Source organism: Rhopalosiphum padi, chromosome 3 (genome assembly GCF_020882245.1).
Source record: "Rhopalosiphum padi isolate XX-2018 chromosome 3, ASM2088224v1, whole genome shotgun sequence".
Classification (NCBI taxonomy): Eukaryota; Metazoa; Arthropoda; class Insecta; order Hemiptera; family Aphididae; genus Rhopalosiphum; species Rhopalosiphum padi.
The window spans coordinates 79,828,157-79,970,421 of record NC_083599.1 but is presented as its reverse complement, the minus strand read 5'-3'; the positions used below and the strand labels follow the sequence as shown (position 1 = coordinate 79,970,421).

Genomic DNA, 142,265 nt, shown 5'->3' with positions numbered 1-142,265 from the left:
GTAAGGGAAGTCGGCGAAACCGATCAGTAACTTCGGGATAAGGATTGGCTCTGAGGAACGTGGCGGATCGGGTTCGGGTCGTCGTAGAAGCGTAGGCGGTGCTGGCGACACCCCGGCCGTCGCCCGTGCGGCCTGTCTCCGGACTCGTCGCCGTCCGCCGACCGTAGAACCACCGAGCTTCGGTCGCTGGCCGCGTTGCGGCCGGCCGTCCGCTCCGGTGTCGGTTCGCCGTCACCGGGCGGTCCGGCCGCCACGCCGTCGGCCGCGTAGCCGGACCGACCGCCATGTAACGGTCAACTCAGAACTGGCACGGACCAGGGGAATCCGACTGTCTAATTAAAACAAAGCATCGCGATGGCCCGGGACGGGTGTTGACGCGATGTGATTTCTGCCCAGTGCTCTGAATGTCAACGTGAAGAAATTCAAGCAAGCGCGGGTAAACTCGGACCACTGGGGGTTTACCCCTAAAGCTGGGCGTCCTTTATCCCAATTCCTAGCGGTGGATCGCTGTTGTGTGTCTCGCAGGTCGGCTTCGGTCGGCCTCGGTTCGGGGCACATCTCAGCTCGTCGTTAGGTGGAACGGGCAAGGCGGCCAGCAGTTCTCACACTGCCTAAGGGGCTTTGTGGTGACGTCGTCAGTGGTAGGCAGACGGTTTAAGGCCGGGGCCGACGGTTACTAGTCCCACGTCTCTAGTGGAAACTATGATGAACAATAGTACTGCGGGGTAACGGAGCCCAGGGAAGGCAGGCTTCTTCCCTCCGTTACGTTGGTGTCGACTTCGCAGGGGCTGTGTTGAGCTTGATTTGGAGACATGGTGGGGGTGTTTGTGCGTTCATCTCGTGCGCGCATCGCTCTTGGAAGGGGTATGCCGGCAGGCTAATCCCCGCCACGGGAACATTGAACGGTCGGCTCGCAGGAGAGTTGATTCGGGGTCCCGTGGTGTGTTCTCCGTGTCCACTCTAATCACGGTTAGGGGAAGTACGTCCCGAGTTGCGCGAAGGGGGTGGAATCATAAGTCCGACCAAGGCAGGCGAAATGCCGGGTCCCGGAGAACTACCGCCTGGCAGTCGTTTACCCTGTAAGTCCTTGGGGTCTTCTCCAGGGTTGTAACGGGGAAATACCTCGCGGCCCATCTTCGTCGTCCGGCGACGGCCGCTCTCTCCACTCGGGCTCTGTCCGCCGTTCATGTTTGGTTGCGGAGTTGCGGGGGGGCCCTAACCGGGGCGCCCCCGGACGACGGAGCAACTATGACTCTTTTCAAGATAGCCAAATGCCTCGTCATCTAATTAGTGACGCGCATGAATGGATTAACGAGATTCTCACTAACTAACTATCTAACTCCTAGGCAATACACAAGATACGCTTGCGGTTCAGCTTTTTGTCTTCGTACTAAGTGCGCCTTTCAAAGGCCGCATAGTCGTATTTTCAAACGGCCGTATCTCGGCCAATATTGGTCCGAGGGACACCGGACTTCAAGCAACATCCTTGACACAGTAAAGGGCATAACATACCAAAAATTACCCCCTCCAAAATTTCCACCCCTCAGTTTTTGGGTGGCCATAACTCCCTCAATTTTCAACTTAGAGGGCTGGAACAAAGTGCGTTCGTTTTGGTTTAAGATACACAAAAATGCCCCCCCAAGGGATTTTTGAATAAGGGACAAAAAAATTTAATTGCAACAGAGTTTTCCAATACTCGTTACAGCTAGTCCTGATCATCACCTCAAGCAATTGGGTGATTTTCAAGCGTTTTTCAATAAAATCCCTTTAAGGGATTTTCCAAATAAGGGACATAAAGTTACTTTTTTCCGCCACCAAAAATGGCAGGAAGGGGTAACGCGGACCAGGAAGGCAATCAGGAGAATATTTGCATGAGGAACCTAAATCCGCGTAGATCTTTCTCATCATCTTCTTTGAGGAGGGAGCTTGGGTCTACGCATTTTGATTCACTCACATCCCTTAATAGTAACACGGAGAGTGCACAACAAGCTGCTGATATTAACGTGCCGGGGACTTCGAGATCAAGAAGACAGGTATTGGAGGATATAGAAGAGGAAAACAAAAAGATGTTGGAGAATAAGAAGGGGAAAAGGAACGACCCATTTAATTGGGGGGAAGTAGGGAATGAACTCGCAGCCAGGGTCAAGGAAGAGTATAAAAGATCTAGGGAAAACCGTGAACAACAAATCTCCGAATGGGAAAATAGGAACAGAGGTATTAGAAGGAGCACTCCGGATCTTTCTAAGGATTCAGACGACCCCTTCTTCTCGTTCGGAGACTCTACCAAGAAGGACAAACCTTCAGGTAACCCGGCTTTAGAGTCAATCAAGGAAGCAAAAAGGAAAAGGATGGAAAAGGAAATAAAGAGGAAGGATATGGAAAATGAAAAGAGCCGACTTTATGCCATAGCCAAGGAAGAGAGGAGGCTAAGGGAAGAGGATATGTACCCTCCTCCACCTTACAACAAGTATGCTCACTACATTCCGGATAGCATGTATGAGGAGTTACAATTGAAGAGGCTTTTGCACGGCTTGTACACAACTTCGGATCCAGAGGATACCAGGAGAAGAAAAAGGGTATATCCCATTCTACCGGAGGAGGACTATTCTTACGTACAGACCCAGGATCTTAGACACTGGATCAATGACGAAGTGTCAAGGGAGAGGCGTTCAGAGGAAAAAGTATCCGGTGCAGATGACAGTATAAGAAAAAGGCCACAAATGCCTACTCCAAGAACAAGGGATAGAATTGGTGAAGATTTATCAAGCACGGACGAAGAACCGTTAAAAACATACAGCATACAAAGACGACCGATGAGGCTCAGGGGAGGGAAAAGCGGTAGCAGTGACAGTGATATGTCAATCACCAGTGATGGGGAACTGCCACCAAACATGAGGATGACACCAAGTGGAATGCTAGTAAGAAAACGAGCGGAGAAAACACCGGAAAAGGAAGCAAATAACGATACAGATTTAGCAGTAAGGAAAAAAATGAAGGAGAACGAAGAACACTAGGAGCGAAGGCTAAAACCCTCTCGGCGGGAAATCCGATTAGTCCGGGTATAGGGGAGAATTTAGCGAAGGAATTTAAGACTATGGCGGTTAGACTTGGTGCCAAACTGAGTGAGATAGTAATTTCAGAAGTGGCCAAGAAGAAGATCTCTATGTCTGTCTCGAGAGACATCCATGCAGTGAATGAAGCATACCAAGAGCTAGTCAACGACTTGGTTATGGAGAACGCAATTCTTCTCGGAAGACTTTGGGAGGCAAGGGCTTCGGAGGAAACGGAAAAAATGAGCAAGACTAAAATAGAGAAAACAGGAAAGGAGAAAGTCAACACCGAACAACAAGGTCCTTCCATGGAAGTACCAGTCGCCAAAGGACAAGAAGTTTCTAGGAACAGACGACGCAAGAACGCGCTGAAAGCCAAAAAACAGGTAAGAATTGCTGATGGTGCCGGCAGAACGGACACAGAGATGACGTCCGATGCTGCTACAGATGCGGAATTCGTGGAGGTTAAAACGAAAAAGAAAAAGAACCCGAAGAGGAAAGGAGACTCCGGGCCTAGTGGAGAAGACACTGACGCCTCTACGGGACGGAAATCTAGGAAACAAAAACTAGAAGGCCTGAAGAATCAAGCGCCCCAAAGGGTTTTCGTGGTCGATGTTGGAAACGACATGAACAATACAAAGAAAACAATTTGGGCTGACATAGTTAAAAAAAATGGAGCGCCAAAGATAACGAGACAGACGGTTACTACCAAAGGAGACAAAAAGGAACTACAAATAGTGGCGGCTGACGAGGCCACATACAAGGCATTAAAATCGATAACGGAAGAGCGAACGGATGTTCAACTGAAACCCGCAAAATGGCCTATGCTTATGATCTACGATGTAGACATATCTCTATTACCGGGCGAGATAGCAAGAAACATCTTAGCGCAGAACACCAGTCTGGGTAGTTTAGTCGAAGAAGCGGCCACGGACAAGATCAGGCCGATTTTCAGACGTGGTCCGAGGGAAAAGGATACGGTTTGGTGGGTCTGCGAAGTCAGACCAGATATACACAGCATGCTCCTTAAGGCAGGCAGGGTGTACTTGGGCATGTCTAATTGCAGGGTGTCGGAGTATTTCGACTTCCAGCAATGCTTTAGGTGCCTTAAGTACGGTCACCGGGAAGTTTTCTGCAAGGAAACGACTCCGACATGCACACACTGTGGGGAAAAGGGACATAAAGATACGGTCTGTGCGAAGAAACAGGATTCTCCTAAATGTGCGAACTGTGGTGGAAACCACGTCGCACACTCTAAATTCTGTAGGGAGAGAAACAAGGCAATAGACAACGCTGTCAGGAAAACAGACTATAAAGATCCGACATGCCAACAACAATAAATCGACGAAATCAAATCAGGATAGTGCAGCTAAACATGAATGGTCAGTTTATGGTAGCGGAACAACTTAGGGAGTACTGTATTCAAAATAACATCGATTTAGCCCTGGTCCAAGAGCCGCCCATTAGAGGTGCTCGAATTCCAGGTCTAGATCACAACCCTATTAGGACGATCGTGGGATCGGACTCGAGGTCCGGCTCCGCTATTGTCGTATTTAACCCTGACATAGAGGTATTAAGAATAGACTCCCTATCGGAGACGAATTTCACGGTCGTATCGGTCAAACAGAAAAACCAGAAATCCATCAACTTTGTTTCGGCATACTTTAAATTTAGTATACCAATACTTAATAAGATAACTAAACTGAGAAACATTCTAGCTTCGCTCAGGACGGACACGGTAATTGGGATGGACAGCAATGCCCATTCCGATTTATGGTTTAGTCCTGGCTATAATAACACAGGCAGAGCTAAAGGCAGAAAGATAGAAGACATGATCAGAGACACATTGCTTGTCGTTCACAATACAGCTAACAAACCAAATACTTATGCAAGAACAGAGATGGGCACATCTAATATAGATGTTACCCTCTCGACTGGTGATCTTGAACATAACGTAAGGAATTGGAATGTTATCACGGAAGTGACGGACAGTGATCACAGGTTAATTAGATTTGACGTCCTGGCGAATTACGATGAGGTGAGAGCCGAATCACGCGAGAGAAAACGTTTCAACGTCTCGACAGCGGATTGGGACTCTTTCAAGCTTCATCTAGCAATGAACATGACAGAGGAACACGGGGAAGGCTCAATAGATGAAATGGCGCTTTCAATAGTGGATTCACTAACGAGAGCTGCTATCTCATCTATACCGCTTAATGGCGAATCCAGGCGGAAGAAACTACCTCCGTGGTGGTCTTCTGACCTGACGGTGTCAAGCAGAACGATCAACAACTTTAGAAAGACAAAACAATATAAGACAACGGACAGGGAAGAATACAGGAGATTAAGGAATGACCATCTTAGCCTAATCAGGAGAAGACGTTTCGATCAATGGAAGGCATTCTGCAACAGTGCAAATGTTAATCCTTGGGGAAACGTCTACAAATGGGCTAAGAAAGGAAGCAAGTTAAATGAAGTGCAAACTTCACTTAAGAACGCAGATGGACATTTCACGAAAACGACACTGGAAACGGCAAACCTTCTGCTGGACACACTCATACCCCATGATGGAAGTGAGGTTATCCTGACAGGAGGTCATGTCAACCAGTTTCGTGAAACAAATCTAACAACAGAGGAGGTGAAGGAAGCAATCTGGCGAGTGGGTCCCAACAAAGCTCCTGGCTGTGATGGCCTAACGGCAGCCATAATCAGGAAAGCGTGGCCTGTCATAAAACTGCAGCTAACGCGTCTCTACAGAAGGTGCCTGGAAAATTCGTTTTTCCCAGGCTGCTGGAAGGATGCGGAAGTTGTAGTCTTGTTGAAAGGATGCGATAAAGATCGTACGGAGCCCAAGTCCTATAGGCCAGTGAGTCTATTGCCGACGTTGGGAAAAATACTAGAGACGCTCACAATAACGAGACTTAAGGCTGAGATTTCGAGGAACCTCTCTACGGATCAACACGGGTTCACACAGTACAAGTCGACGCTTAGTGCCATGAACTCCCTGTTTGATTGGACGGATAACAGGAAGGAATAATTAGTCGTCGGAGTCTTTCTGGACATTTCGGGTGCTTTTGACAACTTGAAATGGGATGTCCTCTTCAATGACCTTACTAGTCTTGAAGCAAGTTCCCATTCCATCGAGATAATCAAAAGCTATCTGGAATGCCGGAAAGCCCATATTACTATCGGAAAGTCAACAGCGAGCTGCACGCTTAGCAAGGGGTGTCCTCAAGGCTCACAACTAGGACCTATATTATGGAACGTGTCTATGGATAAAGTGTTGAAAGTACATCTTTCAGATAAAATGAAAATGGTGGCGTACGCGGACGATCTTGCCATCGTAACCGCGGCGACTAACATCAAGATCGCCAAGGAAAGGATTTCACACCTACTCGACAGAGTAATAGAATGGGCTGATGACAGAGGATTAAAGTTCTCTAGTCAAAAAACCCAAGTGATTACTCTCAAAGGTGGTGTGAAACCCGGGTACACCATTCGGTTCGGGAACGATCTGGTCATCTCGAGGAGCCCAGTAAAGTACCTTGGCGTCCAAGTCGACTACAAAAGGAACTTTTGGGACCACCTACTGGAAACATCAGCCAAGTCTGAGAGTATGTACAGTAGGATGAGATCCGCTACTTCGGCCAACTGGGGCATTAATCAAACGACATCGAGAGTAATTTATAAGGCAGTCTTTGTTCCTCGTCTTAGCTACGCGGTCTCCATTTGGGAGAAGGCGCTGCTAACGGGGAAAGCCATCAAAAGACTGGGCAGCAAACAAAGAAGGGCATTGCTGTCGGTGACAGGTGCGTACAAAACCACCTCTACCGACGCCTTGCAGGTAGCTGCGGGATGCCTACCACTGGATCTGGAGCTGAGATTGCAATCAGTGAAGGATAAGGTGAGGCTCGGGAAAGAACAATCTGATAAAATACAAGAGGAGCACGAGGAAATACTACTAATATGGCAAGATAGATGGACGAATAGTAACAAAGGCAGATGGACATATGAGTGGTTCCCTGATGTGAAGACCAGATATTGGATGGATATAGAGCTCGACCATTTCTCCATGCAATTTATCACGGGACACGGGGACTTTAACGAAAAGCTTCACGGCTTCAAGTTAAAAGAATCCCCTGTGTGTAGCTGCGGAGAACTTGAAACGGCGAGACATGTACTGTTTCATTGTCCGAGGACAGAAGAATATAGAGAAAGACTTAAGAAGACCGTAACGAGAGATGGTACACCGTGGACGGAGGAGGTAAAACTGTTTGTTCGTTCGAGAGCTAGCTTTGAAGCACTGCGGCGTTTTGCCAAGCAGGCCCTTACGAACAGATCAGATAGGTAAGCGCAGGCTCGCGGACTTTGTGCATTATGGAGACATAATGCAACAAAGTCCACAACCCTGGTGTCGGGGAATAGAATACGACACCGGTGACTTCCGGCCTATCGTAAGAGGCGATTAACGGGGAGATGAGGGTTTGATGGTACCCAGGGAAACCGAAACCATCCAGGGTAATAGGCACCCTGTTGTGGAGGGGGACCCATGATCCTTGATCAATATCCCCCGTCAAGGCCGACCACTAGCCGGTTTTTCGGAGCTAGAATAGTGGTAGAGACGATAGGTCAGCTATCGTCTCGGGTTGGTTCATCTGACACCAACGGTAAAATAAAGTTGGTACTACGGGAGAGGGGAGCCCCACTGTAGCTGACACGGTTCGCCGTGCCAGGGACAGTGCCCCTCAAGGTTGAGGAGCCTACCTCGGCTGAAACGTAGTGGCTGTGGCATGAGTAATCGCTAGATAGTACAAAACCGACGACCCAACGGGAAGGAAGCCCCGAAAGGCTGACTTCTAATCGGGTACGGTCACAGGCCGGTGCTCGTGTTCCATACATTGAAGACGTGCGGGAGGGGTAAAATCCGACCGTAATCGTACGTATCCCTTGAATAGCCCTAGGTTAAGGTAAGGTATACGGACGTAGGTGAAAGCCACCAAAACCTGGACTACTCTCTGTCCCTATCTACGGTCCTTGACGGTTGCTGGGGGTGTGGAGGGGGTGTTGGTGCCGTGCAACCCAGAGGCGGTTGACGGTATCCAAGTAAGACCGGGTATGGAGGAGGCTGGCATGGAGGTAGGCGGTTGTCGACCTGAAGCCAGGGTGTCCTCCTTCCCGGAGAAGGTTAGGATCGTAGGAAGGGATCTAGATAAGCTCCTTCTCGCCGAGAAGGAGAAGAAAAAGTTGTCGGCGGCCGCTCATCGGTCAATCTTGGAAATTAGGGAGAGGTACGAGGTGCTCTTGGATGAGGCTTGCCGGCAGAACACCGTTCTGCTGGGAAGGATCGAGGAGGCCAGGATAGGGCATGTGTGTAGGGCGGCGGATAGGGTGACGGCTAAGGTCACCGAGAAGAAGGAGGCGCCACCTCCGAAGGTGGGGGCGAAAACAAAGCCCCCTAAGAAGAAGCAGGTGGAGGTACCCGTACCTCCATCAAAGAAGAAGGAAAAGGCCGAAGGGCAATTCACAGAGGTGGTGTCCAAGAAGAGGAGGAAGAAGAAGAAGAAGGCCATCAAGACAGCCGAGACTGCGGGGCCGTCGGCCCCTGATAAGACGCGTCGAGCCATCGATAAGGTGAAGGCAAGGGCTCCGGCCCGTGCCTTCATCGTGTCGGTCGGCGAGGCGGGCACCGGGGAGGCCAAGAGGCAACTCTGGGCCGACCTGGTTAAGGGGGTGGGGGCCCCCAGGATCAGTATTGCAACAACACTCCCGAGAGGAGACATCCTGGTGAAGCCGGCGGATGAGGGCACGTACAAAGCCCTCAAGGACATGGTGGTGGCAGGGAAGAGAGTGAGAGAGGAAGCGGCCAAGTGGCCGACTGTCCTGATTTATGATGTGGACAGGGATGTGGCGCGTGAGAGTCTACCGGGGAGGATCGTGGATCAGAACCCGGAGCTAGGTTTGGACAAGGAGTCTGTCGTACCCCTCTTCATGAAGGGTAGCAAGACAGACGAGCAGGTCTGGTGGGTCTGCTCTGTCAGGCCTAGCAGCTATAGGCTAGTCGTAGGGAAGAGCCTATACATTGGCATGTCCAGGTGCAGGGTAAAAGAGTACGTTGACGTGGTCAGGTGCTTCAAGTGCCAGCACTTCGGGCATAAGGCCTCTAAGTGTCAGGCGAAGGTGGACACTTGTGGGCGCTGTGCAGTCCAGGGTCATAGGGCTAAGGACTGCCAGAGCGCGCCAGTCAAGTGCGCCAACTGTGATCTGAGGTTCCAGTCGGGACACAAAGACTGCTCGGCTTTGGTGAAGGCGACCTTCATGGTCGCTCGTAGGACAGATTTTGGAAAGAAATGAACTCTTCGAACTACTGTGTGGTCCAGCTGAACATGAACGGGAACACTCTCGTGTCTGATCAGATACTGGACTATAGCAGGGCTAACGGGGTGGAGGTACTTCTGCTTCAAGAAGTTCCGACCTCGGGAGAAAGACTGGTAGGTTTTGACTATGGCGCCGTGAAAACGGTTCTCAGCTGTAGGGATGGTAGTGCAGAGGCGGCCATAGTTGTCCTAAATCAGGACATCGAGGTGGTCGCCCTGCAGGGGCTCTGCGATAGGTACTGCGCCGTGGCCAGCCTCAGGAAGAAGTCTGGCCGGGCGGTCGTCTTCGTGTCAGCGTACTTCAAGTACAGCATCCCGACACGCATCTTTACTGATAGGTTAGGAGACTTGCTGGATAGGATCGACCAAGACGTTTTGATAGGGGCCGACGTGAACGCGCATTCGCCGCAATGGTTCAGTCGGCCGGGGAACAACTCGGGCGCGGCCCGGGGGACCCATGTAGAGTCCCTCATAGCGGAGAAACACTTGACGGTGCACAACCAGCCCGGTCACCTCGACACGTACGAGAGACCGGGTATGGGGGCATCGAACATAGACGTGACTCTGACTAGAGGGGGCTCCCTGACGAATGCTGTGTCTGAGTGGGAAGTGGTAGATGTCACCGACAGCGACCACAGAACCATCAGATTCAAGATCCGCGTCGGATCAGGGTCGGAGGGACCTGCGGTAGGGAAAAGTCGTTTTAACACTAGGAAAGCTGATTGGGATAGGTTTAGGTGGGTTCTGGCCCAGAAGGTCTTCGGGGACCCGGAGACCATGGTGGGCGGGTGCGGACGTGTGTCGGAATCTCTGACGCTTGCCCTAGTGCAGGCGATGGAGGCCTCCATGCCTCGCTCCCGTAAGTCCGGTAGGATAAAACCACCATGGTGGGACGCTGGGCTCGAAGAGTCCAAGAGGCGTCTCAATAACTTCCGGCGTACCAAGGACTATAAAGTCTCGGATAGGGAACAATTCAGGGTGCTCAGGAACGAACACCTGAAAAAGATTAGGAGGGCCAAGATGGAGTTTTGGAGGAAGTTCGCTACCTCCATAAACTCAGACATCTGGGGCCCGGTCTACCGTTGGGCTAGGAATGGTTCTTCGAAGAGTAGGGTTCCTAACGCTGTGCTCCGAGGTGACGGCACCTTCACGGTGACGGCCTTGGAGACGGCAGAGTGTTTGTTGGAGTGTCTTATTCCTAGGGATGAGACAGCTCCTGTCTTTGAAATGGAGTGTGAAGGTAGAGTGAGACCGGAGGTAACGGAGGCGGAGGTTAAGAGTGCTGTCTGGAGGATGGCACCTAACAAAGCTCCGGGACTGGACGGGATCACCGCTGGGGTACTCAGGAAGGCCTGGGGCGTTATAGGTACGCCACTAACCAGCGTCATGAGGGAGTGCCTCAGGAAGTCGGAGTTTCCGGACTGTTGGAAAACAGCTGAGGTCGTGGTCATCAAGAAGGGTGAGGACAGGGACCCGAGTCTTCCGAAGTCATACAGACCGGTCAGTTTGCTATCGGTACCGTCAAAAGTACTGGAGCGACTGGTGGTGGACAGACTGGAGGAGGAAACGGGGGGCGCTCTTTCAGCAGAGCAACATGGATTTAGGGTCGGCAAGTCCACAATCAGTGCGATCAAATCGTGTCTGGATTGGGTGGACAACAGTGAGGGAATGGTGGTAGGAATTTTTCTGGATATCTCAGGTGCTTTCGACAACCTGAGATGGAACATTCTGATTAGGGATATGATGGACTTGGGGGCATCCGATGCAACTAGGTCTATCATCCAGAGTTATTTGACGGGCAGAAGGGCGGTGCTCTCGGTGGAGGGAGCGTCGGCATTCGCGGATCTCACCAGAGGCTGCCCTCAAGGCTCACAGTTAGGGCCAAGTCTTTGGAATTTGTCTATGGATAGGGCGTTGGTCACCAACAACGATGGTAGGGTAAAACTGGTCGCGTATGCGGATGACCTGGCGGTTCTTATCGCGGGCTCCGATCTTGTGGAGATCCAGCGGAAAGCCAGAGCAACGCTCAGCGTCTTGTGCGACTGGGCGACGCTGAGAGGTCTAACTTTCTCGGCTAGTAAGTCTCAGGCGATCCCGCTGAAGGGAGGACTACGTCCAGGGTTCACTGTTCCTTTTGGGGCGGAGGACATCGTGGCTGTTGGTTCAGTTAGGTATCTGGGTGTCGAGCTGGACAGTAGGAGAAATTTCTGGGCGCACGTGAGCTGCGTGGCCGGAAAGTCCGATTCTTTGTACAGTAGGCTTAGGGCAGCGTCGTCTGCGGACTGGGGCCTTCGGCAGTCCACCTCCGCCGTAATATATAGGGCAGTCTTTCTCCCTCGTATCACTTACGCCGCGGAGATCTGGTCTGCGGGGGTTCTCACGGCCAAAGCGATTAAACTCCTCGGCAGCAAGCAGAGGAGAGCCCTCCTCTCGCTCACAGGGGCATACAGAACGACCTCGACGGACGCGTTGCAGGTCGTTGCTGGGCAGATGCCTCTTGATCTGGAAATTCGAGGGCACGTAGTTAGGACAAAGAGAAAATCTGGACGTATCTCAGAGGAGGAGATGAGAGACCAGTGGGATAGGCTTCTAGATGTTTGGCAGGATAGGTGGGATGTTAGTGAGAAGGGTCGGTGGACCCACTCAATGATACCTGACATCAGGAGGAGACTGGAACTCCCTCTTGAGGTGGACCACTATGTGTGCCAGTTTCTCACGGGGCATGGGGATTTCAACGCCAAGTTGACTTCCTTCGCCCTTCGGCGAACGGCGAACACGATAGGTGTGGCACTGAAGACGAGACGGTGGAACACGTGCTCTACAGGTGTCCGGCTCTCTCTGCTGAGAGGAGTCGGATCATCAGGCTCATAGGCGAGGACGCGTGGCCGTGTCCGACCAAGGTGTTTCTGGACACAAGGTCGAACTACTGTGCTTTGCGTCGCTTTGCTAGGGAGGCCATCGAGGCCAATAGGATATCGGATAGGTTAGGTTAACGGTTAGGCAGGACCGTCTTAGGCGACGGTAGGGTTGGCGGAGACCCTGGATTGGCTTTCAAACGCCGGTCCGAATCTCGGCTGCAAAGGCCCAACACAAGCCGGCAGGGGAGCTAGAATAGTGGTAGGTGCACTCGCCCCGAGTTGATCAACTGACATCAACTATAAAACTATTCAGTGCCACGGGAGAGGGGAGCCCTACTGCGTGCCGACGCGGTGCCCCTCAAGGTTGAGGAGCCTACCTCGGCTGGAACGTGGTGGCTGTGGGACCAGCGCTAGATAGAAACCAAACCACCGCACCTGGTGGGAGGAATGGAACCCAGGCGGCACTTAACTGAGTCGTCCCGCTCCTCAAGACAGGTACGGGCCCCAGGGCCCGGTGCTGGTGTTCCTCAGAAGACCCTAGATGGCCGTCAGCCCGCTGCCGGTTATCTAGCTCCACTTCCGCCTGTAAGTAGCGCCAAGCGCTAAGGCACGGACGGGAGGAGGTAGGCGAGAGCCAAAAAAACCCGGAGACGCATGTCCCTATCTACTCGGGGTCTACGAAGGCCCGCCTTGTCGCGGCGACCCCGCCCGACCGAACAAGCTGTTTCGGCGCTAAGAGGCCTTCTAAACTCGGACTTTCGGAGGCTGGCAACTCCGGTCGTAGGTGCCAGAAGGTGACATGTCCAGACCCTGACCAGGCTGATACAACGGAACGCAACTTTGGGTCGAGCCCGCCGCGAGCGGAAGGGAACAGGGCTCTTGAAACCCGGAACCTGGCAGTAGGTCAAAAATGCAAGGAGAACACCTTATAAATCACAATATGAAAGTTATAAACTCTAATATTGTTACCGCCCCATTGGTCCCGGAAGCCACAGGGGTAGTTTGCAAGGCGCAAGTAGCCCCGCTGGACCCATCTTCACCATGTAAGGGCGAGCGAAGTGGTAGCCCCACATTACAATCGACTCCGGCTAAAACAGCCAACGACACAGACAACGGCCTAATACCGGCATCGAACCCAACTTGACTACTTTTTCAACTGAACGAAATGACAAGGCTCCCCTCCGGCTACGTGGAGGCAATGACGACATCAATGACGATGAAAACCCAATTGAAATTGACATGGATATTGATCCCGATAATCAAGCAGGCACTACGAATAACCCGAAGCGGTTCAAATCACACAGCCCGGGACTCGCTTCCCATACGACTCTTTCCATCGAAACTGCCTTAAACAATGTTGATACCACACTCTTCAACATGAGGATCTATTTTGCGGACATGACTGCCGCAACAAAGTTCGGTAAAAAATGGGCCTCCGGAATGGAGGACTTTATTACCGAAGTACTGGTTAATACCAAGAGAATCGCCATAGAAGCGGTCGAGGTCATTGGTGTTAACAAACAAATCAATACCGAGTTACAGAAATCGAAACGCCAGATAGACGACCTTCATGTGCGTATAGGAGAATTATCAATAAGAAATCCAGGGGACAACCAATCACGGGTAGCTAGAGATCCCGGCTCACTAATAAATAAGTCATATGCCAGCTGTCTGGACAATATGGATGGCACACCGACTGGCTCAGCAATCAAAGGCAGGAATAATGTAAGGAATGATCCGTTTCCCTCGCTGACAGTCACAACTCAAAACAGGAAAGACAAAAAGACAAATAAGAATAAAAATTCTTCCAATAAACTTTCTGCGGCTACAAAGAAGCCAGTGAAACCAGTATTTACTATTCAAAATGAGAACAACTTAGCTCCTGACGACATCTGGAAGGTCGTAAGCGCCGCTGTTCCGAGGCCGAAGGTCGATGGTTTTAAAAAGCTGGCCACCGGGCACTACATAGTGACCAGTTCAGACGTACCAACAATCGAAGCTTTGAGAAAAATTAATAGTGGTCTCGTGGTTACTGAGGCAAACCCCAGGAAACCAAGAGTCAAACTCAGAAACATTCCGTTAAGCTATAGTCCAGAATTCATAGTCGACTCACCAATTGCCCAAAATCAGTCACTGGAAAACCTTCAGAAAACGGACATACGTCCCCTTTTCAGGTGCGGACCTCGGAACGACATAACTAATGATTGGGTCCTGGAAGTGTCTCCGTTTGCCCATAAGGCAATGGTGGATAAACGAATCTATTTGGGTATGGTATCAACCTTCCCCAAGACTTACACGGTCGTCCCTCACTGCAGAAGGTGCCTACAAGCTGGATCACAAAACTATAGAAGCCGAAACTAGTTCCTGCCTTCACTGTGCTAAGCCTGGTCATAATAAACGCGACTGTCCGGAAAAAGAATCGTCACCTAAATGTGCTCACTGCAAAGGCGAACATTCGACCATGTCAAATAACTGCAGATTGTGGTCTGCTAAAGTAAGGGCTCTACAATCCGTAACATCTTATGAGTGCTAATCGACACCTCAAGGTAGCGCAAATAAATTTAGCAAGATCCATGGCAGCCTCAGACGACCTATACAAGTTCTGCATAACACATTATGTCGATGTGGCGTTGGTACAGGAGCCGTACACCAGGAGGGGGAAACTGGTTAATCTAGAGTATGACGGTGTCAGGATCGCCAAATCGAAAATAAACGAGCAACATGGTATATGGGCAGCCATCGTGGTCTTCAACCATGACCTGGACCTTATTCACAAACCCAACCTCTTTACAGAGCACACGGTGGTTGCAAGTTTATCCTTCCCCGGGCAATCACCCATAGACGCAATATCCTCCTACTTCCAATTCAGAAAGGAAACAGCCCACTTCATAAACGAGATCACTACGATTGACTACGATATTTCGAGAAGGACTATCATGGGCATGGATGTCAACGCCTTCTCTCCCTGGTGGCATGACACGAGGCGGAACAGTAAAGGCAGACTCGTGGAACAAATGATCCTCGACCTAGGGCTAACAATATCGAACCGTCAATCTGACTGCTGGTCCTTTCACGGGGCTAGGGGTCACAGCAACGTAGATGTTACCCTTACACGTGAGCTACATGGTAAAATAAGGGGATGGATCATGGACGACTACACTGTGTGCAGTGACCATTCTCTCATAACGTTCACGATTGCAGATACGGTGGAACTTCTGCCTAGTACCATAAAATGGAGATTCAACGACAGGAAAATCGACCGTGCTAGGCTCCAGACATTAATCAGTTGCAAACTTGAGTACCATCACAGCAATGGCTCTCTGAACGAAGACGCTAAGGCGATCACAGAAGCCATCTGCGAGGCTTGCAAAATTGTCCTACCAAGAGCTCAAAGGAAGAAGACGACAAAACCACCCTGGTGGAGCAATGAAATTGCAGTTTCCCGACAAGTGGTAGCGAGAGCAAAGAGGCGCATGCTCACAACAAAGACCCCAGAGGACAGGGCAGCTTTCCAAATAGCCAGGAACACTCATGTATCCAGGATACGACTGGCTAAAAAGAATGTCTGGAAATCATTCGTGCAGGATTCTCCGACCTCGAAAAACAAGTGGGGCCGACTCACTAAATGGCTCATACACGGGGAAAAGGCTACTAGTATACCCTCAGTCCTGGAGAAACCGGACGGGTCTTTCACCTCCGGCATCACAGACACTATTGATCTGCTACTCGACGAGTTGATTCCCAACTCTACCAATGACCCACGTCCAGACATAGTTCCGGTCAATGTAGTCTGTTCAGTCTTGGCGATACTGTAATCGGTCGCCACAAAAGACAGATAAGCACGCTGGACGCGCTGCGTTGATTAAAGGACACATTATTAATTTTAGTCTGCCGACAACTGCGACCGAATACAGTGTCAATCGCCAAGGTTTCTAAGTGCGACAAGTCAGAACCAATTATAAAAAATATATTTCAAATTGTACGTTTAATAAATAATTCAAAATTTAACCTAGTTTGATTTATATTTATTTTTCTAAACATAAATAATAATATTAAAAACCGTTCAAATTACCGTGCGTTCGATTGTGCAACAAATTACAATTGCCGTACGGCCCATAGTCAGTGCGCCGAACATGACCTTGGACGACCTCAAAATGGTGGTATGGAAACAGAGGAATAGCGCTCCGGGCTCAGATGGCATAACAGCCAAGATCGTTAGGGCTGCCTGACCGGCTATAAATGACAAGTTTCTCTCATTGATAAATGGGTGTCTCCGAAAAACAATTTTCCCCGACCATTGGAAGAACGCACGTGTAGTAACATTATTAAAGGGGAGCAACACTAAAGCCCAAGAGCTATCGACCAATCAGCTTACTTCCAGTACTAGGGAAGATATATGAGGAGGTCATATGCAACCTACTGGAAGCCAATATTGGGCACAACCTCTGTCCAAACCAGCATGGTTTCAGGCCGGCCAAATCAACGGCAACAGCTTTTGCAGAACTGCAAGACTGGGTCTCAGATGGAGATAAGTACGTCCTGGGGAGTTTCCTGGACATTAGTGGCGCATTTGACAACGTAAGGTGGCCACAGTTAAAGGACGATATGTATGCGCTAGGGTGCCCCCCATGGCTGTTGAGGACTACTTTGGACTACCTCAGAAACCGCACAGCCACCTACAGCATTGGGAGCATTAACAAGACTATCAGCCGGACAAGAGGCTGTCCCCAAGGCTCGAAAATTGGTCCCAGACTCTGGAATTTCACCATGGACCCTCTCCTTAGGGGGATGAACACTGAAGGCACAAAAATTGTTGCATATGCAGATGACATTGCTCTTCTAGTCACTGGCAACACTAGGAAAGCTTTACTAGAAAAAACTGAAGGTTCACTTCGTTCTATATGGGCATGGTCAACCGACCGAGGACTGCAGTTCTCAAGGGAAAAATCCGTCATGATTCCGCTAAACGGAGGCCTAGTCCCAGGATTCACAGCGGCCATGGGATCATACAGGATCAAATCTGTCAGCAGTACGAAATACCTGAGCCTCCAGTTAGGGAGAGACCTCAATTTCGAAGAACACGCCTTAAATCTTCTGAACTCCAGCGCTGATATGTTCTCCAGGCTGAAAGGAATTAGAAAATCAAAATGGGGTACATCACCTGAACTAGCGCTACTGCTGTATAAAGCGGTTTACGTTCCAAGGATACTATATGGGGCTAACACCTGGTACCCAAGTATTCAGAACAACAGTAAAATTAAAAAGAAACTAGAAAGCGCCCAGAGGAGAACACTCTTGGCTATTACCGGTGCATACAAAACAGTATCAACTGCGGCGCTCCAAGTAATTGCGGGCGTTCCGCCCATAAATCTTGCGATCCAGATGAAGATCGACATTCAAAACGGGATTCCAAAAGATGAGGCCAGGCAGATATGCTTGAGTTCATGGCAAGAAGCATGGAAAATTTCAGAAAAAGGAAGGTGGACACACATTTTTATACCAGACGTAAGATACAGAACAGTTACGCCAATAACTTTCGAACACTTCATCTGCCAAATCATCACTGAGCATGGCGATTTCAACCAAAAACTATACGGTTTCAATTTATCAGCTGACCCGTCATGCAGATGTGGCAACCCAAATGAATCAGCCCAACATGTCATAGAAGATTGCTCCTTTGGTGTCAACCTCAGAAATCAACTCAGAAGAAAAATGGAAATTGAAGGTTTCACATGGCCATACGGGAACGAATCGTACATTAGGTGTTTCAACACTTGGCAGGCACTAAAGATTTTTGCAAAAGGTTTCAAAACAGAAAAAGAGGAGTACAGAAACAACCATAATGGTTAAAAACGGATCGAAACAGCAACTAAGAAGATGATCAGTCCTACATCAACGCAGGGCCCGGTGCAGACCGGGATGGACCCGACGTCCCCACGCCGCCTGAGTCAACCACCGACCGGGGGTGGGGTCGACGCCGCGTTTAAACACCGGCCATGACCACAAACCCGTACAGCGGGGTCGGGGGAGCCCCATGGCCGCGAGGTTAATGCCCCCGGCACTGAGGCCCAACAACAACTCGGGCCTCTGGAGTCGGACTCGCTGGGGCTGTGGTTTCCGCTAGATACGACCACTAGCCACAGGCTAAGTCGGAGGTAGATAATTAATCATGTCCCTATCTACTACCAGCTCCACGAGCTGTGTGTTGAACAAAAGACCGACTTCGTTCTTGTCCAAGAACCACTCATCACTAAAAATAACACAATCTATGCGTTCGAAACATGCAGACGGGCACACATTAGCAGAGACGCCGGTGCGGCAATCATAGTCCTGACTAATAGATTTCAGAATATACCCTTAGGTGCCTATTCGTCTAGCCATACCGTAGCGGTCAGAGTGAGGTTCGGTCCAAGGCCGGGGGACAATGTTATACTTGTATCGTCCTATTTCAAGTATAACATTCTCACAATCCTGCATGTTGAGCGGTTGAGCCAAATCATGGCTAAAGAAAAACGAATTCTGATAGGCGCAGACACCAACGGCCACTCGAAACTATGGTTTTCCGAAACCCGTAACAGCCGGGGAAAAATAGTAGAGGAGTTTATACACAAATACGGCCTAAGAATTCATAACTTAGCTGGTAAGATGAACACATTCTGCCGCCGTGATAACAGGACCTCAAATATCGATGTTACGCTCACATCTGCGGACATAGGTCACATCGTTCGTAATTGGGATGTCAGCGATGAATCAGATAGTGACCACAGGGTCGTCAGCTTCAGTCTGCTTGTGCATAAACCACCGCTGAAAAATCTGGGTCCCGCACGTTATAATGCGAAGACCGCGGACTGGGTTTTGTTCAATACTACCCTACTAGGTGAAGTCGGCAGAATCCCGTATGACAACATAAATAGCACGGCTGAAGGCATTAACCGTGCGCTGAAAACGGCCGCAGACCATTCTTTGATGAAAAAGAGACAGTCTGGAGCCCCGGGTAAGAATACGTGGTGGTCACCAGAACTGTCAGCGCTTAGGAAAGAATTAGTGCGTAAAAGACGCCAAGGACTTAACCGACCGGTGCTTAACCGTCTTAAAAATAAATTCCTCGCTGAAATAAGAAAGCACAAGGCCGGAGCGTGGAAAAATTTCGCAGGCGAACTAAACTCTAACCCTTGGTCCAGAGCATTCACTTGGGCCAAGAACGGCAACAGGCCGAGGTCGATTCCGTGCACGCTCACGAAACAAGACGGCTCGCAAACAGTCGATTGCCGTGACACGGCTGAACTAATCTTGGATAAGTTCGTGCCGAGAGACCCGTGGCAAGGTGAACTCGTCTACCAGGGCCCACTGGAACATACGGAGCTCCCTGAACCGGAGATCATAAAAGCGGCCATTTGGCGTATAAAACCTTCTGGTGCGCCAGGCATGGATGGCGTTACGGCACGCATGTTGAGAAAGGCATGGCCAGCGCTTAAAGACCCTATTACCCATCTCTTCGGCCAATGTGTCAAAACAGGACAATTCCCCGAATGTTGGAAATCGGCCTGAACTGGTTCTCGTCCCGAAACCAGGAACAGTGGACGTTTCTCTGGTCAAGTCTTTCAGACCGATCAGCCTGCTACCGGTCCTGGGGAAAGCCCTTGAATCAATAATCATACAGAGAATAATAAATGAGACCACGCTGTACAGGCACGAAGAACAACACGGTTTCACGACCGGGAAGTCCACCTCCAGTGCCCTAGAGGCAGTTTATGACTGGGTCGACGCGTACCAGTTCGAGGCATATCTTCGGCACATTTTTAGATATAACTGGCGCGTTCGATAACGTGAAATGGTCGCCACTCCTCAACCAGCTCATAAACCTTGGGGCCTCTCTAGTTACCGTTAGACTAGTACAATCCTACCTGACCAACCGTTGGGCTTACTTCCACATGGAAGGAGCGGTATACAGGCGAATGCTTGAGCGTGGGTGCCCACAAGGGTCCAAGCTTGGCCCGACACTTTGGAAGGTCGCAATTTCCCCGATCTATGGCACAGTTCTCACCTCGGACAGTATGAAGATAATTACGTATGCCGACGACATACTGCTGATGGTAGGTGCGGCCAGGCCGAAGACGGCCTTCATTAAAATTGAAAAACAATTGGATAGGTTTGCAGAATGGGCATACAAATTATTCACTTGCGTTCTCTGCAGAGAAAACTCAGCTTCTCTCGCTCAAAGGCGGACTTATACATCGTCGTGTCGTGATCTCTACTCTTTTGAGCCTCATCCACGGTGTGGATCGCGGGTTGATGAGGTACCTCGGTATTATTCTTGACCCGCGTCGCAGTTACTGGGATCATGTCGTAGCCGTCAATGAAAAAGTCTGAGGATATGTACAGCCGACTCAGAGCCCTGTACTCGGCAAATTGGGGGCATGGGCCAAGCTGCGGCCCGTACAATATATATGGGTGTCTTTCTACCTAGAGTAGCATATGCAGCGGAGATCTGGGCTGAAGGATCCAAGCTCTTGAAAAGTCGAGAAAAACTACTCAGCGCACAAAGAAAACCCCTACCCCGCGATGACGGGCGCATATAGAACGTCCTCGACGAATTGCCTTTCGGCGGTGGCAGGCATTCTTCCCCTAGACCTGGAGATTAGGCACCAGGCGGCCATAAGAAACTTGGCCCGAATGAAAATATCCACTGATGATAAAAGCAAAATTTTCGACGAGCTAATAAACGAGTGGCATCAACGATATTCAAGCTCGGAAAAAGGTAGCTGGACGCAGAAAATGATCCCTTCCGTAAGACGGCGGTTACATCTCCCTCTTGTCTTGGACCACTACACGACGCAGTTCCTAACTGGTCATGGGGACTTCAAAGCAAAGCTCCACAGTTTCAACTTGGTCAACGACCCAAACTGTGCCTGTGGCCAGATACCTGAGACAGTCGATCATATGCTCAGGTTCTGCCCAAGAACGGAAACACCAAGGCGTAAGCTCAAGACGGATGGCACAGCACTCGGGGTGTCTCGAATGAGTGCGTATGGCGTAAGTGGCAGAAGCGAGAGGCACGCTCGAGTGCGTCCTGACCCGGGGCGCACTCATACGAGTAGTATGTATTTGTATGTTCTGAGCAATTTTGGGCGGGGAGATTTTAAAAATTTAAGGGGGACTTTCCCCCTCAAGCCATTTTTTTTTTCCCTGTAACACGAAAAAACACTGTTTTTCAAAAACCATAATGTATGTTCTGAGCACTTTCGGTCAGAGAGATTTTAAAAAATCAAGCGGGACTATCCGCCTCAAGCCATTTTTTTTTCCCTGTAACACGAAAAAAACACTGTTTTTCAAAAACCATAATGTATGTCCTGAGCACTTTCGGTCAGAGAGATTTTAAAAAATCAAGCGGGACTATCCGCCTCAAGCCAATTTTTTTTTCTCTGTAACACGAAAAAACACATCTAGAATTGATTTTTACACACTTTTTTTTAAAAAAAATAATTGTTTTTTTTATTGAATAAGAACACTGTTTGATTAAAATAAAAAAAATAATTTAATAATATGTTTTTTCATCAAATATTATACATCCTTAATTCTAAATTATTTATACTAGTTTTCTTACTTCTCTAGTGAAAGGTACATATTCTACAATACGATCATGAATTAATAAACAATAAGCAGTTACACCTGTAAGAGGTTCTGATGATTCAATTTCTAGTTGAACATCTACTGATGAAGCTGTTGCTGAATCATTCTGTTTCGAAGTATCGATAACTACAATTGGAGCGTTTGTTAGAAAAGTAGAAGGACTTAATATTGGGTTCCGAATATTTTTTTCGTAGTATGATTCTTGAAATGATGTATACATATCATATAATAAGGTAAAATTATTTTTAGAAAAATCTAAATTTAAGTTATCATACGGATAAGCTATTGAGTTTAATAAAACTTTTACATTTGTTAGATTACAATGATCAAATACACTACAATCTTTTTCTATTGAATTTTTACGCCCCTTTTGTAACCCAATTATTATGAAACGAGGTTTTTCTAATTTCGAAGCAGTTTTCAGGTTCCATACAACTTTTTTAGTGGTCCCGAGTTCAGGATATTCAAAGGTTTCAAAAGATCTGAACGGGATAAACAAACTTTTTTCTTTTTCTATAAGTTTTAATAATTTCAACCTTTCTTCATCATCAACAGTGATATGTGGTACCTTCCAAACAATTTTATTCAAAACAACTTTTCCAGAAGTAGCACTTCCACTAGTTTTTACGTTTAGCACATTTAAATCACTATGACTTCGAGTTAATATTAGTTCTAATCTAGAATTAACTAATATTTTTTTAAAGTCTTCAAATATACCTAACCAATATTTCAGCGGAATGCAGGCACTAAATTCACCATTAACATTTACAAGGGTTTGTATTATTTTTAAAAATCCAACCCGCATTTTCATAACAATTAAAGTTATCTGGCGTACCTGATAGATAACCTTTCAATGAGCTTGTAATACCAAGTGCACGTGTGCTATCTACTTCTATCCCATTGATTTCAAGTCGTATTTGTTCAAAAAGATAGGAAAAACCATTATTAGAAAGTTTTACTTTTATAGCATCTGATATTGAACCTTCTATAAATATAAAACTTTCATGCAGATACGAATAAACATCTGTTTGCTGGATTGATATACGTATTTCATCATTATTATTAAATGAAGTTGTATACGGTGTATATGAATGATATTCAATTTTCGTAATTTTAGAATCTGTTTCGAACCGTGAACTTATATCCAAAATATCACTTTCAGGCATTATGATTTAGTTTATAACCAAGAGCCTTTAAAATTTTTTTATTTTTCACCGTTAATTTTTTTACTTTAGTCGGTGTTATCGGTAACACTTTAGTTGTGTGACTAGCTCGATTAACGTGAAGTAATGGGTTTATATTGAATTTTAATCCCATCTTAAGAACCGTAACGTTTAATATGTAACACAACTGTTAATGTCTCACCAAAATTTTCGATTTGATTAAAATCCTGATCAACTAATTGTACAGTTATTGAATCAATATTTATTTTATTTAATTTATAATATATTAAATTTGGCGGTGATTGAACAACTTTTGTCCCAGTCTTTTCACTCGGAAAAAACTCGTAAATCGTATGACTTTGAAGGTGATTGTTGAATGATCCTTGAGCTATATTACACATCACTTTTATAGAATTAATTGTGTTTAAATTTACAGCTTTTTCCGATCGATGAGTTACATACTCCGGAGGATAGTCTCGTTTTTCAAATCCTAATATGGGTGCTATCCCATTAATCATATTAAACATAATTATACCATTACATTGTATGTATGATCTAAAATCATTATGGTCAACTGAAATATCGAATGTTATTTTTGTACCATTTTCTTCATTGTAAAAATTTATTTGCTTCTTAATTTGACGGTTAATATCTACAATTTCGTAACATCCCGTTTTTAATGCAATATAACATATATTTTCATTATTATTATTATTATACTCGTCTATTACTTGTATCGCAAATTTGTTATTAGAAGAATTTATGTTTGGAAACGAATTGAACGTTTGTAAACATAACAAAGCTATTTCAGAGTCTTCGTACACGTTTAGAGACGGGAAATAATTTGAAGATAGTGTGGTTTCATTCCCAGTTAAACTTAATGTGATTGATTCATACATATTTATTTCTAGAAAAACTTTAAATTTAAATTAGTTTTAAGATCCATGACGTTTAATATGTAGAACAACTGTTAATGTCTCCTTGAAATTATCAATCGGTTTATTGTTCTGATCAACTAATTGAATAGTTATTGAATCGATATTTATTTTGTTAAGTTTATAATATATAAGGTTTAGTGGTGATTGAGTCACTTTTGTTCCTGTTCTACCGGTCGGAAAAAACTCATAAATTGAATGACTTTGAAGATGATTGTTGAATGAACCTTGTGAAACATTACACAATACCTTTATACAATTAATTGTGTTCAAATTTACAGCTTTTTCTGATCGGTGAAGATCATCGCGTGAAAAATATTTTTTTTTTTCAAACCCTAATACAGAGCCTATACTGTTTGTCATATACAGGGTGATTTTTTTATCGTGAACCAGTAAATATCTCGGTAAATATTAGGAATTTTAAAATAATTTTTTTTTAAACTCTCTAGGTTTTACTATTTTACACTGTGTTACAATTTTGATAATTTTAACTTCCTCCCTTATTTGATAAAAAACTATCAACTTTCAATTGTCAAATGGCAATAACTATTTTCGATAACGAAAATTTATAAACATACTGAAAAAAATAATTTTAACGTTTATAAAATTTAATTTCAGTAATCCGTTCGCGACTTATTACCGTTTAAATATTCGTTCAATTTACTGCTACCGGGAAATTTATCAAACCCAACAGTAAAGACCAGAAGTAAAAACGAAATGATATCTTAATTTAACAATACCCATAACGGTCATAATCGATAATAAATCTTAGGTAGCAAGATAGATAAACAATACTGTTAGAAAAAAAAATGTCCTATCAACACTCCCACCAGAACACCGTGGTGTCAGTGAGCGACTAGCCTGCAGCAGCGAGGCTGAATCAGTTGTAAAGTATAAAAATGACATATTAAAATTTACCATCATGGTTACATAGAATATCACTGGTTACTGATTCTTGGTATAGGTCTTATCACGTATTATTTTAATAAATAAATGATAATAAATGGCGGTTAATTGTTTCTGAAAACATGTGTTTATTGGTTAATCGTTATTGTTAATTTTCCATTATCAAATATCGAATATTAATTATTAATTAATTATTATTCTTTAAACATTTAACCACAGAATACGTTTTAAGTAAATACTATGTAAATGTGTATTATTTTAAATATAAATTTAAGGTTTAAACCAATTATTTCAATGCATATGTATTTTGTGATAGTGTTTTAATGTTGTATTCTGGTTAAACAATTTGAATTTAATTAAAAGTATACTTCTATCCAATCAGCAATAGTATTATGTGTATGGCAATTAGTTTTCATAATTTTCCGACAATTTTGTTTGTATAATTTATTGGTAAGTTCAATCTAAAATTAATAAATTAGAATTTTTTTTTTTATTAAATGATTTATGCATAATATTATTGGCAAATAATAACCATGGTTCAAATATTTTAATTTTATTTCAGTGGCAATTCGTAGAATTGGTGTAATTAATCAAAAATAACAGTGAATTATATGACTAGCTCAATTTGACCAGCAATTAATGCAAATTCATATTGCTTTCTACTGGTGAACCTATCTGATGACTATAAATTAATAAATAAAATAAAATTGGAATAAAGGAATAAAATATACATATATCTATATTATACTTTAATCTTTTAACAAACTAAACAATCTATTATGTAAGTATGAATTTTTTATAAATAAATAATTTGATGTTTATTATAATTTTTGTTCATTTTTTAGGAAATTTATTTTATTTTATTTCAAATTCCAATTGCATTTAATAGTACTAACTTTTAATTCAAATATCTATAACAATATTGGATGAACAAATACAAATTGCTGTTTTGGTTAGTCACAGCATAATACAGTGAAACTTCTAATTAACGGTCACCAAAGCGACCATAAATAATGACCGCTACTTAGAGGTAGCCCCGTCCTATACAGGTGACAATACATGACATAACACTTGATGGGACCAAAAAACCTAACCGTTACATAGAGGTGACCGTTAACGGAAGATTTACTGTACACCTCGCCTGATAACTTAATAAGTATGTATACAATTTTTTTTGTATAGAGTCAATTCTATAAATAATTTCATGTTTTTTTTTTTAGTTGCATTCTGATAAAAAAAAAACAGTGCAGCATCAAGACGAGGATTTGCTGATTCAGGGAATACCTCAAGCTCAAATATATATGTTAATATGTTTACTTACTTGATATTATTCTTAAAGATGTATTAGGATTTTCTTCAAATTTCTGTAAAATAATTTCGGTATATTCTTGTGTAGTTTTGGTACATTTCCTATTTTTAGTTTTATTAAAACTTCCAGTCATTTTTAAGTTTTTTTCCAATCTTAAAAAAATACTGGAATTAGGAACATGCCTCTCAAGCCCAAATTGTTGGCTGTACAAAAGAGCGGCTTTCATTTTATTTTTTCCACTTTCTAAAAAGCATGACCACATATCCATTTTTTCAGTTATAGAGTAGAACATTGTAATTGATTTAACGTTGAAATAATTTTTATGGTCATCATATTGTTTAATGCATTGTAAATAGCAGTATTGATTAATTATATCTAATTTTTTGTTTTTAAAAATTGCTTCTACGCATTTTGGGGAAAGAGTAATATCAGATGAACATTTTGAAATATAACATAGGTCTGTTATTGGTGGGTCACAGTGTTGTTGGCCGATTCCTGATATTATCCTGTGCTCATCATTCATGGAATTTATCGCAATATATGTTTTTTCTGAGTTTATATTGCAAGTAGAATCTTGAAACTTAAAATGAGTTGGAATGTATTGATATAGTTTCCATTTTGCCGATTTTTCTTGGATTGGTATTTTGATTTTAATTAAAATTTTCGATTTTGAAAATTGACATTCGGTAATTGGTAAATTATAATATGTATGAAAATGTTCTAATGGTATAGTTAATTCATATCCATCTCTTTCGATTGCTCTTTTTAATTTTGTTAAGTCGTTATACAGTATTTTTGATTTTATGATCCTTGCTGGAATTTTATGTAGCTTACAGTGTAAATGAATATTTGTATCTCTTTCATTGTTTGTAAATTTTAGAATTACTGACATTAAATTGTATATTATTTCTTGGATACCTTAAACCATATTCTCCTGATTGGTTTTTTCTTGTAACTTATTTATTTTTTCCTCATTTATAAATTTTGAAAAACTATCCTTTAATAATTTTATATTGTTTTTAGTATATTTTGTGTATTTATTGAGTTCTGTAGTTATGTTTGTTAGATCTTTATGATCTGATGTGAAAACGTTTTTAAATTTGTTTATTTGTTGATCTAACATTTCTTCATTTGTGTAAAAGGTTTTTAATTGTTTTTCTGTTGCGACATTACAACAGCAGTGATATAAATTCCCGAAAAATTGAATTCCCCTTTTAGATCTACTATTTAATAGGCCTTTTTTTAAATCTAACGTTTTTGTATCGCTTTCTCTTATGTTTTTATTTATGGTGCTTATAGTATATCTATTGTTTGGTTAATAATGTTGCAGTAGTTTGTGTTTTTATTTTCACAGTAATTTTCAACCCCCCAGTAATTTTTTATACTCTCCAAATTGTCATCTGGGTAATCGTCTTGTAATTCCTGTGTGTAGATTAGAGGAATGCTTTTGTCATATAGAATGGCCTCTGGTACCTCATCAAAAAAGGCTCCGGTAGATACAATTATCGCTTTATCTTCTGCGTTAGCATTGATAAGTACCGCAACGACTGTGAGGATTTTAAAAAACATCTAGAACCAAAGACTGAATTAAACGATCACCCATATACATTATACAATATACATATACCCAGTGGCGGCTCGCAAGTAAATTCATTGGGGAGACTGAAAATTTAATAAAAAAAAAAATGAATACAAAAAAGATAAAAAAAAACCTTTTTTTATTATTATAATTGATAGCTTTATAAAAATTATAAGAATAGATAATTTATATTATTTTATATTCTAATTCAATTCTTCTTTCTTTTTTCTTCGCAAAATCATCAATAATACTTTCTACAAATGTCGGGTCCTTTGCCATAACGCCCAGTAAATTTTTTTCAATTGCCAACGATGATAAATTTGTAAGTCGCTCGTTTGTCATTGTATTTCTTAAAAAGCTTAAACGTACTCATAGAACGTTCACTAGATGCAGTAGTGGCCGGTATTGTTATAACTAATTGACATAGTTTAGTGAACTGGGAATAAATTTCTTATAAATTATTTTTTATTATTAAATCCAGTAGTTTATGAGGAGGGAGATGTTTATTATTATCTGAATAAATGACGGACAATTCATTACGCAAACGATTTTCTTCAAACATATTAGGGTATTGTTTTAATAACTTAATCAACTTGCATTCGGGAAAAGTGTTGTGGTAGATATTAAACATTTTTTCATTTGTAAGCTCTACGAATTCTAATTCCGAAGTATCTTCAAATCTTATATTAATTTGGACAATTAATGAATCCAGTATCTCATATGTTATTTTACGTAAATTATTTTTTTGTTTGTCACCATACTCAAAATCATTATTTAATTGTATTGCTTCGTCACAACAAGTATTCACAGTTTGTTCTTTTCTTAAATCTTCCAAATTTTTTTTTAAATTTTGAATTTCAAAAATACATGATTTAATGTTTGAAAGTATTTTTGATTGGAGGAAATTAAATACATGGTCCGTATATATGAAAATCTTATTAAATAAAATTAACAGATACACAAATTGTGCATCATTAAGTTTATCTAAAATACCTGATGCTGTAGAAATAGAAATGTGGTCCCAGTTTGGTTCTTCAATTACATGTGTAAAAGCATTTTTTAATTCTATAAAATGGGTTTTAATTGTGGAAGCGGCTCTTGAATGATAATTCCACCTAGTATCAGAATGATTTGGAAGTTTAAAGCCCTGTTGTCTTAGTAACTCACTCCTTTTAGAAGACCTACTAAAAAACGTATGAAACATCGTTAAATTACAAATAAAAAGTTTCACTGGTTTTATTGTCTTAGCGCCATATAACAATACCAAGTTCAACTGATGAGCATAGCAATGAATAAATAATACATTTGAATAAATATTCTTAATAAGACTTTGTACACCATTTTTTGTTCCAGACATAACTGATGCTCCATCGTATGTCTGTGCAATTATTTTATTTCCTAAATCCCATTTTTTAATCACGGACAATATTACATCTGCTAATCCAGATCCCGTTTTATCACTTGAAACATCAAAAAAACCAATAAATCGTTCGACAATTTTTTCTTCTATAACATAACGAAAAATAATACTCATTTGAGATCGACAGGACACATCAGTGGTTTCATCTGCTTGAATAGATATATAATTAGCAGTTTGTATTTCCTTAAAAATTTTTGAATTTAAAATTGTAGTGACGCTCTCAATTAAATCATTTTGTATTATCTTAGATGTGCCTTTAAATATTGACGATGACAAAAAATGATCCTTAAGTAAATGCTCTTCTTGAGCGAGTAGATCAAGTAACTCAAGATAATTCCCTTTATTTAAAGATTCGTCGTGTTCCCGATGCCCACGAAAAGCAAGCTCTTGTTTTCCCAAAAAACAAACAACGTGGATCATACGTGCTATTAAACGTCTATTTATAGAAACTTGTTCATTATGTTTTATAGCAGCTAATCGTCGACCTTCCGAAATAGCATGTTCAATTCGAACTTTTCCTAAAAGATGGAATTTTTCTTGATTTATCAAATGCTTTTTAGATATAGAATGTTTTTCTGATTTTCTTATAAAATTTTTTATTGACGATATTCCATCAACAGTCCATTCTTTTTCTCCCCCAAAAATTACACAATAAAAACAAAACACTTTATTTAGCTTATCACAACCAGTTAGCCAGGGAAATTTAGTATACCAACTATATTGAAATTTTCTAATGAATTTACCTTCTTTATATTCCAATGCAATGTTAGGTGTCGGTCTGTTTGATTTTAATTGACACTTTTCTTCGTATGTTAACGTATTAAAACTATTTTTAAACAAAAAGTCTAGTATATCTGTTTTTTTTTTCTGTATTTCCATAGTAGAAAATATAATAAATATATGTATTTCTAGAGTAATTTTTTATATTATAATTAAGTTTGTAACTTGTGTACTTTTTTATAATACCAATAATAAATAATAATAATTTAATTACTACACGCTGGCACGCTGCTATACAATGTCAAATAGCTAAATTTAATACTCTAATACGGACGCACGACACGCTGCAGTTTTCGTGTTTACAGAAAAATACGCGACGACCGCAATGCGAACGGCAAAAACTTTGAATGAGTCTAGTCTCAATGTACTGAATAACATCTATACAATCTATCCCCGTCCTCCGCCTTGTCATGCATATGAAATTTATATACATAATTGAGTCTTTCGGACGGCAGACTCTCGAACTAGCGACCGTCATCGTTATCGATATATTTAGCCCGTATTGTTATCGATATATTTTTTATATTGTATTGTTATTGAATGACACTCATTATTAATGTAAAAATAGAATACAAAATATTATCAATATTAATATCGAAAACCATAATAATTATTTTCAGAATGGATAAAACATAAAAATATTAAATTATAATACAATTTTTTTCAAACTTTTTTATTGCGTTACTACTTTTTATTTTTTGGGGAGTCGCCGTCTCAAAGACTCCCCCGACGAGCCGCCACTGCATATACCCGAGTACATCAGAAAATATTGTTATAGTATCAATATTATTTTTAGGTATTAATTATTTTTATAACTTATAGTAGTTACTTATAGTACTTATAACTAAAGTTTACTTCAATGAAATACTTACTATATTAAATTGCTGTATAAGGTTTTAATTATAAACACTATTGTCTACAATTTAGCTTTTGGTTTTTATTTTTTTTTTCAAACCGTAATATTTTCGATATTATTAATTATTTTTTTTTTATAAATATAAAATTAACCTTTTTTTTTAAAAAAAATATTAACTTGCCTAATGTTAGGTTTGATTAAGGTATATTATTTTCCCCTGTGTTTGATACTTCTGTTTCATAAAAAGGTTTTATTCTTTGCACATGTATGATGTCTATGGTTTTTTTCCCTTTAAAATTAAATCTACTTTGTAATTTACGTCAGATATTTTTTCAATAATAGTAAAAGGGCCTCTATATTTATTAGCTAATTTCTTTGATTTATCTTTTTCGTTGAAATCAAATTTTATTAATACTTTTTGTCCCGGTTTGAAATTAATATTTTTGTGACTTAAGTCATATTGTTTTTTCTGAACAGCTTGTTCTTTTTCGACAATTTTGGGAATAATGTCTCTAATTTTTTGAAGTTGCTTTAGTGCTTTAGTAAAGTCAAACAACTCGACTTCTGTAGTTATGGGAAAGTGGTCACCTTCATTAATTTGTCAGAATGTTCAAGAATTAAATAATAAAATGATAATAATAATAGTCTTTATTTAAATCATTCTGCGCGCCCGGCCCAACTCGGCGTATGGGTGCAGACAGACTACTCGATATCAGACGTACATAAAAAAACATATAATTATTCTTTTGTCACTTGTCGTCGTGGTCGGTCCGAATCGTCGGCCGACGCACGCCGACAACGTACGTGAAATAATAAAATATAAAAGTAGATCGAATTATAAAGTCGCCGTGCGTCGTGCAGACCACGGCGATAACATAGAATAATAAAAAAAACATAATAATAATAATATTTAAAAACACTACAGTAGTTAATTTATTATCTATAGGTTGACTTGCTTCTATACCGTGGAGTAAGTAAAATGGGCTTACTTTTAATCTCGAACTTGGGCTAGTATTATAAGCGAAAATGATCATTTTATAATACAATGACCAGTCTTTTTGATTTTCGTTTACATAATGTGATAGACTATTACAGATGATTTTCTTCATAAGTTCGGTCATATCTTGAGTCTGTGGATGGTACACACTAGAGAAAATTTGCGTGATACCTAATTTTTTACAGGCATACATCTTTATTTTTGAAATGGATGCCCCTATCGCTGCAAAAATATTTCGATACTCCGTAAGATGTTATTAAGTCCATTAGAAAACTTATTGTTGCTGCTCCGTTTGCATTTGAAACTGCCTTTGCGAATGCCATTTTTGTTGCATTACAGGTAGCAACAATGAGGTATTTTTTTCCTTTAGAAGTGGGTAACGGTCCTAAATAATCGAATGTTAGTCTTTGCATTGGCTTCCCTGAAAGTAAGGGAATTGTTTGTAGTAAACCGTGGGCTTTTCCTATTGGATTTTTAATCATTTGACAAGAAATGCATGTTTTTATAAAATTTGTGGTGTCTTTTATCATTGTGGGCCAATAATATTTTTGTTTTAATTTAGCTAAGGTTTTTGTAATTCCAAAGTGTCCGCTAAAAACTGATTCGTGGTAAGATTTTATAATACTGTTAGTCAAGTTTTTTGGTATTACTAACAGGTTATTTAATCTGTGAGGTGACCAATTTTTAAAATATAGTAGTATATGTAGTTCTTGTTTTATTAAATATTTTCTAGATTTTTTAAAATATTTATTTCTTTTATCTCCCAGTAATAATAAAATTATACCGTTGCAAAATTCGTCTTCTGACTGTTGTGTTTTTAATGTCTCAGGTTTTATATTGGCGGAATTAATTTCGAAATTTGTAGAGTTAGCATTAATTTCGTCTTTATCGTTTTCATATAATATATCTGTTATTTTTGTTGTATAAACGGGGTAACGTGAGAGACAATCCGCAGCCGTGTTCCATGAGCCAGGGCGATGTTTTATTGCTAGGTCAAATTCTAATAATTTAAAAATAAATTTAGTTATCCTGGAAGATGAATTCTTCCTAGTTTTATAGAATTGTAGACTTGAGTGGTCACTGAAGACTGTTATTTTCCTTCCTATAAGGTATTCTCTAAAGTAATTAGTTGCAAATACTACAGCCGACATTTCTAATTCCGTAGTGGTGAAATTTCTTCCACACCCTTTCAATTTCCTAGACGCGTAACTTATCGGATGTCTTTACCGTTTTCATCTTCCTGCTCGAGTATTCCCGGTGTTGGTGAGTTGCGGCCCGATCCCTAAATAACGTACGAATTGCGGCCCGTGTTTATGAAACAGACGTGCGAGTTGCGGCCCGTGTTTATGAAACAGACGTGCGAGTTGCGGCAATTTGTTTTTTTTTTGTAAAAAGTTGATAAAAGTGTTTAGGGCAGCTTTTGAAAGTTCCATCTACGTAAAATTTATTTACATCGCACAGCACTTTTATGTTTTGTATAGTAGAAAAACCAATTATACGATTTTCTTTGTCGTTGATAAACAAAAATGGCTCACCTATATTAGTTTTGATATTCATAGACTCTAAAGCAGCATGTAATTCTTTAATGCATTTTGGCAGAGGGGGGTGTACAAATGAACGGGCAGGATGAACATTGTGTCTAATTAATGATAAATCATTCGTTGTCAAAATCGATATATCGCCTTTCTTCAATTCTGAACGAATTAATTTTGAAGGTTTGCAAGAAATGTCTTCTATGGCTTTTCTTTTCAGAGAATTACTTAATATTTGCCTATTCAGGACTTTTTCGTCGTTTTTATTGTGGTTATGATTAGTATTACTGTCAACTATTTTATTTAAAGGAGATAATTTTAAAAAGCACTTACAACTTTTGACACTGCAATGCCACCTCTGTACATCGTGTTTTAGTGTTTTGTGGAAACGAAATTTGTAGCCTTCGTAGAGAATAATTGGTTTTGATTTTTCACTATTTACGAACTCCATAACGCACTTATAATAAACTGTATAACACACTCAAGTGGTGAACAGACTAATATGTACACAGTAATATTTTTCATTTGAACTATTGACGTTATGGTATCTACTTTAGATCAGATACTGCCGATATTGCCGGCACAAAATTGAAAATAAATAAATTTACCCAGGCCGCAATTCACCGGTCTTCAACACGTAAATGACATGTCGGGCCGCAACTCACCTATAGCCAGTATTCCAGATAGTCCCTCTAATGAGGCGTCTGCGGTAACAAAAACAGGGTAACCGTCTTTGAACTGTGCCATAACCGCGGTTGTTATCGCCTTTTTAAAGTTTCAAAAGATATTTCTTGTTCGTTTACCCAAATAAATTTATTTTCTTTTTTTGTCAAATTAGTTAAAGGACTTGCAATTTTTGCGAATTCTTTAATGTATTTTCTGTAATAACTAGTGAGCCCAACAAAAGTTCGTACATCTTTAATTTTTTTGGTATAGGAAATTTTAAAATTGCAATTGTGTTCTTTCCGAGAGGTTTTAGTCCAGCGTTAGAGACTGTGTGGCCAAGTAATTCAATTTCTGATTTTATAAAGGTGCATTTATTTGTTTTTAATTTTAAGCCGGTTTCTTCTAGTCTAATAAAAATTTGTTCTAATCTAATTAATGCTTCTTCATAACTGTTTCCAAAACAACATATATCATCAAGATACGCTATCATGGTTTTATACAAATAGTCACTAAACACGTTGTTAATGATTCTTTGAAAAATTGGAGCTGAGTTTTAAACCCTTGCGGTATCCTTTTAAAATTAAATAGTCTAAAATCTGTAATAAATCCTGTCTTATCTTGGTCCTCTTGTTCTATTGGTATTTGAAAATAACCCTGGGCCATGTCGATAGAAGAGTAGTATTTGGCTCCTTCTAAACTTCTAAAAAGGTCCTGTGATCGTGGTATTGGGTGTTAGTCAGCTACAGTCTCGTTGTTTAATTTTCTGTAGTCTACCAAGAATCGGTATTCCCCTTCTTCCTTTTTCGGAATTAAGAAAACAGGTGCATAATGTCCGCGTCTATCATTGGGTCAATTAATATTTTTAATTTTTCTCTTTATGACGGGGAAACTCTAAATGGTGGCTGAAATATAGGTTTATCTGATTTTAATTTAATTTCGCATGGTTCTATGATAGCACAATTTATATCTAGTGGGTCTGAAGTGAATAAGTGTTTATAGTTATTAATTAGTTTTAGGGCTTCTTTACGTTGTTTGTTATTTAATTCTTGAGAAATTTTGATTACGTTTCCTTGTTTATCGGTGACTTCATTAATATTTTCGTTATCATAATATTTTTGCTTAGTGGTATACATTGTTTTTATATTGATTTCTGCTAATTCTTTTTTTATATTTGGAGTATTTGTTTTTATGATATTTGCTATTTGCGGGAATATTACTATTTTATTGTAATTTCTCTCTTCGCTATCATTTCTCCAATACGGGTATGGACTGTTATTTCGGTAGGTACTCGCGTTTATCATTGTAGAAATCTCTTTTCCTATTGTAACTTCATCCTCTGTTTTCATTATAATCACGATTATTATTTTTTTGTTTATTGTTGTCATCAAAATATACCTACCTTTTTAATAAATTTATTTTTTGTATTTCGTCACTTAATTCGTTTATATTTTTGTTTATATTGTTCTCTATTTCTATATCTTTTGTTTTTAGGTTTAAATGTAATACTTGTTCATTTAGAATTTCTGTGTATTCACTGATATCATCTTTTTTATTTTTTATCCTAAACTGCATCAGTTCAATTTTTTTTAAGCTATTATTATTTTGCATTGAAATTGATTGTAAAATGTTATCCTTTAAACCTTTTAAAACATATCCACAAATATCTTTTTCCCTCATGTGCTTATTTACCTGCCTACATAAACTTTCTATTTCAGCTAAGAAACTTGTGGTAGATTCATTTTCCCCTTGCCTACGTTTTTCTAGTTTGATTTGCAATATAGTTTCATGTCCTATGGATTGAAATTCAATTAAAAAAATTTCCTCTAATTCTTGCCATGACCAATTTCCTTTTTGGTCATCAAGATTTTCTAAAAAGGTACTGGCTGTGCCCTTTACAAAAATTGAAAAGTATTTTAGTTTATCGTTTTCATTCCATTCATTAATGTCGCTAATCTTATTATATCGTTTAAAAAATTTTCTAACATCCTCAGTCCCGGTGAAATTATCAGGTTTAATCATAAGAATTTTTTCATTCATTTTCCTTTTGCTCGGTGGAATTGGTGGGGGTAGAATAGAATTGGTGTTTAAATTAGGATTAGTTTGATTATTTGTTGAGCATTATTTCCTGATATATGTGTTTTGAATTTTCAGGAGTAGTAATAGAATGCTCAAAATGTGTTAAGGTATTTTGATATAATTTGGTGCTTTGATCTTGAGAGTTACTTCCAGATGTGTTTGAATTTTCTAAGATTTTTCCACCTCTATTTGAAAATGAATTTAAACTATTGTTTAAGTTGTCGTATAATGCTAATGACGTTGAGTAAGTAGCTGATGTGTTTTTATTGCTGTCTCATTGATCGGGACTTGAATCGGATAGCTCAGTGTCTTTCAGTAAATTTTTTAAATCAATTTTATTAGTGATCGAATTATTTAGAATTATATTACGTTTTTCAACGTTTAATGAATCATCCGCGTCTTCCAAAGTTATAGCTCCTATTAAATATCTACTTAGTCTAGCTCTTAATTCGAATAGAATTTCGGGTAGTGGATTACAAATGACGCTGGGCGCCACTGTAGTATACCCATCTCTCGATGTTACACAAAATAATCGATGATATTAACACTATTTTGAAAATCTTTATTTAACATAAAACAAACACACAAAAATACTCGTCTCTACAAAACGTTTCCAAACATGTGCCGTCTCTCTCTCGAAACCCGCACTGTCCCTCTACTGTGGTGTTTACGTTCTTAAATATTATTTTACAAAGTGCTGCCTCAGCTCATTTGCTTCATTGGCCTAATATTACGCAATTTAAACATACCACTTACAACACCAGTCATACAAAAACATGTGAGCTTTATTAGTTATGAAGACAGATATTATTCTGTTAAGTATAATGTATTAGATTAAAATATTAACTTATATTAATAGTACGTAAGGAATAAACTAAATAATTGTGATGCATCCTATAAATATTTTAATTTTCAAGTTCACTAAAAACAATACCCAATAGAATTAAGTACTTATGTACTTACTAGTAAGCTAAATCCCCTAAACTTACTGTAGTAAAACCATTAGCCCCTCCCCCAAATTTCAAACAATAAGTATTTGCACTTATGGTCCTAACACTCCCAACTATACTTACGAACAAAATATTTTTGTTGCACTTGGATTAGAACTTCTTGCTATCCACTGAGTTTTAGTTGGTAATCGGGAAAAAAAGCTCTGTACCAACTAAATACATAATATTTTTTTTATTTTATTGTACATTAAATAATTTTAATTTTTTAACATTAAACTTATATTTCAATAATTACACAACACTTTTTTTAACATATCTAAAGGACTAGTAACGATAAATATAATATTATTTTATAATAATATAATATTATTTTTACTGTGATATAATTAGTTATGATTTAATGTGTAATTTGTTTTAATAGGTAGTTACTTGATTAATAAAATAAAAGTACTTTTTAGTACCTTTGTAATATAATAAAATAATTTAATAATTAATGTTAAACACAGATAGGTATATTACAGTGATTTTCAAACTTTTTCACATTGTGACACACTTCATTTCCTACAAAATTTTCGCGACACGCCAATCTATATAATTATAATACGTGAACCATATGATGAAAAAATGTGTTAGCAGAAATATTTATTTTATATGATAATATTGTAATACAATGAAATAAAAATACATCGATTAATGAGACATTTGTGCTTGACGTGTGGTGCACAAGTGTTTAATTCGAGGACGAACTGTTGACAAGGCCACTCTCAGTTCTTCTACGGATCGAAGTCGTTTTCTTTTTTACTTTTTATTGTTGTGACTGCTGAGAATCCTTGTTCGCATAGATACGATGTGGAGAATGGTAGTAAAATTGTTATTGCTTTTATAGATATTTCAGGAAATTCTGCTTGAGCATAGATCCAGAATTTGTTAACGGTCATTTCTTTAAATTTTAACTTTATTGTACGATCATTTTTCAGAGAGATAAGATTATCTTCTTCGGCAAATGTCAAACCAATCACCTCATTAACTGATACACTGAATGGATTCCGCACCCAGTCATAGTTTTCAAAATTTATGCTTGGAATGTATTTCGTCATTTTTTCTTTCAGTAACATGATAGATTCGCTTATTAACGATATGAGGTCAACATCTCGCTCTGCAGTTCGTGGGAACATTGTCAATTTTTTTTGGTCAACTTGAGTTTTCCACAGAGTTATTTTTTCATTAAAGGCCATAATTTTGTCAGTTAATGTTGACGCGTACCTACGGTTGTCACTGTGTGATGGTGAGGTCGCGTCGGATGGAGGTTGAACGGCACACGGGGAGCACGGGGAAAAATAAAATAAAGCAACACAAGTCTTTGGGGTACGACGGGGCTTTATTTGCAGGCAGAAAAAAAATACAAATAAAGTAATAAAAAAAAAACACCAATGTGAAAAAAAAACAGAAAAGTGGTAAATGGACGGTGGGCACGGTACGGCGAAAAAAGGTGGTGTATCGCGTACAGTGCGGTGGAGATGACTGGTTAGTCTAGGGCCAGTTCGCGGTCGCGTCGGGTCCGACGTTCCGACGCGGATCGTCGCGCGTCGGCGTCGTCCGTCGTCAACTTGTGGTTGAGAGAGGGCTTACGGCGAGGCTATCCGCACAAATGCCGTTTGAATTCAAACGGTCTTTGCGCGGGGCCGCGTCAATGTTAGGATATTTTCGTTATGACCTTGCATGCTTGTATTTAATTTATTCAAATGTTCTAAAATATCAGTTAAAAAAGATACATTTGTCCACCACTTTTCATCTCCAAGAAACTCGTACTTCGATTCTTCTATTGTTAAAAATACAATTATTTCTTCACTCAAATCATAAAAACATGATAATACTCGGCCTCTTGATAACCATCTTATTGCACTGTGAAAAAGTAATTTTGAGTTATATGAATCCATCAAATTTTTTCAAACAACCTTGACTTAAGTGAACTACTTTTAATAAAATTTATCGCTTTCACAACTTGATCCAAAACTTCTTTTAAATCACCTACCAATGTTTTTGTTATAAGGGCTTCTCTATGTAGAAAACAGTGGGTGAAAATTATATTTTCATTTTTTTTCTTGGCAAAAGAAGTAAAGCCTTTTACTGAGCCAGTCATCGCGGGAGCACCGTCGGTACATATTTCAATACATTTATCCCATGGTAAATTAGCAAATTTCAGATAATTGTCCACGATTTCGAAAATGTCTTCATCTTTAGTTGTCTCAGAAAGTGTTTTACAACACAAAACGTTTTCTTTGGAAACTATGCGTATAAATATCAAAAGTTGTGCTTGTCCACTTATATCAGTTGACTCGTCCAGTTGTAATGCAAATAATGGAGAGTCACGGGATTGTCGCAATACTTGTTCTTCAATATCTTCAGACATGTGTTCTATACGCCTACTAATGGTGTTCTCAGATACAGGAATTTTTAACACTTCTTTTTCAGCTTCTTCTCCAAAAAGTACTTTTACTATTTCACGGCAAGCAGGTAAAATAAGTTTTTCTGCTATAGTGTGTGTTTTCATTTGTTTAGCTACAAGTTCTGCTACTAGATAACTAGCTTCTTGAGTTTTATCCGAAATGGTTTCTTTTTTTGTCATTTTTTCAGATTTTTGTGTTTCTGATTTTAGTAAACGTTGAAAATATGAAGCATTTTTATCGACCAAATGAGAATGCTTGGTAGAGAAGTGACGTTTTAGTTTACTTGGAACCATTGACTTTTTGGATAGTTTTTCGCCGCATACTAGACACCATGAACGAGGATCATCTACATTACCGGACCAAGAAAATCTTATGTTTAAATAATCTTCATAATATTGACGTCTGATATTTAATTTAGTTTTTTTCTTTGGCGGTTCACTCACTAAAGTTGAACGAATTATAAATTTATCCGTTATAAAAATTATAATTTTTATTTAAAATATACCTTGTAAGACATAAGTCATTAAAAACACACAGAAATACTTATAATGCGTATCGTACATACAATACAGTATTCCGTGATGCGACGTTAACGATCAAGACAGCTACGGCGAAACGGGCATACTAATATTAAATATAGCCGCGTATTAGCTATCAGTCGCTCGCAGTGAGTGGGGAACTTTGAGCGACAATAATTCATTTGGATGCGCGAGCGAGAAATATTATACATTTATACGTATTAATGATTTAGCCTGTTTTGTTACTTATCAGTTTTCACCGAATATAGATAATAACACTGGTAAATACAAAATCATAAAACTAGGTATTAATAGATTTATTGCGGCACACCAGTTGAAAACCACTGGTATATTATTTTATTAAATATTATTAAAAGTTTATGTGCACTATAATAAAAAAGTTTTAGGTATGTATTTAGATGGTATTAGAGGGCTTTTTTCTGATAATTTTTTTTGGGGGACTTTTTTTTAATTATAATTGTAATATAATATTATTTAATAATTATAAATTATATCTAAATAATAAATATTGATACTAGACACCGAGGCTTAATATTGTATTTATTGATAGTGAAAATGCGCGCGGATTTAAATAAAACCAATCAGGAAAGCCCAGTTGTGAAATAATGTATGTAATGTTAAAATGCCGCATGTGGCAGTTTTGAATTTAGGCCTGAAGGTCAGAATAAAACCGCATAATTGTGCTTTTTCACCGAATAATTCGCTAAACAGTTCGCGTTCAGGTCGGTGTCGATTTTGAATCGGCCTGATTATTATAGCCCCCCGTGGGGCGCCCGGTGGAGTTTAACCATAAAGCTTTGCTGGCCGCCGGAACTCGGTGAGTAACACAACCACATTTCCGTAGCCACGTGCACTTCCAAACGGCCTTGTATTCCCTACACGCGTCATCTCGTCACCGGCGGTGGTCCACATATCGCGTACCCGCGCGTGTTGGCACCTAGTTAGAAGCCCATATCTTTATAACTACCTATCCGATAAGACAGCGGACGATACTACGGTATCGTATAGCGGGCCTACGTAAGTTCCCCCCACTTTGTTTTTTCGGTTAAGTATATATCTCTGCAGCCCAGTGTGATAGAGACCCCGTTTCTTCACGAGAAGTTTCCGATCTTCATTATCTGCAAGTCCCCTCACGAAACGAAGACCAATAACCCCTTCCAAGGGACTTGAAGAAATCTCAGGACCCAGCGGCCCGATCGCGCCGACACTCAGCAACCGTGTTAGCGACCCTTCAAGCACCCTGTCCAGCAAATCCCGCCGGATTCGGGAGGGTTCGAGAAATAAGGGTCATAAATAAGGCCCCCCCGAAGATCCCGGTCACACACCGGCCACCCACGTAATTGCTAACAACTCTAAAACACCGATATGGAGATACGGATCTAATGTCACAATCATATACATAATATGTGCGAATCATTACACAAAAATATTAGTAAACCATGTGTTTACATATTTTAAATCAGAGACAACCGATCATTAGACTGTAGAAAAAATGAAAATAAATTGCGTCATCGATTGTATATGTTTACTGTTTAACGCTGAGAGTTTGGAAGATGTTGAAAATTGGTGGAAAATATTTTCACTAATATAGTCTCCATATAATACAATAGAAACCAAACATGCCATAAGTACGATGAGAGATAAATGTAACGTTGTCTATCACTTGTCAAATAAATCGAACAACAAAGGCAAAGATTACTCAGAAGATAAATTATTTTTATGCGAGTCCGATACGAGTAATTCCATGATGTAGATTTCAGTCAATCAAAGAACATGTTAAATCTAGGTTCTTACACTGTTCTGTAAATAACGAAAATATAAGTAATGAATATTACGATGAATCTTATTTACACCAATTTATAGTCAAGAGCATACCTTCCTTAGCACTTATTATGAAAATAAAGTCAATAATGGCATTGAAATCCACCAGAGTAATGCTACAGTTAAATCTTAGTTTAAAACTGTAAAAAATAACATACTTGAAGGCGACCGAAGGTTAAAATGCAGTAGAATAACGCAAATTCAGTCAACGGTTCAAGTGCTCGAGATTTGCCATAAGTTTTCAACTCAAACTGTAGTCGATAGGATTAGGCGTTAGAATAGGATAGGATAGGCAGGTGTTGCCGCTCCAGTGGGTATTCCGGCGGCGCTTTGTTATCTCTGCGAATCATTTTTAGCATTTTTTTTCCAATGTTATTTTAATTATTATTTCATATTAATATTATAATATTACACTATATAATGCAAATTGTGATTTTGCTGGCAACGTCGATATATTTTTGTAGTAGAAAGCAACATTTGACATCATGTTAGCAGATAAATTCAAGTAATGTATGTTTTACTCATAATAAATTTCAATATAGATAATTATTGCAGACTACCAAATTAAATAAAAACATTTTTCTGTGATAGGATTTTTTGATCAGACTAATTAGCTATGCTCCTATTGTATAATAGTTACTGGTTACTCAACTAATAAAAAACAGTATTTCAATATTTATGTACTAATTTTTTTTTTTTGAATCAAACACATAATATATTGCAAATGTTAAATATATATGTTTTTGTATCATCTTTGTTATAGTACTTATGTAAACTCCCCTAGATGGCGCGGCGTATGTGCTTGACGCTATCTAGAAGAGATGTAGTTGATAGTAGTCAGTGATAAGCACTTGTCCGAAAAATGATAAGAATATAAAATGATTATTCCGAAAAGTAGTTACACAGTAGTACCAACTGAATAAATCAAAATTACCATAATAACTACATATTCAATTAATTAATTATATAATTTATATTGATAATAATTATATTATTAATGATAAAAGTTATACAATTATATCCCGCAATTTTTAAGCGGGAAAAACTGTTAGTTAGGTTATTGCCATATTTATGTTAATTAATATTTGCGATTGCTAATTATCAAATTATATTAATTTATGTTAATTTATTTGCTTACTAATTAATACAAATGGATGCAATTATAAACAACAACTATGGTATTAATTTTTTAATATATTCTATAATTTGCTGAAAAAACATTAAATCGTGGATATGTTTTTGAATTAAAATTTTAAAATGTATTATTTTAAGTAAAAGGTTATGCTTTTTTTTCAATGTAATTTTTTTTGTATCCAGCTCAAAAATATATCCATTGTAAGCAAGGCCGTACCTGTGATGAGTGTCCAGGACCTCCCCCCTGCCCGAAATTTTTAAAAGTAGAAATATTTTGACTATAAATTTTCAGCATTTATATTTAAAAAATTGTTGTATCCCCCTCGAAATTTTTTTTCAGATACGGCCTTGATTGTAAGATTTAAAAGTTTTTTTTATAGATTGTTCAATTTCTGTGTACAAATATGTAAATAGTATACAATATAGTATAAAATATTAAATGTTAACATTTAAGTATATACTTGTAAAATAGGCATATAAATAAGTATAATTTTTTTTTCTACCGTTGATACCTATGTTTATTTTATATGTAGCTAATTTACACAATATTTAACAACTAACTTATAATAAAATAGAACTAAAAATCCATGTAAAAAAACATTAGGTAAACAAGTTAATTTGAAAATATTGAATTCTATATATCAAATTAATTACTAAAATATACAAAAAGTATTGTATAAATAACTTGTAAATTGAATTTAACATTTTTTGTAAAAAAATTTGTTTTATTTTTTCAATTTGCATTATATACATTTTTTTTTTATTATATACTGAATACTTGGATATATAATATTATATTGTATTGTGTACAACAATATTGTTCAAACTATTACTTATCACAACTTTGATGATAATTGTTATGAATATTTTCTTACTGAATAAATTACAAATTACCTATCATGTTTTTGTTTTTATGGTTAATACCTTGTTATGATTTATGTTTTATTTCCTAACTGATTGAAGAATTTAAATATTGATTCAGTATTTTAAAATATTTATTATTTAATACTAACAGTGTTCTTCTCTTGTTAGCCTTTACATAGTTTTGTTATTGGTAAATAAATAAAATAATATATACAAGTAACACAATATAATATTAAAACGTAAGTATTGTTTATTTTATTTGCCTTATGGCTTGGCATTTATTTAAATTATAAAACCTTAGTAAAATACATTGAATATTGTAATTAACATAAATATTATAAGATTGATACTTTGCTTTGACCATAAAAATACTTTGTATACCATAGTCGATTGCTTAAAAATGTCTTTGTTAATTTATTATAAAACTGTAATGAGTAGGATGAAAAGGGGCATTCTGTATCTCCTCCCCCTTAAATTTTACATGTAAAAGGATAGGGTCCTATGTATAGGCAATTCGAAGTACAGGCTCCTCCGAAACATATAGCAATTACTTAATATAGGCAACCCGCAACACATAAACTCATCCAACCACGGCCTGATCCGACACTTGACCGACATATATTTTACCCCTTCTCCATTTAATACTTTACCTCTCCTTTTATTACCCCTTAAAAACTTTTTTTAAATATAATATTCTGGTGTACAATTGAATCGACTATTCTATCGGACCTTTTTTTTTCCTTTGTCTCGACTCTAAGCCTATCTAAGCATTCACACATTCATACATTCATACTTACATACAACATCACAAACATCACAAACATCTAATCTTGTTAACAGCTTACATATCAATATAAGACACTTTATACAGCATACGTTTCATATAAGTATACATAGTGTTAACAGATAAATATCATAACCTTACTTACAAACTTCAGTATTACATACAAACAGTCACAATTATACTTCCAACACAATTACAATTTTAATTCAATATAGTCACCAGTCCATTTACACACACACACACACACATGCATGGTTCCAGTATTCCATATTGTACACATTAGTTTTCCATTTAGAATACAGCCAGTCGATCAGTCCTTTCTTAGTTTATTACTCTTTGTCACACCTACACACACAAATTTACACATTGTCACAAATATAAACATTAAGACATTCCAACCCTCTCCCCCATCATCTTTCTACACACTTCTAGCGCATCGTTTGTACGACTACAGACATGTGGAGACATGCCCGAGTATTATCGGTGATTAACAGGAAGTAAGTATATTATCATTAACGATTGAAATCAGTCCGTGTACTACCGTATGTATGTATTGTCGTGTTTTACCGAGTTCCTAAGTGTTTTTTAAGTGTTTACAAATATTTTACAAGTATTCTAAAAATAGCATTTTTATTCAACTTCAACAAAACCCGTGGTTCGTTTTTCTACCATCAGTCCTATAATTCTACATTACACCTGATAAATCGCTTAGATAAAACTATTTCACATTATTATTTAAAGTATAATATATTTTTCTATAATTTATTACACATCTATTCGTTGGAGAGTAAAGTCTTGTTTCGCGAGTTTGACTAGTGTTCTTCAGTTAGACGTAACCATGTTCTCGTGTAGTATATGTGGTAAAACTTTTACAATGATTAAAAATCTACACAGACATACCAAATCACACGATGTATCCAATAAGATTGTATGCAGTATATGCTCAGAAATATTCACACGAAAAGATAACCTCATCAGACATAGCAAGGATAAACATCGTAAGTATTATTTTTTCACAATATACAAATTTATAAGATACAATATTCATAAACAAATTAATAATAATAATAATACTATTTTCAGGTTCAAATATTATAATCCAACAACGACCAACCATTACCATGCGAGAAATTCAAGATTTTTTTAAACCAGCTGAACAAATTTACGATTATGAAGGTAAATATATTATTCATAACTTTATATACATAACTTACTTATATTACTTTATAGAAAACAATAATACACTTCGTGTAGGAATATAACTTTATCGACAAATTATTAAAACAAAATATTGCTTTATACAAAAGTATTTTAAATAAAAATGATATTATTTTTTTGAGTGCAAACTGTTAGGATTCAATACTTATACAATTAAAAGTATCTTAGTGAATATACATAGAAATCATCACTTCTTAGTAAAAAATAGGAAAAAATAGCCTAAATTGTACAAAATTATGGAAAAATGTCATAATTTGGATAAAATCCTGTACAACTACCATAGTTGGCCCCGTTAATAACATATATACATATTAAAAATATTAGTAAAATAAATTGTTAAATAATTTTTGATAAACTCGTGTAATATTGTCTTAAATTAATTGAAAATATTTCGATACGGTTATTGTCTATAACGTTATTATATACACGAATAATTTTAATTTATTATATATATTTTTAAGGATAGACATAGATGTTTTTATAAATATATTTGATCTTATAAATATTTAATAATACAATAGGAATTTCTTATTTTCCAATGAAAACATATAATATACACTTAATATTATTCCTAATAAAAACATATTTGGGTACATATCTAAAAATCTTAATAAAATTATTTTAAAAATTACATAATTCAGACAAGAACATAAGTAAATATTAAACATGTTTATGAAACTTTTTCATAAACCGATATTCTCATATCGTATATAGTTGTGTTATAAGTATAATAATTTCATGAAACGTACTAAACTATACACAATATATGTGAACGGGCCGGGAGCATAAGATAATAATACGCGCGCCCGGTTACCTAATTACTTCGTGCGCTGCACTAACACACCGACCGACCTGTGTAAATGTGTGTATGTGTGTATACTGTATAGCGACTCAAAGGAAGTGGACGGGGTCGCCGAGCAAGACCAAAGAGTGCTAGTGTGCGGTGGTGTGTGTAGATGTGTATTATTGTGTGTGTGTACTTAAATGCTAAACGGATATAGGTAACTCTAGTAAAAATGGTAACGCAAATTGTAGGTATGGTAAAAATATATGATATAATAAAAATTACGGCCCTTTTGGCCCAACAATTAAAAAATGTATAAAAATATGATATGAAGTTGCCGGTTCGGCACAACCAATAATAAATATAATAATATTATACAGCTAAGTATAAGATATAATAATGTATAATAAAATCTATAAACTGGCGCAACTTTAAGAAAATATAAATAAATAATGATTTAAAACTCACAAATTTGTCGGTGCACTGCTGGCCAGCCGCTACCTATACAGCTATATAATAATTGAACACACACACAAACAATAAATACAGTACGTGTTTGACATCCGACTGTGAAACACGTGTGTCGCCAGTGCGTTTTATCAGCTCCCGATAAGCATTTAGTAGTTTCGCAACAATACGCCAATACAGGTAATATGGACATTATTAATTAATACCGTAGGACCTGTAATGCACTCTAAAAAGCAAACAGGCAAAATACCTGACACCTCAACTTCTTCCAGAAAAACCATCACTAACCCTTCACCTCACACTATGAACAATCGTAGTCAGACCAATACTTCATTACAAAAACCTCAAATCCCTACGCCAATTAAATCACCTAAAATAAACTCACATTGCAAAATATCTACTCCGAGTCAAACGGTCGCTAATGACAAAGATAACACCCGTCTCGCTGCCAGCCATAAAACGTCCACCTCCTCTCCCCCTTCGCAACACTTAATCAACAACACAATTGCCGCCGCCGCAGCCGCCGTACCCGTTACTGCGATAACCGACTCTTTCTCTACCTGTTCCAATGCTATCTCCACTACGTCTATAAACAACCAAGACGGACAATATATAAGTAATAACACGCACCAAAACCAAACAATCATTACGCCATCAAATACCACTTACAAAAATTTCGCCTCAATAACTGCTAATTGTATTACACCTAAAAGAGACCTAGCACTAGTATTCAATTCCATCGACGGGGTTCCTCAAAAAGATTATGTTTTAGCCATAGGACAAATTGTATCTCCAAAAAACATAATATTCGTATCAAGAATATCCAATAATCGTTTTTGCATATTCTTATCAAACAAAAGTACACTAGACGCATTAATGGAAAAAACTAAATCAATTACAATAAATAATCAAGAAATACAACTTCGTAGATTAATTAACCCAGAAAAGAGAATAATTATCTCTAACGTTTGTCCTTCTATATCAAACCAAGAAATACTTAATGTACTTAGAGGCATTAATATCACTCCCACATCTCAAATAAACTATTTAAAAGCCGGGTTAAATATCGAAGGATATGAACACATACTCAGCTTTAGAAGACAAATGTACATAAATCACGAAGATATACCTAAACTCCCTGGATCACTCATAATTAATTCAAATGGTTCCCTATTTCGAATATTCCTTACGGATGACTCAATAACCTGTTATACATGTAAATCTACTGGGCATACATCCAACACATGTAAAAAAGATTTTTTAAACGATCTAAACTCCCTACCTCCACACAATCCCAACTACATACTTACACATGAAAACCCTCAAAAAGAAGTCACTATTAGTACAGAGAACACTAAATCATCTCAACACTTTGTAATACACGATACGACGGATAAAGAAGATACACATCACCCATCACTTCCAACAAATGTATCTACCCTCCTTAACATCATGGACTGGAATGTGGAAAACCAAGATGAAACCCCTTCAGCACCCCCTACGCACGATAAAACTGAACAAACCCTTATAGAACCATCGTCCTACAATCTGTCAAAAAGACCTTTATCCGACACGAACACGCCAAAATCTCCTAACTTACCTACAACATCTGACGATAAAATCCCTCAACCTGACGAAAAAAAAACCAAAAATTAAATCGAGATCCAACTCGCTCACATCCTTGGAGGATAACAAAATAGATTCCATGCTTAAGCCAGCTGTCGACTTTTTCGCCAACACCGAGAACACTTCAATTACAATGGAACAATTTAAATTCTTTTTGGAAAACATTGGTATTAACAAAATAAACATTCACACATTATGTGAAGAGATTAACTCAAACGTTTCCAGCATGTTTGAATTACTGGAAAATATCCGCCCCTTAATCACCGAGCGTCCAATGAAAACCAAACTATCAAAAACATCAAACCTACTTTTCAAATTCCTTCCTCTACCATAAACCCTCACAAATTAACCTGTAAATAAATCTCTCACAAACAATATCACCTCTAACATAATGAACGTACATAATATAAATATAATTCAATGGAACCTTAACGGATTCTGGAAAAAGCGCAGTGAACTTGAACTTATCATACGGGATTTTATGCCCAACATATTGAGTCTCCAAGAAACAAACTTCAAAGGAAATCAAACTCCTCTCTTCAAAAATTTTCGTTGTTATAATAAAAATAGGGATGACTGTCGTCATGCTTCTGGTGGGGTAGCTATACTCATTGAAACTTCTATCCCTAGTGAAGAAGTCCCGATAGTAACCAATTTGGAAGCAGTAGCTGCCTCATTCTTAACACATAATACAATTACCATATGCAATATTTATATACCTAATCACACAGATTTAATTCTCGAAGAAATAGACAATATTATTAAGCAACTTCCCACCCCATTTATTTTAACTGGCGACTTTAATTGCCACAGTGAACTCTGGGGCTCGGAAAAAACGGACGACAGAGGAAAAATCATAAAAAAAATATTAGATGACGACAGATTAGTTATTCTCAACAATGGAGATCCTACCATATTCAACCCAGCAAATGGTCTTTTCTCATCTATTGATCTAACATTCTCTAACCCATCGTTAGCTCAGCAACTCGATTGGCAAGTGCTTCCTCACTTATTTAGCAGCGACCACATCCCCATACTAATTAAGATTTATGACCCTATTAAAAAAACGTTAAACCGTGAAAACGATTCAGTCAACTTGTGGAACCTAAAAAATCCCAACTGGCCCTTATTTTCATCTTTAATTGAAGAGGATACAAACATGCTGGATTTTAATAATGATAATGCTACACAAATGGTTACTCTGATAAAAGACATTATAATCTCAGCCGCCAAAATATCAATCGGAGAATGTACATTAAACCTCCAAAAACATCGTGTCCCATGGTGGAATAAAGATATAAGTGAATTGGTAAACAAAAAAAAGAAAGCCTTAAAAAAATTTCAGACAACCAAAGATCCCTCAGACTTTATAACTCTCAAAAAGCTAAGAGCTCAAACCAGGTTTCTAGTTAACAAACATAAAAGACTCTCATGGAAATCGTTTGTCTCCGAAATAAATACACATTCTGACCCTAAAAAAACGTGGAACAAAATACATTCCTTAAAAGGCATCAGCAGAGATAAAAATATATATCTAGTAGAAAATAACAAACTTATCACAGACGCCCAAGCCGTTGCAGATAAATTAGCCATTTCTTTTTTTGACAATAGTAGTGATGAAAATTATGACTTAGAGTTCCTCAAAAAAATAAAGAAGAAAAAAATAGTCCAGACACAACGTACATATGTCAGAACAATAATAGCGATCAAACACTCATCAACTCAACAATAACGACCTCTGAATTCGAAATAGCACTTCAGAAATGTAACAGCAAAAGTCCTGGACCCGATGGTATACCATTCTCCTTTATTCATAACTTACCTAAGAATGCAAAAACATACCTACTTCAAATATTTAATTTAATATGGAGCTCCGGCATCATTCCCTCTAATTGGAAGCACAGCTGCATTATACCCATCCCTAAAGAAGGAAAAGATAAATTTAGTACATCTGGATACCGCCCTATTTCACTTCTTAACACAATGTCCAAACTTATGGAAAAAATAATTAATTTAAGACTTGTGTGGTTCATTGAAAAAATAAATTACTTAAGCCCAGACCAAAACGGTTTCAGGCATCATCGCGGCACACACCTCTCATTAATGAAAATCCAATCTGAGATTGAAAATACCTTTCAGAATAATCAAACTTTGGGAATGGTATGCCTTGATATAGCCAAGGCATATGATACTGCCTGGCGACCACACATTATCACGTACCTCAAAGAAATATTATCTATGGGAAACATGCTTAATTTTATAAAAAATTTCCTGTCTGATAGAACATTTCATGTCAAAGTCAATCAGTGGTTATCATCAAACTATTACCAACAAAATGGTGTGCCACAGGGGTCAACATTATCCGTCACACTTTTTCTCATTTCTATAAACAATATAACTAAATCAATAACCAACCCCGTTAAATGCGCATTATATGCCGACGATTTTAATATCTTGTGTAGAAGCTCAGAACTTTGTACCGTTCAGTCAAATTTACAAAGAACACTTTATAACCTCCACGAATGGTCTCTCACAACTGGATTCAAATTTTCGGCAAGCAAATCTCAATGCATAGTATTCACAAGAAAAAGGAAACAAAACAAATTAAAACTTAATATGAATAATAATCTAATTCCCAATAATAACACAGCTAAAGTACTCGGAATTACATTTGACTCGAAAAATAACTGGATTCCTCATATAAAAAATTTAAAAAAAGCCTGCTCATCAAGAATAAACATATTGAAAATGTTAGCCCACACAAGCTGGGGAGCATCGTTTTCGACTCTATCTATTATACATAAATCTCTTATATTATCTAAACTCGAATATAATGCTTTCCTTCTTATCAATGCTAATAAAAATGCTCTAAAAATGTTAGACACGATCAATAACGCCGGAGCAAGACTTGCAACTGGAGCGTTTCGGTCCAGCCCTATTGATAGTCTACTCAACATAGCCAACATAATGCCTCTCGATATAAAACGTCAAGAAATTGCAATGATTCTCGCTACCAAACTTGCCAGAGACAGAATGATATCTTCCCTTAACTCTTACCCTTCCTTACTAGCAATCGTTGAAAAAAATAATATCAATCTAAAAAATATTTTAACATCTCAACTCCCTGTCATCCCTCCTTGGACATCATTTCCGAATATTATTGATACCAGTCTTGCTGAACTTCCTAAAAACTCAACCAGCTCACAGGTATACATCCAAAACTTTAAGAGCACAATATCGCAATATTCCAACTATACTGAAATCTACACTGACGCCTCAAAATCGGAAAACAATGTGGGAATCGCCATTATTCACAAAGATGAGGTAATAACATACAAACTTCCAACAGAATGCTCCATATACTCAGCTGAAGCAATTGCCATTCTAAAAGCTTTTGAGTACGCACTCGGAAAACAAAATCAAAATTTTATTATTTTAAGTGATTCCTTAAGTGCAATTTCTAGCATAGCAAACACACATAAGACCAATGACATTGCAAAGAAAATCCACCTCCTCATTTCCTCCCATCTCTCCAAAGGGAACGCGGTCAAAATAATGTGGATACCTGGCCATTCTTCAATTGAAGGTAATGAAAAAGCAGATATACAAGCCAAGCATACAGCCTCCTCAACTTCCCTTGATATCACTCCTCTCACTACTTCTCAAGATACCATAAGAACAATAAAACATATATCAATACAAGCTTGGCAAAATACATGGGCAAAACAAAAAACTAAACTTAATGAAATTAAACCAACTATTCTCCACTGGCCTAACAATCATCGCGACAGGAAAAAGGAAACCATCATCAACAGGCTAAGAATAGGTCACACCAGAATAACCCATGGCTATCTAATGTCATGATGAGCCTCCCTCGTGTACGACATGTGGGGTCGCACTAACAATAAAACACATTCTCACGGAATGTTTTGCATACCTTGACGCAAGGAACCACAATCATTTATCCAGCGATTTATACGATATACTTGGACCAGTCTTGCCATCGCCTGACATATTCATGTTCCTCCAGGAGACAGGATTGGACAAACTTATTTAACCATCTGAATACACAACCTTATAATTATTATGCTCATATAACATAGTCTACACATTTGTTGTTATCAAACCTTTATGTTTATATGTTTATTGAAAATCTATTTGTAAAAAAAAAAATGTATATTATCCCAATGGCCAAGTTGCCGAGGGTTATTTCTTTAATAAAAAAAAAAAAAAAAAAACAATAAATAAAACAAATAATAAAATTACGGCGATTGGCGCCCACGACAATAAGTATATAATAAAATGTGGCGATTCGCGCCTGCGACATATAAATGTATAAAAAAGTGTGGCGATTCGCGCCTGCGATATAAATAATAATATAAGAAAGTGGCGATTAGTGCCCACGAAATATATATTAAATAAGTGGCGATTCGCGCCTATAAAATATAATATTAACAATACGGCGATTCGCGCCTATAAAATATAATATTCAGTTCGGCCGCAGCGCTCAACATGAACGCATGCACTTCGCACTGTGTTTGTTCCGTTATCTCTGTTTTACGCTCGTTAATTGATTTTATTCAATTGCAATCATAACAATCGGTAGTTATCATAGACCTACAAATGAGCCAAACGGTTCGTTTGGCCAGGGTCGGCGATAAATACGTCTTCATGAAAGATCCAGATCCGAACTTGAGTCCCGGTTCGCCACCCAATCCTACCAACTCAAAACATTCAAAGCGCAATTTGTCAAATTCGTCTTTATCACCTACTCTTGGCGATAAAAAATCCAAAATTTTCATCACACCAAACAGATACGCCGTTCTCGCCTCCGAAGAAAACGAAACTACTACACCATCTATTACATCCATATCAAACCATGGCAACGCTCACATTCCCGATCAGGGCAAAGATTCTCCAGCACCGCCAATTAATATCAAAGATATTTCAAACTACTCTTCATTCAAAAACCTCTTGACAAATCTTATCGGTCCGAATGGATTCACATGTAAGTCTTCTACATTATATCTTATTGTTCAGCCCTCGAATTTGTCAAATTTCAACATAATTGTGAAACATCTTAATGACACCGACGCCAAATTCCACACCTTCAAACCCCGTCAATATCGCTCAGTCAGGTTTGTTATCAGAAACTTACACTTCTCTACCACTGAAAAAGATATTGTTTATGCTCTATCAGAATTGGGACACTCTGTCATTCGTGTTCAAAATATATCAGACAAAAATAAACGCCCCCTACCTCTATTTTTTATAGAAGTTTCCCAAAATGCTAACAATGTGGATATCACAAAAATTTTGTTTTTACTTAACACCAAAGTCACTATAGAAAAGCCACATAAAAAGAATCGTGGTCCTCCGCAGTGTCATAAATGCCAATCATATGGCCACACGCAAAATTATTGTCACCACATCGCGCGCTGCGTTAAATGCGGTGCAAATCATCACACCAAGGAATGTTCCAAAGATCGGAATATCCAGGCAAAATGTGCCCTGTGCTCCGGGGATCACACCGCCAACTACAGGGGCTGCCCTACCTTCATAAGTGCTCAAAAAAACTCAAGACTTTTCAAGGCTTCTACAACCAAAGTTCCGGCGCTAAATCCTCATTCCAGACCAAAATCATACGCTGAAGCTACCCGGACCAAAGATTTTTCCACAGATAATTTCCCCGTCCTACTATCTAACTTTATAACTAACCTCAACTCTCTAATCAGTCCTCTAATTACTCTCCTCTCTTCAGTCCTACACTCATTAATTCCCAAAACTTCCTTATCTCCATAGCTATTTCTGTAAAAATTTTTCTTTATCTAACATAACAGTAATGTATTTTGTTCATGCCTAAATTGTATGTCTAACAAACTTAATTGCTATTTTATCTCTATTGTATTGGCCACGGCGTATGCTGTGCCGAAACCTTACAAGACTCTTAATCGGTGTTTCTATATATATAATGTACAATATTTAATCTATAATTTTATATATTACGTATAATTGTTGAGCTGTAATAGTATTTGACTAAAAGCTAATAAAAAAAAAAAAAAAAAAAAAAAAATATAATATTAAGAACAAATGGCGATTCGCGCCTTGCCAATAAAGATCATAAAAAATAACGTTTTTTATAACAAAAACTAATAATTCGAGTTGCGGAACATACGTACGATACAAAGAGACTGAGCGAAATTACGGCGGCCGTGTTACACTGCGAGCAGATAACACGCCGCCCTCATTTAAATAATTTAATGTTATATAACTCACGGGACAAATAATAATTATAATTAACAAAACAAACAATATAAAAATAATGGATGGTTGCGCGTGAGTGTGTGTGTGTGTGTGAGTGTCGGCCGGCGGTGGCTATTGCAACCGGAACGCGCATATAATATAATATTACGAAAATCTAAATAAAATATCTATTAGGCGTGAACAATATGCATGTAAACATCGATATTCAAGATATATAAAATACGAATTTCTTTCATTTATTCTTCCTATACACTTTTTTAATAATAAAATATTTATCTGATTTCAGTTCCATTCGCTTCAAATCGCAATAGTCTTAAGCGTGGACATCATGTGGAAAATTCAAACGAAGCAGTAAATGCTAAAAAAACACGCATGGACATCGTCAATACCCGTGGTTTTGTTAAGACAGGCACATCGCTCTCAAATAAAATTAATTGGTATTACATGAAAAATACAGATAATTTGATAAACTACAGCAGTTTTCTAGTAACATCAAAAAGAGACTTAATACAATTACTCAAATCGCTGTCAACTAAACATCCAATTAAATATAATCTAAAATTGGAAGCTACATACAATAGACCGCATGTTGATAATTCTACAGAGAATAGAGCATTTAAAACCTCAGCCAAAGAGATTTTCATGGATACAGATATCGAAGCCAAGATTGATATAGATTTTGCTAATCTTATGTCCGAGGAAGACGTCTATACTTCGAAAGGAAGTGGATTTACTTTATAATCAATAGATGGCTTGTTGTTGGGCGTGTACCTATAAGTGGCTCGTCATATATTCCATTACCAAAAGATATTAAAAATAAAAAAGCCGTAATCAACCCACAAAACTCAGACCAAAATTGTTTCAAGTGGTCAATTCTAGCAAAACATGTGTTAGGCAATAACGAAAATCAAGTAGCCGAAAATTATATATTACACGAAGAAAAATACAATTTTTCCGATTTAACGTTCCCAACACCCATCACGGAAATAAAAATATTTGAAAAAAATAACCAAAACGTATCTGTTAACGTATACGGTTTAAAAAAACAAAAAAAGAGTTAAAAACATATTATTTATCCACTTAAGATCGTCGATGAGGAAGGAAAAGATCATTTCGATCTCTTACTAATTACCAACGGAGATAAAAGCCACTACACTTATATATCAAATTTCTCACGACTAATACGCTCGCAGAAAACTGCTCATCATGATAGTATAATTTTTTGCAAACGGTGCTTCACATCATTTGACAGTCGGCCCCGGAAAAATACGCTATGCGGACAAGCAGCACTAGAACAACACAAAATGATATGTGGAATACACAAACCTGTCCTACCTCAGATGCCTGCGCCCGGTACAATATTAGAGTTCGATGGCTGGAAAAAAACTCAACGACACCCGATAGTTATATATACCGATTTCGAGGCACTTATTGTTAAATGTAAAGAAAGAAAAGGCGAAAAAACAACAGCTTTTCAAAAACATGAACCGATGAGCTACGGGTTTGTTGTAAAGGCTACAGAAAACGTTCTGATTGGTCTGCTAGAAAAGTTCAATGTACCTCAAGAACCCATTATTTTCCGTGGTAATGAGTCTCGTCAAGACGTAGCCAAAAGATTCGTGAATGAAGTTACAGAGATCGCAAGAAGAGTTAAAGATTTGCTTAAAATAAATAAACCCATCATAATGACCAAGGAAGAGCAAACAGCACATATGATGACACATACATGCAATTTGTGTAAATGTAATTTTTCCAACAAAAACAATAAAGTGGCAGATCACTGTCACTTATCAGGCAAATTCAGGCAAACATTGTGTAATACCTGCAACCTCAAGCTTCAAACACCGAATTTCATATCATGCTTTCTACACAATTTATCAAATTATGACGCACATTTTATCGTAACCGAGTTGGGTTACGATTCCAAAAGTATTTCGGTTATCCCAAATAGTGAAGAAAAATTCATTTCATTTTCAAAAAACGTGACCAACAACTTTTCAATAAGATTCATAGACTCATATCGTTTCATGGCATCGAAACTATCAACACTTGCAGATAATTTAATAACACCCGGGTTCGAAAAGTTCAGAGAGACAGCAAAACACTTTTTTACCGAAGATATGCAGCTCGTTACTCGTAAAGGTGTATACCCTTATGAATTTACTGATAGTTAGAACAAGCTCGAAGAAACGAATTTACCAGAAAAAAGCGATTTTTATAGTACACTGACAGAATCAAATATAGACGATAATGAATACAAACACGCCAAGACTGTATGGAATCATTTTAAATGCAAAAATCTCGGAGAATATAGCGACCTTTATCTCAAAATCGATGTTCTATTATTAGCCGATGTATTTGAAAACTTCAGAGACATGTGCATTTCAACATACAATTTAGACCCCGTTTACTATTATACCGCTCCAGGATTCAGTTTCGACTGCATGTTAAAATACACTAACGTTAAACTAGAGTTACTCTCCGACTTTGACATGCACTTATTTTTTGAAAACTCAATCCGTGGAGGCCTCACACAAGCTAGCATGAGATATGCCAAAGCTAATCATGAAAATACCCCAGATTATGACGCGAAGAAGCCTAAATCGTGGATAGTTTATCAAGACTGCAACAACTTGTACGGGTGGGCAATGTCACAGTACATGCCGTACGGTGACTTTAAATGGGTTGAACCTAAATTAAACGGACTGAATGTTTTAACACCTACTTCAGATGTAGGTAGAGTGTATGAGGTAGACATATCATACCCATAACATTTACATAACAAACACAACGACCTACCATTTTTACCCGAGAATAAAATTCCTCCTGGCTCAAGAGTAAAAAAACTTATGGCGTCACTTCATTCGAAAAAAAATTATATCATCCATTACTGTAACCTACAGCAAGCTATAGCTAATGGATTAATCGTAGAAAAAGTGCACAGAGTTTTAGAGTTCAGACAATCGGATTGGCTTGCGAAATATATACACTTAAACACCGAAATGAGGAAAAAAGCTGTAAATGAGTTTGAGAAAGATTTCTTCAAACTTTTAAACAATGCAGTTTTTGGGAAAACCATGGAATCGATGAGGAAACGTATTAAGATAGAACTAGTTTCATGTCCAAAAAGATTGCAAAAACTTCTGAATAAACAAACATTTAAACATTGCACTACATACAGCGAAAATCTAGCTGCCGTTTCGCTGGAAAATAAAATTATCGAGTTCTGCAAACCGATATATATAGGTAACTATATAAACTTAACATACAATTATTACTTTATAAACTTATTTATTATTTCTTTTTAGGTTTCGCAGTACTAGACATAAGTAAGACGCTGATGTACGATTATCACTATAACGTAATGCAGAAACATTATGGCAAAAAAATCGAGCTCATGTATACAGATACAGGTAAATTATTATTACTGTTGTTATTACTATATTATATATATTTATATATTTTTTTTTTTTTTAGATTCTTTAGTATATTATATCCAGACCGATGACTTTTACAATGACCTGGTGAATAATTCTAACTTGATCGACCGAATGGACACAGCAAATCTACCCCCGGACCATCCGTGTTACATTGCTGAGAGAAAAAAGATTCCCGGACTATTTTCTGATGAAACCGATGGACGTATTATGAGAGAGTTTATAGCACACCGAGCAAAATCATATGCTTACATTTTAGAAGACAAGGAGAAAATTAAGGCAAAAGGCGTCCGTGGGCACGTAGTCAAAAATCATATGACTTTCAAAGATCATATAAATTGTCTTTTCGCCGATGATAATAAGGACAAGTCTTACCTGTGTAGGGAAAATATCTCTATCAAATCATTCAACCATCAGATTAAAACCATCAAATCCAACAAATTATGTTTCAACCGACAAGATGATAAACGGATAGCACGATCCGATAGAATACATACCTACGCCCACGGACATTTTAAAATTAACTGTTAATATTATATTCGAAAGGAAATTTGTTTTAAAACGTTGTAAACATTTTTTGTAAATATTTTTATATAGAAATAAACTAATTATTATATGTATATATGTATTGTGTTTTAATCTTTCGAACCTAACCTCATTATTTAGTTATACCTTATAAGTGGTAACACATACACATACACTCATATATATAAAGATAAATAAAACAGTGTCCAAATATACATTTTATATGTGTTTATTAAAAACACACACACACACACACAATATATACACATATATATTGTTTACACTAGATTTTCTAGAATTATTATTAATACATAAAATATTATAACTTCGTTAGTCATATAAAAATATTATAATTTTACTAAAATAAATCATCATTCATATAATATATACGTCAGTAAAAAAATTTCAATAAAAATATAGGCAATTTTCATCAGTTCTTATTGAAAATAGAGATTCTCAAGTGATATTTTTACAACGATCTACAGGTTATCTTGGTTGTCACAGGTGTTTGGATACGATAAATATAGGTACCTAGAGACCATTCAAAACCATTTTTAATAAAATTATCTTATATATATATATATATATGTTACGCCGAATTTATGAAATTGCCGATTTCATGAAATCAGCAACGTTGTCGCCGAATACGTGAAATCGGCAATTTGGCTACCAAATTCACAAAATCGGCAAATTTTGTTTGCCGATTTCATGAATTAAGCAGACTTTTTCTGCCGATTGCATGAATTCGGTAACATATTATTATGACATAATTACAAATAGTGGATTATAAATAAACAATAATTACACGCGTGCTGATCGCATTACCACCGCATTATGCCGTAATCTTTATTACCTATGATAATAAAATATCGCGATAAATGATAATCATATTATATCTTGAACACTTCGATTCATCTGGTGCTAATAGTGTGTGAAGTACGAACGTTGAACGGTTCTATAAGTGCGCTTACGTTGCGATATTACCTAATATTTTTATTTTTTATAACAACTATTATAACTATGGACTCTAAATGGACAGCAGAAAGTGATGCAGAAGCTGTTAAAATTTTAACTGATGACAATTCTATAAATAAAGATAGACGGTATTATCATATCCGTGAAAAATTTGAACTAATCGAGGTAGCTGGCGTTCGACGAGTTCGACGAAAGCGCGATCAACGCATTATGGCAGTAGTTGAAAATTTCACTAGTATTATTCGTGATATGCATGTGGCCAGTGGACATAAAGGTGAAACAAAAACACACAAGAAAATAATGGAACACTATTCTAATATTACAATGGCTGCTGTAAAAGCTTACATTGCTAATTGTGAAAGGTGTGCGGAAAAATCAAAAAAAAAATGTACGCGAGGTGTTTTTGTGCGGACTATTTTATCTTCCTCTTTAAATGAACGCGGTCAAGTCGATCTTGTCGACTTTCAAAGTTTACCGGATGGTGATTTTAAATTTATCCTTCATTATAAAGAACACTTAACCAAATTTTCAATTTTCCGGCCATTGAAATGCAAAAAGGCTTCAGAAGTGGCCAAAGAATTATTAAACATATTTTTGACGTTTGGTGCCCCTCACGTTCTGCAGTCCGATAATGGTCGCGAATTCACAGCCGATATTATAACTGAATTAGCATCATTGTGGCCCGATCTAGTACTAGTAAATGGTCGGCCACGTTATCCACAAAGCCAAGGATCTGTAGAAAGAGGTAATTGTACGTTGAAGGATTCACTTGTGGCGTGGATGCGAGATAATAAAACTGCGGCGTGGAGTTACGGCATCGCCTTTGTACAATGGGGTGTTAATACGACATATCACGAAGCTATAAAAATGATTCCATACGAAGCAGTCTTTGGTCAAAAACCACGGATAGGACTGGCAACAAAAGTACCTCGACAGTTGGTAGAAAATATAATGACAGGTACATTGGAAGAGGATATTATACTGAAAATGCTTTTAAATGAGGACAAAGAGGACAATGAGGACGTACAAGTACTCAATACTGAAGTGAGTAATAATTCAAAAATATTTTATTTTTTTTTATATTTTTATATTATAAGTTAAAAGTTAGAAAAATAAAAATAAAATTTAAATATTACTATAATTTATAGTAAAGAGTAGTGGTCGGCCACTAGCAGCCCGCGTCGCTAATATATACGGCCCGCTTTAAATTTTAGAACTGCAACATTATTTTATTATAATTTAAGAATGTAAAATTTCTATTTTTATCCGGTGAACTCTTTTTAATTCATGAATGTGGCCCGAAAGTCCAAAAAGGTTACCAACCACTGGTATAGAGCATTTTTATTTGCAGCGGAACATCGATTAATCGTATCTCGATTATCCGTATTCGCGAGACAAACGTATTTTTGACGATAACAACTAAATAATTAAAACGTAATATTTTTTATAGACAATAGATTTAGAGCGTACGCAAGATACAGAAGAAGTATTAGAAGCTACTACTGCGTGCTCGCAGCATAATATTATTCCAGAAAATAAAATAGAACAAAAACTCGAGAAATTAATAAAGACCACGCAAAAAATTTCGGATATTGAAAGTGACACCGACAAAGTAAGTCTATGCATAAAATGTAATTTAAATTATTGATTATTTATTATTTTTTATTATTTGTATATCATATTATATATATATTTTAGAGTTTTGAATCTATCAACACGAAACTCGATCATCCTGCTCTTAAACAACGCAACATTGCAGCTCAAAATTTAAAATGTCAAGCGGAAAGGATGGTAACCAGAGGCAAAGGCATCCTTCCTCCTTTAAAGTTGGTGACAATGTGCTGGTGTCAATCCCGTCGGTAGATCGAGGGCGAGGAGATGCAGCCAACCTTCTTGCAGTTATCATAGAAGAAAAAGATGGTAAATTTCGTAATGGGACTAAAGAAGGGATTTTAAGCACATGGCTGGAACGGAATAGTCTGGCAGCTACAAAGTACTGTTCTCTAACGACTGCAAACGTTCAACAAAATGAATATTCATTACGGGAACTTGTTAGATTGGGGTCAGTTGGGACCGGACAAGGCTATCGACGTTGTACTTGTCGTACAAATTGCACATCTAAAAAGTGCACATGTAAAAAAAATAATATGATGTGTGATTCGGCGTGCCACCCAGGCTATACTTGTCAAAATGTTTAAATAAAATACAATTTTTTTATTCACTTTTTTTTTTATTTTTTATATACATATAATATTTATAATTACAATTTGATTTTATCATATCTCCAGCGTTTTATACATTGATTTAAATTAAATTATGTTTTATAATTTTTTTAAGAAAGGTCTTGCCGATTTCACGCAATCGGCAGTATTATGCACTTTGAGTTGCCGATTTCACGTATTCGGCGACAACGTTGCTGATTTCATAAAATCGGTGATTTTTCTGCCGATTTCATGAAATCGGCAATTTCGTGAATTCGGCGTAACATATATAAATAATATGTCATGAGGAATTTTTTTTATTTTTCTATGCTTATATATATAGATATATTTATTGAAAATGGTTTTGAATGGTCTCTAGGTACCTATATTTATCGTATCCAAACACCTGTGACAACCAAGATAACCTGTAGATCGTTGTAAAAATATCACTTGAGAATCTCTATTTTCAATAAGAACTGATGAAAATTGCCTATATTTTTATTGAAATTTTTTTACTGGCGTATATATATGAATGATGATTTATTTTAGTAAAATTATAATATTTTTATATGACTAACGAATAACGCAAATTACAACGTCATTGTCAATTTAGTTGGTAAATTTATTTTTAAATTAATTAAATTTAATTTGGCTATACATTTTTTTTTTGGTAATTTTGTATTAAATTATTTAAATGTATTTCATTTTAGTTCAAAAATGACTTACTTTTGTATCAAATTCAAGCGTGTAATGTTTTTGGTAAAATCGAAAAAATTTAATTATTTTAAAATTTCCAAAAGGTGTAACTCATTCAATTTTTGGTTTAGAACTATGGTCAATGGATCAAAATTACTTAGAATAAAATAATCTATCCATATCCGGTGACAAAAATAGGTGTTGCAATTTATAAAAAAAAATTTGTGTTGCGCATGCGCATACTACAAGAGTTAAAAATTTGAAATTTGTCCTTAAATGTGTACTTCAGTACCCCTTAGCTATTGCAGCAAACCGTATTTCAATCTAAGATTATCGGGCTGAGATATTTAGTGGTACATTTAAAACGGGACACACTGTATACTTGCAAAAGACTATAATACATAATTTAGTTAATCAAATATAATAATTTTAATTTGTAATAACTTTGATATTTGGTCACAAATTTTTAACCTAGGTCTAAAGTTATTAGAATAAAAAACTACTGCACTGTTTTCAATAAAAAGTAATACCAATATATCCTTCAAACTTGGAAGATGTTAATATCTTACTGCTAGTTTATAAAATATATTTACATCATGTCTACCATAAAAAATAAATTGTTATTATTATTTTATAGGCATATATAATGAAGTTGATGACATACATCCTAATGTAATAGAATATAATAACCACACTAGAAACACCATCTCGTACCGTACAAGTTCCTTCAAATTATCATCAAGAATGTAAATGTTTTCCTGTTTTTATTTTCTCTTAATTAATAAATAATCTTTTAGGTTTTGAATCGCAAAAGGTTGATCAACTTTTGGATAATAACATTCATTCTGAACAAAACATTACTCATTCAAGTAATCCAATAAAAATAATTAATGAAGTTTCGAAAACTCAAAATAACATTATAGGAGAAGTTATATCAAAGTATAGTTAAGATTCACTTGATAATAGTGTATGTATATTATTTTGTTTTTACAATTTTCTTTATGATTTTGTTAAAACATGTTACCTATACATTTTTCAGTTGAACAGTCAGTACAAATGATAATTGTATGCAAAAAATGATGGTTGTTGCAGTTCTATAAAAAATCTGAAAAAAACTATTCAGTCAAAGTTGGAGCCAATATTAGGGCAAGTTTTAATGCTTAATGCTACTCAAGCTAAAATGTGTACATATTTAGAGACACTCGATAAAAAAGTAGACATGGTACTTGATGCGGACAAACGTCTTCGAGCATTAGCATTTCCACAACCTAAATTATCTGCAGCATTGATCTTCTTCCTATTTTTACTATGGAGGACTTAAGCGAAGTTGGGCGACTGTTACATCCAGATTTTAATGATTTCATGAGAAATAAAGAAGACTTGGTAAAAAAAAAATACAAAATATAAATTAAAACTACCTTTTACTTTTTTAGTTAAGAAATATAATATCTATTACTTTTACAGAAGTCGTTTTTGCTCTTTAAAATTGGAAATAAACATTTGAATTTAACAATACGGACTGCAATGAGTTTTTTATGACCCGTTCAATTGCAGTAAATTTTAGTTTCAAAGGGTAAACTAAATTGAAATTTAGTGATTTGAATATTTTTAAAATTATATCAGGTATGAAATATAGTTAGTTTTATTAGTTAATAATAAAATAAATATTTTATTTGTACAATTTTTTTATATATCTACCTTAAAAAATTAGTTGACCAATTTAATTGTTTGGTATTCTTTATTATCTTAGAATTTGAAAATGAACATGTTTTTTATAAGCAGCTATTGAAATAAATTAAAACAATAAAGAATCATTAATTTAAAAAAAATGTTTTTTATTAGAAGTATTGTGGGTAGATATTATAATTTATTGAAGTCACAAAGTAAACATAAACAAATATTAAATTCAAAATACTCAAAAACAACCATATGTTTCAAATTTTTTTGAAAATATATTTTTACATATTTATGTCATTCCAAAACAATATTTTTGAAAAAATTTATATTTTTACATTTTTTTATCATAATCATTTTTGAATGACCATATATTTTTAATTTAATATTCCTAAGCAAAATATTTCATGGGGTAAAACAATGTATTAAAATTAAAAATGTACACTTTAATATAAAACAAAATATATAGTATACATTTTTTACTAATTTTGAAAATTGTTAAATGAGAAAATAATAATGACAAATTATTAACTACAAATAAATCATTTAATATCCCAGACAGCAATAGAATATTCTTATAATGTTATACCAATGTTATTTACTCAACAGTAACATTTAGTAAAATATTTTTTCAATGTTATAATAATATTTGTAGATGTTACTGTAACATTACTACAAAATTATTTGGCCGCTATTTTCATGTTATCCTAACAACATATTATCAATATTATCATAATATTAATAACATAATATTCAGTTAATAATAATTTTAAATATTTGATTAACATTTTAACTCAATAGTATTGTAATATTTTAATTTAAACATTAAAACAATAATAAAAAAATTATTTTTAATTATTCCTTAATTCTTTTAACATTGGTTTTTAAAATATGTGTGATTATTGTAATTAAATAAACAAATTCAACTAAAATGTTCATTTATTGACCATATAAATCATACAAATTTGAAATACATATATATAATAATAATATAATATATTTACATGATTAATATATAAATTTAATATAATATTGGAATATCAATATTTTAATTTATATTTATATAATATTATGATCTAACACAAAAATAAAAATAATAACTGGTGAGTAGTATAATATATACCCAATATTAACTTCATTAAAATAGCAAATATTAAATAATAAAAACTGCAAACTTGTAAGATACAAATCTAAGAATTTAAAAAAATGTAAATAATATAATAATAATGATAACATAATCTTTTAAATATATTAACTTCATAAAAGGCTTCTTGAGAGTTTTTCTTGTTTTTGGGATACTTTTTTAATGCGGAATGGAGCATGGGATAGCCAAATTCCTAATGAGTTATCTATTTCTTTTTCAGGAACAACACTGTACTTGACGTTAACTCGTATAGCATCTATAATATTCAAAATACAATAATAATAATATAATATTAGATTAATAAAATAAAATATAGCAAATTTAATAAAATGCAGCATATTTCAATATTTAATTATAATAACTATCAACTACTTATAGTGATTATTTGTTTAATAGTTTTAGTTATATTGTACCAAACAAGTTCAATTTAATATGTTTACCTATAATAACACGATAGGTATTTAAGCCTGAAAAACATAGCTTAGACTTAAATCCATGTAACGAATAATTAGATAGCAAAACATCACTTAACATTCTTGAAACAATTCTTCGAACACTATTTCCAAGATCATTAACATCTATTAACACTGATAATTGAGTAACCTAAAAAGAAACACATTTTACAAGACAATTGTATAATAGAGGAAAATTATAAGAATTAAAAAGTATAATACCAATGTATTTTTAAAGTTTTCATCAGTCTTAATTTTTATTTCCAATGACTCTAATTCATCATGATTTTTAATAGGAAATATGTTGTCAAGATTTGTGATATTTTTGGCTGATGTATTTTTATTAGCCATCAATGTATTAATATTAATACTGTTTGATTGTACAATACTTAAAATGCTGCCAATGTCATATTTCATATTTACCAAAGTGTTAGTAATAAACCGTTGAAAATCTGTCAAATCATTATTATATTATATATTAGCAGGTTTATTTTTCCAAGTTGAAATGTGAGCATATATGTATCATATATTTGATGTAAGAAAAATTTGTGAATAACTTAATATCTTTAGTCAAATAGAATTTTATAGCATCATTAACTATATTATATCTTACTATAGTATATTACTAAAACAGTGCACATACCATTAGATATATTTGGCTGGTTTTGTAAAATTGTAGTATCTTGTGGCAGTTTTAAAATATTAGCTGTAATACCAGATGATCCTATATAGTATTATAAAAAAGAAATAAGTATCTTAATTTATAAAAGAATATGTGTAAATACGTGGGTAGGTACATAGAATATATTATATTGGTTTGATAAAACTATAGGTTTATTTTTTTTTTTTATACAATGGCAAACTAAAGAAAATTAATATTAATACTTATACTTCTACAGTTTAATCATACGTCATACAATGAAGTTTTTGAACCATAAATTTTACATTTATTAGATTATTTTAAATTAAAATGTAAACGTATAATTATATTATATTATATTTACCTGTGTTTTCAATATTTTGATCACAAAATAATATTTTTTTAACTTTGATACTATTTCGATCAGAACTTGTTTTATATAATAATTGTGTATCCTCATTTTTTTCAACCGTCCAAGTCCCAACAGGAGATGAAATTATATGTTCTATATCATCAATGGGTTTATTAACTAATGAAGAGGCATGTTTTTCAGGTGTTATACAATTAATACCATCAATAACAGATTTGCCTATAAAATAAAAAAGTTACCGTCAGAAGTTTAAATATACAATAACACAATTATTACTAGAAAAAAGTTTCAATTTTAATACAATGCCTATTATAACAACACAAATTTAGTAAGACATGATAATGCCGACAACTTTTTAAGCTTAAATAAAAATAAACATATATATCATAAAAGATATATTAATATAAATAATTAAATACAGTAAATTGTAATTTATTTGACGAGTTACATTAAGTTAAATATAGATTATTACATCTAACATTATATATAATGAAGATTAAAATGATTTATTTAATAGGTAATAATATTAACATATATAATATTCTCTAATTTGCATACTAAGTCAAACAGGGTGTAAAACTTCTTAAAGATTATAGAACAATTCAATGTAGTTTCCTATTTTCTTTTCAAAATTTACTTTATTTTCTTTTTATAATGTTTTAATGAAATTAAAATTTTGTAAATATTTTTATTTTATTAATTTTATATAATTCAAATATTCATCTTATTGATATTATAAAAATATATTTATACTTTGGCTTTTATCGATTTTCCAAAGAGGATCTTTGTCCGAGTCATAAGACACATCATTTGAATCATCAGAAGGTTCAAAAATATTTGTTTCCTCGTTTAAATTAACTGACTGAGAAACATCTAAAAAAAAGTTTTTAGAAAAATACAAATTATTACATACAACTACAAATGAATAAGAAAAAAAACATTTTGAATCTTACCGTGATAACGAGGGGGACAGCTATTAGAAGACATTTTTATTTGTTTTGAATTATTAACTTTTTCAAGTTTTTTTGATTTTATAGTTGTGGCAGGAGACAAACTTTGACCTCTATAATAAGGAAATTTCCTTTTTCTTTTTGTCATACCATCAATAATGTCATCAGCACTTGATAAGTCTGATTTATGCATTGCCAATGGCAATTTTATTTTTGCTTCATTATATGAACCTGAATAATTTGTATAAAACTAATTAGTATATAATTCACTAGATAATCTTTATTAAAATCAAAATTTCTTAACTATAAACTTTATGTCCAATTTGTCTGGATTTGTAAAATATAAAATCATTCATATTTGGCTTAATTCTTTTTTGGACATATTTTTTCGCTTGTTTAGAAGCTTTAGGCCAAGCGCAAGAATTATTTTTTAACCAACAGTTTGGTACCACTTCAACACTTTCATCATCAACAAACTCAACAATAATCCATCCTATTTGATCATCCATCTAAATAAAAAAAAGGAAATAATTCAAATTATGATGTTTTAAATATTTAATTTAATTATGTACCCATTGTTAAAAATATGTTGATATTTTGAAGTAATAATTTATAAATTTATACTGGTAAATGTATATCTACCTATACAACTTATGATTAATCACAAAAATTTTATTTAATTATTTATATTATTTATATTATTTACAGTTACAATTTATTTAAATGTCTGTGTGAATAATGGGCATGGCTATTTTTTTCCCACTATGATGAAATATCATCATTTTTTTTTTAATATCAGATATTGCCCAATGTTTGAGTTGATCAGATAAATTTTTAATTTCAAATATTTCAATAATTGTTGAATTAATGGGATCTACAAAATAGGGTAATAAAATGTTGAACTTTTTTCCAATAAGCATGATAATACCATCTTTTTGAGCAAAATTCATGCATTTTACTATTTCTCCATTTTTGGTTAGTATAAAACTATCACTATCTTTTTTAATTTTGATGGTTAAACTTTTAAATATAAGAGTGTAATATTGTGGACCTATTAAATCATCAACCAGTGGACCGTTATCATGGACATGTTTCAAAACTGGTTGATTGTCCATTAATGATTTATTACTTGAATTATTTAGTGCACATTTTTCATATTTTTCATAATATCTATTAACAATTTGTTCCAAAGGTTTTTCATTTTTTCTAAGATTAGATTTTATTTCTTTCATGTGATTTTCAAAACCAAAAGCTGAACAATTATCAAGTGGACCAAATAAATCATAATCATCACATAAGTGTAATAAGGCATGGACATTGTGTGATACAAATTGTTGTCCATAAATATGTTGAAAGTTCTTGACAAAAAAATCTAATAGTTCTCTTGCATATTGAAGAAGAAATTTTCGATCAGGACTTAATAAAATTAACATTGCAATGTTCAAAACCATAAAATTGGTGTACATTTCTTCACTCAAAATGGTTTTTAACACAACTGGTCCAGTGTATAATAAGAATAAACGAAATTCAGTAGCTTTCCAGCGACATACATCTGGAAGACATCTGTTCTTTCTAGAGAAATCGGAAGAAAGATATGTATTGGATGCTAACAATAAAGTTGATATTTCATTTATTTTTGAAGACCGAAGTCTAACATTTAATGGTCCTTTAATCCAAAGGCTGATGAGTTTTTTACAAACACCTAAGCAAACCAAGTGCATGTAGTCAAGTGAAAAAGATTTTACAGAGTTAAAACTTTGTAATTCAACTAGAACAGAAGTTTGATTTGAAATCTGGTATTCTTCATCTTCAGTATTCAGATATGCATGATGATTTCTTTCAATTGACTTTGTTTGGGAATAAGGAAAACATACTCGATTGCATACATATTCTCCCTCTATAGTGCAACGAGTACATGAATAAAAACCTGTATGACCTTTCACTTTTAAAACAAATGCTTTTGCAGGAGCATCGCAACAAAACAATGTAATATTTACTTTAATATTAATTCCATTTAATATAATACCTTCAGTTTCTAAACGTTTAGCTTCATTAACAAAATCAATTAAATATTCATTGCTGTCTTTTGGTTTTTCAATTCCCCAATAAAGGCCAACAATAAAAACTGATTTCTTTAGTGGAGGTTTAACCAAAATGGAAGCTAATATTGGCCAAAATTGAGAACTACTACTTTTTGAAATTGGTAATCCATCAATTCCTATGACAATTTGAATATCTTGTACATTTGATGGGGCATATAATTTAATTCCTTTTTCTAAACCAAAATGATGATAAACTCCAGGACTGACAATTCGGTTTTCTTTTGATTTATTAATAGGAGTGTTTAAAATTGTGCGGCAATCAATTGGTAAATTATTGAAACAATCATGCATTTTTAAACCTTTTAACAAACCATTAACTGCATTATGAGGAATTTTATAATCTATTGCCCAAGAAGCTAAAAATTCTTGAACTGAAAATTGTTTAGATGAATTTATGAATAATTTATCTTTATTAAATATATGTGTATCTGTTGGCTCATTATAAGTGTTGATAACTGGTAATGGTAAATCAGTTGAAGCATTTGACGGAAACTCATTTGAAATATTGTATTGGTTCTTAGAGCTAGATGTTAAGTTATCATATTTAAACAAAGGCATAAGATTTAAATTATTTATTTCCAAAACATTTTCTGGCGGTTCATATTCCAATGAATTTGAGTGTGAAAGCATTTCCTCGACATCATTTATTTCTTTCATAATCTTTCTTCTCTTAGTGCGTACACTTTCTATTCTTCTAGTAGACATTATGATTCAGTAATCACTACCAAATACCAATAAAAATTTAACAAAATCAAATTTATTATTAAAATACAAATTTTTATTATTATTATACAATGGTAATTTTGTAAGTATCTACCTACCAAAAAAATAAAGTAATATAATATACTTAAATTTGTTCCTATCAAATACACCAATAATACATATTTAATTTTTTACAGTACTAGTTAATTTAGTTTATAATTTACTTATTTAAGTTTAATATCATTTAAATTAATTTATACTTTTTAAAATATGTATTATAATGAGAAATAGAGAAGTATTATGGTAATACAACTAATACAAGTGTTATGGTCACCCAACCAGGAAATCAGCAACAGTTTAAATAAAATATTTATTAGAAGAGTGAATAGATTTGGTATAAATAAACAAAGACTTGATCTTTTTACTATCTTTATACTCTTTTTAGTATGCCAATTAAATTCAATATCTTTTTAATTATATATTATATATTATTTCAAACTTTAGATATTCACAAATCAACAATATGTTTTTTTTTTTAAATATAAACCATTTTAAATTTGTCAATAAATTATGGTAAAATGTATGCAATATATATAGGAACTAATAATTATGATAATTTAATACTATAGTTAGGTAGTAGGTTCCTACAATTAATTAATTATTTTATAGTAGGAAGAACGAGTTAAAAAAACATAGTATAACAATAGGTGTTTGCCATGCTAAATACTATATTAAATTCTAGTCAGTGCTTGAATCGGAAAAGAAAAATCAGGACGTACTATTAGCTGGCATTACCAAATAATGTATGTACCCACCCGTATTTAAAAATGTTTAAATCTACCACTATAAAGCACTATATAGTATATACCTATTATAAAAATATAAAATTAAAATGTTAACTTTATAATTTAATGAATTTCACTTACCACAAACAGCATAAAATCCAATATTTGGTTTTGGTAATAATAGTTCACACTGTTACTGTAGTGTAAACTGTAGTGTGAAAGAAGACACGTATCGTCGTAATGGCGTGCGGATAAATAGTTAAAACGTTAAATCGTTAAATGTTTAATCTTTAGGCACTGCCGCGAACTGGTATCAACACTCCGCCACTCCGCCACTCCGCGTCACAATAATCCGCGTTCAAAAACAATAATATCATAGAATTTTGAGAAATCTAAAAATATATTTTTTGACGGCAAGCTGGGTAAATACAAACTGTCCATAGAGACGGCATACGCGTGTCGTGTACTATCGATAATACTGAGATAAGCATTAAGCACGACTAGTCTTGTTATTTATATAATTTTATTATACAAAATTGAAAATATCCAAGTTATAGTTACGTAGTAATGTGCACAGTTCACCGACGTATAAAATAATATTTAACAGTTTTATTATCATAATTTCATAAGTCATGAACACATGAATTTATATAAAATACCTAAAATAATACTTACCACAAATTCAATTCAAATAATGGAAAATTATGTATTTAATACAATACATAAATTATAATTAGTATCATTTTATTAGATACCTACATTACAGTATACATTAAAATTAAATGGCCAAATGGGTGTATTTGATTGGGAGATGTCCGTGTACCTATATCGATCAAGTCTACAGACCAGGGATTTATATACATAAAGACATAAAGTGTAGTATACTTATTACTTTTTCATTTTAAACGTGAGGACAGCTTTTGTAATACTTTTTACCTATTCCATATAATTTTAATATATTTACTATAATATTCTACTCAGGTTTTTAATTAAATATTATTAAAATCATTTGTATACAATATTTTCAAAACCACATTTTTACAACATTTCTCAAATAATAAATGTAAAATGTTATAGTAACTTTAAAATTATAAAAATTAAAACTGAATATTATGGTAATGTTTAAAAAATGTTTTTCAAATAATGATATCAAATAAATGTTTCTATAATAATATAATAACATTTGTATTTAAATATTTTAACATAATTTAATATACATTATTATTATAATATAAACGTTACTAAATTGCTGTCTGGGATATAGTATATTATCAGGGCTCGAGACTTCTAGCATTTGCATATTTGTTTGTAGCACAATCAAAGATAGCAGAGTAAGCTACAAATCCGTTTCATACTAAAAGGAACGCTTTAAAAGTTTTTAGTGCATATTTTTGCATATTTTAGTGTATTTGCATTTTTTCTGCTATTTTTATAAGTATCATGCTATTTTTTGCATATAATTTATTAATCTGCAAAAATGAAGTAGTTTTGTGGTTTGTACTCAGTGAGCGGCAAGTGTTAGTTTAAATTCCCATTTTACAAAAGTAAAATGTAAAAACGTGTAGACGCTTATTCGTCCTTCACCGTAAATAGGTATTAATATAATATAATCTAAGTTTATCGACACCACGTCGTTACTCGCAAAGTGATTTATATTTTATTGTTTACCTAAAGATAAAATAATTACAGTAATATGGGTGATACCATGTTTATTGTATCTCGTATCTTAATCGTTTCTTTGAAGAACACGTAATGTAGATTGTAAAGTCCGTTATTGTGAATTTAATATTTAGTAAGTCTTGGTACGTCGACTAGTGATTGTGATCGTCTGCATTCGTGTAACCGTTTTTAACTTGTTCTGTAACCTGTATTCTTTTGCTGTTCAATTTTTACAAACATTTCTAAATCATGCCCAAAGAAAAAATATCATTAGTTCAACGTTTAAGAAGCTATGTACGTGAATTTGGTGCCGACACGTTTTCATATGATTCGTCAATGCTTTTTTGTAAATACTGTGAAATTAAAGTTAATTGTGAAAAAAGATTTAACGTAACACAGCATCTAAAAACAGAAAAACATACCAAAGCAATTAAACGCCGGCAAGAAAAAACAGAAAAATCACAACAACTCCTTACAAATTCAAGTAAAAAATCATCTTTCAACAAAGATTTATGTCGTGCTTTATTATCTGCTAACATACCTTTAAATAAACTTTCAAATAATCAATTTCGTAATTTTTTGGAAAGTTATACGGGAAAAGAAATTCCAATGGAATCTACGTTAAGGCAAGGCTATGTCGATGATATATATATTGAAACAGTTGACAAAATAAAATTGGAAATCTTAAATAAAAACATATGGGTTAGTATTGACGAGACTGCAGACATTGAGGGACGTTACATTGCGAATGTTGTAGTGGGCACTTTGGAACTAGATAGACCTGGGAAACAATTTTTAATAAATTGTGCAGAACTAGAAAAAACAAACTTCTCAACAATAAGCAAACTGTTTGATGACTCCTTACAGTTAATGAATATTCAGCGTGATCACGTGTTACTATTTTTAACTGACGCAGCGCCATACATGGTAAAATCAGCCACAATGCTTAAAGCCCTATACTCTAAAATGATCCATGTTACATGTGCTGCTCATGGCTTACATAGAGTGGCAGAAGAAGTAAGAGGTCAATTTAAATCAGTTGATAAGGTTATAGCCTGCGTTAAAAAAACTTTTAGAAAAGCACCGAGTCGCGTTCAACTTTTCAAATCCAAAGCCCCTGAAATAAGTCTACCACCAGAGCCTGTAATTACCCGTTGGGGTACCTGGATCAATGCAGCAAATTATTACTGCGATAATTTAAGCACAATTCGTTCTATTTTTGAATTACTTGACAACGACGATGCAGTCAGCATCAAAGATGCGAAAAAATATATCAATAGAAATGGAATAGACGTAGATCTTATTTTCATCAAATCAAATTTTTTGTCTCTTACTACATCTTTAAAAAAATTACAAACACAGGGGTTGTTATTATCTGACTATATTGAAATAATTAACGATGTAGAAAAATCATTTGAAACTCTACGAGGTCCAATTGGAATTAAAATACAGTCAAAATTAAAACAAGTGTTAGAAAAAAACACTGGTCTATCACTTTTGAAAAAAATGTCTTGCATTTTTTTGGGTATAAGAGACATCGAAGAATTAGAAGGTTTTTGCAGATGATTTTTCTAGTAGTGATGTTCCATACTTCAAGTTCGCCACCATCACATCAGTCGATGTAGAACGTTCATTCTCAACGTACAAAACATTTCTGACCAATAATAGAAGATCGTTCAAATTTGAAAATATTCACAAACACGTAATAATACAGTGCAATCTTTAAGGTATAAACTAAATTTATAATTTATAATATTTATTTACTTACGGATTCATTGAATTTTACCAAAAATGTTTACAGAATGAAGAAATCATACATGTACAATGGACCACAAAAAGAAGAATACTCAGGAATATTTTTTAAAATTAGATTATGTCACTAATTATTAATTAAATACCTATAAATAAATATTTTTTGAATTAGAATTATTCAAAATAAATTTTTTTAAATTTTTTTATTGAGCATATTACAGTGCATATTTTATCATTTTTTAAGGCATATTATAGCGCATATTTCATGGTTTTTTAGTGCTAGAAGTCTCGAGCCCTGTATATTATTCAACATTTGAATATTACATTAATAATATATAACTAAAATAGTTTTATATTTATATATTAATAAAATAAATAAATATTTTAGATACATTATCTGGATACATAAAAACTCCTGAAGATGAAGTATCATTTACTGGTGTAGTACAAATTTGGTTAAAACATGCACCACTTCCAAAAACAAAGTGCAACACTGCAGATACCTATACAAATGAAGAAAATACTGTCCAAAAAAATCAACTTAGTAATAAAATATAATAATAGTATACCACTATACCATACATTTTATATGTACCTATTATAATATAATATTAATACATAATTGGATTTTATATTAGGTGTTAAATAAAGAAGAAAGAATAAGATAGAAATATTTTATATTTATTTTTTTTTTTACTAGAGGTAAAACAAATGCAAAAAATGGCACTTCTACAATATTTATATAAGATACTATAGTCACACATGTATAAATTCTAAAGTAACTAGGATGTTAAGGTGTTTGACAACAGCCATTAATATTAATTGAATATTTTTTAGTATTAAACTTTTTGACTTTTCAAACACTGTTATATTTGGATAGTCAAATGATAGTAGATATTTTTTAACTTATTGATTCATATGTCTGTATAGTATTTTATGAAATGGATATTTTATTTGAAGAGCACCCAAATTTTGTATATTACAGTTTTAGTCAATATTGTATCTAAATTTTAACATTTTGTATATAATAATATGTAACAAAACTAATACTCATTACAGTAAATATTTATGTTATGATCATCATTTATATTAAACATATTGTGCAGAATGTAGAAGAAATTTAATTTGGGGGGGGATCCAAATCCAATTGAACCTTCAAATAGATATTGTATTGATAGATGCAGCAGGGTCTATTGTTTAAATATACATATACAGTGGCGTTCTTGGGATTCTTCATTGAAGGCGATATAATATTTTGGAAGGGGGATATACAAACTAATTGCTAAGAAATAAAAAAAACAATAGTCAATACCTATTATTTGGCACTAAAAAAAGGCCATGGGAAGCGAAATATCCCCCCTCCGTAACAACGCCCATGCAAACATTATATATATATATACATATACGTATATATATATTTGTGCTTTAAATATTAGGACTATTTGCAGTGAATATTTTATTAATTATAATAGGTGCTCGTAAGTAACCTATTTTATTTAAAATGGATAACAACTCATCTGTATAACAGACATTATACTATTATAGTGATGCTGAAATGCTGAATTACATCATATTATAAGCTATCTATCTCTTTATATATAATAATTATTTATGAACCTATAATAGGTATTTGAAAGCAGTATATATACCATAAAATGGTTTAGATGTAGACAGGTACACCAAATATACACGGTTAATTTTTTACTGTGTGTACCGAACAAGGTCCGTTAACTATAGACTGTCGGACCAACTATGCACTGTCTAATATAGACAGTTGCACCAGCAACGCATCGTATAATATAGACCAATGGACGGTTTTTAACCAGACTTTTGCACATACATTGAACACAGTTCGCCTAATGTTAAAAACCCGTATTCAAACTTCTCATAGGTCAGCGTAGAGACCAGGATTTGAACAGTGCAGAGAACGTAATAATATTATGTGTTCAAGATATAATATAATTATTATCTATCGCGTTATTCCGAGACCAAGTTCGACGACCTTTGTACAGATTAAGCTCGGAAAGTTCAACAGTCGTCCCCTCCTCTCTTGCCTATACGACAACCGTGGACATCCACCTACGCACAGTACGTACTGTTCTTCCGCGACCGTCGTACGAGACGTCGCCTTTGTCGCGTGTGCGGCGTTCTTCATTGTGGGCCATTTTGTGCCATTTTTGTGTCATTCGGTATCGTTGACGTAGTTTTATTAAAAAACATTTGCGGACCGTTTTTTTAATTATACCACCTTTTTTTTTTATATCCTGTCGTGCGGGATATCGCCATTGTTGTGCGTGGTGCGTGGGCGCATTTCTTCGTGTTTTGGCCGTGTGAGCCGTTGATGCTTGATACCGCGTATTAATGCTTATTTATTAATTGCAAGATCGCTGCATCGTTTAAGGTATTATTATTGTGTCGTTGTGCGGGACGTCGTCATTAATTTTCGTCTCGTCCCTTGCTCCATTACGAGTACGTGAAGTACGTAATAAAAATATCTCGCAAATTAGTGTGTCAATGACCTGGCGCCTGTCACCTAAAATAGAGTGATATCGGATCCAGTAATTAAACGCAGCAAGTCTGGTGGTCACACTGCGAGGGTATCAGTCGTCGGCGGAGATTAGCAGCTTATTGGTATCGTTAATTTTGTTTATATACTATCCGTGATAACAGTGATATCGATCACGTTCATTATTATTATTTATTATTGATTGTCTGTTATATTATTTTTCTATTCATTTTATTTGGGCGCCCGTATTTTTATTATAATATTGTGTCTGTGTATTTTATATGACGAGTGTTACAATATATACTTATAGCACGACGGTGCACATAAATTAATAGTTTATTCGTTATAATATTGGTCACCCACTTCATGTACGATAGCTTATTATATAGTCTGGGTTTTTTATTAGCTTGCCATCCTAGGCTAACCGCCTTACGTAGGAGCCTGGTGGTACATTATGTTTGAACCATTAGTAAACCAAAATTGTTACCCGGGTAGTATAAAAATAGCAAAGTATTAAACAAATCATAATATAACATTAAATTACATACTTGACATTCATTTAAAATAGTTGATACTGAATCATCAGTTATTTATGATGGAAATATTCTCTAGAAATTCAGATCTATTATCACTGTTTTCAATGTTCTCATATCTTGTTAGTAAATTGATTTCTTGATTCTAAAAATACATAATATAATACTTTGATTTTTATGAAATTTTAAAGAAGATCTAACTTAGCATAGTATATTGATTTACGTTTATTAATGGTAAATCAGTATTAACTTCAGAAGTGGCCAATAACTTTTCTGATACATCCCCATCATCACTATTGTTTTTATCCATATCTCTCAAATTACTAACATTTGATCGGGGTATCTAGAAATATGTAAACATTTTTTATTTTATTATACACAGATAAAATGTAGGATGTATTTATTTTATGTAGGTATTATATGTTTAAAATTAAAATAAGTAAATACACCTATATTTATTAATCAAAACTATTTAAAATGTTGCTAATATTTATTTAGTAGATTAAATTATCGTACAAAAATTGTTTCATGTCACTTATAAGTTACAACGTAAATACGCAACACTTACTAAAAAAATCTTTTTAGTCGAAATGTAATTATTATTTTACATGTATTTTAAAAAGTAATTGGGTTAGAAATATAAATCGAGTTCTGGTGTATAATAATTTGTATGCTTAATTTATTGGTTAATATTTTTAAGCAAACAGGAGCTTTAATTAAAAAATAGGTTTGCGACTTGCGAGCTAGTAGCGAGCCAGCGCTCCGTATAGAATTCACGGGCGACAATTTACGTAACGGCCTGTAATGACGTTTGACGCGAAACGTTCAGAATGATCGTCTGTGAAATAATAATGTACCTCTCCCGCGATTAAAACACGCGGACCCCCTCGCGTACACGATGGGCGTGGTTACGGCCTATCGCGACGGCGTCGAGATGGAATTCATCTCTTGAGCGTTGTATACGTTTCACTTTTACCACGACGGCCTCTTAAGGATTTAAAATTTAAATAATAACAAAATAATTACTAGGTATTAATTTACCTAATAATTAATTTAATTTACCAACTAAAATTTAAATTAATCATGTTATACTTTTACTTTTTTATCCAACAATATAACTTGATCAATATAATACTTTTTTTTTGATACCTACACGGCTACACCAAATAGTAAATACCTACCTAAAAAATAAAAGAATATTATATTTACATAATTCCAAGTTATGGAGTATTATTAAGTAGGTATTTATGCGCTATTAAATAATTTTTTAAACTAATAATATATCTTACTAAAAACTACTTATATAAAGTATAAAATGAATAAGTAATTGCATATTTATAAATCGCCGAGTAATAATACTATAGAGGAGGCATTACCTATTCTTCTGTGTATCGGCTTTTGCAGCTCAAATAGACACACTGCAGTGGTGCTGTTTTCACAATAAAAAAAAATGTTCACCCAATGAATTCAGATTTAAATTACTTAATTATAAGATGCTGGTTAGTATATATAATTTTTTATAAATAATTATATTACAGTAATATTAAATAAATATGTTGTCATAAATTATTAAGCAATTATGAATGTAATTAATATTTTTTAATGTATTAATTTATTAATATTGGCTATTTTATATTTATTTTATGGTCGACACTGTTGACTAATAAGTGATAACATTATCAATATTTTTACATAAACAATAACAAATTGTTTATTGTTTTGGTTTAACATTTCTGGGGCCCTATTCTTGAATCAAAGTGATAATTTATCAAATAAAATAATTATCAATTTATATATCACGCCCGATAACATTTTATCAACTGTATAAATTTTCGAACAAAAAACGATAAACAAAATGGTATGTGATAATTTACTTGAATCTCCTTGAATAAATAGCGTTATGCCGTTATCACTTATCACGTTATCAGTAGCCTATTGGTTTTCGCGTGTACATATTTTGTTTTATACAAGTACAACGTTCATTTTTTAAAGTTTTCTGTATAACTGTATACCTACTTTACCTGTATCATACTGCATTTATCCCTTTCAGTACTTATTTTGCAAAAGTTTAAAAAAAAAATTTTTTTCTTCTTTTTATTTCTATATACACTCTATTGAAAGTACCTACCAAATTTAAAGGTGATCCGACTATGGAGGAGGGATTTATGGAGTTGGTTCCTGTAAGACCCATTGGTACTCAATGGTTATTAAATGAATACACACATAATACAAATAATAATTTGATGTTTTACTTTTTTTTTTTATTTAATAATTATATATTAAATTATATTAAACACATTCTATTAATATAAATAATAAATTTAACAATTATGAATTCTTATATTTTTAATTATAAATGATAATCAGTAAAACAATTTTTTTTATGAACTACAAAACACAAATGTACGTTGTATTTTTTACAATACACATGAGTTTTCGCGCCGCAACCTTCTTTTTTACAACGTAATTTATTGTTATTATACATTGGTAAGTGTCCAATTAAATCTTTTCGTGTTTCTTCATGTGGTAATGGCTCTTTTTTTTTCTTTTTTGTCTGTGGTGAATTTTTCGGAGTACTGCTACTTGGTCTACCTCTACTTTTTGTCACTGCAGAATTGCCGAGGTTAATTAAATTATCAGCAAGTCGAAGTTTAAAATTTAGTAAATCCATTCTATCTTTTTTTTTAATTTTAAATTTATCACAGTCCTTCAAATATTCCAACCACAAATTGCAGCAAGCCATATCAATGGCATGAAACATCTACGGAGAGTCCATTTCTTTGACTTTATAAAAATTCTATAATACGCAATTAATTGATCGATTTTGTCGACCCCTCCCATGCTTTTATTATACATTTTGATGACTTCAGGTTGTTCTATATCTAAATATTGCTTAGTTTTTTTATCCCATCTTTTAACTTTTTCAACTTCCCCGGAAGCAATAAAGTTCGAACACATATAAACTGGCTTGTTATCATACTATTTTACTAAGCATATAGTATCTTCCTTATTTCGTATTTCATCAGTTGTACCTCGACCTTTCGATGCCATCCACTTATCGTTCAAAAAGGGTGGCTTACTAAACCTATTTACACGAATTGTAGATGCTGCGTAAATTTTTTTATGAAGTAATATTTCAAATAAATTATATTCCGCAAAAAAATTATCAAAATACAAACAATGTTTGTTTTTTTCCAAATCTTGTGTCAGAGTTAATACGACACTTCCGCCCATCCCAACTTGTTTTTGTATTTGAGGAGGAATATCAAATTCAGTGGCGGATCCTTGATAAAGTAAAAAATCGTAAATAGTTCCACTTGATCCACACATAACGTATATTTTTACTCCCCACGGGTTTGGCTTTCCTTTGCAGTACTGTTTTATATTTAATTTTCCCGTGAATGGAACAATTTGTTCGTCGATTGAAATATTACGCTCGACAATTAATTGCTTACATCTTTTTCTAACACAGTCATACATAGGTCTAAATTTTTTAAATCGATCTTTATTGTCATTTGACAATGTTAAATTATCAACAACATGAAAATTTGTTCTTAGCGAGAAAAATCGATTAACTGTCATATATTGGCTAAAATTAGATAAACCTAAAGTAGTGTCCCAATACATTCGTACCCTAGGGTATTTTAAGCAACCCATACGAATATGAAGAGCAATGAATGTTTTTATTTCCCATATATCAGTAGGTTTATTCCATGATGATCCATTTTGAATTGCATACCTGTTGGTCATTTCTGCCATTTTTTCAATTTCTGCGTCATTGAAATAACGATTAAAATACACCAAAGGAGCTTGAATCTCATAATAATCGGATACGTCAGGTAAAATGTCATTTAATATGGGTTTTTTACTATTAGAAAAAGGCAATCTTTCCCATTTAATCTCATGTTTAGAAGATAATTGAATATTTACCAAATTATCATTCAGTGATTCAGTATTGATTATTGCTGGCATATAATCATTGTACTCTTCCAGAAAATTTGCTGCGTCATCTGTATTCAAATACTCGTAGTCCAAATCATTATTAAAACTTTGTTTTTCTAAATCGGCCATGAGGTCTTCAAATTCTTCGATCAGAAAATGTCCTATAATAGTAGGAAAAAATGTTATAAAAAAATATTTTAGTATTATGCCTATAGTACTTATCCATTACCTTCATTTCGATTACTGCTTGACTTATTGTCATCTTCGTCAGAATCAAAGTATGGACAATCGGAATTATTTCCATCAAGTAGTTCACTAATTTCAAAATCTTTTAGATTAGACATGTTCACAACAATTTATTTATATTATACGTTCAGTACAAATAATAATATTAGTCGAAAGAATAATCGCATAATACTTCACAACAATTTATTTATATTATACGTTACGTTCAGTACAAATAATAATATTCGTCGAACGCATAATCGCATAATACTGATAATGATTAACTAAATATACGGGTTTACATATCTATAATTAGTTTCATAATTTGTTGTTTATAATAATAATTGTATTACAATATAGTACTTCTGGGTCTTCCAAGACCTAAAACATTTTTAGGCGATATCAGAACAATCTAGTGATCAAATTGAACAAACAATATAAATATTTAATCTTTAAATACGTGAAAAAATGACTGTATTTTTTTCAGCACATGCCATCAATCAGTGAACTATAAAATGTTGTCAAATATGACAAAGCCAAGAAATTTACTGTGGATTATTTATAATGGTTTTTAATTGATTATAATGTGTTTTAAACAATATCTATAATTATCAAAATGCATTTTATTGATAATACAAACCTTCCATACTATGCTATTTCCCTTATCATACTTTAGAGGAAAATTATGACGTATGATAGGGAATGGGTCTTGCAAGACCCATCAGTACTGAAAGGGTTATTATAATAGAAAATCAATTAAAAACCAAAAGAAAAGGTTATATGTAAATTCCACAAAAACAGCGTCTAATTGATTTATTGTCTGAAGAACATGCCTTAAGATCTGGTAAATTTTCCCAAAATTTTACCAAACAAATTGCTGATGCAAAGTGGAATGACATTGCAAAACGCTATTCCAGGAGGTAGCAAAAATGCTCATGAATGGAAAAGAGTAAGTTATAACTTATAATGTAAAAGAAGGTATACTTACAATAAAACTGTACCTTATTTTATATAGGCATGGGCAGATTTAAAGACAAAAACTAAAGGAAAACATTGTCAGATAAAAAATATGCTAATAAAACTGGAGGAGGACCTAATTGTTCTAATAATTTAAATGAAATAGACAAACAAATATTGGCTTTAATAAACCCTACCACCATTATTGGACATAATAATGTTGCTGAGTCTAATGTTGATTTTAGTTTTCATAATGATATTGATATTAGTTTTGAAATAGAAGGTAAACCAATATAAATTAATTTTTTCGTATGAACATGTACCCCTAATTCTAAATAATTTCAAACAAATTATCTGTACTCTCAAATATATTTTTTAGAACTAGAAGGCGATGAAATAGTTCTTGATACCAAAAATTTTGAACCAGTTGAAGTAGTTAAAGATATTGATCATTCTTTATTAGTGTCATTTAACCAAGAAAATAATCTAGGTAATATAACAATTAAAAATAGTATAGAAAAATAAATTGTTACTTATAGATATTATAATATTTTCTAATAGACCTTGATAAATCTGTCAATAAAATCGATAAGATCTCATCTTCTGTTACAACTGAAAAACATTCTAAAAAATTTTAAAAACGGTCTAATGCAGCAGTAAGACTGCAAAAGAGTGTAACTGCCACAGAAAAATTAGCAGGTATAGGAACAGAAAAATTGTTAATAAAAAAAAGATATTATGATAAAAAACTTTTATTACTTGAAAAACAAACCGAACTATTATCCAGACAAGTCTCTCATATGAAAAACAAACTTCCATCTTAGAAGAAATTCATGCTGATTTGAAAAATATTGCTTCTAAATTCTAATACTGCTCATTATTTAATCTAAGTATATCATACTTTTTTATTATTATTAATTTCTATTTTAAAAATGGTTTTCATACCTATTGTTTGGTTTTGTTTTATTTTTATTTTATATTTTACAAAAGGCTGTAATCCTACCTATATAAAAAACTTAAGGTCAATATTATTACGTATATTATATTAGAGGTCTCATATATGATATAAAGGTACTATATTAAATTCACTTTTTTTTATTATTATTAACTACTATTTTATTATGGGTTTTCATACCTATTGTTTTTTTTTGTTTTTTATATATTAGTTACAAAAGGCTGTAGTATTAAATATACAATTAAATATACATATGTTATAAGTAATTATTGATTTTATATATTTTTTTAAAGTTCTGCATACATATTAAATATAATATAATTTAAATTAGGTATGCTATGCAAAGTATCTTATAACACGTTGCTGCATCTTTCTAAAAGCTATTAAATCTTCATTAAAACCTTGTATATCTTGTCTTTAATTATCACCTACTTCAAATATTCCTTAGTCAATTTCTTCCACACTACCAACGTCATCACTTTGAAATTGTAAATTATTCTCAATACATATATTGTGTAAAACAGTGCAAGCATTTACTATTTTACAAGCTTTAACTGGAGAATAATGCAGTATTCTGTGTTTCAACAAACACCTATTTTGAAATATTTAAAAGTTTTAATTAATATAATTAAATATATCTATAATAATAATAATATTAACATGCCGAAAACGCATTTTCAAAAGACCAATACATCTTTAATGAAGCTTCTACCATGTTTGAATCTACGATTGTATCTTTCTTCATGAGTATTTGGTTGATATTGCATTATGGGCGTCATTAGCCAAGGGCTCAGTGGATAGCCAGAATCTCCTGAAAACATATCATTAATTTCTTTTTGGATAACCAAATGCAAATTTGATAAGATGTGTTTCCTAAAGTGTTTTAGATCACAACAAATGCAATTAGATTGATAACATATGTGTAGTGTGAAGCTGTATGATTGCTAATTTAAGGACATACCCAAAAGATAAAATCCTTCAGGATTATGATTATATATTCTCCTGAGTGTAGGTTCTAGTAGAGAATTGTTCCATATATAAGCATCATTCACACTCTCAGGAAATAATGCTGAAACATTTATTATTTTCATGTCAGAATCACAGACCTATAAAAAGAAGTTGGTACTTGTTATAAATTATAAAATACTAGCTCACTGCTAGTATCTTTAAATTTGAAAAAATATGATTGTAAATCAATGTTTGTAAATGCGTAAAATTGTAAATTTAGGTAAAATATAACTTCCAAAATAATGATTTGCGAGAATTTTTAAATTAGACTTTTGTATTTAGTGCTTAAAAACACATTATTTTTTTTTTTTTTTGGGGGGGGGGGGGATTGAAAAAACCGCTTGGGAACTAAACTGCATTTATACCGAAATTGATAAATCGTTCAGGGGTTAGTGGTGCCTTATATGTTTTTACCTAGTGTGCCCGAGTATTTTTAAACTAGCTCGGCGCCACTGGCTATCATGTCTAAAAATATTATTTATTTTACTTTTCTCTTGTTTGACGTAGTTCTATTAATGATTATGGGTATTTTACCCAATATTTAAAAATTTCTGGTTGATTTAATGCATTAACTACTTCATCTATCGCTCTTGAAACAGATGGTTGTGAAACAATCATTAAATTACTGTTCCCAACGGGAAGTTGGTAGGAACCAGTTGCAAAGAAATTCAAAGCTATAAATACCTAATATGAAATGAACCAATTAAAAACAATTATGTTTATAGAGATCATTATTTATTATGCACTTACTTTAGTCTGTATATCTAAGGCAGATGTCCTTGTTTTTTCTGTCATATAAGGAGTTAATATGTTTATGACATATCTCACCAAGTCTTTTGTCAGTCTAAAATTGTTTATAAAAATGTAATCTGGCAATAAAAAAGCATCAAATCGTTCACTAAATAATAATTGAATGATTTAAATTCTGGCGTTTTATACATTTATTTAAATTAAATTATGTTTTATAATTTTTTAAGGAGGGTCTTGCCGATTTCACGCAATCGGCAGTATTATGCTTTTTAAGTTGCCGATTTCACGTATTCGGTGACAACGTTGCTGATTTCATGAAATCGGCAGTTTCATAAATTCGGCGTAACATCAACATCGTGCGTTTGACAGCTCGATTCTCATTTTGTTTTGTTGGGTACAGCACTCGTTCAAATTCGTGACCATGTAGGTACTTTACACGCCATCCGGGCTCTAGTTGACTCAGCTTCCCAAATAAGTGCTATTACGTCATCATGTTCGTCCCGTCTTGGTTTGCGCGTATCACGTTGGACCGCGCCGGTAATTGGGTTGTCTGGTGCGCCGGTCCCTGATACTCTCGGTATTGTAAATTGTAATGTACAACCGCGATATGCTGAAGAACCCGTCTTACCTATAAAAGCATGGGTATTCTCAACGATTACAGCAAATATGCCACGTCAGCCGTTGTCAAAAGCAGTTTTCGAAAAGTACCGATACCTAGCTTTAGCGGTTCATACCCACTTTGCCGAATCCCAATTCGCCGACAATTCAGTTTGCCGACGTCTCGGTTCGCCCACAAATTATTAATAAAGTTTCATTTTCCCGATTCGCCGACAGTTGATTGATCCACAATGATTTTATCGAAAACGGATAAGATAGCGATAATATTATGATGCGTTGTCGATATACGTTCAATGTTTAAATGTTTTTCATGGATGGTACATTTAAATCCGCACCAAAATTATTTATGGAAATATATATTTAATTACAATGTTTTGTAATGGGTGTTATGGTGCCAATGGTTAGTATGTTATCATTTCAAAAATTAATATATATATTAACATATTATATAAGTATATACCTATTATATATTCATATTTTTATACATTATAATATATTATATTCATAAATGGTGTATCGTTAAACAATTGTTTACTACCCGGCCCGAAATTGCGGTCGTGGACGTGTTGCTATTATTCCGTCTGTTGCAGTATGTCTTCACAATAGACATCTGCAAAATGTATCGGCAGATATTGATTGTTCCAGAACACCGCAAATTTCAACGTATCCTTTGGCGTGCGTCACCATATGATCAGCTGCAAGAATATCAGCTCAACACAGTCACGTACGGGGTGAATTGTGTGCCGTACCCTGCCATTCGTGTGTTACAACATATCTCGGATTCTGACTGCATCGAATTCCCATCCGTTCGTAAGGCATTGCTATTTCACACATATGTTGATGACATATGCGTCGGTGCCGATTCCGAAGAGGCAGCAGTAGAACTGCAGTCTGCACTGATCGCTGTCCTCGGCCGAGCTGGGCTGGAATTATAGAAATGGTCCAGTAATACTCATTCAATTTTGAATAACGTGCCCCTGGAAGACAGAGCCAACGGTACATTGCCATTTGATGAAGGCGACGGAGTTAAGGTGTTAGGTCTCCGATGGAGCCCACACGATGATGCATTCACCTATGGATTCCTAAGTGAGAAGCTGGTAGCTACGAAACGCGGCATGCTATCATTAATAGCCCGAATATTTGACCCTTTAGGACTTTTGTCGCCGGTCGTTTTTATGGCGAAAAATTTTATGAAACTGGTATGGCGGGCTAACGTTGCTTGGGATGAACCATTACCACCTTCCGTCAGTGACGTCAGGCACCAATTTGTAACGGAGTTGCCGGAACTCCGGAAACTGTGTATTCCGCGCTTTGTTCATACGCGGTCCGGTATGCGCGTTGTCTTGTGCGGTTTCTGCGATGCATCCGAACGTGGATACGCAGCAGTCGTTTATATTCGTTCTGAAAATTACACAATAATTCGACCGACCAAAAAACTCTCTTTTTATATTATTTGCGTATTACCACACCTTATAGTGCGAGTCATTGGGGCTAACTGTATATTAAGAGCCCTTTTGGCGAACAAATATTAACATGACAAAAATGTTAGGTTGCAATTTAAACCCAACTTCATTTAAAACGATTTTTGAATTTAAATTAACTGATTCATTAACACAAAATATTGCAATATTTCCTGACCCTGCACATATGGTTAAGTTGGTTAAAAATACTTTGGGCGAAAAAAAAATTATTATAGACGGTGATAACAATATTATCAAATTTGATTATCTTGAAAAATTATTAATACTTCAAGAATCTGAAGGATTGCATTTAGAAAATAAATTTAAAAAACAACATATTTCATTTTAAAGCAAAAAATGATAGTAAAACTTGCAACACAACTATTGAGCAAATCTGTAGCAGATGCATTAGAGTTTTGTAAAAATGTTTTATGTATAGACGATTTCCAATCATGTGAACCCACAATTAAGTTCATTAGAATATTCAATGATGCATTCGACATTTTGAATTATAGAAACCTAAACGGTAATGGTAAAAAAAAAGCTTTATGCTCACAAAATTTTAAAGAGTTTGTACTTTTTAAAACACATTTTTATTAGTATGTTGTAAATTTAAAATTTCACTGTGGGACCAAAAGTTCTAATAGAAAAACCGGATTCTTAGGGTTTATTATTTGTTTTGAATCGTTATTTTTTTTTGTATAATGAACTAATTATCACCAGTTATTTTAAATTTATACCATGCTATAAAATAAGCCATGACCATATTGAACTGTTTTTCAGAGCCATTAGATCTCATAAAGGACATAACAACAATCCAACTGCTCGTCAGTTCAAAGCCGCTTATCTTAAATTGTTAATCCATGCCGATATAAAACAAGAAGTTATTGGTAATTGTATACCTTTAGAGGATGTAGATATTCTAATTAGTTCTAGTGTTTGTCAAAAAGAACCAGAAAATATTATCAATGAAACAAATATGAACTATTTTGCAGATATTACTCCTGAACCTGAAGGTTATTTTTTAAAAGACCATGATTATATTTTTGATAACTCACTTTCAATGTTTACTCGTGAAATTGTAATTTACCTAAGTGGTTTTGTCGTTCATAAATTGAATAGTAAAATTAAATGTGACGTACCTATGCATTTTAGCTTCATGGTTATAAAAACAATTTTCTAAAATCTTTAATAGATTTAAAAGACAATGGTGGATTATCTTATCCTAGTACTGATGTCATAAATATTTGTATTCAAACTGAAAAAAATATAAGATCTTATGAAATTGACAGTTTAAAAAAACTAAATAAATTATTTATTCAAAATAAAACTTTACAGTTATTTATAAATGACTCCACTATTTTTGAGACAATTAAATATCACAATGAAAATGATCCTTTGGAAAACCATATAATTCTGTTGATAAAATCAGTGATTTCTTCATATAATGATATTAAAATTTACCATCTTTGTAAAAAACAAAATAAAAAAGATTCTTTACGAACTTGGTACAATAAGTTAGTACTTTTTAAGGGACAGTGATTCCATCATGTATGTTTTTTTATTGTTTTTTTTTTAATTTAAATGTTATTTGTTAGTTATAAATATTGTGTGTATTAATAAAGTATTACATTCATATTATATTTTTTGTTACTACAGTTGAGGGAACAACTGTGATTTGCCCAACACTGTGTTTAAAACATAATCCTCAATCTTCTCAATGCTCGATGATGAAGGTGGCCAACAAGGATCTTTACATCTTAGCATATTATTATTTTAAAATTTTAGAATTTCAAGCCTGGAAAAGAGATTATGAATTAAATAAAAAATGGTATTGAATACATTCAAAATACAGGCCCAAAAAAATGTAAAGATGGTCAAAGATATTATGAATGCTGCAGAACAGGCTTTCATAAAGAAGGAGAGAACTTAAAAAAGAATGATTAAAACACAGGGCAGTAAAAAAATTAATCAAAATTGTACACGCCACATAATACTATTTGAGTAATTTGAAGGTAAATGTGTAGTCACTTTTTATAAAGAACATTATGGACATAACGAAATCGAACTTCAACATATAAAAATACCAGATATTAAAAAACTTGAAATTGCTGCTAAGTTATCACAGGGTGTCACAATTAAAAGAGTATTAGATGATGTTCGAGAAAATATAGGAAATAGTTTGAAAAGAGAAGATTTAATTACACGATCAGATCTCCATAATTTCAAACAAAAGTATAATTTAAATTTAAAAGATGATCAATTCTATAAGAGTGATGCCACAAGTGTTGACATATGGGTTGAACAAATGAAAAAAGAAGATGAGAACAACTGTGTGATTTACTATAAAAGACAAGGTAGATTATACGTTTTAATGAATTTCATATTTTATTTAGAAATGTTTTTATTATTATTAAACAATTAGGTACCAACTACACTTTACCTATCTAAAATCTTAAACAATTTTTTTTTTTTAATATTTCAGGTGAGGTCAATGACAGAGGCATGCTTGATTTAAAAGATATTTGTATAATTTGAATGGATCCCAGACAGAAATATATGTTACACAAATTTGGACAACGTCCAATATAATAAGTCGATAAAATATCATTATTTAAATGGGGGGGGGGGGGTTCTATTAATAATTTACTATAGAGATTAATATTGTATAGCCCTAAGCAAACATATAGCAAAACGTTGTATAAAAAAAGTATATCTAACATATTATTATAGTCTAAATATTAATTATAATTTTTTAATTTATTATAAATAGCTTATAGCTTATAAAGATCAATATAATTAAAAATAGTTAACTTTCTATAGTAGAACAATGTATGCATTATGCAATATAGTATAATTTAGTACTATAAAGCATAATAAAGTACAAGGTATAGTATAATTTTATAAATGTAATGCCAATCTCTTGTTTGATGTTTTTCCCATCTCATTGATTATCTCCTCAGGTGTTATTATTATGTCCCTGTGAATGTTTAACATTGATAAGCAATTAAGTCGGATTTGTCTAGTAGTATTCCTTAAATACGTTTTAATACGTCGTAAAGTAGAAAATGAACGTTCACCTGATGCAGTTGTAACTGGTAAAGTAATAAAAATTTGAAGCAACTTTGAAATAATTTTATACATTTCTGAATTAAACTGGAAGAATAAATCTGTTACAGTTACTTTAGATTGTTGTGAACATTGTGCCTGATATTCAAAGCTATTATACCATAATTTTAATTCAGCACAGCATGAATATTCATTTAATATATCATCATTCAAGATATCTTTAAGTTTCTAGCAGTAATTTAACTTGGTCTTCAATGTCTTTGGTAACTTTACGGTTAGGCTTTGGTATTAAACAATCAAAACTCATTAATATGGACCGATGTTCCAAAAACCGGATTATGTAATTGCTCTAAAAAATTATCGAGAAAGGGGATGAATACTGCTACTCGGTAATCACTTTCCGGGGTGTCAACGTCTACATTATTTCTGTGTGTTTGTCGAGCATATTCTAGGAACACAAACAGCAATTTTCCAATGTGCCACAAATTTTTTCAGCTGACTTAAACAGTTCATTGAATTCTTTATCAGCATTTAAACGAATATCTTTTAATGTAGCTTGTGTGTTTTCAGCAAAAGAAAGGGCATTTTCTAGATCCAAATTTTCTGTTTGTAAAAATTTGCTGAGTGACACTGATATTGAAAACAGTTTAACCAGAATCATCATTGATATTTGGAATTTAAATTAGTGTATTGATGCTAGAAGTTGATTTGCCGCTGATGAAGTATCTGTATCTTTCCACAAACAAATATCTTCTAGAGCAGAAATAATTGCAGGTTGTAATTCATAATACAATATGACAGCGTCGTGACGTTCAACCCATCTTGTTGGACAAAACTTCTTCAGTTTAAATGATTGCATAGTTCCCGTACAATTCCTAATATCAGGGATTTTACAAGAAAAAGAGATAGCCAAATTTAGGCAATGAGAACTGCAGTGTATATATAATGCCATTGGGTGTTTTGTCTGTATATGAGCTTGAGTACCATTGAATATTCCGGACATAGAGGCTGCTCAATCATACCCCTGTCCAACTAGGTACTTTGTTTCTATACCCATGGATTGAAGATTGTTTAGTATGGTATCTTCTAATGCTTTACCACTAATGTCTTTAACCTCAATGAACTGTAAAAAATCTTCCCTTAATTTTTTTTGACCAAAATGAACATATCTCACACATGAAGTTAGTTGTTCTTTATTGGCTATATCGCTTGTTTCATCTGCCAATACCGTAAATAATTTTGCAGAATTAATATCATGCACGAGTGTTTGTAGCATTATGGTATTACAAGCTTTTATTATTTCATTTTGGATCCGCCAACTTGTATACATAGCATTTTTAGAGCAATTTATTAAATGGTTTTGAAGATTTAGATAATCAGGTCACCTGCATCAACTCTAAAACGTAACAATTGTCTAAAGTTACCATCATTGTAAATTTCACATCTAAACAAACCACCATCTTTATGACTATGTAATGCAATACCCTGGCTTCCACAAAGCAATACAGTTTTAATTATTGGAATAATACGTTTTCAATACGTTTCAATTTCTTTCCTTAGCGAATTATTTACTTGAACTTCAATTGATTCAATTTTTTTATTTTTAACAGCTAAAAAAGAATCATATTTATACAGACTTATTTTGGGATATTCGTTTTTTGCATGCATCTCAAATACCCCTTTTGAGCCAAGTGCTTTCTTCCAATTATCAAACTTTTCTGATACTAACTTCCATGGAGTTTGATGCATACCTTTACCAACACCTTGGTTAAGACTAAAAAATACACATACTTTGCAGTAGGCACCATTTTGTATTTGAGAAAAGCATAACCAATTGTATTGTAGAAGCCAAGCATATTGAAATTTTAAGCGTCTGTTTCCTGTTGTAGGGAATTTATATCCAGGAGTAGGAGCCCAAAGATTATTCAGTGCAAGTATTTTTTCGCTGTAAGAAACCTTTATAAAACAATTAAAAAGCACAATAAAGTAATTTCTCACATTTTGAAATAAAAAAACTTACTGAATTTTCAATATAAAATGAGATATCTTTATTGCATTTAAAATCATTCTTGTCATTTGTTGATTTAACATCAATAACATTAATCAGCGGATCATTATCAAGCGTCTACATTACAAGCAGGTATTAGCAAAAAGCAATAGCACATACAAGATTTTTATCTAATCATATTATAAATTTAAAGCATAGTATATTAAAACTACATTTTAGTACATAAAAAGTATTTCAATACCTTTACCTTTTGCTCAAGTACTTTACAAGACTACTGAAGAAAATATGCGTTAATATAATTGAGATAATAATTAATAAACTTTAGCTTTGGTAAAATATATTATACCTATGAATATTATTTATTATTGTCTTTTATCTGTATGGTAGTGGTAGGTAAATTTATTTTGGTGACATTTATAATGCTATATTATCATTAATAATATTATATAATAATAGTAAATTGGATATTATAAATATACAATTTAATATATTATTATTTATTAGGTATAGGTACTTGATAACATTATAATATAAAAAATAAATATTAAAACCTTACTGAATGCTTATTTATATTGATAATAGAACCAGATTCAGGTAATTCATCTTTAGGTATTTCAATATTTGTGTTTGTGTAACTATGTGGACCATCAACATCATTTTGAGGTCTGTGTAGCGGATTTTGTAGATGTAGAAATATAATATTTCTACATGAGAACAACGAAAACATGAATAGTGATAATATATTATAATAAGAAAAAAGAAGTTACACATAACTTGTAGTATACAAAAATAAGAACACGATGGATTTTTAAGGTACCGCACGACGGGGAACTACAGCCTACCAAACGGTATGACAGTCGGTGCAATGCCAGAATACTCCGACTATTGCCCCATTGACTGCGCTGGAGGTATCAATCAGTACAATGCCGGAATACTCTGACTATTGCACTATTGACTGATACCAATACCGTCCGATAGGTGTGGCGGGATGTCTTTCACCTTCAATGCGCAAGTCTGCCCGGGTGGGTCTTGCTACAGATCAGGTGAAAGACTGTTGTCCAGTGGTGGGTCGAACAGCCTTTTATACTTATGTTATCGGCGATTAACTCCGGCGGTCCCGTGTTCTGTGACAGACTCGGACACCACCGGTCTCGTGTTCTGTGACGGAAGCGCAAAACACAATTGCCGATAACGATACAAAATTATAATAATATGCAAATAATATATTAATTAAGAAAAATGTAATAACAATATTAAGGTATGCGATTAAATTATAATATTAACAATAACAATTTATATAGGTAATCAATATCAATAATAAGATATTATATAATGAAAATAATAACAATATTATCATAATAATTATAATTAATACGGTTTAAACATACTGCCCTCCTTGAATGCATCCCGCATTCAATATAATGGCAGTGGACAGAGCTTCACTGTTGGACGTTTGAAGAGAACATTTGTTGTCTGAACTGTAGCCACTCGTACGACACCGTCCTGGCCGGGATGAAGATGAGTAACACGGCCCAGTTTCCAGCACAGTGGAGCAGTTGGTTTGCGGATCAGTACCATTGTACCCTCTTATAGATTGTCCATATTCGTTGACCATTTTGATCGCTTTTGAAGAGTTTGTAAATATTCCCTTTGCCAACGGTTCCAAAAGTGTGCATGCAAATCTCTAATGAGTCTCCAGCGTTGGTAACGAGACATTGGTACTACGCTTAAGTTAGGTTCCACCATAGCTGTGCTAGGCATTAATGTCAAAAAATGACTGGGGTCAGTGCCTTAAATTTTTGAGGGTCTGGACTCAGAGCACCCAACGGACGTGAATTTAGTGTAGATTCGATCCGACTTAATAATGTGGTCAATTCCTCATATTTAAGTCGTTGGAGACCAAGAGTTCGATAGAATAATGTCTTGACTTATTTTATTCCAGCCTCCCATAAACCGCCAAAATGCGGGGCGAACGGCGGATTGAAGTGCCAACTAGTATTGCGGGTACTGAGATAATCTTGACACTTCTCCTGGTACTCAGCGGATTGTGTGAATTCGTCAACCGTTTTGAATAAGTTCGCTGCGCCGACGAAGTTGGTACCACAATCACTATGTATTTGTTCGATCGGGCCTCGGCGTGAAATGAAACGACACATTTCCATTAAGAAGGTTTCTGTGGATAAACCTGAAGCGAGTTCCAGATGTACGCTTGGCAAGGTAAAGTTCGGCGAGTTGATGATGCCTTTAAAGATATCGGACCAGCGTAGTCAACTCCTGTGATTGTGAATGGTTTTACTTGCTGCAGCCGGAACTTGGGTATTTTATTTTTTTTTTATTTTTTATTTTACAATATACGGGTTTCCCCTATAACATTAAGTACAGTACAATATATTAGAATAATAGTAGAAAATTGAAAATTGAAAAGTAAAATAATATATGTAAATAACAGAATTACAATTATAATAAGACAGTTTTAGTAAACAATTAAAACGCTTATATTAAACTTAAGAGTTTATTAACAGTGTTTAAGAAACATTAGAACAAATTATCATCAAAAGAGGGGTCCTCATTGGCAAGTGACATAATTCGCCTTAAAGGCTCATTTTGCAAATAATTTGTGTTGGCGGAAGGAATAAGGAAGGTCACATGAGTACGAGATACATGCGAAGGAACTTTGAAGTTAATTTGGGAAAGCAAGCAAGAGGAATCAATATGGTTAGTAATTAGACCACGAATATATTTTTAAATTTTAAGTTCTTCTTTGTTCAGCTAGAGTAGGCAGGCCAAGTACGTTAGCGATATTAGTATAATCGTGAGCTAAATGGGGAATGCCTAACACAAAACAACAAAATCTTAAAAATCTAAGTTGAACACGTTCGAGTTGGTTAATATCAGAAACAGTGTACGGATCCCAGACAACCGACCCGTATTCTAAAATAGGACGAACTAAAGCGCAATATAGTGATTTTAACGATTTTGACAATTTAAAGTCTTTAGATAGACGCATAATGAACCCTAAAACTTTAAATGCTCTACTAGTAATCATAGCAATATGAGGACTAGGACTAAGGGTACTAGATAATTTAAAACCCAGATCGATTAGATTATCAACGCGTTCAATTGTCAAACCTGAGATATTGTAGTCAAAAAGGATAGTAGAACGAGAACGAGTAAACGTCATGACTCGGCACTTTGAAGCATTGACTTTAAGGCCTATTTTAAAACACCAACTAACAAAACAATCAAGGCTACTTTGGAGGTTCTCACAATCAGCTGCTGAGTTTATTTCCATATAGAGCTTCATATCATCTGCAAAACACAAAAGTTTACATAAAGGCAAGGCGTTACGTATACCATTGACAAACAGTAAAAATAGAATCGGTGATAAATGTCCACCTTGGGGAACACCAGACTTCCCGGACGAAACCCATGTTGATCTGCAATAAGGATATTGTTTACTGATGGTTTAATACTGTTTAAAACCAAGGATTCAAAAAGTTTTGATAGGTGAGACTGAATAGAGATAGGTCTATAATTAGATATATCGGATTTGATACCTGATTTATGTACTGGCGTGACAGAACTGAATTTAAGAATAGTTGGAAAAATACCCTCATCAAGAGAACGCCTGAACAGCAAAAATAAAGGATAGGCTATAATAGAACGCAACTGAAATAGAAAAACGCCGGGGAGTCCATCAGGACCTACATTTTTTGCACCAGACAACTTAGAAAGACTATGAAAAACGTCATCAACAGTGAAGTATGCATTATTAGGTAGGTCAAAAGATAGAATCTTAAGATCATTCACATCATCATTAACGACATCACATGAGTATACAGATTTAAAGTATGAGGCGAACATGTCAGCTGCATCCTGTTCATTAGAACTTGAAGCACCATTAAGCGTTAATGTTTTAGGAATATCAGAATTGTAGCGTTGTTTCTTTATAAATTTCCAAAAATTGGAAGGATTAGCATTAATTGATAGTTCCGTTCGATCAACAAATTCACGATACAATTTTTTCGATACGTACTTATAACGGGCCCTAAGAAGTGAAAAGTGTCTGTAATCAACAGGGTTAAAAGTGGACTTAAATTTAGCATGAGCCTTTTTCTTCATGAATAAAATTTGTTTTAACTCACTCGTGAACCAGACAGGGAAGGTAGACTGCTTAAAATGGCGTTTAGGGACAAAGCGTAGTACAGACTGGTGAAAAGCATCGTATAAAGTATTAAAAGCTGAATCAACACTGAGAGCAGATAGAGTAGAAGGCCAATCAAAACTAGAAATAAAATTATATATATTAATATAGTCAGCATTATCAAAATAGAAGAAGGAGTGAGTGCTATTTAAACCAGGAACATGGATGTTATTATAAAAATTGTTAGATAGAGGAGGGTGGTAGGGGTCTGGTGGCACTAATGAATCTAAAGATTCATTGACTGAAAGAGAATCAACATTACTAAATACTAAGTCTAATAAGGATCCATGCTTATTAAGGTTGCTGTTATTTTGAAAAAAACAATTAGAGGCAAAAAACTCAGGGACACACGGAGCACGACAATGGGAGGACGAGAAGATTAATCCAGAGTCATCATTATCCCATACGACTTCGGGTAAGTTGTAATCGCCACAAAATAAATATTTATAATAAGGGTAAAGATTAAGAACATGTTCAACAGAGTTAATATGAGATTGATAGACATTGAGTGGGGATTGAGGAGGGATATATACACAACTTATTAAGAAGTTAATTTTATTAAAGAAAAAACGAACAAAAATTTGTTCAACATTTAATTCGGAGACGGTTATAAGAGAAGAAGGGATATCCTTTCGAACGCCAATAAGGACACCTCCCCCGAGAGAACAATTGCTAGTAAGAGAGGATCTAACACATCTAAAAATATTATAATTATGTAAGCCAAGTTCATTATCAAAAATACCATTAGTTAGCCATGTTTCAGATAAAATAATAAAAATGTGATCAAGCGCAGCGGCATTACATCTAAGATTTACTAATTTGGATCGGAGACCACGACAATTTTGATAAAATCCACGAACTGGCAGACCACTAACTGACTTGGTTAACGATGACTTGCATGATGATGGAATCCAGTGTTTTTTGATTTGGCAACACATACTTGAGGTGCACCATTGACGTAAGAAATTTCAAGATTTGTTTCACCATTTAACTTGCGATTTACAAGCTCAGCATAACAGGACCGAAGCAGAGTACGTTGCATCAACGTTTTATCACTGACTATACGGAAACCCGCAGGAAATTGAATACCATTTTTCACCAAATCTCTAAAGTCGGAAACCAGTTTACTAGAGGACTCACTGCTACCACACAACAGTTTGATTGGACGAGATTTTCCAGCAACAACTTTACCAAGACGAATAACTTTGGAGTTATCCGGAATGATTAAACTATGAGGTTCAAGCAAACTGCAAATGGAAGAACAATCATCCGAAATCCGCTGGGCTGCCGAAGCCGAAGAGGAATCAGGTACACCATAAATAATTGTATTTAAAGAGCATCTTTGACGCTCAAAGCTTTCCTGTAACACCTGGGAGATAACATGGGAGCTTTGGCTAGGTGAACCAGCATCCTCCAAAGACGTAATTTTACCTTTAAGAATATTAAGTTCACTGCGTAAGGTGGTATTTTCAGCCTTTAATTCAATAATTTGCAAAGATAGTTGCTTCAGATTTTTTTTCAATTCCTCAAATTGTAAGGTTTGAGTGGACGAAATAATTTTATTTGAAGATAAAACTTCACCACGAAGTTTATCAAGAGCAACCATAATGTCACTATTTGAAGGAGGCATGGACGAAGTAGACCTAGTGGTGACTTTATTTGAAGTATTAGTAGTATTATTAGGAGTAGTTGGTTTACCCATACTGTCAAAAATAATGACCACTTAGCACACAGTGTATATAAGGTCGAGAAGTGGAAGTCAATACGCACGCGATGTATATACCGTGTGCGGAGCAGCGCGGACCTTATCGGCAAAACAATTAAGATAATAGGACAACGAGATAGCACAGTTGGTGTAACCGTTGTGCCGATAAAAATTTAAAATAAACTTACGTAATAAGACTAGACGCAAGAAATGTACGGCAGACGCTTATTAATCAAAATCGAAAAACTGCTATGACAGAACCAGTTTTGAGTAGACTGACTCAAAAACGCACCGATATACGCACGCACTTATTATCTAACTGTTAAAACTTAAAACGGAAAAAATTTTCTACTATTGCCAGAGTAATAAAAAAAATAACGAGAGCGGTATGTTACTGTTACACGTTACACACGGTATATCACACATCATGGATTGGATTCCACGAGGACGTAGTCTGTAGCAGGCAATGCACGTTCGGAGTCGAGACTTGATGATCTGACGACTGGCTATGATCCAGTATTGTTGTTGTATAATAGATTGCAACGTTGTGGAACCAGGATGTTTATGGTGTTGATGGAAGTCGTCGATTCAGTTAATCAATGCGACCGGGGTAAGAGTATCGGATGTTTTAGTTCGTAAGGAATGTCTGCGTGAACCAACCGACCTCCGACTCGAAGAATTCTACGTTCATCAATAAATGGATTGAGAACTCGCAATTTACTTTTACTCTTATGATTTGGATCCCGGAGCCGGATGAGCTCATCACTAAAGGTCTGCTTATGTACGGCAAGTATGATTATTTCGAGTGCGTGACTGAGTTCAGCTGGTGATGGTTTTATAATGTTGGGTATCACCTTTGAAAAAAAAACGTATACAATAGGCAACGATGCGGATGATTTTTTGAATTGAAGAATGTTGAAGAAATAGCTGGTCAAACATGTTCGGAACTGAGGTTGTTAAAAGCGTGAGATGTCGTGTTTCAAGATTTATTGAATCAGATATGGCCGGAGTAGAAGTCGGCGGCCATTTACTGTCATTCTGAGACAAAAAAGCAGGTCCATTCCACCAAATAGGATGTTGCAGTAGTTACTTTGGTTAGAGTCCACGTGACGCACATTCGACGAGATTGTCATTGGACGGGACATAACGCCACAATGATGGTGGTGTGAAACTTTGTAGCCGGCTAGTTCTATTTGCGACGAACGTGGCCCAACGGTGGGGGGACGATTTTATCCATGCGAGGGTTGTCGTCGAGTCTGTCCAAGCGTGCATTGCGTTGATGGAAAGTACTGATTTGAGAACGTCGTGGACATGATGTAGTAGTTGAGCGGCCAACACTGCTCCGCACAACTCTAGACGTGGTATAGTCACTCGTTTAAGAGGCGAAACCTTAGTTTTAGCAGTAATCAAATGGCATTGAACTCCGTCTCTGTACTCACAGCGTAGATATATACAGCTGCTGCATAACCCTTTTCGGAGCTATCTGAAAAAGCATGGAGTTCGTATTTTACATCTCCATCCATGGTAATCCGGCGTGGGATCTTTAAATGCTGTAGATATTGAAGTTCCTGTTGATATCGTTGCCACATGGTTAGCACTTGTTCTGGAATTGGATCGTCCCAGCCGACCCCAGATGTCCACAGCAACTGCATGAGATGTTTTGCCAAAAAGGTGACGGGAAGTGACGGCAAGTAAGCCGAGAGGATCGAGCGCTTAGATAATTTTATGCTTTGACAATGAAAGGTATAAGAAAAATGGTCTTGTTTTGGATCCCATCGCATGCCGAGAATTTTTAATCCAGCTTCTAACTCGTCGTTGAACAAGACGTCAGCAGACATAGAGCGGTCGGTGACCGATACAGCTTGTAATATACCGGAGGAATTACTGGCCCATTTATGCAGCTTGAAATGGCCACGGGCACATAGTGATATTACTTGGTTTTGTCGACGAAGAGCCTCCTCTAAAGTATTGGCTCCTGTGAGGGTATCGTCAACGAAGGTATCTTGCATAATAATCTGAGCAGCCAATGAATATGTGGTTTCTTCAATTTTTGCTAAATATTGTAATGTTCGGAGAGCCTGATGAGGAGCACAAGAGGTACCGTAGGTAACAGTACGTAAGCGATATTCCTCAATTAGCTGGTTGTATTCAAAACGCCATAGAATCCTCAGATAATCTCTGTCTTCTGAGTGGATTTCAATTTGCCGGTACATTTGTTTAATGTCTGCAGTAAATAAGATCTTGTGGATTCGAGCACGAATCAGAATTTGCGGTAGGTCCTGTTGTAGCTTACGACCTGTGTATAAATTTCCGGTTAGTGATTGTCCAGTGGTAGTCGTAGCGGATGCGTCAAAGACTACGCTCAGTTTGGTTGTATGACTTTCTGGACGTAAGATACAATGGTGTGGAATATAGAAGCAATATGGAGTCATCCGTTGGTTGGTGGAAACAACCTCCATATGTTCACTTGTAAGATAATCTCTCATAAAGTCGGTATATTGTTGTGAGAGACCTTTATCTAGTGATAATCGATGTTCCAAATAATGAAGTCGCTTGAGTGCCGTGACTTTGGACTCTCCCAAGATCGGGCGTGGCTGTTTAAATGGTAGTGCAACGCTGAATTTCCCAGATTCCAAACGTTTGACGGAAGTTGTGAATATATCTTCAGCTTGTATTTCGTCAGGACTTAAGTGTTGCACGTGAGGTGGCTCTTCAATTTCCCAAAAGTTCTTGAGTGACTGTTCGAGTGCAGTTTCAGTGTTGACTAACATCGATGTTAATGTATTATTGGTTAGTGGTGCGGCTGGTCCCATCAGAACCCACCCAAAGACGGTACCAAAAGCTATTGGATGTGACTGATGTCCTGCAATACGACTACCGGTGAGGATAGCTGGAGCAATGTCTGCGCCCAGCAAAATATCGATTGACCCTTGAATGTTGAAAGTTGGGTCTGCCAACTCTAACTGACTGAGATGAGGCCACTCCGTAAATGTGAATGTGGTTTGAGGTAAAGAATCTGTTATATTTAACACAATAAATACATCGAGTGGTTCTTGTTTTCCTACTGGTGACATGACGATGGATGTAATACCGGATACTACATTGATTGATGCACCCGAAAAAGCATTGACTTGTGTTGAACAGTGCCGACGAGTTAACGAAAGACGATCTACACTTTGTTTCGTAATGAAACTAACCTGGGCTCCTGTATCCAAGAGTGCCCGAAGTGTATGTGTTTGATTGTCCGCTGTTGATACATTGACGATCAACGTCGACAATAGTACAGGTTGGAGTTTTTTAGTGGCGACAAGCATCGATGTTGGTGTGTTTACTGGGAAGTGTAGTAGTGAGTGATGTTGTTTCTGACACGACTGGCAAGTATGTTTTGAACGACATCCTGCCGCAGAATGTCCGGCACCTAAACAGTTGATGCATAGTTGAAGTTTTTTTGTGGTCTGGAAACGGTCGTTTGGGCTATGATTCGTGAAGAGTGAGCACTTGCGAATTGAATGATTTTGCTTGCATTATGGACATATTATGGTTGAGGTTGCTGCTTGAGTTGTAGTAGCAACAAGTGCCTTGGGCGACGTTGTAGGACGCTGCCCTTTTGAAGGTTGAGATTTTGGCGTTTTTCAAAGATGATTAACGGTACTTGGGCTGATCGAAGAATAGAATCCCGATCGAGCTTCGGCGGACCGCACATGACACCGTAGGAACTCGACAAATTCGGATATTTGTGGTTGGTGCCTATCACCTAGGATCATTTCCCATCGAGCACGAAGGTCATATTCCAAATGTTTTTCAAAAATATGTACCAAAATTGGGCTCCATGGTCGAATTAACAAATTGAGATTATCTAATGCTGCGGTATGTTCTAAAATTAAGTTATTGATCCAGCATCATTAGAGGTAACGGTGTGCGGTGTGAGAAGGGCTTCTAAATGGATTCTGACTAAATCTCGCTTATTTCCATACCGGGCACGTAGCAGATCCCACGCGCTGGAATAGTTGGCAGCCGTTAATGGAAGATGTGCAATTAATGTTCGTGTCTCTCCTTCAAACGATGTTTTTAAGAATTCAAATTTATCTACATCGGGAAGCTCTAATGTGTGCGACATGATGGAGTTGAAAAGGTCGTCAAATCCTTGCCATTCAGTGATCGTGCCAGAAAACGTCGGAAACTTGCGCTTAGGCAGTTGGTAATGTGATACGTTCGCTATGCTGGTATTCTGAATTGTTGTAAATAACAGCGACTGATCATGTTTACGTGATAACGGAAATTTATGTACATAGGCAAAGGCAGCGAGCTCATAATATTATTTATCGAAGCTAGCGGAGAGTGCCCGGCTGTCTTTGATATCGGATACGTCGACTGGCGCTGTTCCTTGACTGACAGAATTCTCCATGTACTGAATATCTTCTTCGACGTTTGCACGGATATCGTTAACGTCACGCAGCATTTGCTCGACTTTGGCACGTTTACCGGCATTCTGCATATCCGCCTTGTACTCGCCCGCAGCAGCGATAAAAGCGGTGATCCGGTCCGTACCACGGATTACACGGGCCTTAGCTTCCACATAACCCATTGAAGCAGGAGGTATCTTCGTTGAATAACGTTAGAGACAAATGGAAAGACAGGCGTGAAACTGAATAAATTGCGTAGAAGTGATTGTTGATGTTTTCGGATAAGACTCAATGTTAAAGTGATGATGGAAAATATGACAAGGTCATGGTTTGTTTCCTCTCATCCGGCTCGAAGGACCAATAAATGTAGCGGATTTTGTAGATGTAGAAATATAATATGAGAACAACGAAAAAATGAATAGTGAATATATAATATACAAGGTTCGGGACTTGTTGCATTTGCATATTTTTGAATAATGACTGCAGAATAATCTAACTAAGATAGAAATTTGTTTTAAAACATATCGAATTGAAATACAAAAATTTTAATTGCACATTTTTGCATATTTTGCCGTTTTCTAGCCAAAATGCATATTTGACAAATTTTGGCAATTTAATTGTTTTTTAAAGCATATTCATGCAGTTTTATGTTTTACTGTTATGCATCGGTCAATATACCTATTCATAGAACGAGTCATTGTATCACTAGACATGACAACTAGGGATATACCTACTTAATATTGTTTCGCGTTACTATATTATTAAAAATGATGAGATAATAACATTACTGCTTGGACGTGGCATTTAGAGAAATACCTAATCTTATGTATACTATCGACTATTGTTAATCGTAAATCGTTTTTATTAAGTAAAACGAAAATACGTATTTACTATCTATCTATTACTATACTATCTATCTTTTCGTGCGCCGTAGTTTTTATACATTGTTAATCTTATAGTTCTTATAATTTTAAAGATGCTGAATATAATGAAAATTAATAATACGCGTATTAAAAAGTATATAACTGAGTTTGGAGAAAATGTTTTTTCAAGTGATGGAATTATTTTGTTTTGTAAATTATGTGAAACAAAAATAAATACAGATAGATGATATTTGGTTACTCAACATTTTAAGACTGAAAAACATAATTCAGCTGTAAAACGTAAGCAAGATTAGATGAAAAATAAATCACAACAACTAGTTTTTATTTTTATGACTTCTAAAAAAAAGGTCTTTCAACCATGATTTGTGTAATACCTTGCTCTCCGCAAATATTCCTTTAAATAAATTAAACAATCCTAAAATCAGAGAATTTTTATTAAAATACACAGGAAAAGACATTCCACTTGAGTCAACTTTGCAAAAAGGTTACGTCGACGATGTTTTCAATCAAACAATAAATAAAATTAGAATGGGTGTATGTTGACGGAAAAAAAATTTGGGTAAGCATTGACGAAACCAAGAATGTAACTGGTAGATTGTAGCTAACGTTATTATCGGTACACTGGAAGAAAATGGACCTGGTCAAATATTTTTGTTAAACGTGGAAGAGCTAGAAAAAGCAAATCATTCAACGATTTTTAAACTGTTCGATAAATCAATGAATATTGATTCACACCACATGTCTTGCTCACGGATTACACAGAGTGGCTGAAACAGTTCGTAGTCTAAATCCTGAAGTCGATAAAATTATTGCCAACATAAAAAAAATCTTTATAAAAGCTCCGTCTCGCGTTTAAATTTTCAAAGATATTGCCCCATTATTACCACTGTCACCCGAACCAGTATTAACAAGGTGGGAGACGTGGATTCAAGCTGCCCTTTATTATTGCGAACATTTTGAAATTGTGAAGTCGATTGTTAACACTCGTTAAATAAAGATGATGCATTATCTATAAAGACTGCACAAAAATACATCGAACAACAAGATATTCAAACTCGACTTGTATTCATAAAATCTAACTTTTCATTTTTACCAAACGCAATAAAGGGACTTGAAAAACAAAAAATGACACTAGCTAGTTCTATATCGATAGTAGAGGACGCAAAAATAAAATTAACCCAAATAGGTGGAGTTCAAGGAAAAACGATTAAAACAAAAGTAGAAAATGTGTTGGAGAAAAATGAAGGTTAAAAATTAATGGTTAAAATTTCAAATATTTTATCTGGAGACCAGGAAACTTTTGAAGGTTTACCTGAAGATTTAAAATTAAATGACTTGGTATATTTTAAATATGTTCCGATTACGTCAGTAGATGTGGAACGTTCGTTTTCAATTTATAAAAATATGCCGTGCATTTAAATTTGAAAACATCAGAAAATGTCTTATTGTACAGTCAAACTTTAAAGGTAAACAATTGATTATTTTTATATTTAATAATAATTTAAATGTTATATAAAATACTAAACCTTTTTTTTTCACTGCAGGAGAAGACGAAGAAAATGAAATCGAGCATACTCAGTAATATAAACTAATTAAAAATTGTCTACATTTAAAATTAAATAAATTACATTTTTATAATTGCCAATAAAACAAATGCAGTTGCATATTTCAGTTATTTTAAGTGAGTATGTGTATGCATATTTCCTACAATTTGTATGAAACAAGTCCCGAACCCTGAATATAAGTATAGGTATGTGTTGTTTTTTCAGTTATCAACATTTTAATCTGTTTAGTGAATTCGATGGGTTTATTTTTAAAATATACCATTATGGGTTTATCCATGTTTCACCAATTTATCGTGTCTACAAACAATAATGATTACACAATAATATCGTTATTTGTCATTCGTCGGCTCGTCGCTAACGTCTGCAATGGTGCAAAACTACGAACTGCGAGTAAAAAATAATAAAAACATTGTTTATTAATCGAAGATTGTTGATATAAGTGGTATTAATGTGTTATTATTTTCTATTCAGTGTTCTGTTATTTTAAGTATTTTAAAACGTAAGTGGAAAACTTTAAGTATTATTAAATTTGTAATTTTAAATATGAATAACATATTAATATAATATGAATAATATGATACTTTTCTACAGTTCTTTTTGATCAGTATCTCGGCTTAAGATTAAAAATAGAATAATGTCGTCACAACCAAAATTCAAAATTTGCTCGTGTGGTAAAAATCTTAGTCTAATGAATAAACATAATTATGAACTTCATATTCATTCTTGTAAAAAAAGAAAAATAACTACTAGTAACAATTCAAATATTACTAAATATTTCGGTGTTACTGGACCTATTATTCAAACATCTGAAGAAAGTAAGTTTTTGAAGTAAATTAGAATTTACAATTTTATTTTAAAATATTAAACAATCTAATTGTACATATTTTATTATAGATCAAACGACATCTATGTCCACTTGTAAAACATCATCTTCTAATAATATAAATTATCGTTTAGTGATGAATTCTAATATTACAGAATCTGGCTTTGCAAGTAATTGTGAGTCTACCAGTAAAACAATGACTAATATAGTGGCTCCATTCACTTCAGAATTAGGTATTGTGTTAATATTTAAATATAATTTTTAAATTTGTATATTATTTATAAGTTTATTTAACAGAACCAAATAATTTAGAACAAACTGTTAAGATCTGTGAGTCTACAAGTAAAATAAATAATGTGATCGACTTCCAATTGTCAGTAGCCAGTACATCAGATGGTATTGTATTTATATATTTACCAATGTGGCCTGTGTTTTATGTTTATCAATTTTTCTTTATTGTTCTTAGATGTTGCATGTTTATTTAATGAATTGTTTCTATAAATTGGATAACTAACATTGGTGGTTATTATTTTTTTTTAACATTTACATTTGTTTTATAGTTGATAATTATGTGATTTAAAATGTTATGATAAAATATTAAAATCTAGTACATTTCTTTAATTATTATTTTAATAGTTTATTTTATGTTTAAGGTACTAAACCAAGGTTTAATATTGTCCAATATTAATATAAATGTTAATTGTAGCTATAAGTTACAAGGTATATTATTTTAAGGACATAATATTTTATTTTAGTTTTATTTTAAAGACAAGTTGATTCTGAATGTAATCTTGCAGGCATAATCAGGCATTGAATTAAAATTATTAAGTCAGACATTTAGAAGTCAAGCTATAGTTGTATCTACAGCTAATATTTTTTAAATTGAAATTCTAGAAAAATTATTTCTGAGTTATTTGAGACATCTATTTTAGATAATTTTAATGTTGCTCATGTTCCGTGTATTTGTAAATAGCGTGTGGGCTGTGATCTATGTTCAAGTGTTTAATTTTTGTGTATATTATAATTTACAAATTTTGAACTACTAATATACATTTGTAATTATTTATATTTTATTTGTAATTTGATAAAATAGTATAACATTGTATACCTAAAACCTACTCAACCTAGCACTTATGCATAGAATGAATTTAGTTTAATTTGTTTAAATTGTATTAACGTTCCAAATCCATTTGCATATTTGTCTGTTATACCTTTGTACCATGTTATATTATAATGATATTCTGATCAATGGTGTTTTAACTATGTAATTATAAAATTGTTTGTATTATAATTTATTAATGTTTTTGCTTACTTGTGCATTTTTGAATAAAATTAATGGTAATAATTTCAATAATTCCATAATATTAAAAATCATTTTCTTTTTTTTATTTAAGAAGACAGTAATTGATTTGGAAGACTGTTATTGAGAAGAACCAATTAATTTTATTCCTGATAATACTTTGGCTACAACCAAATTTCAAAATGATCCAGCATTTTATACAGGAAAAACAATATCGCCTGGTTTAAAACTTACATTATTAGAATTGGGTCCATATCAACCAAAAGATATTGATCTACCTGGAAGGAAATTCTCACATGATTCGTCTACACCTTCGCGTTCATTTTCAATGGTATATTATAGCAAACTGGTAAATGAAAAAACTGAAAATAGAAATTGGCTTGCCTATTCACCATCTACTGATAAAGTATACTGTTAGACATGGAAACTTTTTGGTACAACACGAGCACAAAAAGATTTTTTTGCTAGTTCTGGTTGTAATTCATTGGGTCACCTATCTGGAATTCATGGGAGATTATATAAACATGAGACATGTAAAGATCATTTAGAGGCTGAGTTAAATCGAGTTATGTATATTAATAACAACAGTATAGATTTACAATTAACAAAATCTTCTAATACACAAGTTGCTGCAAATAGAGAAACTGTGAAAGTACTCATGGACATTGTTGTATGCTTAGCAAAACATAAGTCAGCTTTAAGAGGACATTTAGAATCAGCAAATGATAATATTCAAGGACAATTTCTTGACTTTTTTAACCTTTTAGGTTAACCTTTTTTCAAAATACCATTCAGTTTTAGGCGCACACTAGGATCGTATACAATCATAGTCCAAGAAAACAAGACTTTATAATATGATAATTGATATAAATAGATAATATTTTTGTCATAGTTCTAATAAATATAATAATAAAGTAAAAATCACTTATTCATAATTAATATATATAATATTTTGTCATACCTAGTTTTAATAAATACAGTAATTAAAATAATTAATAAGTCATAATATTTTGTTAATTTATTTAACATAATTAAATGCAACACTCTTTACGTATGAATAACGCGATATTAGTTTATTTTTAAAATCAGTTATAGCCTTATTAGTTCTAGCACATTTTAACAAAGTGGATTTATTTTTTGGGGTATTTAGAATATTTAAATTTGCGCTGTTTATTTTAATGTAAGTATCCGTCTGGACATTTTCAACCAAAATTTTTAAAAATATACTTATATTTGGGTGCGATTTATAAAACTGTTGGTTAAAATGTGCATGAAACGATTCACAATTGTTAGTTGTTTGACATAAACTTTCTGTCATGCATGCCCATATTTTTGGAGGAAATTTTGAATTTTCGTGTATATAAGTTTCTAATAAATAATCTGCATATTGTGTATATTGATTATTATCTGGCATATCTGACATTAAATCAAATACAAAACAATCTGATACGTTTTCTGGATTTAAATACATCAATCCAAATGTGTGCTTTAACCAATTATTTTTTTTGTAATCGATAATTAAGCCAAGTTCTTGAATTTTTCTATACTATGACTGAATTAAATGAAATCTACATCCTTTGATGACACAACTAGGCCATACTAATTTGACAGCATTATGAATCGCTATTTCAAAGTCTATTATTATACTTTTTGGATTTAATATTAAATCATATTCATCACATTTAGTTGTTATAACACTTAATACTTTGAAATAGGTTTCTTGTTTTTTATCGGGTAATAAACAAAATACTAGTGGAACTAAAAAATGTTGATACCAGTTACCAGCTACTTATTTGCTTTTATTCGCTATAGAATTTTTAGAATTTGATTGGCGTTGGTTCCCAAAAAAAATTTTTAATTGGGGGTGCCTACTTCACTGTAGCTCCCACTTAAGCTTTGGAACTTGGAACCTATAAGAAATTCTTTTTCTTATTTGTATTATTGTTCCTCTCCCTTCAGCCAATAACATGGATTTCTGGATACATGTTTCATAAATAACCGTGTACACTCATTATTTCAAAAAGCATTCATGTTTTTGAAAACATTTTTTTACATAGTTTCAAGTTGTTAAAAAATCAACGTATTTAAAAAAAAATATTATATTTTTAAATACTTTTTATCCTTATATTTTCTCAAGTTTTTTACTTTTTTGAATGACAACATAGAGTTTTAATTTCATATTCCGAAGCAGAATAATTTTCTGAATATTTTGATACATAAAAATCGAATTTAGGATGAGTAGTTTATGAGTTATACGTATTTAAAGTTTTGACAAATGGAGTAGTGGAAAAATATTTTGCGGGGTAACCCCTTACTACTCCACTCTGTTTGTCTATTAATAATATTATAATTTTTTTAATGTAGGGTTTTTTTTATAAATATTTCATTTTTATTATTCTTAACTGAATAAATAAAAAAAATGATTCTATATTAAATAAAACAATCTAAAAAACGACCATGAAATGAAAATCTTATTTGGTTAAAAAAAAGTTAAGTTGAGGACAAAAATCTATATTGTAATTATAAAAATGTAATTTGAATATAAAATTTCAAAATAATAAAAAGTTAGTAGCAATTTTTCTGAAGTAGTTTGAAGTTACTAGGTTAAAATGGGAGGCTACAGTTAAATTGCCCCCCCCTCCGAGCAAAAATTTTTTTCTGGGGAAACCTTCCATACCAAATTCTAGCAAATTAATAGCATTTTTTCTAAAGAGGTTTAGAAAGGTTTAGAGTTAAAGTGGGGGGGGGGCAATTTCACGGACGTAATTTAATCATTTTTAATAATATACATCAATACACACAAATTACAAATATAATAACCATACAACTTAAATATTTATTTTCTTATTAGTTCGCTTAAAAAGTTAAAAATATTAATTATTATACATATTAATAATAGTTCTCACTAAATATGTTGACAATGTTGACATCATATTAATACATTAGTATTATTTGTGATTTAAATTTTTCATGAAAAAAATTACAAATTTGATATAAATGGAGTGAGTACTGAGTATGTTATACACAATCACTGTTTATACACTACATATAATATTATATGCATTAGAAATAATACATAAAATTATATTTTAATATGGAACGCTTAAAACTATATGGAAACATTAGTCTTCCCTGGAATTGTTTCTACTTTAATTCTTATTTCTAAGGATATTGATAAAATAGTGTAAATAATAAAAGGTGCCGTTCTTTCAATTCAAGCACTGCAGTTGTGCTATTCAGTAAAATTAATATAACTAATAGGTACTTAATTAAATAATTTATAATCATAATATACTATATAACTACTTACCATTATAACAACGATGAAAGTCAATGCAAAAAAAGATTTAGAAAACACTATGTATAAATAAAATATAAATATCATGGACAAAATAAATTCTAAATCAGGAACATCCAACCTCGCTGAATTTCAAACAGGAACAGATCGTCAATAATCGCCAATCGAATAAAATCACATTTATTTAATATAGTAATAATAATTATTATTATTGTTATTATTATTTTAAATATTTTCAGTATAGTCCAGCTAAAAATAAATGTATAATAACAATAGAATGCGGTCTCGGTCGCCGCCGCGTCGTCGTCTCTGTAACATCAACATTAGGAAAAACCGAAAAATAAAATATTCATGAGGTCCATCACAAATCGAACTTATAACTTATTTTTAATTAATTATATCGACAGTCGTCGTCGTCAAAATGGTTGTACAACCATGAATATCTATATAATAGATATTATATGAGCTATGTACCTACTACCACAATTTTATAATCTTATATTATAAAACGCGTGAGGTTTCGCCCGAAACCCACTTGAGTGCGCTTGCTGTACTCGCCGCAGTTCCTAAAACGGAAAAAAGAATGCGCTCCGGTCGCCGTTATCGCGTCCGGTCGGTTATCAAAAATGTGTTGGACAACTATACTATTACTATTATTATTATTATATATTTCACTTTTATACGGATTTTATAGCGTTTTCCGAGTTTTCCCGTGTTCGCGTGATTTACGATATTTTATATTGGCGATATATTGGCGATTGGGCGTGAGAAAAAAGTCGTTTAATACGTATATATAATAATATAATAAATATAAATAATGAATAAAATACACATCGAACGGATATTTCAGATATTTACAAATATATTTTAAAGAAAATCAACGAGAATGTCTGTGTGTGTGTGTGTGTGTGTGTAATGAAATACGAATTAAACGATCACGACGCGAATTCGGTGACGGTTCGGAAACGGTTTAAGTGCTCGAGATTTGACGTCGGTTTTCAACTCAAACTGTAGTCGATAGGATTAGGCGTTAGGATAGGATAGGAATTAGGCAGGTGTACCGAGATCGAATCCCGCCCCGGCGACGTTCCCGGCGGCACTTTGACTAACACTGCGAGTCATTTTTTGCATTTTTTTTCCAATGTTTTTTTATTTTTATATGATTTTGCCGGCGACGTCGGTATATTTTTTTTATTACTCGACTAATAAAAAGCAGTATTTCAACATTTATGTACTATTTTTTTTTTTTTGAATATTGCGAGTGTTAATTATACGTGTTTTTTGTAATAGTACTTATCGACTACCACCGAGTATGTTATATTATATTATTTATGGTATATATTATATAAGATGTAAACACAATATGTGTAGTGTGTACGTATGAAATATTTATTAAAGTCATATAGATCGGGTATGCACACTAATATTTAATTACAACCTGATGTGATAAATGTATTGTGGATTATTTCACTTATAATAACTCATAATGCTCACATCGTCCGCGATCCGACGCAGTCGGATTGCCTACCTGAGGGGTTTGGTAACACTTAAAGTATATTCAATTTTTAGCAAATAAAAAATTCAGATTTCATAATTTGCGCCCACATAGTCTGCCATTCGACGCAGTAAATAGGACGTAGATGGGACGTTATAACACTTCGTTCGACTTAAACTTTTTCCCCTACTATACGACATCAGACTTTCGACGTCAGGAGGTATAACAATCCGCCGTAGGCGGATTGCCCAGCACAGATATCGATTTGCATCGAGTGAGGACTGATAGCTAGACACTCTATTACCATTTTTCGTACTTATTTATTTTTTATACTTTCAAAAAAGAACCGGGCAAGCCTCGAGTTGAACTATATATGTGACCGATTTCTAGACACCCGACTACCATTTCCAACCGAATTTCCCTAGGACCGATTTTCACTCGACCCCCTCGAAGGCGCCGGAGGCGGCTTCCACAAGCCGGGAATCGAGGCATATATATATAATAATAATTTAATAAACAATATTATTATCGACGCCACGAACGTCTTATCAATTCCCGACAACAACCGCCTTATCATCATTCATCCCGATAGAAGACTCGCAGTACTACCAATCAGCGATAGGTCTTCTTTTTTTGAAAACTTTCCACTTTCAAGCTCTTCCATCCGTCCTAGGGTATTCACTTACAGCGAGTTTCACTCAAAGCGAGTTTCACTCACAGCGAGGCACACTCACACCGAGGCACACCCGCAGCTAGTATTTTATAAAATCATATTTTTATTAACGTGTTGACGTATATATTTACATAATTATGGAATCTCTTTGGGCGTATTGTCCCGACGACAAATTCGTCTTCGCCATGTTGTCAAATTTTAAATTATTTTTAGTCAATTGGTGATAAAAGGGGAGGGGGCGGGGTAATAGCTATTTCAAAAACTTGCTATAACTCTGGTGCAATGAGATTACAAATTCTAAATAGTTGATTACAATTAGTTATGAATTAAAAAAAATTTGGTAACACATATTTTGGAAGTTTTTTGTTGAAGTGGGGGAGGAGGGAATGGTAGTAATTATTTAATATTTATCTAAAAGGTAAACGTTTTTAATAATTTTAGAAATATATAATCTATGTAATAAAAATATACACATAAAATATAAATTTATATATTAGATTTTGAACGGAGTGAACTATATATTGATATTACAATGATGAGTGAATGATGCATGTTTTTTTTGTGTCTGCCATCACCTTTTGGAGTATAAATAATGATTTGATTTTTGACTTGAGCCCCTCTTTTAAAAATAAAATTCATATAGTTGGTACTTTGAGGGGGGGAGTCAAAAGTTAAAAATTTCCAGAAATTTTCAAAAGCGTCAGGCTAAACCACAAAAAAATAACGAAAAATCGGGAATTTATACTCATGATTTAACACAAACTCGATTTTTTATTTTTCTGTAACTTAAAAACAAATAAATGTAAATACTTGAAATGTTCACTAAATGTTTATGTTAGCGTTTTCTATTTACAATTAAATTTTCAAAATATTAAATTTTTGTAAGCTATTTATAGAAAATTGAAATTTTCGATTTTGGAGCTGATCAGGCGAAGTGGGAGGGCCAGTCCCCCACAGAAAAATGTTCGTAGGTGCTAAAGTATGGAGTTGCAAATTTCAAAATGCGTGTTGCAATCTATCGTACTTAAAACCAAATAATACTTTTTTCAATTGGTAAATTGCAAAATGTATACATTTGACTACCACATTTAAATTTAATGTGTCTTTGATGTTCTATCGTTGTGATACTATTTTAAAAATAAAATGTCAGGAGGCAAATATGACTATTTCGACTGAAAAAATAGTCGAAGGCACTTTAAAACATTAAGTTTTCATCATTTTCTAAATGATGAAAAATTATCTAAAAAATGGATAAAAAATTCAGGTATGTATTATACTTAAATAAATCAATACTGGGCTGGTTACTTATGAATATTTGCATTTTTTGTATTTTATTATGTTTAATACGATTTTGAATTCCTGACTTGAGAATTGAATTCGAGGTTTTTTTCTCATGAAAGAGCCATAAGTAAAGCGCGGATTTCTATGCAACTGCATATTTTTTTCCTTTTCAGATTTTTGGATTTTTATTAGTAATCACTAATCTGTAATCTTTGTAATCTAAAAATTATTTTTTTTGCATATTTCTACATATTTAATGGCTGTTGCATATTTTTGCATGTTTTTACGACATTACGACATTCAAAATGTATTGCACGACATTGTAGCAAAATTTAAAAAAAAGGTAGAAGTGTAAAATAATATTTTGTCGAGTAGAAAAATCAAAAATAAATTTTGTAGGCACTAAATAGTAATTGAAATAAACATGAAATAAACTTAAGATAAACTTGATGATATTTAGCAAGACCTATCAATACTCAGTTGCTTCAAATATGGCTTAACCATTTCGGTTGACGTCGAACGATCGTTCTCAATATCTAATAATATATTGACAGATAAAAGTTTCAGCTTCACTGAAGATAAATTAGAAATGCATATGATTGTTAATTTTAATAATAAATAAAATGTAAAAAAACTATAATAATTTACACTTATAGTATTTTTTTTTACAATATTTAAATGTAAGTATCAATATTGTAAAAATGTATGATATGTAAATTATTAAAATTTTCTAGTTTACATGTTGCATATTTTTATTATTTTTTTTATTCATTTTCATATTAAATTAAATTTAAAAAATATATTAATTTAAAAAACTATTAAATATTAACACATAGTATTTATTTTTAATAAATCTCGGGCTCGGGTCAGGATGTTATACTAATGGGTTAGTAAATGAAAAAAAAACAGCAGTGATTTTACGTATTATAAAAACCGTATAATGTTAAAGAACACAACATAAAATAATAATAATACAGAGCCACAGGTAACGGCGTGCTACTAGTAATTAATAAGAAAATGAATATTATAATTACAAAACAAGGGTAATCACAACGGGTGGTTTTGAGACGGTTGACTGGACACAGTGACAATTCGGTGTCACTGGTCACGCCAAAAACAAGACTGACTCATGATTTGCCGCCGTCGCGGTCGTCCGAGCCAATTCTTTACAGTGTGACCAGTCCAGGGCACACAGCACCTCGGCCCTTACAATAACACAAAAAATATTATACATTGGTAAATAAATATAAAATAAAATAAAAGAAGGTCGCTAACAAGTGGAATGGAACCATTTTAAAATTGTGCATGATATAGATATAGGTAATAATAGTGATTTGAGAGTATGTCCAAAAATATCAGCTTCTCATCTCATTTTAAACAGTTCTGCAAAAATGCGAGTTCGTTTGGCTGTACAGGTATATCTGTTTTCATAGGTTATCCATTTGAGTACTATCATAATAACTTCTCAGATTCTAAGTAAATCAATGGCAAAAGGTATAGTGTTCTATCGCTCTTTGTGCCCACAATTAAAAAGTTATATTGCTACGGAAAATTTTTGTTTGGTGATGAATGCAGCATTTGATGTACTAAACAGAAAATTGGTCAATGAAGGAGTGTCTGTTGATAGTGATGATTATAAGGTTAACATTTTAGCTTTACAATCACTAATCACTATTAACTTTTTCACACTGCTTAATACTGCTTAACGCATTTTGCACTTAAAGATTTATTTATATTTTGAGTAGATCTCAGAGGAATTTCACTGTTTTCTTTAAATTTATTTCACTTACAATAGGTTTTTTTCTTATATAAAAAGGTATAGTAATAGTTACGTACTATGGTATTATTGGTATTATAATTGATTGTTAAATTAATTTTAAATAAAATAAAATTACCACTTTTAAATATTTTTAAATCATATAATAATTAGGACTGTTATTTCATAGTTTCATACTACTAACTACAGTGTATAAACTATAGACAAGAGTTTGTTTAAAAAAAACTTTTTAAATAAACAACGACAGAACACAGTATTATAATAAATGCATGCATTTAAGTATTGTGTGGGCATTCATTTCTCTGATTCAACTCTAAATTGTTATAAAAAGTATATTATATTGAAAAAGGCACTATTTTTTCCAGGAGTCAGAGATAAAACAGGATTTACAAAATAATGTCAGTGATGTCACATCAATAACTTCAATTCCAAAAAAATGTAATCAACCCATTCTTCCTATAATTGAAACAAAAAATCAACCGTCAAATAATTTTATTTTTCCAAGACACAAAAATAGATCATCAAAGTGGTTTGAAACGTTTACCTGGCTTCATTATGATGAATCTAAAGATCGTGCATTTTGTTTTGATTGCGTTTCATTCTACGATAAGACAAATAATAAATTAAATAAACATACAGAGTTATATTTTATAGTAGATGGTTTTAATAATTGGAAAAAAGCCTCTGAAAAATTGAAATCCCATGAAAACAGTAAAATGCATGTCAACTCTATACATTTTCTTTTAAGTATTAATACAAATATATCAGTCGATTCTTTATTATCAAAACAAAAAATTGAAGAACAAAAAAATGCATCTACAGCTTTATTAACAATAATAAGTACTTTGCGATACCTTAGTCAGATAGGATTAAGTATTAGATGTCATTCTAATAATGATGGCAATTTTATTTCCTTATTAGAAGAAAGATGTATAGATGTTCCATGTTTAAGATATTGGATACAACAGAAAAATAACTGGCTTAGTTCAGATATTCAGAATGAGATATTAGAAAAAATGTACAGCGTGAACTAATTAAATCAATAAAAAAATCAGAGTACTTCTCTATAATTGCTGATTCAACTACTGATATTTCTTCTGCAGAACAATTTTCCTTATGCATTCGCTATGCCGATTCAAATTTTGAAGTTCATGAAGTATTTACTGGTTTATATAATACACTTGATAGTAAAGCGTTAACATTTTTTGACCCAATAAAAGATGTATTAACACGGCTTACTTTATCTACATCGAATTTAAGAGGCCACTGTTTTGATGGAGCTGCCAATATGTCTGGGAAATTGAACGGGGTGAAAAAATTAATTGAAGATGTTCAACCAAAAAGTTGTTTAGTACACTGTAGTAATCATTCGTTGGATTTGGCATTACAAGAAGTTGCACAAAAAAATAGTGCTATGTGTGATACCTTTACTATGGTCAGAGATGTATCAAATGCTATTCTTGAATCTGCTAAGAGAAAAAGTATTTATGAAAATATAGTGTTAGAACCATGTTACAATTCTTCTGAATTAGGTAGTATAAAACAAAATCTACTTCCATTTTGTCCAACTAGATGGTCTGTAAGAGTTAAAAGTTTAACAAGATTTTTAGATAACTATAACAGAGTTCAAAAAACTTTAGATGAAATGCTCTCAGGGTGTGTTTGTATAGCAGATGATAGAAAATCAACACTAAGAGAATATGTAAAAAAATTATAAAAATTTAAGACAATGTTTTTTTTGACTATTGCAATACATATCTTTGGTCCTGTAGAACAATTGGCAAAAGTGCTACAAAATCCTAAATTTTGTGCATCTAATTCAATTAAAGCTGCGGATACATTGAAGAAAACATTAATATCATTCAGAACTAATGAAAATTTTGAAAAGATATTAAATACCGTTAAGTTTCATGCTGAAATATGTGTATTGGAACCACTTGACGACACTAGGCGCATTCAAAAAATACCAAAACGACTTCAATACACAAATAACCCTCCTACAAAATTATCATCAATATGTGAATTGAAGAAAGATATGTTTGAAATAATTGACTATTTAATAAATGAAACTGATAGACGTTTTAATCAACAAGGTCTAAAAAACTTGGTTAAGTTAGAAAACCCATAATGCAAAGAGTCACTAGTGGGCGACTTCTTAATCACGCTTTATCATGTTTAGTTTTTGTCACTTGTCACTTATACTTATTATGCTACAAAGTATAGATTGTATAATCATTATAAAGCAAAAAAAAAAAAAAAAAAGTTAGAAAACATAATTGTAGATCAAAACACAAAAACTCACCAAGAACTTACTAATTATTTAAATAATATGAGTGAGGATTTTGACATAAATAAGCTACATGCACAGCTTATTATGTTACCATCCATAGTATCTATCACTAGTATTTCAGATATTATTAATAATTTGAAAAATGAATATTTTAATGTTAAATATTCTTTATTTTCTGAAATCACAAAACTAATTAAATTAATTTTAACAATACCAGCTTCTGCTGCGACTGCTGAGCGTTCTTTTAGTGCTTTAAGAAGGCTAAAAACATATTTGAGATCTACAATGACCCAAAAGAGATTAATTCATATGATAATATTACACGTTCATAAGTCTATGACAGCAAACATCGATTTGAAGTTAATTGCCAAAGAATTTGTTTCCAGAACTTCACAAAGAAAATCAACATTCGGAAATTTTTACTAATCTTGGCAGCAACAATTTCCAAAGGTTAATTTTCTTTGTGAATTTTATTTTATTGTATTTATATATTGTTACTTTAGAATATAACTAAAGATATAAAGTAGATACATTTTTTTATATTTCATTTTTATATTTATTTATATATTGTTACTTTAAAATATAACTTAAGGTATTAAGTAGACATATTTTTTTATATTTCATTTTTATATTTATTTATTTATTTATATTATTATATACTACCTATATCAACATTAAAAGAATAAAATATTAAGAAAGAATTTCTGTTATTAATCACAAATAAAATATATATATTATAATTGTTATTAGGTTTTTATTTTTTGCCCCCCCCCCCCCCTCGTGAAAAATAGTTCCTGCGCCACTGTGAATAATGAATTATGTAGTATCATCTTCATCAAATGATGATGATTGTAGTAGTCCTGCGGCTGGTATATTTTCAGCAGATTTTATGTTTCTTTTTTTGTCTCTATATTAAACAAAACAAAAATAAATTCAGCTTAAATATTTTACTATAATTATAATACAATTTTATAATTGGATTAAAATGTATTATTTAGATATTGATGTATAAAGATTTAAGATGATAGTTATTTATTTATACTATGTCTATAAATATATATACACATAAATTATTTGTGTCCTTGGGCCCAGTCTATATATAAAATAAATTCAAAATATAATATATGCTACTTGTGAGAATTCAATAGTTTAATAATTTTTCAAAAATTATCACTTATTGGTACTATATACTGATAAGTATGTAAGTATTATGTAGTTTCAAAATTATAGCTATAATACTCAACACAGACACCAGGTCTTATAATGATGTGATTAAGAAATATAAAATATACTCAATGCCATATTATTATGTTTATAAGTTATAACTAATAAATTTATCATATTGAAAGAATAAATAATATGACTAATTTATTTTATTATCATTTAAATGAATTAATAATAAATACCAATGTTTAAGCTATAACACCTAACAAAAATTAAAAAGATTATAAGAAACTAGGTAATTCAGTTAAAATTGATACATTCTCAGTATTTATATAACAGAACCTATAAAACTTATATATCTTCCAGTATAATAACACAAGAAAACAAATTTCAAAAATCAATATAAATTATTGACGTATCATAAATATTTCATGTTTAGTGTATAGTGCAAAAAACTATACAATATATTATTATATGTATAATAAACATACCTAAGAATTCTCGTAGGTGCTTGGGCAAACCAATTCATTACACTTGCAATGACATCCATCTTGTAGTTTTCTGAATTAGGAAATTTATTACCAACACAGTCTATAAAAATATTTACACAAATTATGTTTACCTCAATAGTATGTTATAATAGGTAATAAAAAAAAAAATATGACTTACTTATAATAACTTTGAAAATTTTCTAATTTTCTAATTTCTTTTTTTCTTTTTGACCTTACCAGCTATAGGCAGATGCACATTTATCAGTAAATATTGTTTTCAATAAGCTATTGGTTACTTTGGAAATTGATTTCCCTTCAGAAGCAAACATAAATGCTGACAACTGTTATTCATACATATATAAAAAAACATTATTTAACACAATAATTTAATGCTTAAAAAGAAAGCAAACGTTGGAAAGAAACTGAATTTCGACAACTCCTTCTCTATACCGGGCCAATTGTACTAAAAAGAGTTCTGCATAACACTAAATATGATCGTTTTATAAGTTTGCACGTAGCTTCTATTATATTACTATCTGAAAAATACCAACTTTACAATGATTATGCAGAAGAATTATTAACCCACTTTGTTTTATGTAGGTACTAAGCATTTATATGGTCCAGAATTTCTAACACATAATATTCATAACTTGTTACATATAGCTTCGGATGTAAAAGAATTTGGAAATATGAATTTTTTTAGTAATTTCCCTGCAGAAAACTACCTACAAAAGTTAAAAAAGTTGGTTAGAAAGTCACATCATGTTTTACCCCAGGTCATAAGGTTATCAGAAGAAAACGCTCAAAAAACATATTTAATTAATGACAATGAGCATACATTAAAAAGTTATAAGTTAGTAAAAGAAAATATATACAATGATGGTATACCAATCAGGTCCATGTCCCTGGTACAAATAACCCTCAATTTAAGATTGTTGTTGAAAATTGTTGTTGCAAGTTATTTTGTAATTCAATCGTAGAAATTTACAATTTTGCATTCAGTCCTTCTCTAAATAAAAATGTAATAATTGGAAAAAAATATAATATTGCAGTTGACTTTTATGAAGAGCCATGTAAATCATCATTGTTTTGGTATTTATTATGTAGACAATTTAAATAATGAATTTACTTATTGGCCTATTACTAATATTTGTTGCAAGTTGGCTAGATTTCCTTAACACGTCGTTTAAATAATTTGATTTGAGAATCATTTAAATCTTCCAGTTCTGGTATTATCCTTGTCTATCAATTTTTTGAGAGCTATTCTCTGCTTCATTTATCTGCAACATTGCTCGTTTGGCATTAAAATATTCAGCTACAGAATGATCTGCGGCTGCTGCTGATGTTTTTTTTTTCAAAGTCAATTTTTTCCTGGCTTGAGCGGATGATGATAATTTTACTGGTTGATCAATTGTTTGTTGAAATGGTGTTGAATTCTCGGTTGAATTACTAAGTTGAAACGGTGAATGTACTGGAGAGTCAGGGAATGATGTTTGCGTAGGTACAAATGTTTGTGATAAATCCATTTGGGATGCACTATCCTCAAATATTTCTGTATCGTCTACAACTTCACCAGGTGAGTTAAGTGGTACTGGTGGCAAATTTCCGGTTGATGGAGGAGCGGATGTTTTTATAAACGGCAAACAAAAATGCATGGCGTCTTCCAAATAATATGCCTTTTTTTTTGCTCCAGCTCCACTTGGAGGTGGTTTCATTTTACGCATGAAAACTGTACGTAGATTTCGCCACTTCTCTTTGCATTCGGCAGCTAAAATAAAAAAAAAAAAAAAAATCGGAAACTCACTCTGCTGTACAGTCACGATCATTTCAATCAAAAAATTTTAACGAGCGTCTGAAGCTGTAATTTTTACAAAAATTCACACGTTTAAATAACGATTTACTACAAACATATACACTGACAATTCATCTTTTATAATATAAAATAATCCCAAAATCTATCCTATAAATTATAATGCTTAACCTATAAATTCATATCCTACCCAACTCCTATATCCTGTACTTTTTTTTAATTTTTATTTTCGTAAAAATTTAAAATGTAGGCACTCGTAAAAATATTTGGTTTTTAGTTTTAGTTTTAAACTCCTAATCTTTTAAAAATTATACCATGTATAAGTGATGCCAAATATAATTTTCTATATGGACTACGATATAATATACTATATGATATGTAGAGAAAAAAAATATATTTATCATCGATAAAATTGTAGAACCTTGTATTGAAATTCGTATTATTACAGATATTTGGCTACTGGTGGAACATTTGTTGTGCTTTCATTATATTTTGCTAGAGGTGAAAGCACAGTCAGAAAAATTATCAGGGAAACTACTGACATCATCTGGAATATACTGAAGGATATTTATATGCCTGTACCAACACAAGATCAATTTAAACACATTGCTGATCGTTTTGAGCTGCTATGGAACCTACCCAACTGCATTGGTGCCTTGGACGGGAAGCACATCCGAATTGAGAAATTTCCACACACAGGTTCTGAAAATTTCAACTATAAGCATTTCCACTCTACAGTACTTATGGCATGCTGTGACGCAGATGGCCTATTTACCATTATTGAACCAGGTTTTGCTGGACGTAACAGTGACGGAGGAATTTATAAAGCATGTACAATGAACTACTGGATGACCCATGGAAGTTTTAACATCCCCCCACCCTCCTCATTACGACATGATGAAAGTAACACTCCATTTCCTTACTATTTTGTCGGAGATGCAGCGTTTCCACTGTCTTGAAACTTATTGAGACCCTATTCAAGTAGATCCTTCGATAATACGAAGAGAATATTTAATTATAGATTGAGCCGTGGAAGAAAATCTATTGAATGTGTGTTTGGTATGGCAGCAGAAAAGTTTGCGGTGTTGAATGGGCCCATACGATGTCGTGATCCAACAACAGTGAATGATATAATAAAATCTGCCTGCATCCTTCACAATTTCGTACGGAAGCGAGAAGGAATTGAGTACAGACCCCACGATACAGCACAAATGAACGAGACAGTGGAAGTACCGACCAACATACGAGTACGAGATATGTCTATACACGAGGGTTCTTCAGCGACTACTTTTGGCAAACTATTTCCTTTCCCCTCGTGCAAGTCTCCCCTGGCAGTGGAAATTCGCAGTACCGGAAGGGAATACAGAATAATTTTACAGTTATGACTTAATTTTTTAAAACGTTGTTAACATAATATGATTAAATGCGAGTATTTCACCAACATAAAAAATTATTTTTTTAACATCTCTAATTATGTAATATGTATATACAGTGGTCGCCGCTTAATGTAATCACTTTGATACGGGACATAATTGATAATATAATCCGATTGATAACACTAAACGAAAGTTGAAAAAAAATAAAACATACTTTAAATAAAAAAATAAAATAATGTAATGTTGCATCAAATTTAATACACACATAGTAAGTTATTAGCAATTATTATTATTTGTAATTCATTATAATTGATTACTATTTAAATTTTAAAGTATATGCACAATTTAAAATTGTTTAAAAATAAAATATGTAGTGATTATTATCATTATTACTATTATTATTATTATGTCTATCTATATATTATATGTTATATCTTATATGTATGGCTTGTCGTGTGTCGTGCGGACCGACCGACCGACCGATAAACCTATTTGTGTAATATTTTTGTTTGCGTCGTAGCCGTTGTCGGCATGCATCGGCCCGCCGATCCAAGCCGACCACTGCGACGACAGATTATTATTTTGTATTATTGAAAATATTTAAAATAAGTCAGTAGTTAGTCATCACCGCCCGTCGACTGTTGAGTACGGCGTGTGTTATGTGACAATAAATTAATAATACGTATGTCTGATTCTGATTTTTTTTGGCATCACTATGTCCGATCTTTATTTATTTTAAGTGTCCACTCGCACCATCAGTTTCAGAAGTGGGATTGAACTGAATTAATTATGAATGTAATTGTTATTGTGTAATTTTTTTTTTTTTTTTACTAAGTATTTGAAAGTGAATGTTAACCAGTATGAAAAATCAACCGAATGTTAACGCCGGAGTTGTTACACGATCCCGTAGCAATATGAATGATGAAGATAACGTTAACAACGAAGGACAGGAAAATGAATTGAATGATGCGCAAGGAAGTCACGCTAACAACGTTGACATGTTCAATGAAACGAATGATACACAGGAAGTACATGCCAACATACCGAATGGACCGAATGTCGATATAGGTAATGTGAATACAAATACACTACTTTGTACTTTAATGTCACAAAACGCCATGTTAATGGAGCTATTGAAGTCGCAGCAAGCTAGTAAATCGTCGAACGACATGACAATTGCACCGGATTTAAATAAATCTATACCAGTTTTTAATGGGCTAACAACGGGCGCGCAAGCTCGAGATTGGTTGCGGACAGTGAACGGTGTCGCTAATCTACATCGCTGGCCAGACAACTTTAAATTGCAGTCCGTGCGTGCAAATCTGGACGGTGCTGCTCGTCATTGGTTCATATCGAGAGATATCGAGGACTGGGCCGATTTTGAAAGGCAGTTTTGCAAAACGTTCGTAGGCGTAGTGTTGACAGGTGATTGTTGGAAAGAAATGAGTCGTCGCGTCCAACAACGAAACGAGAATATACGCGAATATTTTCACGAAAAAGTTTACCTGTGCAAACGAGTTGGCCTATCTTTTTATGAATCGAAAATACAAGTTTTGGAAGGTCTTTTCTCAAAGGATCTAAGTATGTATTTATTGGGCCGTGATCATCGAAACGAAGACGACTTATTGAACGATATGGTCGAGTATGAACGTTTAGATACATCACGTGCGACTCGTTTTCGCCAGTCGTCAGCAAACAGTAAAGATAACGGTGTACATAAGCCTATACCACGACAGCAGAATGATACACCATCGTCTTTACCGACGAAGAAAGAAAATCCGAAAAACACAACAGATTACGAAGGAAAACCGACAGTCCAATCGTGTTTTAATTGTGGATCGAGAACACATATTTCACCTCAGTGTCCTAAGCCAAAGAGAGAAAAGGGAGCCTGTTATGAGTGCGGTTCGATGTCACATCAAATAGGAAGTTGTCCAGGACGTACAAGACAGAGTTCCGATGCATCAACAGAAAAGAAGTCAGGACTAATGAACATCGACATTGCAGACGATGATGTACCACCCGTCGACCACCCGAAGCCGTACGAAGTACAATGCCACATTGACGTTCCCGTTGCCGAACATGAAGTTTGTGAGGTCAAGTTCAACGCGGTAATTGACACAGGTAGTCCTATAAGCCTTCTGAAATGTGAGTTCATTCCAAATAATTATGTTGTAATTAAATCAGAATGTGATAGTAATTTCTACGGAATTAACGGGGCTAAGTTAAATATATTGGGGATTTTTGAAACTAATGTAATAATCGATAATAATGTTATAGATTTTATATTTTATGTTGTACCGAATAGTACCATGTCTTCTGATGCTATTCTAGGTAGGGATCTCCTGTCTAAACCCGGATTTAAAATTGAATTTATGAACGATAAAGTTAATATTATTAATCTTAATACCGATATCATTATGAAAGAAGTTGATAATAATTTCGACGAAATATTATGTATTAATTATGGTCAAGACGAAAACGACCGCAATGATAATTGTTTGTTGAACATAAATCCGGATTTGGACTCTGAGATAAGAAATAAGTTTATTGAATTGTATAACAACGAATATCACGTTCTGTTAAAAGAAAACGTAGAGTCACGCGACGGTAATGTAGATTTTGATATGAAAATTATTTTAAAGCATGAACAACCTATTTCTTTTCGCCCTAGACGCCTGTCATACGGTGAACAAAATAAGTTGCGTGTTATTTTAGACGAGCTGTTGTCCGAAGGAGTGATAAGACCGAGTAATAGTGCATATAGCAGCCCGATCGTGCTAGTTAAAAAGAAATCTGGAGACTATAGGTTGTGTATAGACTATAGAGAGCTTAATAAAATAACAGTAAGAGATAATTTTCCGACACCCCTAATAGACGACCAGTTGGATCGTCTACGTGAAAAGAAAATATTTACATTGTTAGATTTAAAGAATGGATTCCATCACGTGCGTATGTGTGAAAAATCTATCCCGTATACGTCGTTCGTAACACCGTTAGGGCAATATGAATACGCAGTGGCGTATTTAGGTTTTTGTCATGGGGGGGATATGACTTTTTACGGTAATTACTAACTTGAGGGGGGCTACGCCCCCCTCACCCCCTAAGTTTCCAGGAATTATAAAAGCTTATTAATATTAAATATACTTTCTATGTTTGCCAAAATTATAATACACTATACTCAACACATTACTTGAGATTAAATGTTTTATTAAACCAAAATCAAATACTTATTTGTTATTACAATACAAAATCTAATTTTCTTGCTTTTTTTGATAATTCATCTATAACTTCTTCAACTGATAAGGGTATGTCTCGATGAATTGACAACAGTGTTAATCCATTTAAACGTGTCTAAAACAAATAATGCTATTATATTATATAATTATTATTATATAATTTTATTATATTAAACCTCTTTCATTGTATTACGCAGATAGGTCTTGAGGCGTTTTCTAGAGAAACTTCTCTCTGGAGTTGCTGTTGAAACAGGCAAACTAACAAATATTTTTAATAAAAAATGGATATTTGGATATACTTCTTCATCGCAATTGTCTAAAGCTTCTAATCCATTTTTAATTAGGTTTAAGTCACTAGAGGCCAATTTCAATTTCCACATCTTGAGTTCAGCAATAATATTGTTTTTATCAATTGTGGGGGAATATAAATCAACCAAATGTTTAATTTCATTCCTGTCTTGGTCAGAAAATTTTGAATGAAATAAGCATTCAAAACCTAGTAACAAACAATTTAAATTATGAATAATAAAAATAGATAACATTTGGAAACAGGAAAGTAATTATAATTATTACTGAATGTTGAAGTATCTTTAACATACCCCTTAAAACATTTTTATGGTTTAAAAAACGATCATTAACTTCAGATATAAAATTGTCCAAGAAAGGTAAATATATAGTCACTCTAAAGTACTGTTCATCAGATGTCATATTTTGAGGGTTTGCTCGATTTGTTAGCTTAGTTGTAATTCTTTTACGAGTAATTGTATTTCCAACCAAATCAGCTGATCTCTATAGAAATAAATATTATTTCACAAAGATTAATATTATTGTTATTACTATCATCTTAAAGACTTATAATACCTGTGCTTCATCAAAAATTAATTTAAATTCATTTTCTGCATCCTCCCTCATATGTGTTATCGCTTCTATCATATTTTCAATAATTTCTACAGTTTTTTTTAAATCGATTCTCTCTTTCTGTAATTGTTTACATACCGGCAAGCCATAAGAAAATAATACCTATGATGTGTAAGACATAAAAATGAATACTTTAATATGAATTTAAATTATTAATTCTATATTTCTATACTTAATACTAATCTATTACTTACCTTTGTAACATAAAGAGAAACCAAAAATTCAGAATCTTGAATACATTTCAATAACATACCAGCATCAGTTGCTGACGAATCATTCCATTCAGCAGTTATAAAACTTAATGCTTGGTGGACAAAACTATATAATTCGCAAAAATCGTTAAGTGCGTCATATCTTTGTACCCACCTGGTGGCACAAAGTCTTTTTAAAGTAGTAACATTAGGGGTGGAATCATTTTTTTCAATTTGATTTAAAAGAACGTGATGCCTTTTAGGTGTATTGAAAAAAATATGAAGTTTTTCTACAATACCAAGACAATTTCTAATGGGTTTGATGTTGCAAGATGACGAAACTGCTAGGTTAAAAGAATGTGCCGAGCAATGGACATATAATGCATTCGGATATTTATTTCTTATAATTGCTTGAACTCCCTTAAATTGACCAGCCATGTTACTAGCTCCATCGTAGCCTTGTCCATACATATAGTCACAATTTATTCCACAGTCACTTAATCCTATTAAATCAATTAATAAAAGTTAACACCATCACCATTTAAAATAAATTTAAAAAGCAATAGTAGATTTAAAACCTTGTAAAATTGATGCCGCTAAATCAGATCCTGTTAGACTATGAATAGGTACAAACTGAAGAAAATCTTCATTTAACTTGTTGTTGATATCAACATATCTAACACAAAGTGATAATTGCTCTATATTTGATATGTCTGTTGTTTCATCCGCCAAAATGGAGAAACATTTAGATTCATTTACTTTGGCTACAATTTGTTTTAAAATAAGTTTATTGCAAGCTTCTATAATTTGATTTTGTACACCTGGACTTGTGTATTTGTTTCTTTTGCCTGAACCTTCAAGTATTGATTTAAGATATTCGTCTCCATTAGCTCGATATTTTAATATAGCACGGAAGTTGCCTTCATTATATTGATCGTCTAAAATTATTCAATAAATAATTGTAATTTATTTTTAAGAATTTTAAAATAGAAAAAAAATTTTATCAACCATCAATATTAAATGATCCAAAGTCTCTGTGTCCCCTTAAAGGAATGTTTTCTCGGCCACATAATATAATACACTGTATTATGGGAATTAGTCTCTTTCTGTTTTCTTTTACTTGTATTAATCTATAAATTTTAAAATATAAAATTAAACTGAAATGTCAACTAAATATATCTATCTTTATATACCTATCATTATCAATTTGTTGAATAATGGGAACTTTTCTGTTTTCAAAGACATTTAAAAAGTTTTCTGCATCTAGTACGGCTTTAACATGATAATCATTTGCAGAGTGAGCACGAAACACCTTAAGAGATATAAATTAGCTAGAAATTAAAAGCTTTGGAAAAAAGTTTCAAATATTTACTTTTAATGCATCTTTAAAGTTCATAAATGGTTCAACTACAAGCTTGCCAAGTTTCTGGTTTCCTACACCTCCATATTTAGCAAAGACTATGCAGTATTTACAAAAGCCACCTAGCTTAATTTTAGAATATGTGAGCCAAGGAAATGAATGCAACCATGATATTTGGAACTTTAATTTTCTTTTTTTATTACTTTCCAATATTGGAAATTCATAATTATTAGAATGAACCCAAATATTTTTCAAAACCTAATAAATAATGAAAACAAATAAGCATATTGTGTATAGGTTCGATTCGATTGCTAACAAATACAAATATTACAAATCGAAATTCTTACCAATACTTTTTCCTCATTTGTTAAGAGGACGTTTGACATCTGTAAATTCGTCCGTAAAAACCATTTCACGCGGGAAAGAACCGAGAAGGCAATAGTTATAACTAAGAAACGAAATTTTCACCACATAAAAAGGAGAATTTTGTCTGTGCAATATCGTTTTTGTTTTTTTGATATCACTTATACAAAAAAAAATATTCATGTTAAAAAAATAGAAAAATAATGGATTTTGAAACAACGAGAACTTTTTTTGTACAAGTGATATCAAAAAAATGAAAACGACATTGCACAGACAAAATTCTCCTTTTTATGTGGTGAAAATTTCGTTTCTTAGTTATAACTATTGCCTTCTCGGTTCTTTCCCGCGCGAAACAGTTTTTACATAAACATTTCAATTTTATTAAATATTTTTGGCTGTAATGTGCTGCTGCCTACGGTCGTTGTAATAGCGAACACGATTTCCCCCACCACGATAAAGTTGTCCGGATCTTGGCCGCAGCGCCGCGCGCTTATCTGCATTTAGCGCGCCCGTAATAATTTCCTGGAATACTTTCAATCATAGACATAATAGTTAATATAATATTATATCTATGGTTTCTATATTATGCAATAATTTAATTTTGTTTATTTTTACTATACCAATATAAGGACAAGCATACAACAGTACTACAGTAGACAACAAGTCGCTTTTAGTTGAATGTTTGTCTAGTGAACTGTAAACTACCTAGTTATTTATAAATTATTATTCATCGACTTGTCTACTCTAGAATTTGTTAATATAAAAATGTCACCAAAAAAATTTCGATCCAAAAAAAGATCTACTGGAAAAAAAGCTGTAGGTTTACGTATGAAAAAACTCTGTAAAAACCAACCGTAAGTATTATAATATAGTGTCATCATTTTGATTTGTATAAAATTATTAGAGTAGTCTACAAATGTCTGTCCAACTTACGAATATGACGAATATGTAGGACAGGTACGTACCTTTTAAATTTTAGATTGGATTTATGTAAAACTTTAAGGTAAGTGCATACTTATTTTCTCCAACACTAGCTATTGTTTTATATTTTTTAAATATTATCTATGGTATCCCGACAATTGAGTGAAAGAAAAAGAGCGAATACAAAATGAGCGAAAACATATAGAGCGAAAAAAATATAATATTATAATATAATTAAAATAAATCATTTGCACATTATAATTAATACATAATTATGTTTCATTTTTGTCCATATTTGTCATACTTAGTAATTTAATATTATAATATAATTAAAATAAATAATTAAATTTATACTTGCAATGAAAAATTATACGTAATACCTTTTAAATATTGAAGTGTGGGAATATTATAATAATCGTCAACAATATTTTTTATTTTTCCCCAAAATCATTATATATATATTTTTTTGGTACTTGTGCGTTATCGCGACTACCGCGCGCCACATATGCGTTATCGCGACTACCTCATATTATGGATAATTGCGAGGCCGTTTTATACGCGATTCTATTTCTAATTCTATTTTTTCCAGTGTCGTTACAATCGCACTTATCGTAATTTTTATAGACTTGCTGGGTAACTTTTAGGACACTTAGACATATAGTCAAAACCACGCTGTCACGCTGGTAGTAGTATAACTTGTACATTTATGTGGAGGAATATACTTATCGTGATGAAGAAAAGTTCAAATTTTTACTAAATTATATTGCAAATCCTTGGCCACCACAAATTGATTTTTAAATTTTAAATTTATTACTAAATTATATTTTATTAAATTTATTTTATAATTTTACTCGTAATTGTTGACGTATAAATTTGACTATTATATTTGACATATTATTATTATATTTTATAATTATCATATTATCAATAAATACATTGACATTATAGCTTTGGGTAGTTTTGTATTTTTTTTTATTAGAAGAACGTATGCCACTATTAATTTGATGTAACTGCATATCCACTAAAGTCTGTTGATTTTGAAGGGTTTTTATGAACTTCCAAATTGAAACTATCAGATGTGCAAAAAATTATAATTCGTTGGTTTGACAAACCATAGTCATCGGTACTGTCATATTATAAAACAAATAATTGTTTACCATGAGTGGTCAATTTATAACAATATTCGACATCTTTATGTACTTTTTCTTTCCGATATATTAACCTGTATATAATATTTATTTTTTCACTCTATATGTTTTCGCTCATTTTGTATTTTGCTCTACGCCACTAATAGTAATATTGTTTTTTAATTTTTTTTTTATCTATTTAGTACTGAAGGTACTATGAGAGAAATCGATCAGGATACTTCTAATGCTGACTTTAATTCTCCAATACAAAAGTTAGTTAAATAATATAATATAATTATTTATTTAAAAATAATAATGTGGTTGACACATATTTCATATTATATTTAACTATTTATACGCTATTATAGTGTCATAAACTCATAACTTATAATAAGTAATCATTTTTAATAGTACAGTGACAGGTGTGGATATACTGACTGATATACCGGGTTGTAATGATATATCTGCGATTGAAATTTCTGACGGCATGTCAAATTGTAGTATTGAAAATGGCAACAATTATATTAACAACAGTAATTCCAGTACATTCAATTTATATCCAGAAATTAGTCCACTCGCTCAATCGACCTTTATAGAAATTGAACAAGAAAATTCTATTATAAACTCCACTCAACTTTCTGTGGAAATGTCCAATGAGCAAATTGAAAGGTATCTAATCTTTGCTAACAACTTTATACTAATATTATATAAATATTTTAAAAGTCAATTAATTTTTGCGAAATATTTTTTAATTATTTTTTTAGATCTAAAGAATTGTGTGGTCGTCGAATTGTAGATATGAATTTTGTATTTAAACAAATTTTGAATTGTAGACACAAGGGAGGGCTAGACTGTACATTCTTAGATATGGAATTAATTTCTGAACACAGAAAAGGATTTTTTTATTCTTGGCTGTTTAAATGTTTAGTTTGTCGAATTAAAATAAAAATTGACTCTGAGGACACTTCTGAAACTGAATATGTAGGAGTAAATAAAGCAGCAGTTAGTGGTTCTATTGCAATTGGAATTGGTCATACACAACTGAATGAATTTTCAGCGTCTATAGATGTCCCGTGTATTTCACCTAATGTGTTTATTAAACTGCAATCAAATATTGGTGAAATTATAAATAAAACTGCGTGGGATGAAATATACCTAGCCGGTATGATAATTTATTACAATATAAAATTATAAAAATCTTAAAATAATTTTATTTATATATAATAATTTATTATGTATACAGTAGCGTGCTAAAAAAATGTTATATTTGCGTTAAACTTAGTACTTACTAGATACTGTTCTCTATATGTACAGAGTGATCCATTTAACGTCAGTCATTATAATTATACTTAAATTTTTTTTTTATAGTTTTAAATTTAAATTTTAATGAGTTTAAACGAGTCTTTTTACATTAAATGGATCACTCGGTATAATATCCGGTATTTACCGTATATCCACGGAAACAGGGTAGACTTTTAACTATTATAGGTACGTATATACATTAATTATTTAGGAATAGAAGAAAAAAAGTTAGCCATTGAAGATGGTAATATATATTCGGATGGAGTGCCCATGATAACTGTAGTAGCTGACGGATCATGGTGTAAGCGAAGTTATAAAACTAAGTACGATTCGTTATCTGGAGTGGTAAGATACTATAAGTTCTATAAAATTTATATTGCTAAATTATATACTTATAATAATTATATATTATATTGCTGACTAAATAGTATTATTTTATGCATTTAAGTTTAGAGGATATAGTTAAAAGAATATATACTATTACATTATTATTTTACATTTTAGGCAACAATAATTGGGTTTAGAACTAAAAAAATTTTATTCATTGGAATACGTAATCGTTATTGTTTAATATGCGAACGTTCAAAAAACAAAAACACAATATCTGAAACTCATAATTGTTTTTTAAATTGGAAAGGAACATCAACTGGTATGGAAGCTGACGCTATAGCTGAAGGTTTTACGAAGAGTATTGAAATGCATGGTCTAATATATAATAAACTTATAGGTATGATTACTTTAATCACAATAATATCATAAATTACACTTCATACTATTATATGACATATAACCTACTGTATTATTATACCTAAATAATATTATGTTTAGGGGATGGAGACAGTTGTGTGTAAGCGACTTCATCAAACTTTACCATATGGGCCAAAATTATTAGTAGATAAAATTGAATGTCGCAACCACATATTGAGAAATCTTGGTCAAAAAATATCTCAATTAACCAAAAATACTAAATATCCAGTGCACTTACGTAATTTATTAAATCAGAAACAAAAATGCAATAAATTTCGAACAGCCATAACTATGGCTATTCAGTATAGAAAATCGCTATGTGATAGTGAAGTAAACAAAATTAAAGGTAGTTAATAAAATGAATTTTTGGTTTTTTACACAAATAAATATTTTAATCACAAGTAAAAATAATATAAGTAAAATAAAATAATTTTAGATTTAAAAAAGGATATTGAAAATGGACCATCACATTTACTAGGGCAACATTTAAATTGCTAATCGTATTTTTGTAATGGTTCTAAAATCGGTGAACAAAATGTTGTACCTGAAGCGGAAAAGTGTGGGTTAATGAGTGAAATATCACAAATTTACCATCGAGTTGTTGAAAATGCCCAAAGTTTGTTACTAGATGTTGATAATAATATATGTGAGCAATTTAATAGTATTATCAACAAACATATTGCTGGCAAACGCATTAATTTCGCTCTAAAAAATTCATACAACGCCCGTGTTGAAGCTGCTGTAGTATCTTTTAATACTTCAGGACAATATATTAGATCAATGCATAAAACAATTACTAAGAAGAGTCCAGGTATTTATATTTTTCATTATTTAAAAATTTATATTTTTATATTGTTTATAATATTTTTACCTACATAGGAATAGTTGGTAAACAATTTTTGAAAGCCCGTGAAAGTAAATTGAGTAATTTACAAAAAAGAAGGCTTCATTTTCAAAAAGAAAAATATACTGCTAAACGAAAAAAAAATTTTGGCCCCGATGAACATTATGGACTAGCTGAACCATTAGACGATTATGAAACACCTGGAGATATAGTTGAAAAAAAAAATAATTTTATGAAATCATTATCAATTTCTAGTGAAGCTATCGATAAGTTAGAAAGGGACACAATTGACCAATCGAATTCACAAACGTGGCAAGTTGAACGCAGAATTCGCCTAACTGCATCCAACTTTGGTAGAGTTTGTAAAATGCGTTTAACTACATCATGTAAAGGAACTGTTTATAATTTGCTTTACGGAAATGTAACAACCAAGGCGATGGAATATGGAAAAATGATGGAAGATATAGCTAGAAAGAAATTTGAAACTTTAACCAATTTTAAAGTTTTAAATTGTGGTTTGTTTATCGACAAAGATAAACCATACTTAGCTGCTAGCCCTGGTGATTACGATTTATTATAATTATTATATTATGTATATTGTATAATGTACATTGTAAATTACGTATATATTGTATTTACCTACGTATAAAATATATACCTATTTTATTTTCTGCAGATGGTTTGGTAGGCGATACAGCTCTACTTGAAATTAAATGTCCTTTATCGACAAAAGATACCATTGATATTCAAGTTGCAGTCGACAACAAAAAGGTACAATAAAATAATAATTATTATAAACTATGATACAAATAAACATGAACGCGCGATTTCATATACATAGACACATAGTGCGTACTGCGTATGTTTAGTATATTATACCTACCTATCTATGATTTTTATTTATAATTTACAGATACCTTACATATGCATTATAGACGGTAAAATGAAACTAAAAAAAGATAGTTCATACTACTACCAAGTGCAAGGGCAGTTGAAAATAACAAAGAGGAAGGTATGCTATTTTGTAGTATATTCTGAACACTGGCTTCATTATGATGTAGTTGAATTCGACAAAAACTTTTGGAGTTCTAAAATGGAAACTCAGTTAGAAACGTAAGTAAAAATACGAACTAAATACCTACTACAGTTGTAAATAACATAATATTTGAATTTTATAACTTGAAATCATGTATTTTACAGATTTTATAAGGAATGTCTTTTGCCCGAATTGGTTCATCCACGGTATGGCAAACGGCTATTGAAGTCAGATATTTTAGAGCCGAAACACATTTTAGAGAACATAAAAAAAAAAAAAGAATTTATAGTACCTATAATATAAATTGTTTTTTTTATTTTTGTATGATTAACATTTTCAAAATATATATCGCTTATTTTTAAGCTAGTTATAAGGATTTGAAACATTTCATGTATTTGTATAAATGTCGATATATTTTCATTAATTATTATTTACTATCATTATGTTTAAAAAAGGAAAATAATATAACTTGAATGTAAAATATGAAACACGTAATTAATATTAATTCGATTGCACTGTATTTATTTAGGTAATACCCAAATATATATTTAATATAGATATTTGAATTAGTAGACAATAATGCAATAAATACAAATCAAGCTATGTTATAATACAGCTTCTACGATTTATATATTGGGACATATATTTAGGTAAGTAGCGTCTTAAATTATAATCGGTAGCTCATAGGTACCGCGGGACGCGGGTATTGAAAGTATTACGGCGGTATTTGCGTATATGAATTTTATAATGATACGAATAGTACTCGACGAACGTTCATAGACAAATAAACGGCGCTTCCGAACGAGCACCGTCGGCCGGCCGCCGACTGCAAATAGTGGGCGTGACTTAAACGCCGCGCGCTTGCGGATCGCGAAAACACTTAACAGCGCATCCTATCAGTCGTTGCACGCGTAAATTTTTCGTGAAACGTCCTCTTAATGGACGGTTTAAATAAAAAGCAATATCTAAAATGTTACTCATTTCAGAAATATTTTTTTTTTCATTATCAATACTAGCACAAGGCTCAACAGCATAAGCATTCTCCATCTATGATATGGCGATAAAATAAATTAAATAAGCAAGCCAATAAGCTATACCAATCATAACAATGTCATGTTCATGTAAATAGTACATAAACTAATTTATTATAAAACTATACCCACCTCGATGTCATGACCAATTAGAGTATTTTGTTCATTCGTTGTGTCCAGAGTTTTATCTTGATGTTGATGTTTTCTATCTTCATCTTCATGGAAATATTTAGTTATTTTTGAAGATTTCATAATTTTAATACTTTTTTAAAAATTTTTATAGTCATCAAAATTCAGATTAAAATTTCAAAACTGCAAATTATTAAATAAAATAATGATGATGATAAAACAATTGTGATAACATGCCTTGAAACGACGGAGCGCTATCATTCGTTCTCCGAAGTAGTACCCATAGATAATAATATAATATTATAAGAATAGGTATAACAGATATATACTAATATTAGTATATATCTGTGGGTATAACGACGATAATACGATAATACGGACCGCATAGACCATGAAGCGGGGTTCACACTACACCGTGTCGTGTAAATAATCACACGATACCATAGTGACCAAACGATACCGCATAGTTGAATATAGATTAGGTTAGGTTACCAATGAGAATATTGTACAATATATCATAATATTTTAATTCTCACAAATTTAATCAATTACTGATAAAAAAAAAAAAATAATCACAGTATTTTAAATAATAATCGTCAAATTATAACGAGTAACGACTATAATTAATTGTGTGTATACAGTCTATGGGGGGGGATTGATCCCCTTGATCCCCCCCCCGTAAATACGCCACTGTGAATACGTAAGAATGCCGTTTGGTTTAACCATTGATTTTATAATATACAGATAAGCCATGCCGTAGAAAATAGTGGCAACCGATTCCGTGCTGTCAGCCGCTGCAGAGCGCTGTTGTCGTTGCTGTCAGCTCGGTGGGGAACTTACCTTGCCATAGTATTGGTTTTGAATGGCGGGGCGCGGGCGCCGGCGACGGCATTGTTATTCAATATTCACGATATTTATAAATAAATTATTATAAATTTAACGGCACAGTACAATATTGAATATTATAATAATATAATGCCTATTATTGTCTATAATAATATGACAACTGTATAAAGTTGAACAGTTTACGAATGGACATTCGTAGTATAAGGTCTCAAACAGAATAATATTATATTGTTTCCGTGTACTTGAGTAATAACCTAACCGTAACTTGAGTAATTATTACCAATTATATAATAGGAAATGTTAGTTTACTATCACTGGATGTGGAAAAGCTATACAGTAGATACATTTGCCAAGAACATTTTAGCCCGGATGATTTTATTTATATATACGATAAAAAAAAGAAATTAAAACCAAAGGCAGTTCCATTCAAATTTAATTCTTTAAATGAAAATCAACCGTCTACGTCATCTGGTACGAATTAATTATTTTATTATATCAGACTGGGGTCCAGTGAGTCATATTTTACTATTTAAAATTGCCGACTAGAATTTGAAATTCCAAATTTTTGATAACGTTTAAATTATTTTTAGTTATATAAGTATGTACTATGAATATAAAATTTTAGATTCTGAACGGAGTGATGAATGTATTGATTTTACAATGATGTGTGTTTTTTTTTTTTTTGTTTTTTTGTTTTTGTGCCTGTGTACAGCATAACTAGTCGAAATAATGCTTCAATTTCAAACTTTGGGGGTGGTTTCCGATGGCAAAGTGGATATCCTTGGTGCATTATAGAGGTAAAAAATAAACATTTTCCAACAGTTTTCAAAAAAATCGAGAAAAACAAAAAAAAAGTGACAGAAAAACGGGAATTTTTACGCAAAACCAGTTTTCGACAAAATTAAATTTTTATTTTGCTATAACTCAAAAACTAATCGATGTAAACACTTGAAATTTTCACCAAATGTTTATATTAGCGTTCTCCATACACAGTTAAATTTCCAAAGAATTTTGACTTTTTTTGATCTATTTATAGACAATTGAAATTTTCAATTTTTCTAAGTATTTTTTTTTTAAATAACGATAAAAATTTTTTGGCCGGCCAGAAAATCTTGAAAATTTAATACAAGGTTTCTTATGAGCTGTTCTTAAAGTGATAAAAAAAAAATCCGAAATCGTTAGTCACAATTTTTTTTTATAAGTGCTTAAAGTTCGAATTTATACGAAATATGTCACAATTGCGAAAATTTGCAAGTAATTTTGTGGTTGAAAAATCGTAAAATTTTTTCTTTTATAACTAAGTTTTGAAAATTTGGTACAAGGTTCTCCATAAATTTTTCTTCAAATATCTGTAAAAAAAACTCTACCGGGGTTTGAAATTTAAATTTTTACAAAACCGCGTTAAATAACGGTTTAGCCTCAAACGATTTTTGATATTTGTTGTTATTCAAACAGTATAAGTCGTAAATACTTGAAAATTTTACCAGTTATTAAGATTGCCATTTTCTTTACGTGATTTGATTTTCAAAATATTTTGAATTTTTTTGAGCTATTTATAGGCATTTGAAATAATCAATTTTTTTTTATTTTTTTTTTATAAATGTTGATAAAAAAAATTTAGCTGGGACAAATTACTTGAAAATTTAATTGAAGGGTCCACATAACTTGTTCTAACTCTCATTCAAAAATTATAAAAATACATAGTCACAATTTTTTTTTATTAGCATTTGAAGTTCAAATATTGACAAAAATTCGTCAAAATCATGAATATTTTTAACTATTTGGTATTACAATTATTTTTCAAGGTGTTTTAACGTCATATCAAACAGCAGATGAAGATGATTTAACATTATTGACACCAACCAAAACGTATAACAAATACAAAACCAGTACTGAAGTAGAGTTAATATTCTCTAGTCCTAATTCAATTATGTCTACGCCGCAAAAAGAAAAAATTTCCGATTTAATTGATATGCCTAGTCCGAGTTTTAAAAGAAAACATTCGTATGATAAAGATCCCGATACGCCTAGAAAAATAAAATTAAAACAAAAAATTGAAAAAAAATCGAAAATAATTCATAACAAAAACAGTCATATTTCTAAATTAAAAAACTATGCTTCTAAATTTAAGGTTCAAAATAATTTAAAAAATCTTATAAATGCATATCAATTTCCATCATGTAACTCTAGGGCATTAGTAACTATGCAGCTAAAAACCAAACGTCGTACATGGACAACTGCAGAGAGAAATTTAGCTTTTGCTTTTTTTTATAAATCCCCAACTGCCTATAATTTTATACGCCTACAAAAAATTAATTTACCTGCTCCATCAACTATTAGACGCTGGATCGGAGAATCAAAATTTTTACCTGGTTTTAATAATTACTTTTTTGATCATATACAAAAAAAATTTGAGCATACCAATTATAAAGAGAAAGAATGCAGCATTTGTTTTGATGAAATGTATATCAAAGAATTTTTAGAATATTCTAAACAATATGATTTTATCGAAGGATTTCAAGATTTAGGAACTTACGGTAGAATGAATAAAACTGCAAATTGTGTATTAGTGTTTTTAGCTCGTGGTATATATTCTCAATGGAAATTTCCTATTGCATACTATCTTTCTAATTCTGGCGTAAACAAAGAAATCTTAAAAAATTTAATTGTTGACATTTTAAATAAACTATTTGATATTGGCTTAAGCCCAAAACTCATTGTATGTGATCAAGGGACATCAAATCAAAGTGCTTTAAAATTGTTAAATGTTAATGAGACAAATCCGTTTTTTTTTGTAAATGGTCATAAAATATATTCTTTATTCGATGTTCCGCATTTACTCAAAAGCGTTCGTAACAATTTCATTAAAACTTGTTTTCAAAAGAACGATAAAATTTTTTCATACCAAGATATTAAAAATACTTATTATTTAGATAAATTAAGTAAAAAAAGTAATGCTCTTGGTAAAATCACTGACGCACATATCCATCCAACGTCTTTCCAAAAAATGCGTGTAAAGTTAGCTGCACAAGTCTTAAGCCATTCTATGTCATCAGCTATACGCACATGTGCAGAGACTGGTCAACTTTGCAGTAAAACTGCAGTTGATACTGCAGATTTTGTAGAATTTATGAACAATTTATTCGACTGTTTAAATAGTAGGTCACTTTATAGTAATAATCCATATAACTCTGCTCTAACGCATACGGGAATAGTCAAAACTTTTTTAATAAATGCTTCAACATATTTTATAAACTTGAAAAAAATCAAAAACGGAAAAATTTCACAACCACCATGCTTTAAAGGATTTACGCAAACTATTAATGCTATTTTACAATTTTTTGAAGAAGAAAAATGTAATGACATTTTTTTTTTAATTACAAATCGACTCAATCAAGATATGCTTGAAAAATTATTTAGTATTTTTCGGCAAAAAGGAGGCTATAATAAAAATCCAACTTCGAGGACAATAAGGACTTCTATTAGAAGTAGCTGTATTTTTTCCTTGTGTGCTTCGACAGCAACTAACTGTGAACCTTTACAAGACACAAATGATTTTATATCAATCGATGTAAATAAAATATCTACTAACACAGAAACTATAGAAACTTATTCTGATGACGAATCAAGTATTTCTTCGAGTTCATCTGCCGATAACAAGTTTAAATGTGTAGATAAAATTCAAACAGACATCGTCACGATCACCCTAGAAGATTGATCAGTTACTTATTTTGCTGGATATCTTATATACAAATGTTATAAACAATTTAATTGCCACCATTGTCAAAATAATTTACAAACTAATACAAATTTAAATGATAAAAACCAACTGCTTTTAATAAATAAAAATTATTCTTCTTATCAAAATGATATCGCCCTAAAGGCACCATCAGTTGATTTTAATAAAATAATTAATCACGTTTTGGACATTTTTGAAAAAAATTTTGATAAAATTCAACACCAGAAAAAAATACGATTCAAATTAACATTAAAAATAAAAAATGATATCTTAATAAATAAATGGATAAATGAGTTTGAATCTTGTATGGAACATAAATTATATATTATAGACTTATTGTTAATTTGTAAGATATTTAAAAAAACTCGAACGCATTCCACAACGTCTCAATTAGCCAAAATAAGTAAATTAAAGATTTTAAATCATATATAAATTTTTTTATTTTTTTATTAATTTTAATTTTTATGATTTTTTATTACAACAATATTTTAACATTTGTACTAAGGTATAATTAATTATGTTCATTTATACTTGTTTTTATCATTAATTTAAATTGTGGTTATAATTATTATATAATATTATAAAACAACGATCATTTGTTAAACTGTTTATTTATTGTTCAAATTCCATCCTAGTTATTCTTTTTTTCCTGTAAAACGTAGTTTCTTACTTCCAGGAATACGGCTTACTGAAGGGGTTCACAATTAAAACACCTATTATAAAATTTGTAAGAAGAATTTTATCTAGAATCGTTGTGCGCCGTACCGCTCCTACTTTAACTATCGCGGTTAGCGGTAACGACTCGCGT

General features: G+C 33.4%; 15 protein-coding genes and 5 pseudogenes across 15 annotated transcripts; 12 read left to right on the top strand and 8 right to left on the bottom strand.

The window, feature by feature from the left end:
- Positions 1–1,820: 1,820 nt before the first annotated feature.
- LOC132926038 (uncharacterized) lies at positions 1,821–3,014 on the top strand. Its single transcript, XM_060990385.1, has one exon. The coding sequence runs from the start codon at positions 1,821–1,823 to the stop codon at positions 3,012–3,014; it is 1,194 nt and encodes a 397-aa protein (XP_060846368.1).
- Positions 3,015–3,094: 80 nt separating this feature from the next.
- On the top strand, positions 3,095–4,390 carry LOC132926037 (uncharacterized). Its single transcript, XM_060990384.1, has one exon. It carries the CDS (start codon positions 3,095–3,097, stop codon positions 4,388–4,390), a length of 1,296 nt encoding a protein of 431 aa, XP_060846367.1.
- Positions 4,391–23,088: 18,698 nt separating this feature from the next.
- LOC132923702 (uncharacterized) lies at positions 23,089–23,974 on the bottom strand. Its single transcript, XM_060987639.1, has one exon. It carries the CDS (start codon positions 23,972–23,974, stop codon positions 23,231–23,233), a length of 744 nt encoding a protein of 247 aa, XP_060843622.1. The 3' UTR covers positions 23,089–23,230.
- Positions 23,975–28,255: 4,281 nt separating this feature from the next.
- Positions 28,256–34,136, bottom strand: LOC132926035 (zinc finger MYM-type protein 1-like). The gene is made up of 5 exons (XM_060990383.1): positions 34,055–34,136; positions 33,393–33,683; positions 32,642–32,857; positions 29,968–30,027; positions 28,256–29,856 (listed from the first exon to the last, which is right to left on the bottom strand). Exons 1-5 carry the CDS (start codon positions 34,134–34,136, stop codon positions 28,256–28,258), a joined length of 2,250 nt encoding a protein of 749 aa, XP_060846366.1.
- Positions 34,137–37,854: 3,718 nt separating this feature from the next.
- On the bottom strand, positions 37,855–40,052 carry LOC132926034 (zinc finger BED domain-containing protein 5-like). Its single transcript, XM_060990382.1, has 4 exons — positions 40,034–40,052; positions 39,037–39,970; positions 38,854–38,983; positions 37,855–38,457 (listed from the first exon to the last, which is right to left on the bottom strand). Exons 1-4 carry the CDS (start codon positions 40,050–40,052, stop codon positions 37,855–37,857), a joined length of 1,686 nt encoding a protein of 561 aa, XP_060846365.1.
- Positions 40,053–55,092: 15,040 nt separating this feature from the next.
- On the top strand, positions 55,093–57,204 carry LOC132926033 (uncharacterized; annotated as a pseudogene).
- Positions 57,205–57,573: 369 nt separating this feature from the next.
- LOC132926032 (uncharacterized) lies at positions 57,574–58,998 on the top strand. The gene is given in 3 exon segments (XM_060990381.1): positions 57,574–58,276; positions 58,339–58,443; positions 58,508–58,998. Coding segments are annotated over 3 exon segments (1,299 nt in total).
- A 1,014-nt stretch (positions 58,999–60,012) lies between these two features.
- Positions 60,013–60,832, top strand: LOC132926031 (KRAB-A domain-containing protein 2-like). Its single transcript, XM_060990379.1, has 2 exons — positions 60,013–60,792; positions 60,827–60,832. Exons 1-2 carry the CDS (start codon positions 60,013–60,015, stop codon positions 60,830–60,832), a joined length of 786 nt encoding a protein of 261 aa, XP_060846362.1.
- Positions 60,833–60,834: 2 nt separating this feature from the next.
- LOC132926030 (uncharacterized) lies at positions 60,835–61,615 on the top strand. The gene is made up of 2 exons (XM_060990378.1): positions 60,835–61,011; positions 61,418–61,615. The coding sequence occupies exons 1-2, from the start codon at positions 60,835–60,837 to the stop codon at positions 61,613–61,615; spliced, it is 375 nt and encodes a 124-aa protein (XP_060846361.1).
- A 140-nt stretch (positions 61,616–61,755) lies between these two features.
- LOC132923746 (uncharacterized) lies at positions 61,756–62,165 on the top strand (annotated as a pseudogene).
- Positions 62,166–65,558: 3,393 nt separating this feature from the next.
- LOC132927875 (uncharacterized) lies at positions 65,559–72,729 on the bottom strand. The gene is made up of 9 exons (XM_060992455.1): positions 71,825–72,729; positions 68,399–68,603; positions 68,098–68,325; positions 67,898–68,017; positions 67,139–67,363; positions 66,778–66,858; positions 66,357–66,586; positions 66,123–66,285; positions 65,559–65,938 (listed from the first exon to the last, which is right to left on the bottom strand). The coding sequence occupies exons 1-9, from the start codon at positions 71,834–71,836 to the stop codon at positions 65,796–65,798; spliced, it is 1,407 nt and encodes a 468-aa protein (XP_060848438.1). The 5' UTR covers positions 71,837–72,729; the 3' UTR covers positions 65,559–65,795.
- Positions 72,730–78,182: 5,453 nt separating this feature from the next.
- LOC132926029 (piggyBac transposable element-derived protein 3-like) lies at positions 78,183–82,419 on the bottom strand. The gene is made up of 5 exons (XM_060990377.1): positions 82,305–82,419; positions 81,313–82,236; positions 80,541–80,740; positions 78,357–78,476; positions 78,183–78,278 (listed from the first exon to the last, which is right to left on the bottom strand). The coding sequence occupies exons 1-5, from the start codon at positions 82,417–82,419 to the stop codon at positions 78,183–78,185; spliced, it is 1,455 nt and encodes a 484-aa protein (XP_060846360.1).
- Positions 82,420–83,002: 583 nt separating this feature from the next.
- Positions 83,003–84,081, top strand: LOC132926027 (uncharacterized). The gene is made up of 5 exons (XM_060990376.1): positions 83,003–83,035; positions 83,087–83,220; positions 83,347–83,540; positions 83,637–83,747; positions 83,912–84,081. Exons 1-5 carry the CDS (start codon positions 83,003–83,005, stop codon positions 84,079–84,081), a joined length of 642 nt encoding a protein of 213 aa, XP_060846359.1.
- Positions 84,082–84,548: 467 nt separating this feature from the next.
- On the bottom strand, positions 84,549–85,312 carry LOC132926026 (putative nuclease HARBI1; annotated as a pseudogene).
- Positions 85,313–99,630: 14,318 nt separating this feature from the next.
- LOC132926025 (uncharacterized) lies at positions 99,631–102,798 on the bottom strand. The gene is made up of 3 exons (XM_060990375.1): positions 102,687–102,798; positions 100,474–102,452; positions 99,631–99,888 (listed from the first exon to the last, which is right to left on the bottom strand). Exons 1-3 carry the CDS (start codon positions 102,796–102,798, stop codon positions 99,631–99,633), a joined length of 2,349 nt encoding a protein of 782 aa, XP_060846358.1.
- A 2,648-nt stretch (positions 102,799–105,446) lies between these two features.
- LOC132926024 (uncharacterized) lies at positions 105,447–105,903 on the top strand (annotated as a pseudogene).
- A 16,957-nt stretch (positions 105,904–122,860) lies between these two features.
- LOC132926023 (uncharacterized) lies at positions 122,861–123,673 on the top strand (annotated as a pseudogene).
- An 851-nt stretch (positions 123,674–124,524) lies between these two features.
- Positions 124,525–126,738, top strand: LOC132926022 (uncharacterized). Its single transcript, XM_060990374.1, has 3 exons — positions 124,525–125,860; positions 125,945–125,998; positions 126,092–126,738. Exons 1-3 carry the CDS (start codon positions 124,525–124,527, stop codon positions 126,736–126,738), a joined length of 2,037 nt encoding a protein of 678 aa, XP_060846357.1.
- A 166-nt stretch (positions 126,739–126,904) lies between these two features.
- Positions 126,905–129,408, bottom strand: LOC132926021 (52 kDa repressor of the inhibitor of the protein kinase-like). The gene is made up of 10 exons (XM_060990373.1): positions 129,385–129,408; positions 129,206–129,324; positions 129,021–129,142; positions 128,591–128,950; positions 128,188–128,515; positions 128,016–128,139; positions 127,765–127,923; positions 127,503–127,692; positions 127,080–127,399; positions 126,905–127,018 (listed from the first exon to the last, which is right to left on the bottom strand). Exons 1-10 carry the CDS (start codon positions 129,406–129,408, stop codon positions 126,905–126,907), a joined length of 1,860 nt encoding a protein of 619 aa, XP_060846356.1.
- A 5,378-nt stretch (positions 129,409–134,786) lies between these two features.
- Positions 134,787–136,043, top strand: LOC132923749 (uncharacterized). The gene is made up of 4 exons (XM_060987705.1): positions 134,787–135,236; positions 135,353–135,447; positions 135,590–135,789; positions 135,877–136,043. The coding sequence occupies exons 1-4, from the start codon at positions 134,909–134,911 to the stop codon at positions 136,013–136,015; spliced, it is 762 nt and encodes a 253-aa protein (XP_060843688.1). The 5' UTR covers positions 134,787–134,908; the 3' UTR covers positions 136,016–136,043.
- The last annotated feature ends 6,222 nt before the right edge of the window (positions 136,044–142,265 follow it).

Excerpts from the sequence above, each read along its gene's own strand:
- LOC132926038 (XM_060990385.1), top strand. The coding sequence starts at position 1,821 with ATGGCAGGAAGGGGTAACGCGGACCAGGAAGGCAATCAGGAGAATATT.
- LOC132926037 (XM_060990384.1), top strand. The coding sequence starts at position 3,095 with ATGGCGGTTAGACTTGGTGCCAAACTGAGTGAGATAGTAATTTCAGAA.
- LOC132923702 (XM_060987639.1), bottom strand. The coding sequence starts at position 23,974 with ATGTATGAATCAATCACATTAAGTTTAACTGGGAATGAAACCACACTA.
- LOC132926035 (XM_060990383.1), bottom strand. The coding sequence starts at position 34,136 with ATGGCACAGTTCAAAGACGGTTACCCTGTTTTTGTTACCGCAGACGCC. Across the intron at positions 33,684-34,054 it reads ATCTGGAATACTGGCTATAG|TTGACAGTAATACTAATCAT; the intron begins GTGAGTTGCGGC and ends TAAATAAAATAG. Across the intron at positions 32,858-33,392 it reads GAATATCAAAACTAATATAG|AATTTGACCTAGCAATAAAA; the intron begins GTGAGCCATTTT and ends TTAAATTATTAG.
- LOC132926034 (XM_060990382.1), bottom strand. Across the intron at positions 38,984-39,036 it reads AGTAGTTCACTTAAGTCAAG|TGCAATAAGATGGTTATCAA; the intron begins GTTGTTTGAAAA and ends ACTTTTTCACAG. Across the intron at positions 38,458-38,853 it reads ATGAAAAGTGGTGGACAAAT|CCCCGTCGTACCCCAAAGAC; the intron begins GTATCTTTTTTA and ends CTGCAAATAAAG.
- LOC132926031 (XM_060990379.1), top strand. The coding sequence starts at position 60,013 with ATGGACTCTAAATGGACAGCAGAAAGTGATGCAGAAGCTGTTAAAATT.
- LOC132926030 (XM_060990378.1), top strand. The coding sequence starts at position 60,835 with ATGATTCCATACGAAGCAGTCTTTGGTCAAAAACCACGGATAGGACTG. Across the intron at positions 61,012-61,417 it reads TACAAGTACTCAATACTGAA|ACAATAGATTTAGAGCGTAC; the intron begins GTGAGTAATAAT and ends TATTTTTTATAG.
- LOC132927875 (XM_060992455.1), bottom strand. Across the intron at positions 66,859-67,138 it reads TCAAAATATTGAAAACACAG|GATCATCTGGTATTACAGCT; the intron begins GTAAATATAATA and ends AATACTATATAG. Across the intron at positions 66,286-66,356 it reads AAAACTTTAAAAATACATTG|GTTACTCAATTATCAGTGTT; the intron begins GTATTATACTTT and ends GTTTCTTTTTAG.
- LOC132926029 (XM_060990377.1), bottom strand. The coding sequence starts at position 82,419 with ATGTCTAATCTAAAAGATTTTGAAATTAGTGAACTACTTGATGGAAAT. Across the intron at positions 82,237-82,304 it reads AAGCAGTAATCGAAATGAAG|GACATTTTCTGATCGAAGAA; the intron begins GTAATGGATAAG and ends CTACTATTATAG. Across the intron at positions 78,279-78,356 it reads CTGATTTACCATTAATAAAC|AATCAAGAAATCAATTTACT; the intron begins GTAAATCAATAT and ends ATGTATTTTTAG.
- LOC132926027 (XM_060990376.1), top strand. The coding sequence starts at position 83,003 with ATGGGTCTTGCAAGACCCATCAGTACTGAAAGG. Across the intron at positions 83,036-83,086 it reads GACCCATCAGTACTGAAAGG|ATTCCACAAAAACAGCGTCT; the intron begins GTTATTATAATA and ends GGTTATATGTAA. Across the intron at positions 83,541-83,636 it reads TATTAGTTTTGAAATAGAAG|AACTAGAAGGCGATGAAATA; the intron begins GTAAACCAATAT and ends TATATTTTTTAG.
- LOC132926025 (XM_060990375.1), bottom strand. The coding sequence starts at position 102,798 with ATGATCCTAGGTGATAGGCACCAACCACAAATATCCGAATTTGTCGAG. Across the intron at positions 102,453-102,686 it reads CTATTCTTCGATCAGCCCAA|GTGCCGGACATTCTGCGGCA; the intron begins GTACCGTTAATC and ends TCAACTGTTTAG. Across the intron at positions 99,889-100,473 it reads CAGCTGTATATATCTACGCT|GTGATACCCAACATTATAAA; the intron begins GTGAGTACAGAG and ends TTTTTTTCAAAG.
- LOC132926022 (XM_060990374.1), top strand. The coding sequence starts at position 124,525 with ATGAAAAATCAACCGAATGTTAACGCCGGAGTTGTTACACGATCCCGT. Across the intron at positions 125,861-125,944 it reads AATTAAATCAGAATGTGATA|ATTTTATATTTTATGTTGTA; the intron begins GTAATTTCTACG and ends ATAATGTTATAG. Across the intron at positions 125,999-126,091 it reads GTCTTCTGATGCTATTCTAG|AAGTTGATAATAATTTCGAC; the intron begins GTAGGGATCTCC and ends TCATTATGAAAG.
- LOC132926021 (XM_060990373.1), bottom strand. The coding sequence starts at position 129,408 with ATGAACTTTAAAGATGCATTAAAA. Across the intron at positions 129,325-129,384 it reads ACTTTAAAGATGCATTAAAA|GTGTTTCGTGCTCACTCTGC; the intron begins GTAAATATTTGA and ends ATATCTCTTAAG. Across the intron at positions 127,400-127,502 it reads CCATAAAAATGTTTTAAGGG|GTTTTGAATGCTTATTTCAT; the intron begins GTATGTTAAAGA and ends GTTTGTTACTAG.
- LOC132923749 (XM_060987705.1), top strand. The coding sequence starts at position 134,909 with ATGAAATCATTATCAATTTCTAGTGAAGCTATCGATAAGTTAGAAAGG. Across the intron at positions 135,237-135,352 it reads ATACTTAGCTGCTAGCCCTG|ATGGTTTGGTAGGCGATACA; the intron begins GTGATTACGATT and ends TATTTTCTGCAG. Across the intron at positions 135,790-135,876 it reads ATGGAAACTCAGTTAGAAAC|ATTTTATAAGGAATGTCTTT; the intron begins GTAAGTAAAAAT and ends TGTATTTTACAG.